Consider the following 140,900-nt stretch of genomic DNA (forward strand, 5'->3'; position numbering starts at 1 on the left):
ATCAGTGGTGGGTCACTGGGGAGGTGCCAGCTGCCTGGAGTTTGCAATTGTGACACACATCCACAAGAAGGGCAGGAAGGATAATTTGGGGAATTACAGGCGTGTCCTCCTGAACTTGCATCCCAGAAGGGTTTTGGAGCAGATTGTCCTGAGTGTGATCACAGGACACATCCAGGAGAACCAAGGCATCAGTCCCAGCCAGTCAGCAGGGCTTTAGGAAAGACAGATCTTGCCTAGCGAACTGTTGGAAGCCTGGATGCTGAGAATTTTAAACTTTCTTTGCTGTAAGGCACAAACACACCAGGGCACACTGCATTTGACTTGAAGTCCTGGAGAAGGCTTCCAAAATTGAGTGATAGCCCTGAACTTACAGGTAAGTAATTTGAATAAAATTATGTAATATCAAAGGGTGAAAAACACAGGGTTTAACATTTTTGAATATAGCAATATATGTAAAGCAAGAGGGAGGGTTGTGGGCACTGGCCAGATGTTCTTCAGCTTCTTCCTCATGGGTTTGGGGAGCAGTATGTAATTGGTTAGAAAAGTCTGCATTGTGGACTTTAAGTGATTAGTTTCTGGATTAAAAGTCAAAAAAAATTTAGTTGTCATTTCTCAATTGGATAGTTTGGCCTTGAAAGATTTGGTTGAGAAAGATACTGGGCCAGTTTGTATCTTGTTAGTTGAATCCCGTAAAATTCACAAAAATCGCACTTTGTAAGACTGTAATACAGATCACAATTATTAAATACTGTACACCAAACACGAGAAACACTCCTGCACATTTCGTTCCAATTCTAACAATTAAGAAAATAAAATAACAACACAATAGCGAACCTGATCTCCTTTGATGACCAGATGACTGCTCCAGTGGATGAGGGGGGTGGCTGTGGAAGTGTCTACCTGGACTTCACCAAGGTCTCTGGCACAGTCTCCCACAGCATTCTCCTGGAAAAGCTGTCAGCCCTGGCCTTGGAGAGGTGCTCTCCTGGCTGCCTCAGGAGCTGCCTGCATGTCCAGGCCCAGAGAGCCTTGGTGACAGTGCCACATGCAGCTGGCGTCCGGCCACAAGCGCTGTCCCCAGGGTGGGGCCCGGTCTCGTTGAAGATCTTTCCTGATGATCTGGATGAAGGGATGCAGGGAACTCTCAGCAAGATCACAGATGGTGCCAAGTTTGGAGGGAGACTCAGCTGCTGGAGGGCAGGAAGGCTCTGCAGAGGGATCTGCACAGGCTGGATCCATGGACCGAGGCCACCTCTGCAGGCCGTGCAGAGCAAGGCCATGGAGCTGCTGAAGGCCCTGCAGGGAAAGGCCTGAGAGGAGCAGCTGAGGCAGCTGGGGTTCTTTAGCCCAGAGATGGGGGCTCCGAGAGATCATTTCTCTCCCCAGCTCCCTGAGAAGGGGCTGTAGCCAGCTGGGGTCTGCATTTTCTGCTGGACAGCCATCGAGACGATGAGAGGGCAAGGCCTTGACCTGCACCAGAAGAGATTCTGAAGGTGCCTCAGGAGGAATTTCTTCACATAAAGGGTGATTCAACATTGGAATGGACTGCCTGAAGATGTGGTGAAATCCCAATCTCTAGAGACTGGATGTGGCACTCGCTACCATGGTCCACTTGACAGGGTGTGATTGGTCCAAAGTTGGACTCCACGATGCCAGAGGCCTTTTCCAACAGAAATAATTCTGTGCTTCTGCCAGGCAGCCAGCTTGGAGCTGAGCACAGGGCTGCCCCAGCTCCACAAGCATGCTGCCAGGCACCTTTCAGCTGGCATTGCCTCTGCTTTCTGCTGAGCCTGCTGTGAATGGGCAATAAGGATGGAGCCCTTTGCTGAGCCCAGAGTTGCTCCATGCCCACGGTGGGGTGGGAAGCACCTGAGTTCCCTGGGAAGGTGCAGCTGCACTGCCATGGCAGGGTAATTTTGCAGTTTGCTCTGTGTCTGTCCATCTGTGGGGAGAGCTCTGTGCTCCAGTGGGTCACAGGGGTTTTTTGTCGCTCAGGAAAAATTATTTTGCTGGGAACTGTGAGGAGACATTGTGACTCAATCTGCTTCACTGCTCAGGGTTGGATCAGGCAGCTGGCTTAGGTCTTCCCCATTAACACCAATGGTTCACATTCTGTGGACTGAACATGTTGCCATGTGCTGTCCCGAAAGGGAAGGAAACAGGAGATTCAAGCCAGTGGCATCTTTTGACCTCTGCTTGAGAGAGCATCTAAGCAAAGATCCTTTGGTCCATGGGGGAAACAAAGTTCCTTGTTTGGCAACTTTTATGAGGTTACCTTGTAAAGTTACAGCTCTGATTTCTGAGGAACTGCTTATCTGTTGTATATCCGGGTGGCTTTTCCTTTACCCTCCCTGCAATGAGGTTCTCACTTCCTGAACCTGGGCAAAATGTCCCTTGCTGATGGGCAGCAGCACTTTGGCACAGGAATATCAGCCAAGAACCCCTGGGGGTCAGGTCAGGAGGTGTTCAGGAATGCTGCTGCCCACGTGCTGTGCCAAACACATGAAGATACTGCAGAGAACAATGTGGAAAACCTGCTCTAGCTGATTGTGGTGCAGCCTAGAGTCTGGACTAGAAGATTATAGAATTCCCTCCAAAACACAACAAATCAGTGATTCTGGGGTCCTGGCACATGCTTTTGTTTGGTGGCTTTTGAAAGTGCACCTTGGGAGCAGCAGCTGTTGTATCAGACAGGCTGGCTTTGGCATCAGACCCATAGAGAGCTTGGAGCAGCCAAAGCTGAATTCCTGTGCTGCACTCCTTGGACACCTTCATGCTCTGCTCTGCTTCTGAAGCTTTTCTGCAGATTGATGGGAAACTGATTTGGGAAAATGTATTCAATGCTTGTCAAAGATCCATGTGTGCCCCATCATGGAGTTTGCAAGAGCTTACAATAAAAGGGATTTGCTGAGTGCTGCATTGCAGGGTCACGTCTTCCATATATCACAATTTGCTTCCCACTGAAATTTCTACACCCACCAGGAAAGTAACAGTGCCCTGAGCATCCTTGCAGGACATTGGGTGTGAAAATGCAATCAGAGAATGCCACAACACCCACACAAGTGTCACCATCAGACACCAGTTATTCTCCTGTGAATGGCATGAACAAAATGTGCCAGGGTGCCAACAGCTCTTACAAGATACCTCCATTCATCCAGGAACAAAACTCCAACTTTGACGTCCCAAACTTTTACGAGCCTTTGGAGGTGGGGACCCTGCATGAAAGAATTCAATGGTTTCTTTGACTTCAGGACTGTGGGGCATTGCCACACTTTTCCCCTGGGAGGGATTTTACAGTTGGTCAGGCAGCACTGTGGAGTTGGGAGACACTTTGGGGATCTTTGATGGTTTATGGCCACTTCTAATGATGTGACCACTGCTGGCCCTGCTTTGTTCTGTCAGTTGGGCCCCATCAGAAAGGAGGAATTTACCCCACCTCCACCAGATCTGCTTCTTCTTGGCCTTCTCCTTCATTCTGGCTAAACCCCACTTTGTTTAAGACATCAGTCCCAGGTTAACAGAGACACAAGAAACCACAGGACTCAACCAGCATGCTGAAATAAACTTTGGTCTAACACACTTCTGTATATTTGTGGTTGTAACAAAGAACTCGTCATTCTGTTATTCCTGGACTTTTGGAAACAGAAGACAATTTGTCCAATTTAGTTTGAGTGAATGAATGGTCATTGAATGACAGAATATTTTGGCTTGGAAAGGACCTTAATGACCAGCCTACATCTATGCCCTCCCATAGGCAGGGACACCTTCCAGTATCCCAGGCTCCTCCAAGCCCCAGCCAGCCTGGCCATGGACACTTGCAGGTATGGGGCAGTCTCAGCTTCTGTGGGCAACCTGTGCTGGGGCTTCACCACCCCACAGTCACAAATATCTTCTTAATATCCTTTCTAAACCTACACTCCTTCCATTTCAAGCCCTTTCAGCTTGGCCCAGTGCTTTGGTTTAACCCCAGCCAGCAGCCACGTACCACAAAACCCCTCCCTCCCTCCCTGACCACCAGGATCAGGGAGAGAACTGGAAGGGGAAAGGTGGAAAACTCCTAGATGGAGATACAGAGAGTTGGACAGGGAAAGCAAAGGCTGAGCACACAAGCAAAGCACATCAAGGAATTCCTTCACCATTTCCCATGGATAGAAAGGTGTTCAGCCACCTCCAGGAGAGCAAGGCCCCATCCCACCTCACGCTTACCTCAGAAGACAAAATCCACTACTTCAAATGCCCCCTCCTTCCTCCTCCTTCCCATCACTTTATATCCTCAGCGTGATGCCTCGTGCTCTGGAATATCCTCTGGTCAGTTGGGCTCACCTGTCCTGGCTGTGTCTCCTCCCAACATCCCAGCTACCCCCAGCCTCCTCACCAGTCTGGCAATACAAGAAGCACAAAAGGCCTTGGCCTGTGAAAGCTCTGCCCAGCAATACCAGAAACATCTCTGTGTTATCAACTCTGTGTTCAGCACAACTCCAAAACACAGCCCCACACCTGCCACTGACAAAAACATTAACCCAGCACACTTGTCAGCTCCAAGCCCTTGTGCAGAGTCTGTCTCCAGCCCTCCTGTAGACTCCTCAAGTACTGGCAGGTGCTCTGAGGTATCCCCAGAGCCTTCTCCTTCCCAGGCTGCTGGGATGGAGCTGTCACACAGCCCTGGCAGCCAGGCAAGAGAATATCTGTAGCCTGGCCTTGGCAATGATGTTCTGGGAGGCTGCAGAAGGACAGACTGTGAATATCTGAGTGTATCAGAGTCAGGCCAGTCCATCCAGTGTCAGCAGAGCTGTTCTGTTGGGAGCAGAAACAGGTGTAGGTGCTGGAGCAGCAGCAGCTGCAGCTGTTGGGATTGATGAAAGGATCAAGGAACCCACCAGACCCTGTTAGCTGACCCTGACATGCCATGCTTCAAGTCAGCAAATTTGGTTGAAAGTCTGGGGAAACTAAAACAACTGTCAACCACTTCTCCTTTCTGTTGGAATTCCCTGTTTGAAACAAGGGGCAAATTTATGCCTGGGTATATATTGCAGGTGCACTCCTGAGGATTCAAACTCTCCTTTCTCCAGGGAGAAGACAGAAGGAATGATTCAGCTGCCTCTTTTGGGACCCTGCTTCCAGGTAAGCTCTTGCTCCTTCCTCAACAATGCCTCCAATATTCAAAGTCTTTCCTGAGTTTTGGATTGAATATACATGTGCAAACTCTGGGCTGGAGTTGCTGAGCTCTAAGGAGCAATCAGAGCTTATGCATGCACTGAATTTTGTAGGACTTGAGTATTTTCTGTCATTCAGGAGGGCAAGGACAGAAGAAGTGATTTGGGATAGAAACTCAAGCCAGCTCACCTCAAAATTAACAACTTTTGAATTAATCTGAAATCTAACAAACGGTTGAATAAGAAGGATGGGGGAGACTATTCAGTACTGAAACTCCACCCATGACCTTGCAAGAAACCTCTGGACTGACACAGGTGTGGTCTAAATTCCCAGGAAAAGTTATTCAAAAAGCTTCTTGCGAAATCCAACAACTGCCTCTTCCTCGAGAGCATATAAACCCAGAGAGTGTGAGACTGCAGCAGAGGCATTTGAGACTCCTCTGCCACTTTGGGGCTGCGAGCAGAATCCTGTGCCACTCCTTCTCACGGTAGGCTCTGAATCTGTAATATTAGATTTTACCTTTGTTAGATCTATTTTAATCTCAAGGAGTGGGTCATGCAGATGGACTTTTCAGACCCTTCTCTGCTTGATTTGGGGCAGCTTTGGGGATGATCTGCAGAGTACTGTAAAAATTCCAGACTGGTAGTTGCAGTTCTCAGTTTGCAGCTCATTGGTCACCACATTCCTGATCCAGAGCTGGAAAAGAGGAAAAGGACCAGATATCTTGGGTCAGAGCAGGGCTGTGTGCAGCTCAGCATCCTGAATCCAGTGGAAAGGGAGAGATGAGGGTCAGGGAGAAGAAGAAGACAAGGGCAAATGTGCAAGGTGACTTGTCAAGCCTTCAGCAGTGCTGAGCTCAGCCCCTGGCCAGCCCAAGGTGGGCTTTGTGCTTTAGAGGCTGTGGCAGCTTTGTGTGCCAGGAACCCATTGTCAAGATTTTGTGCTGGTTTAGGGCGAATTTGGTAGAGAATCTCTAAAGGAGGGCCCCTCCCCCCACCCAGTTCGGGAAGAATTGCTCAGGGAGAAGTGGAAAGAACCTGTTTATTTAACAGGCAGAGCACCCCCAGCACACCAAGTGAACAATATCGGATGACTCCACTCTGAAGAAGATGACAAAATCAGAAAGTCTCTTTCGGGGGTGGTTGCTATGTTAGTCCCTCCAGCGCTGTGGCAGCTGCTGCAGGCCAAACGGTGCAAGCCCTCGGTGTTCCCAGGTCCCAGTCTGGAGCAGGTTCGAAGAAAAAAAGGAGAGGAGAAACAGTCCAGGAAGGAATTTGGACTGTTTAGCTAGAACTAGCTAATAAGCAAAAGCAAGCAGACGCGAGAGCAGAGAGAGAGCAAGCAAAGCAGCCTGTCCCAGCTGCCTTATCCCAAATGCTGATGATATTAAATCTCTCCAATGAGTGTCTGGCAATGGAAATGGAAGCATCCCTGCTCTCCCAAACCTGTGCTGCCTCTGAAGGGAGACAAAGCTCCTCATGTGGTTGTCATCATCCCAGGGAACTTTTCAGCAGGTTTCTCAAAAAGGAATGACCTTACTGCCTGCTGAAAATCTCATCAGCACTGAGAAAGACAAAACAGGACAAGTTGCTGTCCAAGAAATTCCTGCAATGGTGCCTTTGCCTGTCCAGGGAAATCAATCAGCAAAGCTGAAGATGGGCATCAGCAGGAATCCCAAGCAACCAGGGCAAGAGCTGCCCCTCAGGGCTGGCATTGCAGCAGCCACTGTGCTGATAAGATAGAGGTGTTATCCCTCATGCTTGCTGTTGCCATCTGCTTGGCCCCTTCATTTGCTCCCTCCGTGTGCCTGCAAGTTCAGAGTCTTGGGTTGGATAATGTGGAAGTGCAAGGTGAGCAGCAGGACACGCATGGCCCCATGTCAGCTGAGAGGCAGGAGCCCAGGTGGATGATTTGGGGTTCAGTGTTGGGTCTGACTGGAAGAGCTGAGTGTCTGTGTGAACCTGGATGGGGCCAGAGAGCTGTAGGCAGTGCAGCATTGCTGTTCTTTGCCTGCCCAATGGCCCATGAGATTAAAGCCCAGCTGAGCATGGCAGGGGGCTGAGCAGAGTCTGTGCCCAGCTGCAGGTGTGTGCTGTGGGAAGGTGCTGAGAGCAGGAGGGAGGTGGGCAAAGGTGACCTTGTCCCAGGGCTGTGCCTCAGTTGCAAGATCCCTTTGCTGTGAGAGCTGATTGCAGTCCTGGTGGGTTTGGCTCCTTCCTCCTACAGGCTGAGTGCTCCCACTGCTGCCTCTGCTGGGCATCTAAACTCTGTTTTAGGTTCTACTGTTATTGCCCTTGTGATTTTTCCATATTCAGGAGGACAGAAATTACTCCTTTCCTGGTCTCTCAGAATGCCTTCCCTTGCCAGCTCTGTCCCCCTTCACGAAAAGATTGCAGGCCATGACCTGCTCTCTCCAAGCTGAGTGTCCCTCTGCATTTGCCTTCCAGGGGAGCAAGAGCCCTTCACTGAAATCCTGCCACCATGCTGGGGCTGCTGCTGCTGCAGGTGTTGGCCAGCTGCCTCTGGCTGGGACACAGCGAGGTGGTGAACTCCTTTGACAGCTGTCCTCAGTTCTTCTATGATGGGATTCCCCCAAATGATGCCCTGAATCCAAATAACCCAGCCCGGATCTGTCAGCGCTTCAGCAACTCGTATCACTATGCCACCCTGTACGACAGAGACAGGAGAATTCCAGTGTACTCTGCTTACAAATACAGGCCTGGACCTTACACGAGACCTTCAAGGAAGTGGATGGTTGAGCCTCAGGTGAGTGTCCCTCTTACACACTTCACCCTCCAGCCACCCAGACATAGGCCGCAGCATTTAAATTACCACTTGTATTTCCTAACACCCCTCTAAACACATGCAAATGGACACACTGATGGGAATGTCCTCGTTGAACTTCAAACACCTCCACCATATGATTCCTCTGATGCATCTCAGACATCAGCAGGAGCATGAGATGAATCACATCCCAAAGGTGCCCAGCTCTCTGCCTTCACCTGACAGGAACAGCAAATCACATTACTTGGCATGACATGACAAAGTCAAATGCTTCCCCTCCCTGTGCCCTGCTCTGCTGGCTGACCAAGTGATGGGGAAAAGGCATCCAGGAGAGGCAAAACTTGAGGGACCAACAGTCCTGCTGGGATCTGATCCCCACTTTGCCCTGAGCTGTTCTGCATCCCTGGCAGAGCTTATCTGCTCCCAGTGAAGAGTCAAACAGGCTTTGTGATTGGTGTGAGAGAAGTGAGGAGAAACTCAGAAGGGGTGAGATGGCCCAGGGACAAAGCCTTGAGGGAAAAGGCACCGGAGATGAGAGGGTCAGGTTAACTGTGCAGGGATTTCTGGAGGGACATTTCAGGCAGTGACAAGTGAGTAGTGTAGCAAGCTGAATTGCTGCTAGCATAGTCCCTTTGCATAAAATGCACAGATGTTTTATTCAGCTGTGCAGTGCGATGTTCAGGTCCCAGCACCCACACATACAGGGTGAAAATTTTGGTCTGCCAAGGGGCCCTGGGGTCAGCTTGGCCTCAGGGCAGTGCAAAGATGAGGGCCAATCAGGGAATAGGGAGATGTGACTCAGGGGCATAGGAACAAACATAGGAACATGGGAAGGAGGCAATGGGGTCTAATAGCTCTTTGGGGGAAGTTTCTTGTGTCTCCCTAAACCAGGGAATGGCCCCCCCATGCTCTCCACAGAGGAGCATCAGTGTTGGTCCATTGAGAAGGGTGTGATCTCCACCCATGGGCAGTGACCCCTGAGCACCTTTGGCTCAGGCTTGCTCCAGAAGGATCCAGCAGACAGACAGAATTCCACAAGCTCTAGAGCCTTCCCAAATGTCCTGTAGACAAACCTCAGGAGAACAGGCCAGGCCAATTGCAGAAGAGAAAAAGAAGCAATTCCTGTCATTGGTAAGGACAGAGTAGCAGGACAGCTACGGGGGAAGGTGAGCCAGAGGGGGAAACCACATGCCCTGCTGCAAAGGAAGGCTAAATATGTTTGCCTAAAGATGAACCAAAAGATGTTGAAGTTATAAAAAAAATAATAATTTCATTTTATGCATAGGAACTCAAGCACCTAATCTGGTCTTGCACTACTGCAGCCTCCACATTCTCTCTTTTTGAGGGATCATAGAATGGTTGGTGTTGGAAGGAACCTTAAAGACCATCTCAGTCCAACTCCCCTGCATGGGCCAGGCCACTTGCTGTTAGACCATGTCCTGGTTCAGGGCAAATTTTGAAGAGAACCCCCAAAGGGGCTTCTCTAGGAAAGCAGATTCAATTGGCCCCTCCCGCAACCTGTCCGGGAGAAAATACCTCCTTGGAGAAAAGTGGAAAAAACCCTGTTTATTAAACAATAAAATCTAAACAATATTAAAAAATAAAACCCCTTGCTGCTCCAAAAGAGATGACAAACTCAGAAAAGTTCCCTCCCTGGGCTGCAGTTCAGCTCACTCAGGCTCTTAGCAGTCCCTCCTGTGCTGGAAATGCCGCGGCCCAGGCCCGGCCCCATGGGCCACAGGTGGGAGCTGCCAATGCTCCGGTCCAGTCCAGAGCAGGTTTAAACAGTTCCAAAGGAAAGGGAAAAAGGAAAAAAACCCACAGAGGCTGAAACTAACTAAAAGCAAAGGAGAGCTCTGTCCTGCTGTCTGTCTGTCCGCAGACAGCACAGGCCAGGAGCAGGAATGTGGAGAAGTGAGTGCAGTGTCTGAAAACAAAGTGCTGCTTCTTCTCTCCCCCCGTCACTCTTTAGAACTAGTCTTAAAGGTGCAAAACTTCTTATTCAGCATAAACAGAACAAGATGATTGGGGATAAAAGCATCATATAGTCAACCTAGGACAGACCAGCGTGCTCCAAGCCCTGTCCAACCTGGCATTTTCCTCCTGGACCTTGGACCCCAGACACCCAAAAAATCTTTGATATTTTTTTAACTTTCTCCAGAGGCATTCTTGGAGTATTTCGTTTACCCAGGACTCTTTTGGAATTACAGGTTCCTCTCAAAGGCTGATAGTTTCTAACTACTTTTCAGCAATGCTGCAGAAAATTCTCCCTGGCCCAGATCAGCTCTGGGACACATTCTCAGCACTGCTGTAACAGATTCCATTCAAATTGAGATCCTTTTGCCTACTGAGCAAAACTGTTCATCCTTGAATGAACTGTATCCCTCCCAGGGAAACCTCAGCTCCAGGACTGATTTCCTGACACATCTTCCTGTATATGGGGTTACAGGAGCCAACCTCTGGTGTTCCAGGAATGCGCAACACCTGTAGCAACCCCACAAAACATCACAGAATCACAGCATCACAGTGCGGTGTGAGGGGATCCAGGGAGAGCCCTGGGCAGATTTGGGCTGTGGAGACAGGAGGAAAGGGAAGCAGATTTGGCAGTCCCACCAAATTCGCCTTTCAATCCTAGGAGTGGGAAATGCTCCTTGTCTGGTGCATCCATCCATGCTCCAAGCACAAACTGCAGGCTGGATCACAAAGGTCACAAGTGCAACTGAGAGCAGTCAGATTCTGAGCTGCTTGCTCTTTAAAGCTCTTGCATTCATGCAGGAGGGGCATGTGTATGATTTGTCTCAGATTCATATGTTTTTAAACACTTTGATGACAAAAAATGGGATCTTGACCATCGGAAACTTCTGCTCCAGGGAAATCTTCTCCATTACTCCCATTCCCTATGCTAACACCACTTTTTCTTTCCCTGTCCAGCTTATAGGTAAAAATAATCTTAAAGAGATGACAAGTGAGAAGAACCTCATATATAATCACTCCTTCACCTTAGACAAAATCAAAGAGAGCCAAGCTATTGATGATGACTACAGAGGACAGAAGGATTTGACCCGTGGCCATTTGAGCCCCAATGGCCATCAGTACAGTGAAGAGAGCAAGATTGCTACCTTCACCCTTACCAACATAGTGCCTCAGGACGAGACTCTCAACAATGTCAACTGGAATGCTTACGAGTCTCAAACAATGCCCAAAAAGACCCAGGGCTGTACAACCACCTACGTGATCACAGGTGCTGTGCCTGGGAACACCTACGTATCCAATAACAGGGTTAATGTACCCAGCCACATCTGGTCAGCTGCCTGCTGTATGTTGGACAAAAAGCCCCCAAAGGCTTGGGGGGCCATTGCTGAGAACAAGAGCAAAAAAGAGGTAGAGCAGCTCAGCCTGGAGGATCTGGAGAACAGATTGACTAAGCTCTACGGTAAAAACGTTAATCTGTTCAACAATGCCTGTTCCCAGAAATAGGCCTCACTTCCTCAATGGAAAAGGCTCGGGGAATTTTCCATTCTGTCATAGAATCACAGAATCACAGAGTGGTTTGGTTTGGATGGGACCTTTAAGCCTTAAAGATCATCTCATTCTGACCTGCCTGCCATGGGCAGGGACACCTTCCACTACACCAGCTTGTTCCAAGCCCTCCCCAGCCTGGCCTTGAACCATTCCAGGGATGGGGAAGTCAAAAAAGCTCTGGGTAACTTTTACTCATACCACAGCCTGCTCACTGTAATTTACTGCTTTATAATATCCCATCTAACCCTGCCCTCGATCAGGGTGAAACCATTCCCTCCTGTCCTCTCACTCCATACCCTTGTCCAAAGACCCTCTCCAGCCCTCTTGGAGGTCCTTGATGTACTACACTCTCAGCAGTCTTCTCCAGGCTGAACATCCCCAGCTCTCTCACCCTCACTCCAGAGCAGACACACCCCAGCCCTTGGAGCACCTTCATGGCCTCCACTGGACTCCACTCCAACAGCTTTGGATCCTTCTTGTGCTGTGGGCCCCAGAGCTGGAGGCAGCACTGCAGGTGGGGTCTGAGCAGAGCAGAGTAGAGGGGGACAAATGTCCTGGTCAGAGTCTGTGCTGCTTCCTTCTCTGGTGTGTTTCCAGCTCTGTCCCTCAGGGCACCTCCTGCTCTGCTCAAAGGCACAAAGATGTGGGCAGAGCCTCCAGCTGCTTTGCTTTGCTGCCCACATCAGGAGAGAGCTCTGAGGAACGAGTCCTCTCCTCCTCAGCTGTCCCCAAGAGTGTGCAGCTGACTTGTCCCTCACCTCCTTAGCCAGGCTGTGGCACCAGGGAGCCTCAGGGTGCCCAGAGATCCTGTCTGGAGATCTCCATGTCTGGAGATCCCCAAAGCCCAACAATACATGATTCTGGACAACCTGCTCTAGCTGCTCCTGCTGCAGCCTGGAGTGTGGACTAGAAGATTATAGAATTCCCTCCAAAACACAACAATTCAGTGATTCTGTGATCCTGGCACATGCTTTTGTTTGGTGGCTTTTGAAACTGCACCTTGAGAGCAGCAGCTGTTGTATCAGACAGGCAGGCTTTGGCATCAGACCCATAGAGTGCTTGGAGCAGCCAAAGCTGAATTCCTGTGCTGCACTCCTTGGACACCTTCATGCTCTGCTCTGCTTCTGAAGCTTTTCTGCAGATTGATGGGAAACTGATTTGGGGAAATGTATTCAATGCTTGTCAAAGATCCATGTGTGCCCCATCATGGAGTTTGCAAGAGCTTACAATAAAAGGGATTTGCTGCAGTGCTGCATTGCGGGGTCATGTCGTCTATAAACCACAATTTGCTTCTCACTGAAATTTCTACACCCACCACAGAAGTCACAGTGCCCAGAGCATCCTTGCAGGACATTGGGTGTGCAAATGCAATCAGAGGATGCCACAACACCCACACAAGTGTCACCATCAGACACCAGTCATTCTCCTGTGAATGGCATGGACAAAGTGTGCCAGGGTGCCAACAGCTCATGCAAGCTGTGTCACTTTCAGAGGTGCCAGCTTGGGACTGGACATCTCAGCTCAGGGGCTGTTGTTCATTGTCCTGCTGGGTCTCACTGCTCAGCCAGGACCAACCTGTTTGGGGCTGCTCTAAAACACAGGTTCTGGTGGGTTTGCAGAGTGAGGCAGCCCCATGCAGGTGTCTCCAGGTGTGCTGGTGTCCCAGCTGTGACCGCAGCCAGCAGAGCTCCAGGCCTGCCTCAGCTGCACACAGAGCTGCACCCTGGGCCCCTGCAGCTGCCCTGAGCTTTGGAGAGCCCCACTGGGGCTGGCTGATGTGCTGCAGCATCCTGGGCAACAGGCACCCCCAGCTGGGCCAGCAGCCAGAGGCCAGGCCCCTTCCCCAGGGGCAGCTCTGGGGGCTCTGCACACCTGAGCACAGGCACCAGGTGCCAGGGCAGACACGGGGCACGGCCTGGCAGCACCATGCAGTTCTGCTCCTCTTGCCTCCAGCTGCCATGGCCACAGCAGCCATAGCCCTGCCTTGTGCCAGCGGGGCTGCACACACCCCTGGGAGAAGATGTTGCTTTTAGGAGAGCAAAGTGAGCACATCACTCTCACTGCCTTTGCTGCACAGCTCCTGCCCTCCCAACTCCCCTGCCTGGATGGATTTTTTCTGTTGTAATCAAATGCTGACACAGCCCCTGCTGGGATGAAAGCATCAGAGTGATTTCAGGCTGAGGGCCCTCTGCAGACACCTCTGCTGTACCTCAGGCTGAGGCTCCCTCTGACTTGCTCACACACCTCTGCACACTGGCTGGGGCTTGGGACCACCCTCATCCTCACCATTCCTCATGCCATGTCTCACTGCCACCACTTTCCAGGCTCTGGAGCCACTGGCTGCTTGAACAACTGTCATGGTTTGACACTGGCCAAACACCAGGCACCCACAAAAGCTGCTCACTCAGCCTCCCCTGTCATAGCTGGACAGTGGAGAGAAAAAAAATAATAAAAGATTTATGAGTTGAGATAAGGACTCAGAGTAAACACTCCCAAGGGCAAAACTTGTTCAACTTAGAGATAGAAAATGAGTTTATTACAGACACAATCAGAGGAGGATAATGAGAAGTAAAATAGCCTTTTAAAAACACCTTTTCTTTCCTCAACACTTCCCTCCTTCCCACCAACAGCACAGGCAGACAGAGTGAGGGGGGCTTGGTCAGTTCATCACGCAAGGTTCTCTTCCAGTGCTCAGGGAGAGGAGTCCCTCCCCTTCTGCACCGTGGGGTCCCTCCCATGGGAGACAGTTCTCCTTGAACTTCTCCAGTGCGGCTCCACTCTCACTAGCAGCAGCCCAACCAAAACTGCTGCAACAGGAGTCCCTCCCACAGGCACACAGTCCTCCCCAAACTGCCCTGGCCTGGGTCATCCTTCCATTGGGTGCAGTCCAAGGACAGGCTGCTCCAGCAGGGGAGCAGGGGACCCCTCTCTTCACCAGGTCTCCCAGTGCATCACAGCCTCCTCAGGGCATCCCCCTGCTCCAGACTGGGCACATCCCCCATGGGCTGTGGGTGGATCTCTGAATATATCCTGGATTCCCATGGCCTGTGTGCGGATCTCTGAATCCCCTGTGGATCCCCATGGCTTGCAGAGGCAGAGCGGCTTCACCATGGCCTACAGAGGAATCTTGGCTCCAGCACATGGGGCACCACTTCCTCCTCCTTCTCCACTGACCTTGGTGTCTCCATGTGGTTTCCCTCACATGTTCTCACGTCCTCCTAGACTCTGACTGGAATTCAAACTGCACACTCCACTTTGTTTTCATTTTCTTCTTAAATATGTTATTGCAGAGGTGTCACCAACATCTCTAATTGGCCCAGCTGTGGCCAGCAGCATGTCCATCGACAGAGCCACCACAGATTGGGTTTGCTGGACAATGGTGGAAGCTTCTAGAAGCTTCTCACAGAAGACACCTATGTGGGCCCCCCACACCCAAAATCCCAGCTGTGCAAAACCAACACACAAACCCCATCAGTGCCACCTCTGTCGACTTCCCAGGCTCCTCCTAGGACCTTCACTCCTGGCAATAATCAGAAATGTCCTGCCATCCCCAGCAAGCTTGGAAATACATGGGAAGCCCAACAGTGAAAAGGATCAGCTTGGACTCTGCCTTATTTCATTCATGAGGACTGTTGCTTTCCATCAGTGGTGGGTCACTGGGGAGGTGCCAGCTGCCTGGAGTTTGCAATTGTGACACACATCCACAAGAAGGGCAGGAAGGATAATTTGGGGAATTACAGGCGTGTCCTCCTGAACGTGCATCCCAGAAGGGTTTTGGAGCAGATTGTCCTGAGTGTGATCACAGGGCACATCCAGGAGAACCAAGGCATCAGTCCCAGCCAGCAGGGCTTTAGGAAAGGCAGGTCCTGCCGAGTGAACTGGATCTCCTTTGATGACCAGATGACCGGCCCAGTGGATGAGGGGGGTGGCTGTGGAAGTGTCTACCTGGACTTCACCAAAGCCTCTGGCACAGTCTCCCACAGCATTCTCCTGGAAAAGCTGTCAGCCCAGGCCTTGGAGAGGTGCTCTCCTGGCTGCCTCAGGAGCTGCCTGCATGTCCAGGCCCAGAGAGCCTTGGTGACAGTGCCACATGCAGCTGGCGTCCGGCCACAAGCGCTGTCCCCAGGGTGGGGCCCGGTCTCGTTGAAGATCTTTCCTGATGATCTGGATGAGGGGATGCAGGGAACTCTCAGCAAGATCACAGATGGCGCCAAGTTTGGAGGGAGACTCAGCTGCTGGAGGGCAGCAAGGCTCTGCAGAGGGATCTGCACAGGCTGGATCCACGGGCCGAGGCCACCTCTGCAGGCCATGCAGAGCAAGGCCATGGAGCTGCTGAAGGCCCTGCAGGGAAAGGCCTGTGAGGAGCAGCTGAGGCAGCTGGGGTTCTTTAGCCCAGACATGGGGGCTCCGAGAGATCATTTCTCTCTCCAGCTCCCTGAAAAGGGGCTGTAGCCAGCTGGGGATCTGCATTTTCTGCTGGACAGCCATCGAGACAATGAGAGGGCAAGGCCTCGACCTGCACCAGGGGAGATTCTGAAGGTGCCTCAGGAGGAATTTCTTCACATAAAGGGTGATTCAGCATTGGAATGGACTGCCTGAAGATGTGGTGAAATCCCAATCTCTGGAGACTGGATGTGGCACTCGGTGCCATGGTCCACTTGAAGAGGTGGTGATTGTTCCAAGGTTGGACTCCACGATGCCAGAGGCCTTTTCCAACAGAAATAATTCTGTGCTTCTGCCAGGCAGCCAGCTTGGAGCTGAGCACAGGGCTGTCCCAGCTCCACAAGCATGCTGCCAGGCACCTTTCAGCTGGCATTGCCTCTGCTTTCTGCTGAGCCTGCTGTGAATGGGCAATAGGGATGGAGCCCTTTGCTGAGCCCAGAGCTGCTCCATGCCCACGGTGGGGTGGGAAGCACCTGAGTTCCCTGGGAAGGTGCAGCTGCACTGCCATGGCAGGGTAATTTTGCAGTTTGCTCTGTGTCTGTCCCTCTTTGGGGAGAGCTCTGGGCTCCAGTGTGTCACAGGGATTTTTTGTCACTCGGGATAGATTTTTTTTGCTGGGAATTGTGAGGAGACACTGTGACCTCAAGCTGCTTCACTGCTCATGTTTGGATCGGGCAGCTGGCTAAGCCCATTTCCAGTAACACCAATGGTTAACATTCGGTGGACTGAACATGTTGCCATGTGCTGTCCAAAAAGAGAAGGAAACAGGACAATCAAGACAGAGATATCTTCTAAACTTTGCTTGATAGAGCAAGTAAGCAAAGATCCTTTAGTCCATCCAGGAAACAAACTTCCCTGTTTGGCAACTTTTATGAGGTTATATTGCAAAATTGTGACTCTGATTTCTGAGGAACTGCTTATCTGTTGTATATCCGGGCGGCTTTCTGTTTACACTCCCTGCAATGAGGTTCTCACTTCCTGTACCTGGGCAAAATGTCCCTTGCTGATGGGCAGCAGCACTTTGGCACAGGAATATCAGCCAAGAACCCCTGGGGGTCAGGTCAGGAGGTGTTCAGGAATGCTGCTGCCCAAGTGCTGTGCCCCACACATGAAGATGCTGCAGAGAACAATGTGGAAAACCTGTTCTAGCTGATTGTGGTGCAGCCTAGAGTCTGGACGAGAAGATTATAGAATTCCCTCCAAAACACAACAAATCAGTGATTCTGGGGTCCTGGCACATGCTTTTGTTTGGTGGCTTTTGAAACTGCACCTTGGGAGCAGCAGCTGTTGTATCAGACAGGCTGGCTTTGGCATCAGACCAGTAGTGAGCTTGGAGCAGCCAAAGCTGAATTCCTGTGCTGCACTCCTTGGACACCTTCATGCTCTGCTCTGCTTCTGAAGCTTTTCTGCAGATTGATGGGAAACTGATTTGGGGAAATGTATTCAATGCTTGTCAAAGATCAATGTGTGCCCCATCATGGAGTTTGCAAGAGCTTACAATAAAAGGGATTTGCTGCAGTGCTGCAATGCAAGGCCACGTCTTCTATAAACCACGAGCTGCTTCTCACTGAAATTTCTACATCCACCAGTAAAGCCACAGTGCCCAGAGCATCCTTGCAGGACATTGGGTGTGAAAATGCAATCAGAGAATGCCACAACACCCACACAAGTGTCAGCTCCAGACACCAGTTATTCTCCTGTGAATGGCATGAACAAAATGTGCCAAGGTGCCAACAGCTCTTACAAGATACCTCCATTCATCCAGGAACAAAACTCCAACTTTGACATCCCAAACTTTTATGAGCCTTTTGAGGTGGGGACCCTGCATGAAAGAGTTCAATGGGTTCTTTGACTTCAGGACTGTGGGGCATTGCCACACTTTTCCCCTGGGAGGGGTTTTACAGTTGGTCAGGCAGCACTGTGGAGTTGGGAGACACTTTGGGGATCTTTGATGGTTTATGGCCCCTTCTAATGATGTAACCACTGCTGGCCCTGCTTTGTTCTGTCAGTTGGGCCCCATCAGAAAGGAGGAATTTACCCCACCTCCACCAGATCTGCTTCTTCTTGGCCTTCTCCTTCATTCTGGCTAAACCCCACTTTGTTTAAGACATCAGTCCCAGGTTAACAGAGACACAAGAAACCACAGGACTCAACCAGCATGCTGAAATAAACTTTGGTCTAACACACTTCTGGATATTTGTGGTTGTAACAAAGAACTCGTCATTCTGTTATTCCTGGACTTTTGGAAACAGAAGAAAATTTGGCCAATTTAGTTTGAGTGAATGAATGGTCATTGAATGACAGAATATTTTGGCTTGGAAAGGACCTTAATGACCAGCCTACATCCATGCCCTCCCATAGGCAGGGACACCTTCCAGTATCCCAGGCTCCTCCAAGCCCCAGCCAGCCTGGCCATGGACACTTGCAGGTATGGGGCAGTCTCAGCTTCTGTGGGCAACCTGTGCTGGGGCTTCACCACCCCACAGTCACAAATATCTTCTTAATATCCTTTCTAAACCTACACTCCTTCCATTTCAAGCCCTTTCAGCTTGGCCCAGTGCTTTGGTTTAACCCCAGCCAGCAGCCACGTTCCACAAAACCCCTCCCTCCCTCCCTGAGCACCAGGATCAGGGAGAGAACTGGAAGGGGAAAGGTGGAAAACTCCTGGGTGGAGATACAGAGAGTTGGACAGGGAAAGCAAAGGCTGAGCACACAAGCAAAGCACATCAAGGAATTCCTTCACCATTTCCCATGGATAGAAAGGTGTTCAGCCACCTCCAGGAGAGCAAGGCCCCATCCCACCTCACGCTTACCTCAGAAGACAAAACCCACTACTTCAAATGCCCCCTCCTTCCTCCTCCTTCCCCTCACTTTATATCCTCAGCGTGATGCCTCGTGCTCTGGAATATCCTCTGGTCAGTTGGGCTCACCTGTCCTGGCTGTTTCTCCTCCCAACATCCCAGCTACCCCCAGCCTCCTCACCAGCCTGGCAATACAAGAAGCACAAAAGGCCTTGGCCTGTGAAAGCTCTGCCCAGCAATACCAGAAACATCTCTGTGTAACCAACTCTGTGTTCAGCACAACTCCAAAACACAGCCCCACACCTGCCACTGACAAAAACATTAACCCAGCACACCTGTCAGCTCCAAGCCCTTGTGCAGAGTCTGTCTCCAGCTCTCCTGTAGACTCCTCAAGTACTGGCAGGTGCTCTGAGGTATCCCCAGAGCCTTCTCCTTCCCAGGCTGCTGGGATGGAGCTGTCACACAGCCCTGGCAGCCAGGCAAGAGAATATCTGTAGCCTGGCCATGGCAATGGTGTTCAGGGAGGCTGCAGAAGGACAGACTGTGAATATCTGAGTGTATCAGAGTCAGGCCAGTCCATCCAGTGTCAGCAGAGCTGTTCTGTTGGGAGCAGAAACAGGTGAAGGTGCTGGAGCAGCAGCAGCTGCAGCTGGTGGGATTGATGAAAGGATCAAGGAACCCACCAGACCCTGTTAGCTGACCCTGACATGCCATGCTGCAAGGGAGGAAATTTGGGAGAAATTCTGAGGAAACTAAAACAATGTCAGCATCTTTCAGAGTGTGTGTGAAGAAATTCTGTAAATAAAAATAGAAAACTTCTCTTTTCTGTGGAATTCACAGTTTACCAAAAAGGGCAACTTCATGCCTGTGTATATAGTTAACCTATCCTGACATACCATGCTGCAAGGCAGCAGATTCGGAAGAAATTCTGGGGAACTATCACAAACAACAGTCAGCACATTTCTGAGTGGATTTGATCGTGCCCCTGAATAAAAATAGATAACTTCTCTATTCTGTAGAATTCCTTGTATATAACAAGGGGCAAATTATGACTGCATGCCATATTTATATATTACAGGTGCACTGCTGAGCATTCAAACACTCCTTTCTCGTGGGAGAAGACAGAAGGAACAGTCCAGCTGCCTGTTCTGAGACTCTGCACCAAGGTAAGCTCTTTCTCCCTCCTCACCATTGATTCCAATATTCAAAGTCTTTCCTGACTTTCTGAAATAAATATATATATACATATGGACAAAGCCCAGGCTGGAATTGCTGAGCTCCAAGGACAAATCAGAGCTTATGAATGCATCGAATTTTGCAGCATTTTGGTATTTTCTGTCAGTCAGGAGGGTATGGAGGGAGGGAATGATTTGGGAAAGAAAATCAAGTCAGCTCACCTGAAAATTACCATCAAAACTCTAGAATAAGAAGGAAGGGGGAGATTATTGAGTACTCAATCTTCACCTATAACCTTCCAAAAAACCTCTAGACAAACAGAGATGGGGTCTGAACACCCAAGAAAATGTATTCTAAAGGCTTCTTGGGAAATCCAACTACTACCTCTTCCTGGGGGGCATATAAACCCAGAGAGTGTGAGACTGCAGCAGAGGCATTTGAGACTCCTCTGCCACTTTGGGGCTGTGAGCAGAATCCTGTGCTGCTCACGGTACATTCTTTTGAATGAATCTGTTAAAGTAGATATCAAGTTAGAGATATTTAAATCTCATGGTGTGGGTCATGCAGAAGGACTTCTCAGACCCTTCTCTGCTTGATTTGGGGCAGCTTTGGGCATGCTCTGCAGAGTACTGAAAAAAGTCCCGACTGGTAGTTGCAGTTCTCAGTTTGCAACTCATTGGTCACCACATTCTTGATGCAGGGCTGGAAAAGGTGAAAAGGACCAGATATCTTGGGTCAGAGCAGGGCTGTGTGCAGCTCAGCATCCTGAATCCTGTGGAAAGGGAGAGATGAGGGGCAGGGAGAAGAACAAGACAAGGCAAATGTGCAAGGTGACTTGTCAAGCCTTCAGCAGTGCTGAGCTCAGCCCCTGGCCAGCCCAAGGTGGGCTTTGTGCTTTAGAGGCTGTGGCAGCTTTGTGTGCCAGGAACCCTTTGAGCTGCCTGTCCCAGCTGTCTTATTCCAAATGCTGATGATATTAAATCTGTCCAATGAGTGTCTGGCAATGCAAGTGGAAGCGTCCCTGCTCTGCCAAACCTGTGCTGCCTCTGAAGGGAGACAAAGCCACTTGCTTGCTTGCCAGCATGCCAAGGTACTTTCAGCAGGTTTCTCATAAAGGAATGATCTTACTGACTGCTGAAAATCCCATCAGCACTGAGAAAGACAAAACAGGACAGGTGGCTGTCCAAGAAATCCCTGCAATGGTGCCTTTGCCTGTCCAGGGAAATCAATCAGCAAAGCTGAAGATGGGCATCAGCAGGAATCCCAAGCAACCGGGGCAAGAGCTGCCCCTCAGGGCTGGTATTGCAGCAGCCACTGTGCTGATAAGATAGAGGTGTTATCCCTCATGCTTGCTGCTGCCATCTGCTTGGCCCCTTCATTTGCTCCCTCCATGTGCCTGCAAGTTCAGAGTCTGGGGTTGGATAACGTGGAAATGCAAGGTGAGCAGCAGGACACCCATGGCCCCATGTCAGCTGAGAGGCAGGAGCCCAGGTGGATGATTTGGGGTTCAGTGTTGGGTCTGACTGGAAGAGCTGAGTGTCTGTGTGAACCTGGATGGGGCCAGAGAGCTGTAGGCAGTGCAGCATTGCTGTTCTTTGCCTGCCCAATGGCCCATGAGATTAAAGCCCAGCTGAGCATGGCAGGGGGCTGAGCAGAGTCCGTGCCCAGCTGCAGGTGTGTGCTGTGGGAAGGTGCTGAGAGCAGGAGGGAGGTGGGCAAAGGTGACCTTGTCCCAGGGCTGTGCCTCAGTTGCAATATCCCTTTGCTGTGAGAGCTGATTGCAGTCCTGGTGGGTTTGGCTCTTTCCTCCTACAGGCTGAGTGCTCCCACTGCCTCCTCTGCTGGGCATCTAAACCCTCTTTTAGGTTCTACTGTTATTGCCCTCGTGATTTTTCCATATCCAGGAGAAAGAAATTACTCCTTTCCTGGTCTCTCATGGTGCCCTCCTCTCCCAGCTCTGTCCTCCTTCACAAAAAGGCTCCAGGCCATGACCTGCTCTCTCCAAGCTGAGTGTCCCTCTGCATTTGCCTTCCAGGGGAGCAAGAGCCCTTCACTGAAATCCTGCCACCATGCTGGGGCTGCTGCTGCTGCAGGTGTTGGCCAGCTGCCTCTGGCTGGGACACAGCGAGGTGGTGGACTCCTTTGACAGCTGTCCTCAGTTCTTCTATTCGGGGACCTTTCCAAGTGATGCCCTGAACCCACATAACTCAGCCCGGATCTGTCAGTGCTTCAGGAACTCGTATCACTATGCCACCCTGTACGACAGAGACAGGAGAATTCCAGTGTACTCTGCTTACAAATATGAACCTGGAGATGCCAAGAGACCTCCAGAGTGGTGGATGGTTGAGCCTCAGGTGAGTGTCTCTCTTACACACTTCACATCACCCTCCAGATACTTGGAGATTATCTCCAGCATTTAAATTACCACTTGTATTTCCTAACACCCCAATACACACATGCAAATGGACACACAGATGGGAATGTCCTGACTGAACTTCAAAAGGCTGCACCACATGATTCCTCTGGGTCTTCTCAGACATCAGCAGGAGCATGGGATGAATCACATCCCAAAGGTGCCCAGCTCTCTGCCCTCACCTGACAGGAACAGCAAATCACATTACTTGGCATGACATGACAAAGTCAAATGCTTCCCCTCCCTGTGCCCTGCTCTGCTGGCTGACCAAGGGATGGGGAAAAGGCATCCAGGAGAGGCAAAACTTGAGGGACCAACAGTCCTGCTGGGATCTGATCCCCACTTTGCCCTGAGCTGTTCTGCATCCCTGGCAGAGCTTATCTGCTCCCAGTGAAGTGTTAAACAGCCTTTGATTGGTGTTAGAGAAGTGAGGAGAAACACAGAATGGGGTGAGATGGCCCAGGGACAAAACCCAAAGGGAAAAGGCACCGGAGATGAGAGGGCCAGGTTAACTGTGCAGGGATTTCTGGAGGGACATTTTAGGCAGTGCAAAGTGAGGAGCATCAGTGTTGGTCCAGTCACAAGGGTGGGATCTTCACCCATGGGCAGTGACCCCTGAGCATCTTTGGCTCAGGCTTGGTCCAGAAGGATCCAGCAGACAGACAGAACTCCACAAGCTCTGGAGCCCTCACAAATGTCCTTCAGACAAACCTCAGGAGAACAGGCCAGGCCAATTGCAGAAGAGAAAAAGAAGCAATTCCTGTCATTGGTAAGGACAGAGTAGCAGGACGGCTATGGAGGAAGTAGAGCCAGAGGAGGAAGCCCCATGCGCTACACCAGAGGAAGGCTAAATATGTTTGCCTAAAGATGAACAAAGAGATGTTGAAATTATTAAAAAAAAAATCTTTTACATCTTAATTTTCAAAGGAACTTGAACAACTACTCTGTCTTTGCATCACTGCAGCCTCCACATTCTCTCTTTTTGGTATATCATACAATGGTTTTTGTTGGCAGGAACACAAGGTTTAATGACCCTCTCAGTCCAACTCCCCTGCATGGGCCAGGCCACTTGCCATTAGACCAGCCTGCTCCAGGCTCTGTCCAACCTGGCATTTTCCTCCTGGACCTTGGACCCCAGACACCTAAAAAATCTTTGATATTTTTAACTTTCTCCTTAGATATTTCTGGAGTATTTAGTTTCCAAAGGACACTTTTGGGATTACAGGCCCCTGTCAGAGGCAGATCATTTGTATTTTCTTTTGTCAAATGCTGCAGAACATTCTCCCTGGCCCAGATCAGCTCTGGGACACATTCTCAGCACTGCTGTAACAGATTCCATTCAAATTGAGATCTTTTTTCTTACTGAGCAAAACTGTTCATCCTTCATTGAAATGCAGTTCTATCAGGGAAACCTCAGCTCCAGACTGATTTCCTGACACATCTCCCTGTGCATGGGGCTAGAGTAGACAACTACTGGTGTTCCAGGACTGCGCTACACTTGTAGCAACCCCACATCAAATCACAGAATCACAGAATGACAGTGTGGTATGACAGGATCCAGGGAGAGCCTGGGCAGATTTGGGCTGTGGAGACAGGAGGAAAGGGAAGCAGATTTGGCAGGGGTGGTGAATCACCAAAGTCACCTTTCAATCCTAGGAGTGGGAAATGCTCCTTGTCTCGTGCTTGTATCCATGCTCCCAGCACAGGCTGCAGGCTGGATCACAAAGGTCACAAGTCAAACTGAGAGCAGTCAGATTCTGAGCTGGTTGCCCTTTAAAGCTTTTGTGTTCATATGGAGGGTCATGTGTATGATTTGTCTCAGATTCATACATTTTCCTACACTGAGATGACAAAAGATGGGATCTTGACCATCAGAGCCTTTTACTCCATGGAAATCTTCTTCATTACTCCCATTCCCCATTCTAACACCTCTTTCTCTTTCCCTGTCCAGCTCATAGATAAAAATAGTCTTCCAGACATGGAAAGGGATTGGATCCTCATAGAACAAAAAAAGTTCACCTTAGACCAAATCAAAAAGAGCCAGGCTATCCTTAACGACTACGAAGGACTGAAGGATTTGGACATTGGCCATTTGAGCCCCAGTGGCCATCACTTCAGTAGAGAGAGCAAGAGGGCTTCCTTCACTTTCACCAACGTAGTGCCCCTGAACAGCACTCTCAACAATGGCAAGTGGAATGCTTACGAGCATAAAACATTGCCAAAAATGACCAAGCGCTGTAAAACCACCTACGTGATCACGGGTGCTGTGCCTGGGAACACCTACGTACCTGAAGAGAGGGTGAACAGACCCAGCCACATCTGGTCAGCTGCCTGCTGTGTGTTGGACAAAAAGCCCCCAAAGGCTTGGGGGGCCATTGCTGAAAATGACAAAAACCACGTGGAGGAGCTCAGCCTGGGGGAGCTGGAGGAGAGGTTGACTGAGCTCTATGGTGGAACGGTTACTCTGTTCAACAATGCCTGTCCACGGAAAAAGCCTCGCATAATCATTAGAATAGCCTCGGGGGCTTTTCCCACATATTATAGAATCAAAAAATCACAGAGTGGGTTGGTTTGGATGGGACCTTAAAGCCTTAAAGATCATCTCATTCTCAACTGCCTGCCATGGGCAGGGACACCTTCCACTACACCAGCTTGTTCCAAGCCCTCCCCAGCCTGGCCTTGAGCCCTTCCAGGGATGGGGCAGTCAAAACAGCTCTGGGTAACTTTTACTCGTACCACAGCCTGCTCACTGTAATTTACTGCTTTATAATATCCCATCTAACCCTGCCCTGGATCAGTGTGAAACCATTCCCTCCTGTCCTCTCACTCCATACCCTTGTCCAAAGACCCTCTCCAGCCCTCTTGGAGGTCCTTGAGGTACTGCACTCTCAGCAGTCTTCTCCAGGCTGAACATCCCCAGCTCTCTCACCCTCACTCCAGAGCAGACACACTCCAGCCCTTGGAGCACCTTCATGGCCTCCACTGGAATCCACTCCAACAGCTTTGGATCCTTCTTGTGCTGTGGGCCCAGAGCTGGAGGCAGCACTGCAGGTGGGGTCTGAGCAGAGCAGAGTAGAGGGGGACAAATGTCCTGGTCAGAGTCTGTGCTGCTTCCTTCTCTGGTGTGTTTCCAGCTCTGTCCCTCAGGGCACCTCCTGCTCTGCTCAAAGGCACAAAGATGTGGGCAGAGCCTCCAGCTGCTTTGCTTTGCTGCCCACGTCAGGAGAGAGCTCTGAGGAACGAGTCCTCTCCTCCTCAGCTGTCCCCAAGAGTGTGCAGCTGACTTGTCCCTCACCTCCTTAGCCAGGCTGTGGCACCAGGGAGCCTCAGGGTGCCCAGAGATCCTGTCTGGAGATCTCCATGTCTGGAGATCCCCAAAGCCCAACAATACATGATTCTGGACAACCTGCTCTAGCTGATCCTGCTGCAGCCTGGAGTCTGGACTAGAAGGTCCTGAGAAGTCCCTCCAAAACACAGCAACTCAGTGATTCTGTGATCCTGGCACATGCTTTTGTTTGCTTGCTTTTGAAACTGCACCTTGAGAGCAGCAGCTGTTGTATCAGACAGGCTGGCTTTGGCATCAGACCCATAGAGAGCTTGGAGCAGCCAAAGCTGAATTCCTGTGCTGCACTCCTTGGACACCTTCATGCTCTGCTCTGCTTCTGAAGCTTTTCTGCAGATTGATGGGAAACTGATTTGGGGAAATGTATTCAATGCTTGTCAAAGATCAATGTGTGTCCCATCATGGAGTTTGCAAGAGCTTACAATAAAAGGGATTTGCTGCAGTGCTGCATTGCAGGGTCATGTCTTCTATAAACCACAAGCTGCTTCTCACTGAAATTTCTACACCCACCACAGAAGTCACAGTGCCCAGAGCATCCTTGCAGGACATTGGGTGTGCAAATGCAATCAGAGGATGCCACAACACCCACACAAGTGTCACCATCACACACCAATCATTTTTCTGTGAATAGGGATGAACAAAGTGTGCCAGGGTGCCAACAGCTCATGCAAGCTGTGTCACTTTCAGAGGTGCCAGCTTGGCACTGGACATCTCAGCTCAGGGGCTGTTGTTCATTGTCCTGCTGGGTCTCACTGCTCAGCCAGGACCAACCTGTTTGGGGCTGCTCTAAAACACAGGTTCTGGTGGAGGTGCAGAGTGAGGCAGCCCCATGCAGGTGTCTCCAGGTGTGCTGGTGTCCCAGCTGTGACCGCAGCCAGCAGAGCTCCAGGCCTGCCTCAGCTGCACACAGAGCTGCACCCTGGGCCCCTGCAGCTGCCCTGAGCTTTGGAGAGCCCCACTGGGGCTGGCTGATGTGCTGCAGCATCCTGGGCAACAGGCACCCCCAGCTGGGCCAGCAGCCAGAGGCCAGGCCCCTTCCCCAGGGGCAGCTCTGGGGGCTCTGCACACCTGAGCACAGGCACCAGGTGCCAGGGCAGACACGGGGCACGGCCTGGCAGCACCATGCAGTTCTGCTCCTCTTGCCTCCAGCTGCCATGGCCACAGCAGCCATAGCCCTGCCTTGTGCCAGCGGGGCTGCACACACCCCTGGGAGAAGATGTTGCTTTTAGGAGAGCAAAGTGAGCACATCACTCTCACTGCCTTTGCTGGACAGCTCCTGCCATGCCTCATCCTCTGCCTGGATGGATTTTTTCTGCTGGGATCAAATGCTGACACAGCCCCTGCTGGGATGAAAGCATCAGAGTGATTTCAGGCTGAGGCCCCTCTGCAGACACCTCTGCTGTACCTCAGGCTGAGGCTCCCTCTGACTTGCTCACCCACCTCTGCACACTGGCTGGGGCTTGGGACCACACTCATCCTCACCATTCCTCATGCCATGTCTCACTGCCACCACTTTCCAGGCTCTGGAGCCACTGGCTGCTTGAACAACTGTCGTGGTTTGACACTGGCCAAACACCAGGCACCCACAAAAGCTGCTCACTCAGCCTCCCCTGTCATAGCTGGACAGTGGAGAGAAAAAAAATAATAAAAGAATTATGAGTTGAGATAAGGACTCAGAGTAAACACTCCCAAGGGCAAAACTTGTTCAACTTAGAGATAGAAAATGAGTTTATCATAGACACAATCAGAGGAGGATAATGAGAAGTAAAATAGCCTTTTAAAAACACCTTTTCTTTCCTCAACACTTCCCTCCTTCCCACCAACAGCACAGGCAGACAGGGTGAGGGGGTCTTGGTCAGTTCATCACCCAAGGTTCTCTTCCAGTGCTCAGGGAGAGGAGTCCCTCCCCTTCTGCACCGTGGGGTCCCTCCCATGGGAGACAGTTCTCCTTGAACTTCTCCAGTGCGGCTCCACTCTCACTAGCAGCACTCCAACCAAAACTGCTGCAACAGGAGTCCCTCCCACAGGCACACAGTCCTCCCCAAACTGCCCTGGCCTGGGTCATCCTTCCATTGGGTGCAGTCCAAGGACAGGCTGCTCCAGCAGGGGAGCAGGGGACCCCTCTCTTCACCAGGTCTCCCAGTGCATCACAGCCTCCTCAGGGCATCCCCCTGCTCCAGACTGGGCACATCCCCCATGGGCTGTGTGCGGATCTCTGAATCCCCTGTGGATCCCCATGGCTTGCAGAGGCAGAGCGGCTTCACCATGGCCTACAGAGGAATCTTGGCTCCAGCACATGGGGCACCACCTCCTCCTCCTTCTCCATTGACCTTGGTGTCTCCATGTTGTTTCCCTCACATGTTCTCACGTCCTCCTAGACTCTGACTGGAATTCAAACTGCACGCTCCACTTTGTTTTCATTTTCTTCTTAAATATGTTATTACAGAGGTGTCACCAACATCTCTAATTGGCCCAGCTGTGGCCAGCAGCATGTCCATCGACAGAGCCAACACAGATTGGGTTTGCTGGACAATGGTGGAAGCTTCTAGCAGCTTCTCACAGAAGACACCTATGTGGGCCCCCCACACCCAAAATCCCAGCTGTGCAAAACCAGCACACAAACCCCATCAGTGCCACCTCTGTCGACTTCCCAGGCTCCTCCTAGGACCTTCACTCCTGGCAATAATCAGAAATGTCCTGCCATCCCCAGCAAGCTTGGAAATACATGGGAAGTCCAACAGTGAAAAGGATCAGCTTGGACTCTGCCTTATTTCATTCATGAGGACTGTTGCTTTCCATCAGTGGTGGGTCACTGGGGAGGTGCCAGCTGCCTGGAGTTTGCAATTGTGACACACATCCACAAGAAGGGCAGGAAGGATAATTTGGGGAATTACAGGCGTGTCCCCCTGAACTTGCATCCGAGAAGCGTTTTGGAGCAGATTGTCCTGAGTGTGATCACAGGACACATCCAGGAGAACCAAGGCATCAGTCCCAGCCAGTCAGCAGGGCTTTAGGAAAGACAGATCTTGCCTAGCGAACTGTTGGAAGCCTGGATGCTGAGAATTTTAAACTTTCTTTGCTGTAAGGCACAAACACACCAGGGCACACTGCATTTGACTTGAAGTCCTGGAGAAGGCTTCCAAAATTGAGTGATAGCCCTGAACTTACAGGTAAGTAATTTGAATAAAATTATGTAATATCAAAGGGTGAAAAACACAGGGTTTAACATTTTTGAATATAGCAATATATGTAAAGCAAGAGGGAGGGTTGTGGGCACTGGCCGGATGTTCTTCAGCTTCTTCCTCATGGGTTTGGGGAGCAGTATGTAATTGGTTAGAAAAGTCTGCATTGTGGACTTTAAGTGATTAGTTTCTGGATTAAAAGTAAAAAAAAATTTAGTTGTCATTTCTCAATTGGATAGTTTGGCCTTGAAAGATTTGGTTTAGAAAGATACTGGGCCAGTTTGTATCTTGTTAGTTGAATCCCGTAAAATTCACAAAAATCGCACTTTGTAAGACTGTAATACAGATCACAATTATTAAATACTGTACACCAAACACGAGAAACACTCCTGCACATTTCGTTCCAATTCTAACAATTAAGAAAATAAAATAACAACACAATAGCGAACCTGATCTCCTTTGATGACCAGATGACTGCTCCAGTGGATGAGGGGGGTGGCTGTGGAAGTGTCTACCTGGACTTCACCAAGGTCTCTGGCACAGTCTCCCACAGCATTCTCCTGGAAAAGCTGTCAGCCCAGGCCTTGGAGAGGTGCTCTCCTGGCTGCCTCAGGAGCTGCCTGCATGTCCAGGCCCAGGGAGCCTTGGTGACAGTGCCACATGCAGCTGGCGTCCGGCCACAAGCGCTGTCCCCAGGGTAGGGCCCGGTCCCGTTGAAGATCTTTCCTGATGATCTGGATGAGGGGATGGAGGGAACTCTCAGCAAGATCACAGATGGTGCCAAGTTTGGAGGGAGACTCAGCTGCTGGAGGGCAGCAAGGCTCTGCAGAGGGATCTGCACAGGCTGGATCTATGGACCGAGGCCACCTCTGCAGGCCGTGCAGAGCAAGGCCATGGAGCTGCTGAAGGCCCTGCAGGGAAAGGCCTGTGAGGAGCAGCTGAGGCAGCTGGGGTTCTTTAGCCCAGACATGGGGGCTCTGAGAGATCATTTCTCTCCCCAGCTCCCTGAAAAGGGGCTGTAGCCAGCTGGGGATCTGCATTTTCTGCTGGACAGCCATCGAGACGATGAGAGGGCAAGGCCTTGACCTGCACCAGAAGAGATTCTGGTGGCACATCAGGAGGAATTTCTTCACATAAAGGGTGATTCAACATTGGAATGGACTGCCTGAAGATGTGGTGAATTCCCAATCTCTGGAGACTGGATGTGGCACTCGGTACCATGGTCCACTTGACAGGGTGTGATTGGTCCAAGGTTGGACTCCACGATGCCAGAGGCCTTTTCCAACAGAAATAATTCTGTGCTTCTGCCAGGCAGCCAGCTTGGAGCTGAGCACAGGGCTGCCCCAGCTCCACAAGCATGCTGCCAGGCACCTTTCAGCTGGCATTGCCTCTGCTTTCTGCTGAGCCTGCTGTGAATGGGCAATAGGGATGGAGCCCTTTGCTGAGCCCAGAGCTGCTCCATGCCCACGGTGGGGTGGGAAGCACCTGAGTTCCCTGGGAAGGTGCAGCTGCACTGCCATGGCATGCTAATTTTGCAGTTTGCTCTGTGTCTGTCCATCTGTGGGGAGAGCTCTGGGCTCCAGTGTGTCACAGGGATTTTTTGTCACTTGGGATAGATTTTTTTTTCTGGGAATTCTGAGGAGACACTGTGACCTCAAGCCGCTTCACTGCTCATGTTTGGATCAGGCAGCTGGCTAAGCCCATTTCCAGTAACACCAATGGTTCACATTCTGTGGACTGAACATGTTGCCATGTGCTGTCCCAAAAGAGAAGGAAACAGGAGAATCAAGACAGAGATATCTTCTAAACTTTGCTTGAGAGAGCAAGTAAGTAAAGATCCTTTAGACCATCCAGGAAACAAACTGTCCTGTTTGGCAACTTTTATGAGCTAATATTGTAAAGTTGCAACTCTGATTTCTGAGGAACTGCTTATCTGTTGTATATCCGGGTGGCTTTCTGTTTACCCTCCCTGCAATGAGGTTCTCACTTCCTGTACCTGGGCAAAATGTCCCTTGCTGATGGGCAGCAGCACTTTGGCACAGGAATATCAGCAAAGAACCCCTGGGGGTCAGGTCAGGAGGTGTTCAGGGACGCTACTGCCCAAGTGCTGTGCCCCACACCTGAAGATGCTGCAGAGAACATTGTTGACAACATGCTCTAGCTGATCCTGCTGCAGCCTGGAGTCTGGACTAGAAGATCTTTAGAATTCCCTCCAAAACACAACAATTCAGTGATTCTGGGATCCTGGCACATGCTTTTGTTTGGTGGCTTTTGAAACTGCACCTTGAGAGCAGCAGCTGTTGTATCAGACAGGCAGGCTTTGGCATCAGATCCGTAGAGAGCTTGGAGCAGCCAAAGCTGAATTCCTGTGCTGCACTCCTTGGACACCTTCATGCTCTGCTCTGCTTCTGAAGCTTTTCTGCAGATTGATGGGAAACTGATTTGGGGAAATGTATTCAATGCTTGTCAAAGATCAATGTGTGCTCCATCATGGAGTTTGCAAGAGCTTACAATAAAAGGGATTTGCTGCAGTGCTGCATTGCAGGGTCATGTCATCTATAAACCACAATTTGCTTCTCACTGAAATTTCTACACCCACCACAGAAGTCGCAGTGCCCAGAGCATCCTTGCAGGACATTGGGTGTGCAAATGCAATCAGAGGATGCCACAACACCCACACAACTGTCAGCATCAGACACCAATCATTCTCCTGTGAATCGGGATGAACAAAGTGTGCCAGGGTGCCAACAGCTCATGCAAGCTGTGTCACTTTCAGAGGTGCCAGCTTGGGACTGGACATCTCAGCTCAGGAGCTGTTGTTCATTGTCCTGCTGAGTCTCACTGCTCAGCCAGGACCAACCTGTTTGGGGGCTGCACTAAAACACAGGTTCTGGTGGGTTTGCAGAGTGAGGCAGCCCCATGCAGGTGTCTCCAGGTGTGCTGGTGTCCCAGCTGTGACCGCAGCCAGCAGAGCTCCAGGCCTGCCTCAGCTGCACACAGAGCTGCACCCTGGGCCCCTGCAGCTGCCCTGAGCTTTGGAGAGCCCCACTGGGGCTGGCTGATGTGCTGCAGCATCCTGGGCAACAGGCACCCCCAGCTGGGCCAGCAGCCAGAGGCCAGGCCCCTTCCCCAGGGGCAGCTCTGGGGGCTCTGCACACCTGAGCACAGGCACCAGGTGCCAGGGCAGACACGGGGCACGGCCTGGCAGCACCATGCAGTTCTGCTCCTCTTGCCTCCAGCTGCCATGGCCACAGCAGCAAGAGCCCTGCCTTGTGCCAGCGGGGCTGCACACACCCCTGGGAGAAGATGTTGCTTTTAGGAGAGCAAAGTGAGCACATCACTCTCACTGCCTTTGCTGGACAGCTCCTGTCATGCCTCATCCTCTGCCTGGATGGATTTTTTCTGCTGGGATCAAATGCTGACACAGCCCCTGCTGGGATGAAAGCATCAGAGTGATTTCAGGCTGAGGCCCCTCTGCAGACACCTCTGCTGTACCTCAGGCTGAGGCTCCCTCTGACTTGCTCACACACCTCTGCACACTGGCTGGGGCTTGGGACCACCCTCATCCTCACCATTCCTCATGCCATGCCTCACTGCCCCCACCTTCCAGGCTCTGGAGCCACTGGCTGCTTGAACAACTGTCGTGGTTTGACACTGGCCAAACACCAGGCACCCACAAAAGCTGCTCACTCAGCCTCCCCTGTCATAGCTGGACAGTGGAGAGAAAAAAAATAATAAAAGAATTATGAGTTGAGATAAGGACTGGGAGTAAACACTCCCAAGGGCAAAAGTTGTTCAACTTAGAGATAGAAAATGAGTTTATTACAGACACAATCAGAGGAGGATAATGAGAAGTAAAATAGCCTTTTAAAAACACCTTTTCTTTCCTCAACACTTCCCTCCTTCCCACCAACAGCACAGGCAGACAGAGTGAGGGGGGCTTGGTCAGTTCATCACCCAAGGTTCTCTTCCAGTGCTCAAGGAGAGGAGTCCCTCCCCTTCTGCACCGTGGGGTCCCTCCCATGGGAGACAGTTCTCCTTGAACTTCTCCAGTGTGGCTCCACTCTCACTAGCAGCAGCCCAACCAAAACTGCTGCAACAGGAGTCCCTCCCACAGGCACACAGTCCTCCCCAAACTGCCCTGGCCTGGGTCATCCTTCCATTGGGTGCAGTCCTCCAAGGACAGGCTGCTCCAGCAGGGGAGCAGGGGACCCCTCTCTTCACCAGGTCTCCCAGTGGTCCCCAGCATCCACTCACTGCAGCGTGGGCAGCTCTGAAATGGGCTGTGGGTGGATCTCTGCATTCCCCATGCATCCCCATGGGCTGTGGGTGGATCTCTGCATTCCCCATGGATCCCATGGGCTGTGGGTGGATCTCTGCATTCGCCATGCATCCCCATGGGCTGTGGGTGGATCTCTGCCTTCCCCATGCATCCCATGGGCTGTGGGTGGATCTCTGCATTCTCCATGGATCCCATGGGCTGTGGGTGGATCTCTGCATTCCCCATTAATCTCCAGGGAATGCAGGGGAACTGCTGCTTCACCACAGTCACACCATGGCCTACAGAGGAATCTCTGCACTGGTACCTGGAGCATCACCTTTCCCCCCTTCTCCTCTGACCTTGGTGTCTCCATGTTGTTTCCCTCACGTGTTCTCAACTCCTCATAATCTAAGGCTGCAATTCAAACTGCACACGCCACTTTGCTTTGATTTTCCTCTTAAATATGTTATTCCAGAGGTTTTACCAGCACCTCTAACTGGCCCAGCTGTGGCCACCAGCATGTCCATCTTCAGAGCATTCAGGGACTGAATCTGCCAGACAAGGTGGAAGCTTCTAGCACCTTCTCACAGAAGCCACCTCTGTGGCCCTTCTGCTACAAAAATCCAGCCTGTGCAAAACCAACACACCAACCCCATCAGTTCTAATCAGTGCTGGGTCCCTGGGGAGGTGCCAGATGCCTGGAGTTTGGCCATTGTGACACCCATCCACAAGAAGGGCTGGGAGGAGAATCTGGGGAACTAGAGGTGTGTCCACCTGACCTTGCATCCCAGAAGGGTTTTGGAGCAGATTGTCCTGAGTGATGACAGGGCACATCCAGGAGAACCAAGGCATCAGTCCAAGCCAGCAGGGCTTTAGGAAAGGCAGGTCCTGCCGAGTGAACTGGATCTCCTTTGATGACCAGATGACCGGCCCAGCGGATGAGGGGGGTGGCTGTGGAAGTGTCTACCTGGACTTCACCAAAGCCTCTGGCACAGTCTCCCACAGCATTCTCCTGGAAAAGCTGTCAGCCCAGGCCTTGGAGAGGTGCTCTCCTGGCTGTCTCAGGAGCTGCCTGCATGTCCAGGCCCAGAGAGCCTTGGTGACAGTGCCACATGCAGCTGGCGTCCGGCCACAAGCGCTGTCCCCAGGGTGGAGCCCGGTGTCGTTGAAGATCTTTCCTGATGATCTGGATGAGGGGATGCAGGGAACTCTCAGCAAGATCACAGATGGTGCCAAGTTTGGAGGGAGACTCAGCTGCTGGAGGGCAGGAAGGCTCTGCAGAGGGATCTGCACAGGCTGGATCCACGGGCCGAGGCCACCTCTGCAGGCCGTGCAGAGCAAGGCCATGGAGCTGCTGAAGGCCCTGCAGGGAAAGGCCTGTGAGGAGCAGCTGAGGCAGCTGGGGTTCTTTAGCCCAGACATGGGGGCTCTGAGAGATCATTTCTCTCCCCAGCTCCCTGAAAAGGGGCTGTAGCCAGCTGGGGATCTGCATTTTCTGCTGGACAGCCATCGAGATGATGAGAGGGCAAGGCCTCGACCTGCACCAGGGGAGATTCTGAAGGTGCCTCAGGAGGAATTTCTTCACATAAAGGGTGATTCAACATTGGAATGGACTGCCTGAAGATGTGGTGAAATCCCAATCTCTGGAGACTGGATGTGGCACTCGGTGCCATGGTCCACTTGAAGAGGTGGTGATTGTTCCAAGGTTGGACTCCACGATGCCAGAGGCCTTTTCCAACAGAAATAATTCTGTGCTTCTGCCAGGCAGCCAGCTTGGAGCTGAGCACAGGGCTGTCCCAGCTCCACAAGCATGCTGCCAGGCACCTTTCAGCTGGCATTGCCTCTGCTTTCTGCTGAGCCTGCTGTGAATGGGCAATAGGGATGGAGCCCTTTGCTGAGCCCAGAGCTGCTCCATGCCCACGGTGGGGTGGGAAGCACCTGAGTTCCCTGGGAAGGTGCAGCTGCACTGCCATGGCAGGCTAATTTTGCAGTTTGCTCTGTGTCTGTCCCTCTTTGGGGAGAGCTCTGGGCTCCAGTGAGTCACAGGGGTTTTTTGTCACTCGGGATAGATTTTTTTTGCTGGGAATTGTGAGGAGACACTGTGACCTCAAGCCGCTTCACTGCTCATGTTTGGATCAGGCAGCTGGCTAAGCCCATTTCCAGTAACACCAATGGTTAACATTCGGTGGACTGAACATGTTGCCATGTGCTGTCCAAAAAGAGAAGGAAACAGGACAATCAAGACAGAGATATCTTCTAAACTTTGCTTGATAGAGCAAGTAAGCAAAGATCCTTTAGTCCATGCAGGAAACAAACTTCCCTGTTTGGCAACTTTTATGAGGTTATATTGCAAAATTGTGACTCTGATTTCTGAGGAACTGCTTATCTGTTGTATATCCGGGTGGCTTTCTGTTTACACTCCCTGCAATGAGGTTCTCACTTCCTGTACCTGGGCAAAATGTCCCTTGCTGATGGGCAGCAGCACTTTGGCACAGGAATATCAGCCAAGAACCCCTTGGGGTCAGGTGAGGAGGTGTTCAGGAATGCTGCTGCCCAAGTGCTGTGCCCCACACATGAAGATACTGCAGAGAACAATGTGGAAAACCTGTTCTAGCTGATTGTGGTGCAGCCTAGAGTCTGGACGAGAAGATTATAGAATTCCCTCCAAAACACAACAAATCAGTGATTCTGGGGTCCTGGCACATGCTTTTGTTTGGTGGCTTTTGAAAGTGCACCTTGGGAGCAGCAGCTGTTGTATCAGACAGGCTGGCTTTGGCATCAGATCCGTAGAGAGCTTGGAACAGCCAAAGCTGAATTCCTGTGCTGCACTCCTTGGACACCTTCATGCTCTGCTCTGCTTCTGAAGCTTTTCTGCAGATTGATGGGAAACTGATTTGGGGAAATGTATTCAATGCTTGTCAAAGATCCATGTGTGCCCCATCATGGAGTTTGCAAGAGCTTACAATAAAAGGGATTTGCTGCAGTGCTGCAATGCAAGGCCACGTCTTCTATAAACCACAATTTGCTTCTCACTGAAATTTCTACATCCACCAGTAAAGCCACAGTGCCCAGAGCATCCTTGCAGGACATTGGGTGTGAAAATGCAATCAGAGAATGCCACAACACCCACACAAGTGTCAGCTCCAGACACCAGTTATTCTCCTGTGAATGGCATGAACAAAATGTGCCAAGGTGCCAACAGCTCTTACAAGATACCTCCATTCATCCAGGAACAAAACTTCCAACTTTGACATCCCAAACTTTTATGAGCCTTTTGAGGTGGGGACCCTGCATGAAAGAGTTCAATGGGTTCTTTGAGTTCAGGACTGTGGGGCATTGCCACACTTTTCCCCTGGGAGGGGTTTTACAGTTGGTCAGGCAGCACTGTGGAGTTTGGAGACACTTTGGGGATCTTTGATGGTTTATGGCCCCTTCTAATGATGTGACCACTGCTGGCCCTGCTTTGTTCTCTCAGTTGGGCCCCATCAGAAAGGAGGAATTTACCCCACCTCCACCAGATCTGCTTCTTCTTGGCCTTCTCCTTCATTCTGGCTAAACCCCACTTTGTTTAAGACATCAGTCCCAGGTTAACAGAGACACAAGAAACCACAGGACTCAACCAGCATGCTGAAATAAACTTTGGTCTAACACACTTCTGGATATTTGTGGTTGTAACAAAGAACTCGTCATTCTGTTATTCCTGGACTTTTGGAAACAGAAGAAAATTTGTCCAATTTAGTTTGAGTGAATGAATGGTCATTGAATGACAGAATATTTTGGCTTGGAAAGGACCTTAATGACCAGCCTACATCCATGCCCTCCCATAGGCAGGGACACCTTCCAGTATCCCAGGCTCCTCCAAGCCCCAGCCAGCCTGGCCATGGACACTTGCAGGTATGGGGCAGTCTCAGCTTCTGTGGGCAACCTGTGCTGGGGCTTCACCACCCCACAGTCACAAATATCTTCTTAATATCCTTTCTAAACCTACACTCCTTCCATTTCAAGCACTTTCAGCTTGGCCCAGTGCTGTGGTTTAACACCAGCCAGCAGCCACGTTCCACAAAACCCCTCCCTCCCTCCCTGAGCACCAGGATCAGGGAGAGAACTGGAAGGGGAAAGGTGGAAAACTCCTGGGTGGAGATACAGAGAGTTGGACAGGGAAAGCAAAGGCTGAGCACACAAGCAAAGCACATCAAGGAATTCCTTCACCATTTCCCATGGATAGAAAGGTGTTCAGCCACCTCCAGGAGAGCAAGGCCCCATCCCACCTCACGCTTACCTCAGAAGACAAAACCCACTACTTCAAATGCCCCCTCCTTCCTCCTCCTTCCCCTCACTTTATATCCTCAGCGTGATGCCTCGTGCTCTGGAATATCCTCTGGTCAGTTGGGCTCACCTGTCCTGGCTGTGTCTCCTCCCAACATCCCAGCTACCCCCAGCCTCCTCGCCAGCCTGGCAATACAAGAAGCACAAAAGGCCTTGGCCTGTGAAAGCTCTGCCCAGCAATACCAGAAACATCTCTGTGTAACCAACTCTGTGTTCAGCACAACTCCAAAACACAGCCCCACACCTGCCACTGACAAAAACATTAACCCAGCACACCTGTCAGCTCCAAGCCCTTGTGCAGAGTCTGTCTCCAGCTCTCCTGTAGACTCCTCAAGTACTGGCAGGTGCTCTGAGGTATCCCCAGAGCCTTCCCCTTCCCAGGCTGCTGGGATGGAGCTGTCACACAGCCCTGGCAGCCAGGCAAGAGAATATCTGTAGCCTGGCCTTGGCAATGATGTTCTGGGAGGCTGCAGAAGGACAGACTGTGAATATCTGAGTGTATCAGAGTCAGGCCAGTCCATCCAGTGTCAGCAGAGCTGTTCTGTTGGGAGCAGAAACAGGTGAAGGTGCTGGAGCAGCAGCAGCTGCAGCTGGTGGGATTGATGAAAGGATCAAGGAACCCACCAGACCCTGTTAGCTGACCCTGACATGCCATGCTGCAAGGCAGCAAATTTGGGAGAAATTCTGAGGAAACTAAAACAATGTCAGCATCTTTCAGAGTGTGTGTGAAGAAATTCTGTAAATAAAAATAGAAAACTTCTCTTTTCTGTGGAATTCACAGTTTACCAAAAAGGGCAACTTCATGCCTGTGTATATAGTTAACCTATCCTGACATACCATGCTGCAAGGCAGCAGATTCGGAAGAAATTCTGGGGAACTATCACAAACAACAGTCAGCACATTTCTGAGTGGGTTTGATCGTGCCCCTGAATAAAAATAGATAACTTCTCTATTCTGTAGAATTCCTTGTATATAACAAGGGGCAAATTATGACTGCATGCCATATTTATATATTACAGGTGCACTGCTGAGCATTCAAACACTCCTTTCTCGTGGGAGAAGACAGAAGGAACAGTCCAGCTGCCTGTTCTGAGACTCTGCACCAAGGTGAGCTCTTTCTCCCTCCTCACCATTGATTCCAATATTCAAAGTCTTTCCTGACTTTCTGAAATAAATATATATATACATATGGACAAAGCCCAGGCTGGAATTGCTGAGCTCCAAGGACAAATCAGAGCTTATGAATGCATCGAATTTTGCAGCATTTTGGTATTTTCTGTCAGTCAGGAGGGTATGGAGGGAGGGAATGATTTGGGAAAGAAAATCAAGTCAGCTCACCTGAAAATTACCATCAAAACTCTAGAATAAGAAGGAAGGGGGAGATTATTGAGTACTCAATCTTCACCTATAACCTTCCAAAAAACCTCTAGACAAACAGAGATGGGGTCTGAACAACCAAGAAAATGTATTCTAAAGGCTTCTTGGGAAATCCAACTACTACCTCTTCCTGGGGGGCATATAAACCCAGAGAGTGTGAGACTGCAGCAGAGGCATTTGAGACTCCTCTGCCACTTTGGGGCTGCAAGCAGAATCCTGTGCTGCTCACGGTACATTCTTTTGAATGAATCTGTTAAAGTAGATATCAAGTTAGAGATATTTAAATCTCATGGTGTGGGTCATGCAGAAGGACTTTTCAGACCCTTCTCTGCTTGATTTGGGGCAGCTTTGGGCATGCTCTGCAGAGTACTGAAAAAAGTCCCGACTGGTAGTTGCAGTTCTCAGTTTGCAACTCATTGGTCACCACATTCTTGATGCAGGGCTGGAAAAGGTGAAAAGGACCAGATATCATGGGTCAGAGCAGGGCTGTGTGCAGCTCAGCATCCTGAATCCTGTGGAAAGGGAGAGATGAGGGGCAGGGAGAAGAAGAAGACAAGGGCAAATGTGCAAGGTGACTTGTCAAGCCTTCAGCAGTGCTGAGCTCAGCCCCTGGCCAGCCCAAGGTGGGCTTTGTGCTTTAGAGGCTGTGGCAGCTTTGTGTGCCAGGAACCCTTTGAGCTGCCTGTCCCAGCTGCCTTATCCCAAATGCTGATGATATTAAATCTGTCCAATGAGTGTCTGGCAATGCAAGTGGAAGCGTCCCTGCTCTGCCAAACCTGTGCTGCCTCTGAAGGGAGACAAAGCCACTTGCTTGCTTGCCAGCATGCCAAGGTACTTTCAGCAGGTTTCTCATAAAGGAATGATCTTACTGACTGCTGAAAATCACATCAGCACTGAGAAAGACAAAACAGGACAGGTGGCTGTCCAAGAAATCCCTGCAATGGTGCCTTTGCCTGTCCAGGGAAATCAATCAGCAAAGCTGAAGATGGGCATCAGCACAAATCCCAAGCAACCGGGGCAAGAGCTGCCCCTCAGGGCTGGCATTGCAGCAGCCACTGTGCTGATAAGATAGAGGTGTTATCCCTCATGCTTGCTGCTGCCATCTGCTTGGCCCCTTCATTTGCTCCCTCCATGTGCCTGCAAGTTCAGAGTCTGGGGTTGGATAACGTGGAAATGCAAGGTGAGCAGCAGGACACGCATGGCCCCATGTCAGCTGAGAGGCAGGAGCCCAGGTGGATGATTTGGGGTTCAGTGTTGGGTCTGACTGGAAGAGCTGAGTGTCTGTGTGAACCTGGATGGGGCCAGAGAGCTGTAGGCAGTGCAGCATTGCTGTTCTTTGCCTGCCCAATGGCCCATGAGATTAAAGCCCAGCTGAGCATGGCAGGGGGCTGAGCAGAGTCCGTGCCCAGCTGCAGGTGTGTGCTGTGGGAAGGTGCTGAGAGCAGGAAGGAGGTGGGCAAAGGTGACCTTGTCCCAGGGCTGTGCCTCAGTTGCAATATCCCTTTGCTGTGAGAGCTGATTGCAGTCCTGGTGGGTTTGGCTCCTTCCTCCTACAGGCTGAGTGCTCCCACTGCCTCCTCTGCTGGGCATCTAAACCCTCTTTTAGGTTCTACTGTTATTGCCCTCGTGATTTTTCCATATCCAGGAGAAAGAAATTACTCCTTTCCTGGTCTCTCAGAATGCCTTCCTCTCCCAGCTCTGTCCTCCTTCACAAAAAGGCTCCAGGCCATGACCTGCTCTCTCCAAGCTGAGTGTCCCTCTGCATTTGCCTTCCAGGGGAGCAAGAGCCCTTCACTGAAATCCTGCCACCATGCTGGGGCTGCTGCTGCTGCAGGTGTTGGCCAGCTGCCTCTGGCTGGGACACAGCGAGGTGGTGAACTCCTTTGATAGCTGTCCTCAGTTCTTCTATTCGGGGACGTTTCCAAATGATGCCCTGAATCCAAATAACCCAGCCCGGATCTGTCAGCGCTTCAGGAACTCATATCACTATGCCACCCTGTACGACAGAGACAGGAGAATTCCAGTGTACTCTGCTTACAAATATGAACCTGGAGATGCCAAGAGACCTCCAGAGTGGTGGATGGTTGAGCCTCAGGTGAGTGTCTCTCTTACACACTTCACATCACCCTCCAGATACTTGGAGATTATCTCCAGCATTTAAATTACCACTTGTATTTCCTAACACCCCAATACACACATGCAAATAGACACACCGATGGGAATGTCCTGACTGAACTTCAAAAGCCTGCACCACATGATTCCTCTGGGTCTTCTCAGACATCAGCAGGAGCATGGGATGAATCACATCCCAAAGGTGCCCAGCTCTCTGCCCTCACCTGACAGGAACAGCAAATCTCATTACTTGGCATGACATGACAAAGTCAAATGCTTCCCCTCCCTGTGCCCTGCTCTGCTGGCTGACCAAGGGATGGGGAAAAGGCATCCAGGAGAGGCAAAACTTGAGGGACCAACAGTCCTGCTGGGATCTGATCCCCACTTTGCCCTGAGCTGTTCTGCATCCCTGGCAGAGCTTATCTGCTCCCAGTGAAGTGTTAAACAGCCTTTGATTGGTGTTAGAGAAGTGAGGAGAAACACAGAATGGGGTGAGATGGCCCAGGGACAAAACCCAAAGGGAAAAGGCACCAGAGATGAGAGGGCCAGGTTAACTGTGCAGGGATTTCTGGAGGGACATTTTAGGCAGTGCAAAGTGAGGAGCATCAGTGTTGGTCCAGTCACAAGGGTGGGATCTTCACCCATGGGCAGTGACCCCTGAGCACCTTTGGCTCAGGCTTGGCCCAGAAGGATCCAGCAGACAGACAGAACTCTACAAGCTCTGGAGCCCTCACAAATGTCCTTCAGACAAACCTCAGGAGAACAGGCCAGGCCAATTGCAGAAGAGAAAAAGAAGCAATTCCTGTCATTGGTAAGGACAGAGTAGCAGGACGGCTACGGGGGAAGTAGAGCCAGAGGAGGAAGCCCCATGCGCTACACCAGAGGAAGGCTAAATATGTTTGCCTAAAGATGAACAAAGAGATGTTGAAATTATTAAAAAAAAAATCTTTTACATCTTAATTTTCAAAGGAACTTGAACAATTACTCTGTCTTTGCATCACTGCAGCCTCCACATTCTCTCTTTTTGGTATATCATACAATGGTTTTTGTTGGCAGGAACACAAGGTTTAATGACCCTCTCAGTCCAACTCCCCTGCATGGGCCAGGCCACTTGCCATTAGACCAGCCTGCTCCAGGCTCTGTCCAACCTGGCATTTTCCTCCTGGACCTTGGACCCCAGACACCTAAAAAATCTTTGATATTTTTAACTTTCTCCTTAGATATTTCTGGAGTATATAGTTTCCAAAGGACACTTTTGGGATTACAGGCCCCTGTCAGAGGCAGATCATTTGTATTTTCTTTTGTCAAATGCTGCAGAACATTCTCCCTGGCCCAGATCAGCTCTGGGACACATTCTCAGCACTGCTGTAACAGATTGCATTCAAATTGAGATCTTTTTTCTTACTGAGCAAAACTGTTCATCCTTCATTGAAATGCAGTTCTATCAGGGAAACCTCAGCTCCAGACTGATTTCCTGACACATCTCCCTGTGCATGGGGCTAGAGTAGACAACTACTGGTGTTCCAGGACTGCACTACACCTGTAGCAACCCCACATCAAATCACAGAATCACAGAATGACAGTGTGGTATGACAGGATCCAGGGAGAGCCTGGGCAGATTTGGGCTGTGGAGACAGGAGGAAAGGGAAGCAGATTTGGCAGGGGTGGTGAATCACCAAAGTCACCTTTCAATCCTAGGAGTGGGAAATGCTCCTTGTCTCGTGCATGTATCCATGCTCCCAGCACAGGCTGCAGGCTGGATCACAAAGGTCACAAGTCAAACTGAGAGCAGTCAGATTCTGAGCTGGTTGCCCTTTAAAGCTTTTGTGTTCATATGGAGGGTCATGTGTATGATTTGTCTCAGATTCATACATTTTCCTACACTGAGATGACAAAAGATGGGATCTTGACCATCAGAGCCTTTTACTCCATGGAAATCTTCTTCATCACTCCCATTCCCCATTCTAACACCTCTTTCTCTTTCCCTGTCCAGCTCATAGATAAAAATAGTCTTCCAGACATGGAAAGGGATTGGATCCTCATAGAACAAAAAAAGTTCACCTTAGACCAAATCAAAAAGAGCCAGGCTATCCTTAACGACTACGAAGGACTGAAGGATTTGGACATTGGCCATTTGAGCCCCAGTGGCCATCACTTCAGTAGAGAGAGCAAGAGGGCTTCCTTCACTTTCACCAACGTAGTGCCCCTGAACAGCACTCTCAACAATGGCAAGTGGAATGCTTACGAGCATAAAACATTGCCAAAAATGACCAAGCGCTGTAAAACCACCTACGTGATCACGGGTGCTGTGCCTGGGAACACCTACGTACCTGAAGAGAGGGTGAACAGACCCAGCCACATCTGGTCAGCTGCCTGCTGTGTGTTGGACAAAAAGCCCCCAAAGGCTTGGGGGGCCATTGCTGAAAATGACAAAAACCACGTGGAGGAGCTCAGCCTGGGGGAGCTGGAGGAGAGGTTGACTGAGCTCTATGGTGGAACGGTTACTCTGTTCAACAATGCCTGTCCACGGAAAAAGCCTCGCATAATCATTAGAATAGCCTCGGGGGCTTTTCCCACATATTATAGAATCAAAAAATCACAGAGTGGGTTGGTTTGGATGGGACCTTAAAGCCTTAAAGATCATCTCATTCTCAACTGCCTGCCATGGGCAGGGACACCTTCCACTACACCAGCTTGTTCCAAGCCCTCCCCAGCCTGGCCTTGAGCCCTTCCAGGGATGGGGCAGTCAAAACAGCTCTGGGTAACTTTTACTCGTACCACAGCCTGCTCACTGTAATTTACTGCTTTATAATATCCCATCTAACCCTGCCCTGGATCAGTGTGAAACCATTCCCTCCTGTCCTCTCACTCCATACCCTTGTCCAAAGACCCTCTCCAGCCCTCTTGGAGGTCCTTGAGGTACTGCACTCTCAGCAGTCTTCTCCAGGCTGAACATCCCCAGCTCTCTCACCCTCACTCCAGAGCAGACACACTCCAGCCCTTGGAGCACCTTCATGGCCTCCACTGGAATCCACTCCAACAGCTTTGGATCCTTCTTGTGCTGTGGGCCCCAGAGCTGGAGGCAGCACTGCAGGTGGGGTCTGAGCAGAGCAGAGTAGAGGGGGACAAATGTCCTGGTCAGAGTCTGTGCTGCTTCCTTCTCTGGTGTGTTTCCAGCTCTGTCCCTCAGGGCACCTCCTGCTCTGCTCAAAGGCACAAAGATGTGGGCAGAGCCTCCAGCTGCTTTGCTTTGCTGCCCACGTCAGGAGAGAGCTCTGAGGAACGAGTCCTCTCCTCCTCAGCTGTCCCCAAGAGTGTGCAGCTGACTTGTCCCTCACCTCCTTAGCCAGGCTGTGGCACCAGGGAGCCTCAGGGTGCCCAGAGATCCTGTCTGGAGATCTCCATGTCTGGAGATCCCCAAAGCCCAACAATACATGATTCTGGACAACCTGCTCTAGCTGATCCTGCTGCAGCCTGGAGTCTGGACTAGAAGGTCCTGAGAAGTCCCTCCAAAACACAGCAACTCAGTGATTCTGTGATCCTGGCACATGCTTTTGTTTGCTTGCTTTTGAAACTGCACCTTGAGAGCAGCAGCTGTTGTATCAGACAGGCAGGCTTTGGCATCAGATCCATAGAGTGCTTGGAGCAGCCAAAGCTGAATTCCTGTGCTGCACTCCTTGGACACCTTCATGCTCTGCTCTGCTTCTGAAGCTTTTCTGCAGATTGATGGGAAACTGATTTGGGGAAATGTATTCAATGCTTGTCAAAGATCAATGTGTGCCCCATCATGGAGTTTGCAAGAGCTTACAATAAAAGGGATTTGCTGCAGTGCTGCATTGCAGGGTCATGTCTTCTATAAACCACAAGCTGCTTCTCACTGAAATTTCTACACCCACCAGTAAAGTCACAGTGCCCAGAGCATCCTTGCAGGACATTGAGTGTGCAAATGCAATCAGAGGATGCCACAACACCCACACAAGTGTCACCATCACACACCAATCATTTTTCTGTGAATAGGGATGAACAAAGTGTGCCAGGGTGCCAACAGCTCATGCAAGCTGTGTCACTTTCAGAGGTGCCAGCTTGGCACTGGACATCTCAGCTCAGGGGCTGTTGTTCATTGTCCTGCTGGGTCTCACTGCTCAGCCAGGACCAACCTGTTTGGGGCTGCTCTAAAACACAGGTTCTGGTGGGTTTGCAGAGTGAGGCAGCCCCATGCAGGTGTCTCCAGGTGTGCTGGTGTCCCAGCTGTGACCGCAGCCAGCAGAGCTCCAGGCCTGCCTCAGCTGCACACAGAGCTGCACCCTGGGCCCCTGCAGCTGCCCTGAGCTTTGGAGAGCCCCACTGGGGCTGGCTGATGTGCTGCAGCATCCTGGGCAACAGGCACCCCCAGCTGGGCCAGCAGCCAGAGGCCAGGCCCCTTCCCCAGGGGCAGCTCTGGGGGCTCTGCACACCTGAGCACAGGCACCAGGTGCCAGGGCAGACACGGGGCACGGCCTGGCAGCACCATGCAGTTCTGCTCCTCTTGCCTCCAGCTGCCATGGCCACAGCAGCCATAGCCCTGCCTTGTGCCAGCGGGGCTGCACACACCCCTGGGAGAAGATGTTGCTTTTAGGAGAGCAAAGTGAGCACATCACTCTCACTGCCTTTGCTGGACAGCTCCTGCCATGCCTCATCCTCTGCCTGGATGGATTTTTTCTGCTGGGATCAAATGCTGACACAGCCCCTGCTGGGATGAAAGCATCAGAGTGATTTCAGGCTGAGGCCCCTCTGCAGACACCTCTGCTGTACCTCAGGCTCTGGCTCCCTCTGACTTGCTCACACACCTCTGCACACTGGCTGGGGCTTGGGACCACCCTCATCCTCACCATTCCTCATGCCATGCCTCACTGCCACCACTTTCCAGGCTCTGGAGCCACTGGCTGCTTGACCAACTGTCGTGGTTTGACACTGGCCAAACACCAGGCACCCACAAAAGCTGCTCACTCAGCCTCCCCTGTCATAGCTGGACAGTGGAGAGAAAAAAAATAATAAAAGAATTATGAGTTGAGATAAGGACTGGGAGTAAACACTCCCAAGGGCAAAACTTGTTCAACTTAGAGATAGAAAATGAGTTTATTACAGACACAATCAATGGAGGATAATGAGAAGTAAAATAGCCCTTTAAATCACCTTTTCTTTCCTCAACACTTCCCTCCTTCCCACCAACAGCACAGGCAGACAGAGTGAGGGGGACTTTGTCAGTTCATCACCCAAGGTTCTTTTCCAGTGCTCAGGGAGAGGAGTCCCTCCCCTTCTGCACCGTGGGGTCCCTCCCATGGGAGACAGTTCTCCTTGAACTTCTGCAGTGTGGCTCCACTCTCACTAGCAGCACTCCAACCAAAACTGCTGCAACAGGAGTCCCTCCCACAGGCACACAGACCTCCCCAAACTGCCCTGGCCTGGGTCATCCTTCCATTGGGTGCAGTCCAAGGACAGGCTGCTCCAGCAGGGGAGCAGGGGACCCCTCTCTTCACCAGGTCTCCCAGTGCATCACAGCCTCCTCAGGGCATCCCCCTGCTCCAGACTGGGCACATCCCCCATGGGCTGTGGGTGGATCTCTGAATATATCCTGGATTCCCATGGCCTGTGTGCGGATCTCTGAATCCCCTGTGGATCCCCATGGCTTGCAGAGGCAGAGCGGCTTCACCATGGCCTACAGAGGAATCTTGGCTCCAGCACATGGGGCACCACCTCCTCCTCCTTCTCCATTGACCTTGGTGTCTCCATGTTGTTTCCCTCACATGTTCTCACGTCCTCCTAGACTCTGACTGGAATTCAAACTGCACGCTCCACTTTGTTTTCATTTTCTTCTTAAATATGTTATTACAGAGGTGTCACCAACATCTCTAATTGGCCCAGCTGTGGCCAGCAGCATGTCCATCGACAGAGCCAACACAGATTGGGTTTGCTGGACAATGGTGGAAGCTTCTAGCAGCTTCTCACAGAAGACACCTATGTGGGCCCCCCACACCCAAAATCCCAGCTGTGCAAAACCAGCACACAAACCCCATCAGTGCCACCTCTGTCGACTTCCCAGGCTCCTCCTAGGACCTTCACTCCTGGCAATAATCAGAAATGTCCTGCCTTCCCCAGCAAGCTTGGAAATATATGGGAAGCCGAACAGTGAAAAGGATCAGCTTGGACTCTGCCTTATTTCATTCATGAGGACTGTTGCTTTCCATCAGTGGTGGGTCACTGGGGAGGTGCCAGCTGCCTGGAGTTTGCAATTGTGACACACATCCACAAGAAGGGCAGGAAGGATAATTTGGGGAATTACAGGCGTGTCCCCCTGAACTTGCATCCGAGAAGCGTTTTGGAGCAGATTGTCCTGAGTGTGATCACAGGACACATCCAGGAGAACCAAGGCATCAGTCCCAGCCAGTCAGCAGGGCTTTAGGAAAGACAGATCTTGCCTAGCGAACTGTTGGAAGCCTGGATGCTGAGAATTTTAAACTTTCTTTGCTGTAAGGCACAAACACACCAGGGCACACTGCATTTGACTTGAAGTCCTGGAGAAGGCTTCCAAAATTGAGTGATAGCCCTGAACTTACAGGTAAGTAATTTGAATAAAATTATGTAATATCAAAGGGTGAAAAACACAGGGTTTAACATTTTTGAATATAGCAATATATGTAAAGCAAGAGGGAGGGTTGTGGGCACTGGCCGGTTGTTCTTCAGCTTCTTCCTCATGGGTTTGGGGAGCAGTATGTAATTGGTTAGAAAAGTCTGCATTGTGGACTTTAAGTGATTAGTTTCTGGATTAAAAGTAAAAAAAAATTTAGTTGTCATTTCTCAATTGGATAGTTTGGCCTTGAAAGATTTGGTTGAGAAAGATACTGGGCCAGTTTGTATCTTGTTAGTTGAATCCCGTAAAATTCACAAAAATCACACTTTGTAAGACTGTAATACAGATCACAATTATTAAATACTGTACACCAAACACGAGAAACACTCCTGCACATTTCGTTCCAATTCTAACAATTAAGAAAATAAAATAACAACACAATAGCGAACCTGATCTCCTTTGATGACCAGATGACTGCTCCAGTGGATGAGGGGGGTGGCTGTGGAAGTGTCTACCTGGACTTCACCAAAGCCTCTGGCACAGTCTCCCACAGCATTCTCCTGGAAAAGCTGTCAGCCCAGGCCTTGGAGAGGTGCTCTCCTGGCTGCCTCAGGAGCTGCCTGCATGTCCAGGCCCAGGGAGCCTTGGTGACAGTGCCACATGCAGCTGGCGTCCGGCCACAAGCGCTGTCCCCAGGGTGGGGCCCGGTCCCGTTGAAGATCTTTCCTGATGATCTGGATGAGGGGATGCAGGGATCTCTCAGAAGATCACGGATGGTGCCAAGTTTGGAGGGAGACTCAGCTGCTGGAGGGCAGCAAGGCTCTGCAGAGGGATCTGCACAGGCTGGATCCATGGACCGAGGCCACCTCTGCAGGCCGTGCAGAGCAAGGCCATGGAGCTGCTGAAGGCCCTGCAGGGAAAGGCCTGTGAGGAGCAGCTGAGGCAGCTGGGGTTCTTTAGCCCAGACATGGGGGCTCTGAGAGATCATTTCTCTCCCCAGCTCCCTGAGAAGGGGCTGTAGCCAGCTGGGGTCTGCATTTTCTGCTGGACAGCCATCGAGACGATGAGAGGGCAAGGCCTTGACCTGCACCAGAAGAGATTCTGGTGGCACATCAGGAGCAATTTCTTCACATAAAGGGTGATTCAACATTGGAATGGACTGCCTGAAGATGTGGTGAATTCCCAATCTCTGGAGACTGGATGTGGCACTCGGTACCATGGTCCACTTGACCAGGGTGTGATTGGTCCAAGGTTGGACTCCACGATGCCAGAGGCCTTTTCCAACAGAAATAATTCTGTGCTTCTGCCAGGCAGCCAGCTCGGAGCTGAGCACAGGGCTGCCCCAGCTCCACAAGCATGCTGCCAGGCACCTTTCAGCTGGCATTGCCTCTGCTTTCTGCTGAGCCTGCTGTGAATGGGCAATAGGGATGGAGCCCTTTGCTGAGCCCAGAGCTGCTCCATGCCCACGGTGGGGTGGGAAGCACCTGAGTTCCCTGGGAAGGTGCAGCTGCACTGCCATGGCAGGCTAATTTTGCAGTTTGCTCTGTGTCTGTCCATCTGTGGGGAGAGCTCTGTGCTCCAGTGGGTCACAGGGGTTTTTTGTCGCTCAGGAAAAATTATTTTGCTGGGAATTGTGAGGAGACATTGTGACTCAATCTGCTTCACTGCTCAGGGTTGGATCAGGCAGCTGGCTTAGGTCTTCCCCATTAACACCAATGGTTCACATTCTGTGGACTGAACATGTTGCCATGTGCTGTCCCGAAAGGGAAGGAAACAGGAGATTCAAGCCAGTGGCATCTTTTGACCTCTGCTTGAGAGAGCATCTAAGCAAAGATCCTTTGGTCCATGGGGGAAACAAAGTTCCCTCTTTGGCAACTTTTATGAGGTTACCTTGTAAAGTTACAGCTCTGATTTCTGAGGAACTGCTTATCTGTTGTATATCCGGGTGGCTTTTCCTTTACACTCCCTGCAATGAGGTTCTCACTTCCTGAACCTGGGCAAAATGTCCCTTGCTGATGGGCAGTAGCACTTTGGCACAGGAATATCAGCCAAGAACCCCTGGGGGTCAGGTCAGGAGGTGTTCAGGAATGCTGCTGCCCACGTGCTGTGCCAAACACATGAAGATACTGCAGAGAACAATGTGGAAAACCTGCTCTACCTGATTGTGGTGCTGCCTGGAATCTGGACTAGAAGATTATAGAATTCCCTCCAAAACACAACATATCAGTGATTCTGAGGTCCTGGCACATGCTTTTGTTTGGTGGCTTTTGAAAGTGCACCTTGGGAGCAGCAGCTGTTGTATCAGACAGGCTGGCTTTGGCATCAGACCCGTAGAGAGCTTGGAACAGCCAAAGCTGAATTCCTGTGCTGCACTCCTTGGACACCTTCATGCTCTGCTCTGCTTCTGAAGCTTTTCTGCAGATTGATGGGAAACTGATTTGGGGAAATGTATTCAATGCTTGTCAAAGATCCATGTGTGCCCCATCATGGAGTTTGCAAGAGCTTACAATAAAAGGGATTTGCTGCAGTGCTGCATTGCAGGGTAACGTCTTCCATATATCACAATTTGCTTCCCACTGAAATTTCTACACCCACCAGGAAAGTCACAGTGCCCTGAGCATCCTTGCAGGACATTGGGTGTGAAAATGCAATCAGAGAATGCCACAACACCCACACAAGTGTCAGCTCCAGACACCAGTTATTCTCCTGTGAATGGCATGAACAAAATGTGCCAGGGTGCCAACAGCTCTTACAAGATACCTCCATTCATCCAGGAACAAAACTCCAACTTTGACGTCCCAAACTTTTACGAGCCTTTTGAGGTGGGGACCCTGCATGAAAGAATTCAATGGTTTCTTTGACTTCAGGACTGTGGGGCATTGCCACACTTTTCCCCTGGGAGGGGTTTTACAGTTGGTCAGGCAGCACTGTAGAGTTGGGAGACATTTTGGGCATCTTTGATGGTTTATGGCCCCTTCTAATGATGTGACCACTGCTGGCCCTGCTTTGTTCTGTCAGTTGGGCCCCATCAGAAAGGAGGAATTTACCCCACCTCCACCAGATCTGCTTCTTCTTGGCCTTCTCCTTCATTCTGGCTAAACCCCACTTTGTTTAAGACATCAGTCCCAGGTTAACAGAGACACAAGAAACCACAGGACTCAACCAGCATGCTGAAATAAACTTTGGTCTAACACACTTCTGGATATTTGTGGTTGTAACAAAGAACTCGTCATTCTGTTATTCCTGGACTTTTGGAAACAGAAGAAAATTTGTCCAATTTAGTTTGAGTGAATGAATGGTCATTGAATGACAGAATATTTTGGCTTGGAAAGGACCTTAATGACCAGCCTACATCTATGCCCTCCCATAGGCAGGGACACCTTCCAGTATCCCAGGCTCCTCCAAGCCCCAGCCAGCCTGGCCATGGACACTTGCAGGTATGGGGCAGTCTCAGCTTCTGTGGGCAACCTGTGCTGGGGCTTCACCACCCCACAGTCACAAATATCTTCTTAATATCCTTTCTAAACCTACACTCCTTCCATTTCAAGCCCTTTCAGCTTGGCCCAGTGCTTTGGTTTAACCCCAGCCAGCAGCCACGTTCCACAAAACCCCTCCCTCCCTCCCTGAGCACCAGGATCAGGGAGAGAACTGGAAGGGGAAAGGTGGAAAACTCCTAGGTGGAGATACAGAGAGTTGGACAGGGAAAGCAAAGGCTGAGCACACAAGCAAAGCACATCAAGGAATTCCTTCACCATTTCCCATGGATAGAAAGGTGTTCAGCCACCTCCAGGAGAGCAAGGCCCCATCCCACCTCACGCTTACCTCAGAAGACAAAACCCACTACTTCAAATGCCCCCTCCTTCCTCCTCCTTCCCCTCACTTTATATCCTCAGCGTGATGCCTCGTGCTCTGGAATATCCTCTGGTCAGTTGGGCTCACCTGTCCTGGCTGTGTCTCCTCCCAACATCCCAGCTACCCCCAGCCTCCTCACCAGCCTGGCAATACAAGAAGCACAAAAGGCCTTAGCCTGTGAAAGCTCTGCCCAGCAATACCAGAAACATCTCTGTGTAACCAACTCTGTGTTCAGCACAACTCCAAAACACAGCCCCACACCTGCCACTGACAAAAACATTAACCCAGCACACTTGTCAGCTCCAAGCCCTTGTGCAGAGTCTGTCTCCAGCTCTCCTGTAGACTCCTCAAGTACTGGCAGGTGCTCTGAGGTATCCCCAGAGCCTTCCCCTTCCCAGGCTGCTGGGATGGAGCTGTCACACAGCCCTGGCAACCAGGCAAGAGAATATCTGTAGCCTGGCCTTGGCAATGATGTTCTGGGAGGCTGCAGAAGGACAGACTGTGAATATCTGAGTGTATCAGAGTCAGGCCAGTCCATCCAGTGTCAGCAGAGCTGTTCTGTTGGGAGCAGAAACAGGTGTAGGTGCTGGAGCAGCAGCAGCTGCAGCTGGTGGGATTGATGAAAGGATCAAGGAACCCACCAGACCCTGTTAGCTGACCCTGACATGCCATGCTTCAAGTCAGCAAATTTGGTTGAAAGTCTGGGGAAACTAAAACAACTGTCAACCACTTCTCCTTTCTGTTGGAATTCCCTGTTTGAAACAAGGGGCAAATTTATGCCTGGGTATATATTGCAGGTGCACTCCTGAGGATTCAAACTCTCCTTTCTCCAGGGAGAAGACAGAAGGAATGATTCAGCTGCCTCTTTTGGGACCCTGCTTCCAGGTAAGCTCTTGCTCCTTCCTCAACAATGCCTCCAATATTCAAAGTCTTTCCTGAGTTTTGGATTGAATATACATGTGCAAACTCTGGGCTGGAGTTGCTGAGCTCTAAGGAGCAATCAGAGCTTATGCATGCACTGAATTTTGTAGGACTTGAGTATTTTCTGTCATTCAGGAGGGCAAGGACAGAAGAAGTGATTTGGGATAGAAACTCAAGCCAGCTCGCCTCAAAATTAACAACTTTTGAATTAATCTGAAATCTAACAAACGGTTGAATAAGAAGGATGGGGGAGACTATTCAGTACTGAAACTCCACCCATGACCTTGCAAGAAACCTCTGGACTGACACAGGTGTGGTCTAAATTCCCAGGAAAAGTTATTCAAAAATCTTCTTGCGAAATCCAACAACTGCCTCTTCCTCGAGAGCATATAAACCCAGAGAGTGTGAGACTGCAGCAGAGGCATTTGAGACTCCTCTGCACTTTGGGGCTGCGAGCAGAATCCTGTGCCACTCCTTCTCACGGTAGGCTATGAATCTGTAATATTAGATCTTACCTTTGTTAGATCTATTTTAATCTCAAGGAGTGGGTCATGCAGATGGACTTTTCAGACCCTTCTCTGCTTGATTTGGGGCAGCTTTGGGGATGATCTGCAGAGTACTGTAAAAATTCCAGACTGGTAGTTGCAGTTCTCAGTTTGCAGCTCATTGGTCACCACATTCCTGATCCAGGGCATGAAAAGGTGAAAAGGACCAGATACCTTGGGTCAGAGCAGGGCTGTGTGCAGCTCAGCATCCTGAATCCAGTGGAAAGGGAGAGATGAGGGGCAGGGAGAAGAAGAAGACAAGGGCAAATGTGCAAGGTGACTTGTCAAGCCTTCAGCAGTGCTGAGCTCAGCCCCTGGCCAGCCCAAGGTGGGCTTTGTGCTTTAGAGGCTGTGGCAGCTTTGTGTGCCAGGAACCCTTTGAGCTGCCTGTCCCAGCTGCCTTATCCCAAATGCTGATGATATTAAATCTGTCCAATGAGTGTCTGGCAATGCAAATGGAAGCATCCCTGCTCTCCCAAACCTCTGCTGCCTCTGAAAGGAGACAAAGCTCCTCATGTGGTTGTCATCATCCCAGGGAACTTTTCAGCAGGTTTCTCATAAAGGAATGACCTTACTGACTGCTGAAAATCCCATCAGCACTGAGAAAGACAGGACAGGTCCAAGAAATTCCTGCAATGGTGCCTTTGCCTGTCCAGGGAAATCAATCAGCAAAGCTGAAGATGGGCATCAGCAGGAATCCCAAGCAACCAGGGCAAGAGCTGCCCCTCAGGGCTGGCATTGCAGCAGCCACTGTGCTGATAAGATAGAGGTGTTATCCCTCATGCTTGCTGCTGCCATCTGCTTGGCCCCTTCATTTGCTCCCTCCGTGTGCCTGCAAGTTCAGAGTCTTGGGTTGGATAATGTGGAAGTGCAAGGTGAGCAGCAGGACACGCATGGCCCCATGTCAGCTGAGAGGCAGGAGCCCAGGGGGATGATTTGGGGTTCAGTGTTGGGTCTGACTGGAAGAGCTGAGTGTCTGTGTGAATCTGGATGGGGCCAGAGAGCTGTAGGCAGTGCAGCATTGCTGTTCTTTGCCTGCCCAATGGCCCATGAGATTAAAGCCCAGCCCAGCATGGCAGGGGGCTGAGCAGAGTCCGTGCCCAGCTGCAGGTGTGTGCTGTGGGAAGGTGCTGAGAGCAGGAGGGAGGTGGGCAAAGGTGACCTTGTCCCAGGGCTGTGCCTCAGTTGCAAGATCCCTTTGCTGTGAGAGCTGATTGCAGTCCTGGTGGGTTTGGCTCTTTCCTCCTACAGGCTGAGTGCTCCCACTGCTGCCTCTGCTGGGCATCTAAACTCTGTTTTAGGTTCTACTGTTATTGCCCTCGTGATTTTTCCATATTCAGGAGGACAGAAATTACTCCTTTCCTGGTCTCTCAGAATGCCTTCCCTTGCCAGCTCTGTCCCCCTTCACGAAAAGATTGCAGGCCATGACCTGCTCTCTCCAAGCTGAGTGTCCCTCTGCATTTGCCTTCCAGGGGAGCAAGAGCCCTTCACTGAAATCCTGCCACCATGCTGGGGCTGCTGCTGCTGCAGGTGTTGGCCAGCTGCCTCTGGCTGGGACACAGCGAGGTGGTGAACTCCTTTGACAGCTGTCCTCAGTTCTTCTATGATGGGATTCCCCCAAATGATGCCCTGAATCCAAATAACCCAGCCCGGATCTGTCAGCGCTTCAGCAACTCGTATCACTATGCCACCCTGTACGACAGAGACAGGAGAATTCCAGTGTACTCTGCTTACAAATACAGGCCTGGACCTTACACGAGACCTTCAAGGAAGTGGATGGTTGAGCCTCAGGTGAGTGTCCCTCTTACACACTTCACCCTCCAGCCACCCAGACATAGGCCGCAGCATTTAAATTACCACTTCTATTTCCTAACACCCCTCTAAACACATGCAAATGGACACACTGATGGGAATGTCCTCGTTGAACTTCAAACACCTCCACCATATGATTCCTCTGATGCATCTCAGACATCAGCAGGAGCATGAGATGAATCACATCCCAAAGGTGCCCAGCTCTCTGCCTTCACCTGACAGGAACAGCAAATCACATTACTTGGCATGACATGACAAAGTCAAATGCTTCCCCTCCCTGTGCCCTGCTCTGCTGGCTGACCAAGGGATGGGGAAAAGGCATCCAGGAGAGGCAAAACTTGAGGGACCAACAGTCCCGCTGGGCTCTGATCCCCACTTTGCCCTGTGCTGTTCTGCATCCCTGGCAGAGCTTCTCTGCTCCCAGTGAAGAGTCAAACAGGCTTTGTGATTGGTGTTAGAGAAGTGAGGAGAAACTCAGAAGGGGTGAGATGGCCCAGGGACAAAGCCTTGAGGGAAAAGGCACCGGAGATGAGAGGGTCAGGTTAACTGTGCAGGGATTTCTGGAGGGACATTTCAGGCAGTGACAAGTGAGTAGTGTAGCAAGCTGAATTGCTGCTAGCATGGTCCCTTTGCATAAAATGCACAGATGTTTTATTCAGCTGTGCAGTGCGATGTTCAGGTCCCAGCACCCACACATACAGGGTGAAAATTTTGGTCTGCCAAGGGGCCCTGGGGTCAGCTTGGCCTCAGGGCAGTGCAAAGATGAGGGCCAATCAGGGAATAGGGAGATGTGACTCAGGGGCATAGGAACAAACATAGGAACATGGGAAGGAGGCAATGGGGTCTAATAGCTCTTTGGGGGAAGTTTCTTGTGTCTCCCTAAACCAGGGAATGGCCCCCCAGGCTCTCCACGGAGGAGCATCAGTGTTGGTCCATTGAGAAGGGTGTGATCTCCACCCATGGGCAGTGACCCCTGAGCACCTTTGGCTCAGGCTTGCTCCAGAAGGATCCAGCAGACAGACAGAACTCCACAAGCTCTAGAGCCTTCCCAAATGTCCTGTAGACAAACCTCAGGAGAACAGGCCAGGCCAATTGCAGAAGAGAAAAAGAAGCAATTCCTGTCATTGGTAAGGACAGAGTAGCAGGACAGCTACGGGGGAAGGTGAGCCAGAGGGGGAAACCACATGCCCTGCTGCAAAGGAAGGCTAAATATGTTTGCCTAAAGATGAACCAAAAGATGTTGAAGTTATAAAAAAAATAATAATTTCATTTTATGCATAGGAACTCAAGCACCTAATCTGGTCTTGCACTACTGCAGCCTCCACATTCTCTCTTTTTGAGGGATCATAGAATGGTTGGTGTTGGAAGGAACCTTAAAGACCATCTCAGTCCAACTCCCCTGCATGGGCCAGGCCACTTGCTGTTAGACCATGTCCTGGTTCAGGGCAAATTTTGGAGAGAACCCCCAAAGGGGCTCCTCTAGGAAAGCAGATTCAATTGGCCCCTCCCGCAACCTGTCCGGGAGAAAATACCTCCTTGGAGAAAAGTGGAAAAAACCCTGTTTATTAAACAATAAAATCTAAACAATATTAAAAAATAAAACCCCTTGCTGCTCCAAAAGAGATGACAAACTCAGAAAAGTTCCCTCCCTGGGCTGCAGTTCAGCTCACTCAGGCTCTTAGCAGTCCCTCCTGTGCTGGAAATGCTGCGGCCCAGGCCCGGCCCCATGGGCCACAGGTGGGAGCTGCCAATGCTCCGGTCCAGTCCAGAGCAGGTTTAAACAGTTCCAAAGGAAAGGGAAAAAGGAAAAATACCCACAGAGGCTGAAACTAACTAAAAGCAAAGGAGAGCTCTGTCCTGCTGTCTGTCTGTCTGCAGACAGCACAGGCCAGGAGCAGGAATGTGGAGAAGTGAGTGCAGTGTCTGAAAACAAAGTGCTGCTTCTTCTCTCCCCCCGTCACTCTTTAGAACAAGTCTTAAAGGTGCAAAACTTCTTATTCAGCATAAACAGAACAAGATGATTGGGGATAAAAGCATCATATAGTCAACCTAGGACAGACCAGCGTGCTCCAAGCCCTGTCCAACCTGGCATTTTCCTCCTGGACCTTGGACCCCAGACACCCAAAAAATCTTTGATATTTTTTTAACTTTCTCCAGAGGCATTCTTGGAGTATTTCGTTTACCCAGGACTCTTTTGGAATTACAGGTTCCTCTCAAAGGCTGATAGTTTCTAACTACTTTTCAGCAATGCTGCAGAAAATTCTCCCTGGCCCAGATCAGCTCTGGGACACATTCTCAGCACTGCTGTAACAGATTCCATTCAAATTGAGATCCTTTTGCCTACTGAGCAAAACTGTTCATCCTTGAATGAACTGTATCCCTCCCAGGGAAACCTCAGCTCCAGGACTGATTTCCTGACACATCTTCCTGTATATGGGGTTACAGGAGCCAACCTCTGGTGTTCCAGGAATGCGCAACACCTGTAGCAACCCCACAAAACATCACAGAATCACAGCATCACAGTGCGGTGTGAGGGGATCCAGGGAGAGCCCTGGGCAGATTTGGGCTGTGGAGACAGGAGGAAAGGGAAGCAGATTTGGCAGTCCCACCAAATTCGCCTTTCAATCCTAGGAGTGGGAAATGCTCCTTGTCTGGTGCATCCATCCATGCTCCAAGCACAAACTGCAGGCTGGATCACAAAGGTCACAAGTGCAACTGAGAGCAGTCAGATTCTGAGCTGCTTGCTCTTTAAAGCTCTTGCATTCATGCAGGAGGGGCATGTGTATGATTTGTCTCAGATTCATATGTTTTTAAACACTTTGATGACAAAAAATGGGATCTTGACCATCGGAAACTTCTGCTCCAGGGAAATCTTCTCCATTACTCCCATTCCCTATGCTAACACCACTTTTTCTTTCCCTGTCCAGCTTATAGGTAAAAATAATCTTAAAGAGATGACAAGTGAGAAGAACCTCATATATAATCACTCCTTCACCTTAGACAAAATCAAAGAGAGCCAAGCTATTGATGATGACTACAGAGGACAGAAGGATTTGACCCGTGGCCATTTGAGCCCCAATGGCCATCAGTACAGTGAAGAGAGCAAGATTGCTACCTTCACCCTTACCAACATAGTGCCTCAGGACGAGACTCTCAACAATGTCAACTGGAATGCTTACGAGTCTAAAACAATGCCCCAAAAGACCCAGGGCTGTACAACCACCTACGTGATCACAGGTGCTGTGCCTGGGAACGCCTACGTATCCAATAACAGGGTTAATGTACCCAGCCACATCTGGTCAGCTGCCTGCTGTGTGTTGGACAAAAAGCCCCCAAAGGCTTGGGGGGCCATTGCTGAGAACAAGAGCAAAAAAGAGGTAGAGCAGCTCAGCCTGGAGGATCTGGAGAACAGATTGACTAAGCTCTACGGTAAAAACGTTAATCTGTTCAACAATGCCTGTTCCCAGAAATAGGCCTCACTTCCTCAATGGAAAAGGCTCGGGGAATTTTCCATTCTGTCATAGAATCACAGAATCACAGAGTGGTTTGGTTTGGATGGGACCTTAAAGCCTTAAAGATCATCTCATTCTGACCTGCCTGCCATGGGCAGGGACACCTTCCACTACACCAGCTTGTTCCAAGCCCTCCCCTGCCTGGCCTTAAACCCCTCCAGGTATGGGGTAGTCAAACAGCTCTGGGTAACTTTTACTCGTAGCACAGCCTGCTCACTGTAATTTACTGCTTTATAATACCCCATCTAACCCTGCCCTCGACCAGGGTGATACCATTCCCTCCTGTCCTCTCACTCCATACCCTTGTCCAAAGACCCTCTCCAGCCCTCTTGGAGATCCCTGAGGTACTGCACTCTCAGCAGTCTTCTCCAGGCTGAACATCCCCAGCTCTCTCACCCTCACTCCAGAGCAGACACACCCCAGCCCTTGGAGCACCTTCATGGCCTCCACTGGAATCCACTCCAACAGCTTTGGATCCTTCTTGTGCTGTGGGCCCAGAGCTGGAGGCAGCACTGCAGGTAAAGTCTGAGCAGAGCAGAGTAGAGGGGGACAAATGTCCTGGTCAGAGTCTGTGCTGCTTCCTTCTCTGGTGTGTTTCCAGCTCTGTCCCTCAGGGCACCTCCTGCTCTGCTCAAAGGCACAAAGATGTGGGCAGAGCCTCCAGCTGCTTTGCTTTGCTGCCCACGTCAGGAGAGAGCTCTGAGGAACGAGTCCTCTCCTCCTCAGCTGTCCCCAAGAGTGTGCAGCTGACTTGTCCCTCACCTCCTTAGCCAGGCTGTGGCACCAGGGCGCCTCAGGGTACCCAGAGATCCTGTCTGGAGATCTCCATGTCTGGAGATCCCCAAAGCCCAACAATACATGATTCTGGACAACCTGCTCTAGCTGCTCCTGCTGCAGCCTGGAGTCTGGACTAGAAGGTCCTGAGAAGTCCCTCCAAAACACAACAATTCAGTGATTCTGTGATCCTGGCACATGCTTTTGTTTGGTGGCTTTTGAAACTGCACCTTGAGAGCAGCAGCTGTTGTATCAGACAAGCTGGCTTTGGCATCAGACCCATAGAGAGCTTGGAGCAGCCAAAGCTGAATTCCTGTGCTGCACTCCTTGGACACCTTCATGCTCTGCTCTGATTCTGAAGCTTTTCTGCTGATTGAGGGGAAACTGATTTGGGGAAATGTATTCAATGGTTGTCAAAGATCCATGTGTGTCCCATCATGGAGTTTGCAAGAGCTTACAATAAAAGGGATTTGCTGCAGTGCTGCATTGCAGGGTCATGTCTTCTATAAACCACAAGCTGCTTCTCACTGAAATTTCTACACCCACCAGTAAAGTCACAGTGCCCAGAGCATCCTTGCAGGGCATTGGGTGTGCAAATGCAATCAGAGGATGCCACAACACCCACACAACTGTCAGCATCAGACACCAGTTATTCCCCTGTGAATGGCATGAACCAAGTGTGCCAGGGTGCCAACAGCTCATGCAAGCTGTGTCACTTTCAGAGGTGCCAGCTTGGCACTGGACATCTCAGCTCAGGGGCTGTTGTTCATTCTCCTGCTGGGTCTCACTGCTCAGCCTGGTCCAACCTGTTTGGGGCTGCTCTAAAACACAGGTTCTGGTGGGTTTGCAGAGTGAGGCAGCCCCATGCAGGTGTCTCCAGGTGTGCTGGTGTCCCAGCTGTGACCGCAGCCAGCAGAGCTCCAGGCCTGCCTCAGCTGCACACAGAGCTGCACCCTGGGCCCCTGCAGCTGCCCTGAGCTTTGGAGAGCCCCACTGGGGCTGGCTGATGTGCTGCAGCATCCTGGGCAACAGGCACCCCCAGCTGGGCCAGCAGCCAGAGGCCAGGCCCCTTCCCCAGGGGCAGCTCTGGGGGCTCTGCACACCTGAGCACAGGCACCAGGTGCCAGGGCAGACACGGGGCACGGCCTGGCAGCACCATGCAGTTCTGCTCCTCTTGCCTCCAGCTGCCATGGCCACAGCAGCCAGAGCCCTGCCTTGTGCCACTGGGGCTGCACACACCCCTGGGAGAAGATGTTGCTTTTAGGAGAGCAAAGTGAGCACATCACTCTCACTGCCTTTGCTGGACAGCTCCTGTCATGCCTCATCCTCTGCCTGGATGGATTTTTTCTGCTGGGATCAAATGCTGACACAGCCCCTGCTGGGATGAAAGCATCAGAGTGATTTCAGGCTGAGGCCCCTCTGCAGACACCTCTGCTGTACCTCAGGCTGAGGCTCCCTCTGACTTGCTCACCCACCTCTGCACACTGGCTGGGGCTTGGGACCACACTCATCCTCACCATTCCTCATGCCATGCCTCAGTGCCACCACTTTCCAGGCTCTGGAGCCACTGGCTGCTTGAACAACTGTCGTGGTTTGACACTGGCCAAACACCAGGCACCCACAAAAGCTGCTCACTCAGCCTCCCCTGTCACTGCCAGAAAGAGGAGAGGAAAAAATAATTAATCAATATTTATGAGTTGAGATAAGGATTGGGAGTAAACAGCCTCAAGGGCAAAGTTGTTCTAGTTGGAGATAGAACTTGAGTTTATTACTAATGAAATCAGAGGACAGTGATAACTAAAATAGCCCTTTAAAAGACCTTTTCTTTCCTCAGCCCTTCCCTTCTTCCCAACAACAGCACAGGCAGACAGAGTGAGGGGGGCTTGGTCAGTTCATCACCCAAGGTTCTCTTCCAGTGCTCAGGGAGAGGAGTCCCTCCCCTTCTGCACCGTGGAGTCCCTCCCATGGGAGACAGTTCTCCTTGAACTTCTCCAGTGTGGCTCCACTCTCACTAGCAGCACTCCAACCAAAACTGCTGCAACAGGAGTCCCTCCCACAGGCACACAGTCCTCCCCAAACTGCCCTGGCCTGGGTCATCCTTCCATTGGGTGCAGTCCTCCAAGGACAGGCTGCTCCAGCAGGGGAGCAGGGGACCCCTCTCTTCACCAGGTCTCCCAGTGGATCCCAGCACCCACCCACTGCAGCGTGGGCAGCTCTGAAATGGGCTGTGGGTGGATCTCTGCATTCCCCATGCATCCCCATGGGCTGTGGGTGGATCTCTGCATTCCCCATGCATCCCCATGGGCTGTGGGTGGATCTCTGCATTCCCCATGGATTCCCATGGGCTGTGGGTGGATCTCTGCATTCCCCATGCATCCCCATGGGCTGTGGGTGGATCTCTACATTTCCATGGATCCCATGGGCTGTGGGTGGATCTCTGCATTCCCCATGTAGGCCCAGGGGATGCAGGGGAACTGCTGCTTCACCACAGTCACACCATGGCCTACAGAGGAATCTCTGCACTGGTACCTGGAGCATCACCTTTCCCCCCTTCTCCTCTGACCTTGGTGTCTCCATGTTGTTTCCCTCACATGTTCTCAACTCATCCTAATCTAAGGCTGCAATTCAAACTGCACACGCCACTTTGCTTTGATTTTCCACTTAAACATGTTATTGCAGAGTTTTTACCAGCACCTCTAACTGGCCCAGCTGTGGCCACCAGCATGTCCATCTTCAGAGCCATCAGGGACTGAATCTGCCAGACAAGGTGGAAGCTTCCAACAGCTTCTCACAGAAGCCACCTCTGTGGCCCTTCTGCTACAAAAATCCAGCCTGTGCAAAACCAACACACCAACCCCATCAGTTCTAATCAGTGCTGGGTCCCTGGGGAGGTGCCAGATGCCTGGAGTTTGGCCATTGTGACACCCATCCACAAGAAGGGCTGGAAGGAGAATCTGGGGAACTAGAGGTGTGTCCACCTGACCTTGCATCCCAGTGGGGTTTTGGAGCAGATTGTCCTGAGTGATGACAGGGCACATCCAGGAGAACCAAGGCATCAGTCCCAGCCAGCAGGGCTTTAGGAAAGGCAGGTCCTGCCGAGTGAACTGGATCTCCTTTGATAACGAGATGACCAAGCCAGCAGATGAGGGGGGTGGCTGTGGAAGTGTCTACCTAGACTTCACCAAAGCCTTTGGCACAGTCTGCCACAGCATTCTCCTGGAAAAGCTGTCAGCCCTGGCCTTGGGGAGGTGATCTCCTGGCTGCCTCAGGAGCTGCCTGCATGTCCAGGCCCAGGGAGCCTTGGTTAGAAGTGCCACATGCAGCTGGCGTCCGGCCACAAGCGCTGTCCCCAGGGACCAGTGTGGGGCTTGGTCCTGTTGATGATATTTCCACGATGCCAGAGGCCTTTTCCAACAGAAATAATTCTGTGCTTCTGCCAGGCAGCCAGCTCGGAGCTGAGCACAGGGCTGTCCCAGCTCCACAAGCATGCTGCCAGGCACCTTTCAGCTGGCATTGCCTCTGCTTTCTGCTGCGCCTGCTGTGAATGGGCAATAGGGATGGAGCCCTTTGCTGAGCCCAGAGCTGCTCCATGCCCACGGTGGGGTGGGAAGCACCTGAGTTCCCTGGGAAGGTGCAGCTGCACTGCCATGGCAGGGTAATTTTGCAGTTTGCTCTGTGTCTGTCCATCTGTTGGGGGAGTTCTGGGCTCCAGTGTGTCACAGGGATTTTTGTCACTCAGGAAAAATTATTTTCCTGGGAATTCTGAGGAGACATTGTGACCTCAGGCCACTTCAGTGCGAAGTGTTGGATCAGGCAGCTGGCTTAGATCTTCTCCATTAACAGCAATGGTTCACATTCTGTGGACTTAACATGTTGCCATGTGCTGTCCTGGAAGACAAAGAAACAGGAGAATCAAGACAGTGGCATCTTCTGACCTCTGCTTGAGAGAGCATCTAAGCAAAGATCATTTGGTTCATTCGGGAAACAAAGTTCCTTGTTTGGCAACTTTTATGAGCTAATATTGTAAAGTTGCAACTCTGATTTCTGAGGAACTGCTTATCTGCTGTATATCCAGGTGGCTTTCTCTTTACAATCCCTGCAATGAGGTTCTCACTTCCTGTACCTGGGCAAAATGTCCCTTGCTGATGGGCACCAGCACTTTGGCACAGGAATATCAGCCAAGAACCCCTGGGGGTCAGGTCAGGAGGTGTGCAGGGACGCTGTTGCCCAAGTGCTGTGCCCCACACATGAAGATGCTGCAGAGAACATAGCGGACAACCTGCTCTAGCTGATCTGTTACAAGCTGGTGTCTGGACTAGAAGATCCTGGGAGGTCCTTCCAAAACACAACAATTCAGTGATTCTGTGATCCTGGCACATGCTTTTGTTTGCTTGCTCTTGAAAGTGCACCTTGAGAGCAGCAGCTGTTGTATCAGACAGGCAGGCTTTGGCATCAGATCCATAGAGAGCTTGGAGCAGCCAAAGCTGAATTCCTGTGCTGCACTCCTTGGACACCTTCATGCTCTGCTCTGCTTCTGAAGCTTTTCTGCAGATTGATGGGAAACTGATTTGGGGAAATGTATTCAATGCTTGTCAAAGATCCATGTGTGCTCCATCATGGAGTTTGCAAGAGCTTACAATAAAAGGGATTTGCTGCAGTGCTGGATTTCACGGTCACGTCTTCTATAAACCGCAATTTACTTCTCACTGAAATTTCTACACCCACCAGTAAAGTCACAGTGCCCTGAGCATCCTTGCAGGACATTGGGTGTGCAAATGCAATCAGAGGATGCCACAACACCTACACAAGTGTCACCATCAGGCACCAGTTATTCTCCTGTGAATGGCATGAACAAAGTGTGCCAGGGTGCCAACATCTCTTATAAGGTACCTCCATTGATCCCAGATCAAGACTTCCAACTTTGATGTCCCAAACTTTTATGATCCTTTGGAGGTATGGGCCTTGCATGAAAGAGTTCAATGGGTTCTTTGAGTTCAGGGCTGTGGGGCAATGTCCCACTTTTCTCCTGGGAGGGGTTTTACAGTTGGTCAGGCAGCACTGTGGAGTTGGGGGACACCTTGGGGATCTTTGATGGTTTATGGCCACTTCTAATGATGTGACCACTGCTGCCCCTGCTTTGTTCTGTCAGTTGGGCCCCATCAGAAAGGACGAATTTACCCCACCTCCACCAGATCTGCTTCTTCTTGGCCTTCTCCCTCATTCTGACTAAACCCCACTTTGTTTAAGACATCAGTCCCATGCTGACAGAGACAAAAAAAAACCACAGGACTCAACCAGCAACTTAAATAAACTTTGGTCTAACACACTTCAGGATATTTCTGGTTGTAACAAAGAACTCGTCATTCTGTTATTCCTGGACTTTTGGAAACAGACGAAAATTTGTCCAATTTAGTTTGAGTGAATGAATGGTCATTGAATGACAGAATATTTTGGCTTGGAAAGGACCTTAATGACCAGCCTACATCCGTGCCCTCCCATAGGCAGGGACACCTTCCAGTATCCCAGGCTCCTCCAAGCCCCAGCCAGCCTGGCCATGGACACTTGCAGGTATGGGGCAGTCTCAGCTTCTGTGGGCAACCTGTGCTGGGGCTTCACCAGCCCACAGTCACAAATATCTTGTTAATATCCTTTCTAAACCTATACTCCTTCCATTTCAAGCCCTTTCAGCTAGTCCCAATGGTGTGGTTTAGCTCCAGCCAGCAGCCACGTTCCACAAAACCCCTCCATCCCTGACCACCAGGATCTAGGAGACAACTGGAAGGGGAAAAGATGGAAAACTCGTTGATGGAGATAGAGACAGCTTAACAGGGAAAGCAAAAGCAGTGCAAACATGCAAGGCACATCAAGGAATTCCTTCACCATTTCCTATGGATAGAAAAGTGTACAGCCACCTCCAGGAGAGCAAGGACCCATGCCACCTCACACTTACCTGGTAAGAAAAAGCCTACCACTTCAAATGCCCCCTCCTTCTTCCTCCTTCCCCTCACTTTATATCCTCAGCATGATGCCTCATGCTCTGGAATGTCCTCTGCTCAGTTGGGCTCACCTGTCCTGGCTGTGTCTCCTCCCAACTCCCAGGTACCCCCAGCCTCCTTGCCAGCCTGGCAGTACAAAAAGTACCATAGCCTTGGCCCGTGAAAGCTCTGCCCAGCAATACCAGAAACATCTCTATGTTATCAAATCAGTGTTCAGCAGAACTCCAAAACACAGCCCTACACCTGCCACTGTCAAAAAAACTAAATCTGAACCCAGCACACCTGTCAGCTCCAAGCCCTTGTGCAGAGTCTGTCTCCAGCTCTCCTGTAGACTCCTCAAGTACTGGCAGGTGCTCTGAGGTATCCCCAGAGCCTTCTCCTTCCCAGGCTGCTGGGATGGAGCTGTCACACAGCCCTGGCAGCCAGGCAAGAGAATATCTGTAGCCTGACCATGGCAATGGTGTTCAGAGAGGCTGCAGAAGGACAGACTGTGAATATCTGAGTGTATCAGAGTCAGGCCAGTCCATCCAGTGTCAGCAGAGCTGTTCTGTTGGGAGCAGAAACAGGTGAAGGTGCTGGAGCAGCAGCAGCTGCAGCTGGTGGGATTGATGAAATGATCAAGGAGCCCACCAGACCCTGTTAGCTGACCCTGACTTGCCATGCTGCAAGGCAGCAAATTTGGGAGAAATTCTGGGGAAACTAAAACAACTGTCAACCACTTTCAGGGGGAGTATGAACAAACTCTGTAAATAAAAATAGAGAACTTCTCCTTTCTGTTGGAATTCAGTGTTTGAAACAAGGGGCAAATTTATGCCTGGGTATATATTGCAGGTGCACTCCTGAGGATTCAAACTCTCCTTTCTCCAGGGAGAAGACAGAAGGAATGATTCAGCTGCCTCTTTTGGGACCCTGCTTCAAGGTAAGCTCTTGCTCCTTCCTCAACAATGCCTCCAATATTCAAAGTCTTTCCTGAGTTTTGGATTGAATATACATGTGCAAACTCTGGGCTGGAGTTGCTCAACTCTAAGGAGCAATCAGAGCTTATGCATGCACTGAATTTTGTAGGACTTGAGTATTTTCTGTCATTCAGGAGGGCAAGGACAGAGGAAGGGATTTGGGATAGAAACTCAAGCTGGCTCACCTGAAAATTAACAACTTTTGAATTAATCTGAAATCTAACAAACAGTTGAATAAGAAGGATGGGGGAGACTATTCAGTACTGAAACTCCACCCATGACCTTGCAAGAAACCTCTGGACTGAGACAGGTGTGGTCTAAATTCCCAGGAAAAGTTACTCAAAAATCTTCTTGCGAAATCCAACAACTGCCTCTTCCTCGAGAGCATATAAACCCAGAGAGTGTGAGACTGCAGCAGAGGCATTTGAGACTCCTCTGCACTTTGGGGCTGCGAGCAGAATCCTGTGCCACTCCTTCTCACGGTAGGCTATGAATCTGTTTTATTGGATCTTACCTTTGTTAGATATATTTTAATCTCATGGAGTGGGTCATGCAGATGCACTTTTCAGACCCTTCTCTGCTTGATTTGGGGCAGCTTTGGGCATGCTCTGCAGAGTACTGTAAAAAGTTCCGACTGGTAGTTGCAGTTCTCAGTTTGCAACTCATTGGTCACCACATTCTTGATGCAGGGCTGGAAAAGGTGAAAAGGACCAGATATCTTGGGTCAGAGCAGGGCTGTGTGCAGCTCAGCATCCTGAATCCAGTGGAAAGGGAGAGATGAGAGTCAGGGAGAAGAACAAGACAAGGGTAAATGTGCAAGGTGACTTGTCAAGCCTTCAGCAGTGCTGAGCTCAGCCCCTGGCTAGCCCAAGGTGGGCTTTGTGCTTTAGAGGCTGTGGCAGCTTTGTGTGCCAGGAACCCTTTGAACTGCCTGTCCCAGCTGCCTTATCCCAAATGCTGATGATATTAAGTCTGTCCAATGAGTGTCTGGCAATGCAAATGGAAGCATCCCTGCTCTCCCAAACCTGTGCTGCCTCTGAAGGGAGACAAAGCTCCTCATGTGGTTGTCATCATCCCAGGGAACTTTTCAGCAGTTTTCTCAAAAAGGAATGATCTTACTGACTGCTGAAAATCCCATCAGCACTGAGAAAGACAAAACAGGACTGGTGGCTGTCCAAGAAATCCCAGCAATGGTGCCTTTGCCTGTCCAGGGAAATCAATCAGCAAAGCTGAAGATGGGCATCAGCAGGAATCCCAAGCAACCAGGGCAAGAGCTGTCCCTCAGGGCTGGCATTGCAGCAGCCACTGTGCTGATAAGATAGAGGTGTTATCCCTCATGCTTGTTGCTGCCATCTGCTTGGCCCCTTCATTTGCTCCCTCCATGTGGCTTCAAGTTCAGAGTCTGGGGTTGGATAACGTGGAAATGCAAGGTGAGCAGCAGGACACGCATGGCCCCATGTCAGCTGAGAGGCAGGAGCCCAGGTGGATGATTTGGGGTTCAGTGTTGGGTCTGACTGGAAGAGCTGAGTGAACCTGGATGGGGCCAGAGAGCTGTAGGCAGTGCAGCATTGCTGTTCTTTGCCTGCCCAATGGCCCATGAGATTAAAGCCCAGCTGAGCATGGCAGGGGGCTGAGCAGAGTCCGTGCCCAGCTGCAGGTGTGTGCTGTGGGAAGGTGCTGAGAGCAGGAGGGAGGTGGGCAAAGGTGACCTTGTCCCAGGGCTGTGCCTCAGTTGCAAGATCCCTTTGCTGTGAGAGCTGATTGCAGTCCTGGTGGGTTTCGCTCCTTCCTCCTACAGGCTGAGTGCTCCCACTGCTGCCTCTGCTGGGCATCTAAACTCTGTTTTAGGTTCTACTGTTATTGCCCTTGTGATTTTTCCATATTCAGGAGGACAGAAATTACTCCTTTCCTGGTCTCTCAGAATGCCTTCCCTTGCCAGCTCTGTCCCCCTTCATGAAAAAAGTCCAGGCCATGACCTGCTCTCTCCAAGCTGAGTGTCTCTCTGCATTTGCCTTCCAGGGGAGCAAGAGCCCTTCACTGAAATCCTGCCACCATGCTGGGGCTGCTACTGCTGCTGCAGGTGTTGGCCAGCTGCCTCTGGCTGGGACACAGCACGGTGGAGACACCCTTTTTGATTTGTCCTCAGTTCTTCTATGATGGGATTCCCCCAAATAATGCCCTGAACCCACAGAACCCAGCCTGGATCTGTCAGCGCTTCAGGAACTCGTTTCGCTATGCCACCCTGTACGACAGAGACAGGAGAATTCCAGTGTACTCTGCTTACATCTTCCAGCCTAGAAACACCGAGAAACCTCCAGAGTGGTGGATGGTTGAGCCTCAGGTGAGTGTCCCTCTTACATACATCACCCTCCAGCCACTCAGAGATGAGCATTTAAATTCCCACTTCTCCTGGACCATGGACCCAGGCCACCCAAAATATCTTTGGTTTTATTAACTTTCTCCAAGGCACTTTTAGAGTATTTAGCTTTCCTAGGACTCCTTTCAGATACAGGCTCCTCTCAGAGGCTGATAATTTGTAACTTTTTTTCAGGGATGCGGCAGAAAATTCTCCCTGGCCCATATCAGTTCTGAGACATATTCTCAACACTGCTGTAACAGATTCCACTTCAACTGGGGTCTTTTTTCTTACTGAGCAAAACTCTTCATCCTTGAATGAACTGTAGTCCTCCCAGGGAAACCTCAGCTCCAGGACTGATTTCCTGACACATCTCCCTGTGTATGGGATTACAGGAGGCAACCTCTGGTGTTCCAGGACTGGGGTACACTTGTAGTAGCCCCACATCAAATCACAGAATCACAGTGTGGCGTGACGGGATCTAGGGGGATCCCTGGGCAGATTTGGGCTGTGGAGACAGGAGGAAAGGGAAGCAGATTTGGCAGTCCCACCAAAGTCACCTTTCAATCCTAGGAGTGGGAAATGCTCCTAGTCTCATGCATGCATCCATGCTCCCAGCACAGGCTGCAGGCTGGATCACAAAGGTCACAAGTCAAACTGAGAGCAGTCAGATTCTGAGCTGCTTGTTCTTTAAAGCTTTTGTGTTCATGTGGGAGGGTCATGTATATGATTTTTCTCTGATTCATACATTTTCATACACTGAGATGACAAAAGATGGGATCTTGACAATCAGAGATTTCTGCTTCACGGAAATCTTCTCCATTACTCCCATTCCCCATTCTAACACCTCTTTCTTTTTTCCTGTCCAGCTCATAGATAAGAATGTAAATGTTAAAGAGATGGAAAGAGAGTCAGATCTCATTGCTCATCATCATTTCACCTTAGACCAAATCGAAGAGAGCCAGGCTGTCCTTGATGACTACAAAGGACTGAAAGATTTGGACTTTGGCCATTTGATTCCCAGTGACCATATGGAGAGTCTAGGGAGCAAGATGGCTACCTTCACCCTGACCAACGTAGTGCCCCAGGACAGCAGTCTCAACAAGGGTCAGTGGAACATCTACCAGTCTAAAACAATGCCCAAAATGACCAAGGGCTGTACAACGACTTACGTGATCACAGGTGCTGTGCCTGGGAGCACTGACATCGCTGTAGGGAGAGTGAACAGACCCAGCCACATCTGGTCAGCTGCCTGCTGCGTGGTGGGCACAGAGCCCACAAGTGCTTGGGGGGCCATCGCTGAGAACAACAAGAATGAAGTGGTGACCATCACGCTGGGGGAGCTGGAGGAGAGGTTGACCAATTTCTACGGTAGAAAGGTTATTCTGTTTGAGAAAGCATGTCCCCGGCAATAAGCCTCATATCTTCAGTGGAAAAGGTTAGGTGGCTTTTCCGACATGTCATAGAATCACAGAGCGGGTTGGTTTTGATGGGACCTTAAAGCCTTAAAGATCATCTCATTCTCACCTGCTTGCCTTGGACAGGGACAACTTCCACTACACCAGCTTGTTCCAAGCCCTTCCCAGCCTGGCCTTGAACCTGTCACTATAGGACACAAAAAAACACAAACACACAACACTGTTCTCAAGGTGAAGGAAAAAAGGGAAGTTTATTTTCTGACTCTAACATTTATAGTTTTCCAAAAGTGACAGTGGATTGGGGGGTGACAGTGACACCTCTCCAATGATACTGGTCAAACTATCAGTCTATCAACTGTCTCTTCCTCCATAAAGGAATTCAAAACAATGAGTTATTTACAGAAAGTGTGTGAGAATGTTCACTACAAGAATGTCAACATCAGAAGGCTTAGAAAATCTTAAAAAACCAGGGTGACAGAACCCTTCCTGGGATGGGGCAGTCAAAACAGTGTTGTGTTGTGTCTGTATAAGTTGGACTGTTCTGTTCCCCCCTATCATGTAATGGTTCTGCCCTTGTTCTCCCTTCCCTCGTTTATGCTGCCAGTTATCCCAACTCCTCCCAGTTGCCTTGGAGATTATGTATCCTTTCTCAAATCCCTCCTCCATCCCCTGTCCATCACTCGGCACTCCCACCCTTCTCTCTGGAACTCTCCAGAATCTTCTAACTAGAGTGTTGAGTGATTGGCTCAGGGGCTGGGGATCCAACCTCATCTTATCCCCATTGGTGTTCTCCCTAAGTCAATCATTTGTATCCCACGCCCTGCTGAAACCCTATTTGTCCAAGGTCTAACTCCTCCCCTGTGTCCCTCCCTCCTTATAAGCTGTTGTAACTTGCTGCTCTCCGTCTTTGACTGTCGGTTTCCCCTGGGACTCAATAAACTTGCATTCACCACAGCTGGAGAGCGCTCTCTTCTTATTTCTGCTGGCTGTAGTCATGAGCCCAGCCACGTCCTACCACAAGGTAACGCTGCTGTCATAGCGCAGAGCGTTTGCCTTAGGCGCTGTCCTGAGCCACAGAGATTGGGATAGTGCCCACCCACTGCTAGCGGTGCCGAAAAGCTGGCCAGGACGTCCAAGAAGGAGCATTTCCTCCAGCTGGACCGCTTCAAAACAGCTCTGGGTAACTCGTACCACAGCCTGCTCAGGGTAATTTACTTATTTATAATACCCCATATAACCCAGCCCTCCATCAGTGTGAAACCATTCCCTCCTGTCCTCTCACTCCATACCCTTGTCCAAAGACCCTCTCCAGCCCTCTTGGAGATCCCTGAGGTACTGCACTCTCAGCAGTCTTCTCCAGGCTGAACATCCCCAGCTCTCTCACCCTCACTCCAGAGCAGACACACTCCAGCCCTTGGAGCACCTTCATGGCCTCCACTGGACTCCACTCCAACAGCTTTGGATCTTCTTGTGCTGTGGGCCCAGAGCTGGAGGCCGCACTGCAGGTGGGGTCTGAGCAGAGCAGAGTAGAGGGGGACAAATGTCCTGGTCAGAGTCTGTGCTGCTTCCTTCTCTGGTGTGTTTCCAGCTCTGTCCCTCAGGGCACCTCCTGCTCTGCTCAAAGGCACAAAGATGTGGGCAGAGCCTCCAGCTGCTTTGCTTTGCTGCCTGTGTCAGGAGAGTGCTCTGAGGAACGAGTCCTCTCCTCCTCAGCTGTCCCCAGGAGTGTGCAGCTGACTTGTCCCTCACCTCCTTAGCCAGGCTGTGGCACCAGGGAGCCTCAGGGTGCCCAGAGATCCTGTCTGGAGATCTCCATGTCTGGAGATCCCCAAAGCCCAACAATACATGATTCTGGACAACCTGCTCTAGCTGATCCTGCTGCAGCCTGGAGTGTGGACTGGAAGGTCCTGAGAAGTCCCTCCAAAACACAACAATTCAGTGATTCTGTGAACCTGGCACATGCTTTTGTTTGGTGGCTTTTGAAAGTGCACCTTGAGAGCAGCAGCTGTTGTATCAGACAGGCAGGCTTTGGCATCAGATCCATAGAGAGCTTGGAGCAGCCAAAGCTGAATTCCTGTGCTGCACTCCTTGGACACCTTCATGCTCTGCTCTGCTTCTGAAGCTTTTCTGCAGATTGATGGGAAACTGATTTGGGGAAATGTATTCAATGCTTGTCAAAGACCAATGTGTGCCCCATCATGGAGTTTGCAAGAGCTTACAATAAAAGGGATTTGCTGCAGTGCTGCATTGCAGGGTCACGTCTTCCATAAATCACAATTTGCTTCCCACTGAAATTTCTACACCCACCAGTAAAGTCACAGTGCCCAGAGCATCCTTGCAGGACATTGGGTGTGCAAAGGGAATCAGAGGCTGCCACAACATCTACACAAGTGTCGGCATCAGACACCAGTTATTCTCCTGTGAAGGGCATGAACCAAATGTGCCAGGGTGCCAACAGCTTTTACAAGATATCCCCATGGATCCAGCAAGAACACTCCCAACTTTGATGTCTTCACTCTTGATCCTTTGGGGTGGGAGCCTTTGCATTGAAGAGTTCTGTGTTCTGTGAATTCAGGACTATGTGGGATTACCCTACTTTTCACCTTGGAGTGGTTGTACATTGGGTCATGCGCTTTGGAGTTGGGGGACACTTTGGGGGTCTTTGATGGTTTATGGCCCCTTCTAATGATGTGACCACTCTTGAGCCCTGCTTTGTTCTTTCAGTTGGGCCTCATCAGAAAGGAGGAATTTACCCCACCTCCACCAGATATGCTTCTTCTTGGCCTTCTCCCTCATTCTGGCTAACCCCTACTTTGTTTAAGACATCAGTCCCATGTTGACAGAGATAGAAGGAAGCACGGGACTCAGCCTGTTTGTTTAAGCCAACTTTGGTCTAACATCTTTCTACTGATTCTTAGGGAGAGGAGTCCCTTCCCTTCTGCACCGTGGGGTCCCTCCCACAGGAGACAGTTCACCTTGAAATTCTCCAGTGTGGCTCCACTCTCACTAGCAGCAGCCCAACCAAAACTGCTGCAATATGAGTTCCTCCCACAGACACACAGTCCTCCCAAAACTTCTGTGGCATGCTGACCTTGGTGCCAATGGTGTCTCCATTTCTGTTCCCTCATAGGTTCTCACCTCCTCCTAATCTCTGGCTGGAAATCAAACTGAACACCCTAATTTTCTTTGATTTCCTTCTTAAATATGTTATTGCACGTGAGTTACAAACATCTCTAATTGGCCCAGCTGTGGCCAGCAGCATGTCCATCGACAGAGCCACCACAGATTGGGTCTGCTGGACAATGGTGGAAGCTTCTAGCAGCTTCTCACAGAAGACACCTATGTGGGCCCCCCACTCCCAAAATCCCAGCTGTGCAAAACCAGCACACAAACCCCATCAGTGCCACCTCTGTCAACCTCCCAGGCTCTTCCTAGGACCTTCAGCCCTGGCAGTAATCAGAAATGCCCTGCCATCTCCAGCAAACTTGGAAATACATGGGAAGCCCAACAGTGAAAAGGATCAGCTTGGATCCTGCCCTATTCCATTCATGAGGACTGTTGCTTTCCATCAGTTCTATCAGTGCTGGACCACTGGGGAGGTGCCAGCTGCCTGGAGTTTGACCATTGTGACACACATCCACAAGAAGGGCTGGAAGGAGAATCTGGGGAATTACAGGCCTGTGCAGCTGGCTTTGCATCCCAGAAGGGTTTTGGAGCAGATTGTCCTGAGTGTGATCACAGGACACATCCAGGAGAACCAAGACATCAGTCCCAGCCAGTCAGCAGGGCTTTAGGAAAGACAGATCTTGCCTAGCGAACTGTTGGAAGCCTGGATGCTGAGAATTTTAAACTTTCTCTGTTGAAAGGCACAAACCCTACTGGGAACACTGCATTTGACCTGAGGCTGTGGAGAAGGCTTCCAAAATTGATTGTTTACCCTGAAATTACAGGTGTGTAGTTTGAAAAGAAGTATGTAACGTCACTGGGTGAAAAACTTAGGGTTTAAGGTTTTTGAACATAGCAAATTACATTGCATATAAAGCAAGATGGAGATTTTGGGGTGCTGGCTGGTTGTTGTTCTTCACCTTCCTCTTCATCGGTCTAGGTAGCATTAAGTAATTGGCTAGAAAATCTGCATTGTGGACTTTGAGTGATTAGTTATTGGGTTAAAAGTAAATATACTTTAGGTGTCATTCCTTATTGGATAGTTCAGCCTTAAAAGACCAGGTTGAGAAAGATACTGGGCCATTTTGTATCTTGTTAATTGAATCCTGTAGAACTCAAATTTGTAAGACAGATAAGAATTAATAAACACTAAGACCAAAAAAGAGAGACATCATCTCCTGCTCCTTTCATCCCAATCCAAACAATAAAGAAAAGAAAATCAAAGCACAATAGCGAACCTGATCTCCTTTGATGACCAGATGACCGGCCCAGCGGATGAGGGGGAGGCTGTGGAAGTGTCTACCTGGACTTCACCAAAGCCTCTGGCACAGTCTGTCACAGCATTCTCCTGGAAAAGCTGTCAGCTCTGGCCTTGGAGAGGTGCTCTCCTGGCTGCCTCAGGAGCTGCCTGCATGTCCAGGCCCAGGGAGCCTTGGTGACAGTGCCACATGCAGCTGGCGTCCGGACACAAGCGCTGTCCCCAGGGTGGGGCCCGGTCCCGTTGAAAATCTTTCCTGATGATCTGGATGAGGGGATGCAGGGATCTCTCAGCAAGATCACGGATGGCGCCAAGTTTGGAGGGAAACTCAGCTGCTGGAGGGCAGCAAGGCTCTGCAGAGGGATCTGCACAGGCTGGATCCATGGACCGAGGCCACCTCTGCAGGCCGTGCAGAGCAAGGCCATGGAGCTGCTGAAGGCCCTGCAGGGAAAGGCCTGTGAGGAGCAGCTGAGGCAGCTGGGGTTCTTTAGCCCAGACATGGGGGCTCCGAGAGATCATTTCTCTCCCCAGCTCCCTGAAAAGGGGCTGTAGCCAGCTGGGGATCTGCATTTTCTGCGGGAAAGCCAGCGAGACGATGAGAGGGCAAGGCCTCGACCTGCACCAGAAGAGATTCTGGTGGCACATCAGGAGGAATTTCTTCACATAAATGGTGATTCAACATTGGAATGGACTGCCTGAAGATGTAGTGAAATCGCAGTTCCTGGAGACTGGATGTGGCACTCAGTGCCATGGTGCACTTGACAGGGTGTGATTGGTCCAAGGTTGGACTCCACGATGCCAGAGGCCTTTTCCAACAGAAATAATTCTGTGCTTCTGCCAGGCAGCCAGCTTGGAGCTGAGCACAGGGCTGCCCCAGCTCCACAAGCATGCTGCCAGGCACCTTTCAGCTGGCATTGCCTCTGCTTTCTGCTGAGCCTGCTGTGAATGGGCAATAGGGATGGAGCCCTTTGCTGAGCCCAGAGCTGCTCCATGCCCACGGTGGGGTGGGAAGCACCTGAGTTCCCTGGGAAGGTGCAGCTGCACTGCCATGGCAGGCTAATTTTGCAGTTTGCTCTGTGTCTGTCCCTCTTTGGGGAGAGCTCTGGGCTCCAATGTGTCACAGGGATTTTAGCCACTATAAAAAAATTATTTTTGCTCGGAGCTGTGAGGAGACACTGCTACGTCAAGCCACTTTACTGAAAAGTGTTGTATCATGCAGCTGACTTAGCTGTTCTCTAGTAACACCAATGGTTCAGATTGCATTAAATGAACCATTTGTCAAGTTCTGTTCTGGAAGAGAAGGAAACAAGAAAATTAAGACATTTTCATAACCTGGCCTCTGCTGGGCATAACTCCTTTGTTCCATCCAGGAGTATCTTTGGCTGCTCATTGGGAAGGCAGCCTGGGAGCTGCTTCCTGGTACTTTGCCATCCCCTGGGCAAAGCAGATGCCATCCTCATCTCCTAGGTTGGACACCAGATCTCTCTCATGTAGTCAGCAAATGTATTGTGTGTGGTTGTGCATGAAAGATGTTCTGTTTGTGGCACTGCCTGGCCAATCTCCAGCTGCTCCTCCAGGGAAAATGCCCAGCTCTTCATCTCACCCTGCAGGGAGAGGCTTTTTCCTCTCATCAGGGGAACTGATGACCAAAGGCATGAGGGTCATTCCTGAGTCTCACAGGAGGTTCCCCTGGAAGTTTCCTGTCTTAAAATAAATGCTAATCTATTAAAAAGAGACTACTTTTACTAGTCTAAGTGCTTTATCTTGCTTGTAGCTTTTAGAAGAGAGGAAAGGCAAATTTATCAATACCTAATCATTGTTATTTTTACATCCAAAATCAGATTAAGACATTATGTAAATATTAGATGTTTGCTTAACCATCTTAGCCTCTGGATACAAAGGCCACAGCTATTATAAAAGTTTTATAGGATTAAACCTCCTTTGATATCTGAGGAACTTATCTCTTGTGTACCTGGATGGGATTGTGTGAAGTTACACTCCATGTACATAAGAACTACCAAACCTATTCAAAGTAATTACACAATAGGAGAGTTTCCCTATTGTTTCGTTTTGTTTTTACTGTTGCTCTTGGTTATTGTCTGGATTCTCCTCCAATGGGATTTACAAATTCAGATTTCACACACTGACTCTGCAAATATTGGAGCTCCAACTGCCAACAACAAACCCCAAACATATAAAGTCTTTTATACTTTCAAATATATCCTTGGTGGATGGCACTCTATTTAAGGGTGGCACAGCAAGATTATCCAGATGATTATTTATATCTATGTAAACATCAGACCCATTCTAAGGAATACTTAAAGGCCAAAACATGAGCTGCTTCTGACAATCCAGGTCACATTCATGTTTACTCTGAAAGCAGCAACAATTTAAGCAAAGACTGATTTCACTTGACATTATTTTTTTAGGAACTGCTAATTTGTGATTCATTGTAAACTCAGAGCCTCAAATTGCTTCATAATCTAAAGCACCTTCCAAGATGGCAGATACATATATCAAAGGGACCTAAGAGGGAAAATATACTCAAGATCAGCCTGATCTGTCTCAAGTGCTGCATGCATGGTTCTGCTGTGCCAGTGGGTTTGAGGGGTTTTACATCAGCTGCTGAAAAATGCCAACCCCATTCAATGGCAGTACTGTACCTTGGGAGTGCAAGTTGGCATCCTTTTGTTTTTGTTTTCACATGAAGTTACATTTTCCCCCACTACCTTCACAAAATATTCAAAGCCCCAAGCAAATGAAATGGTGTGATATAAATATGTTAGAAAAACCTGCAAGCTCAAGAAGGCTGAATCAGTGGTTCTGAGCTGGAAGTAAACAGGTTGCACTGCCTCCATCCTTCAGGGAGTAAATGCAGTGATTTATCTCTGCCCTTCCCTTGCTGGTTTATATGCAGGTGGAATTTAATTACTATGGCTACCCACAACCACTTTGTGTCTAGGTAAACTCTGGATCTTAGATATGTAAAAAGATTTAAAAGCAAGGGGTTTTATCTTGATTTTTGAGAGGGAAAAAAAAAGGAAAAGAAAAAATGAGGAGAAGGTTTGGCTGCTGTCTTCCAGTTTCAAGCATGACAAGTCTTCAGAAAACAGCAGTTTAAGAGTATCAGACAGATTGTGATTATCAGTGAGCACAGGTGAGGAAGGCAGAACATGAGCCATTGATGGTTTGGGAATGTATAAGCCAGCTCTTGTACATACACATGCAGATATTCCAGGTTAACACATTACATCCTTTTCTTCTAATAGTTGCAGAAAACTTGTTTTAAGCAGCCATACTACTATAGGAAAAGGGGAAAAACACTTCCTGGGGTTTCATTGATTTATGGAATTGTTTATCCCAGAAAAAACCCAGAAGGGACATGAAACATCATCCACTTCCAACTCCCTGCCATGAGCAGGGACACCTTCCACTATCCCAGGTTGCTCCAAGCTCTGTCCAAACTGGCCTTGGACACTTCCAGGGATCCAGGGGCAGGCACAGCTTCTCTGGGCACCCTGTGCCAGGGCCTCCCCAACCCCACAGTTAAGAATGTATCCCTAATATCCCATCTAACCCTGCTCTCTGGCAGTGGGAAACCATTCCCCCTTGTCCTGTCACTTCATGCCTATGTCCAAATTCTCTCTCACCCATAGGGTGAGAAGAACTGTTCTCCAAAGGGACTTGTTCCTCCCCACTGCCTGTCTGAGGCACAGATACATGCATTCATCCAGGTGAAACCCATCTTACCCAGCTGTGGCTAAAAAGTGGCAGAAGAATATCCAGACATTGCAAATTCCCAATAATACAAGAACCTGTCAAGTATTATGTGTGTTTGAGCCTGTCCTCAGATGCCTGTGTGCTGGGCTCTCTTACTCTCTGCAGCTACGAAAGGAGCTCTCAGATTAATGGGCTGCCATGATCTGCATCATCCTTGTCTGAGCTCAAGGAATGAGGGAGGAACTGTCATGGAAGGCACAAATCCAAAATATTTGGGAGGAGGGGAGTGATAAGGAATGCCTGTATATAGCAAACCATAAGGGAATCCAGTCAGATTTTCAGCTGCAGTGCAGCAGGTGAAGGGGTTTAGTTTCCAAGGAGAACAATTTGAAGAGAAAAGTGTGCCTGTGCTTGACCCACCTGGGTGGGGAAGAGGCAGGAGGACACCAGGTGTCCAGCAAAGCTGCTCTGTTTGTGGAGAGGATGGTGTGTGGGCTGAAATGACAGCGGCACCATTTAGTGTGCTTGGGAGAATGGTCCATATGTGCTCCTGGTGGCTTGGGAGGGGCTGCAGTTATATTAGAAACACATCTGCTGTGTTGTAGGAGGAGGAGAAGTGGGTTTGGGAAGCAGTTCCAGGCAGGGCTCTTTCCCCAGCAGTCAGTGATGGGGTGCAGTCCTCCTCTTAGTATTGGTGATATTTTTGCCCGACCTCTGGGAGAAATGACAAGGAGGACTCCATCTTATCAGAAGGCTAATTAATTACTTTATTATACTATATTATTCTATATTATATTGCATTACATCTAAACTGAATCTGCACAAAGCACTCAGCTCAACTGCCCAGCATCTCATGACTGTCTGCTGACCCACAGTCTGCACACACACTTGGCCCCGACAGGCCAAGGAAACAAAACACCATCACTCTGGGTAAACCATCTCCACATTGCATTCTACTTTGGCACAACACAGGAGCAGCAAATGAGATAAGAATTGTTTTGATCATTCCTTTCTCTGCTTCTCTCACTGCTTCTCTCAGGTTCAGAGAATGCGAATCCCACACTGTAGATGGGAAGTCATGCTGTCCTCATAAGAGTTGAGCTGTAACATCTTCTGCCACCTTCACACATTGGGTTTGAGTGTCCAGGCTTCCTCCTCATTTGCCACTGCTGGTCTTGGGATCGCTGGTACAATCTGGTTTCTTCTGTGGCAAGTGATTGTTTTCACAAGTTTGCATCTGAAGGCCACAAATCCCTGAGAAGTCTTCCCTACAACAGGAAAACCACTTTACTACAGATGGGAAAACGCAGGTTTTCTATGGCTTCTTCTATATTTACTATGAAAAACAACAGAGTATTTTTTGCAGAAGACACCATTTAGGGTCTCAGTTGCTCTTTCATTTGTCTGTTACTATTTCATCTGGCATTGGCTATTTCACCTCTGTTCCACCACAGAGCCAGTACAATGTAGATCATTCTTGACACTTTGTCCCATAGCACATTTTCAGAAATCCTAAAATGGCCCAGGCAACCTGCACTATGGTTGACTACCTTCACTAAAGCACATTTCAAAGCATTGTTTACACTTTCTATGGCTTTATCCAGCCATGAATTGACAAAAATTCACTTTTAGTGTGGTTTCACAAAGTCCTCCCGTCCCACTTTTCAAGAAAAATCCCCATTCAGCTAAGAAGCAGCAGTGATTAGTAAGGAACATGAAGAGAAACAGGGATGAGGAGTAGCAAAGAGAGAGGAGAAGAGGAGAATTCCCAAATGTTAAATAGGAACATCTTGGCTTAACTAGGCAGGGGAGCCTGTGAACAGGAACAACCTTGGTGCATATCAGTGTAGTAACAGAAACAGGAAGGAGGCCAGACTGAAATAAATCTGAAGTACAAAGTTGTCATGACACAACTCTGAAATTAGAGGGATGAAGTTAACAGAATTACATGGTTGTGTTGGCAGATGCTCCCCCAGACTTCCCACAGTTTGGCCAGAGAGAAAAAACTGATTGCATAATCTATCTGAAACAACGTATTTGCATAGTTAAGCTTAATTTTCCCACAGAATTAATCTCCCACCCATTATTTGAACTGCCATTCTCAGTTTCGCAATGGCTGGGACAAAGACTTCTTTTTAGAATTACAGAATCACTGAATGGTTTGGGTTGGAAGTGGTCTTAAAGCCCATCTCATTCCATCCCCTTGCCATGGGCAAGGACACCTTCCACTATCCCAGGTTGCTCCAAACTCCATCCAACCTGGCCTTGGACACTCTTGGACACTTACAGGGATGAGTCCACAACCTCTCTGGGCAACGTGTTCTAAGATTTGTTCTAAGATTTGTTCTAAGATTTGTTTATTTCAAAAGCTCTGATTCCTATTTTTTTTTTTTTTTTTTTTTTTTTTTTTTTTTTTTTTTGTGCCAGTATTTAACAGCTGAATCAGACAATCCCAAAATCCAGGGTCATATGTAACATCAAAATCAAAGAGGATGTCCAGAAATCTCAGCAGTGCAATAGGGAAAGGCTGATCCAGTTGACAACTCTTCCACCTCTAGGAATTTTTTGGTTAGATTTCATGTTTTCCTCATTCTGTCTCACTTACCTTATTGGCTGCTTGGTGAGTCACACAAAGGCAGTGGAAATGATAAGCAGAACAAACCAGATAGCTGTAAAACCTGAAAATTAATATGGTTAGCAGCTGGAGTTATCTTTGTTATTACATTTACTCCATCTGGGACAAACAGGCAAGATTAGGGATAGGGTCTCATTTTGCCCCTCTGCCCAGAGGCAGGAATTTTTCCATGTTTCCCCATTGCTCCCAGGACCCAACCAGAGGGGACTTGGGCAACTAGAGATTGGCCACAGTCAAATAACCAGGGACTGCTGACGTTGTGGTCTCTGACGTTTGCAAAACTCCTCCTTCCCTTCCTTCACCTCACTCCATTGTTCCTTCTCACCATAATGTGCACTGTCGTTTTCGACAGACTCCAGCTGGAATCAAGAGCCCTTGTGCAAAGTCTTGAGCATGTGCACAGTCAGACATAATTTCTATTTCATCAGCTAATGGCTGAGTGGAAGATGGGGAAGGGGGAGGAGAAAATCTCTTCAGACTGATCTAAATGCACTAGTGTAGCTATGAAGAAATGTTCTATTTGCCCATTTTTTTTATTCCTTTGAAAATGTGAAAAAATCTCAGCATTTAAATATTTACATTTTTTTCTGCCTTTTTCCAATTGAAGTGATTCACTGAATTCACAGAAAGTCTCAGAGAAGAATCTGAAAATGGTTCCATTAAAAAACCCAGACTTTTGGTTGATCTGTTTTCTTTTACATTCCTTACAAATATTTGAAAATTTCTTTATAAAAGCTTAAGTGCTTAAACAATCTGTTTATACTGTCTTTACTAACTTCTCACACAATACATGGGTATAGATTTGTCTTGCAGCATATTTAGTGGCTCTTCTAACAGAAATGGATCTCTCTGGAATAGAGCACCAAACTGAAAGACCAACTGAGTGCTCTGGGTAGTGGAGTGAAGTCTTTAATAAAATGGCATACCTGTCACTGGCAGTGTCCCTGATGAGGAAGAGAAAGAGGACAGAAGATTCAAATCTATGGAGAGAGAGAAATTCTTGATTTTTGTATCAATTTGCTCTTCTGATGAAGAACACACCAGAGCAGTGCTGAGGACAGAGTCAGGCAAAGAGCCAGCTCATCCCAGCACCAAAGCAGTTCCAAGGGTGGAGTCTGACAGCTCTCCCTCTGCACAGAACACTTTAAAATTGCCATGTTTGTTTCTTGGCCATCAACAGATCTTTCCAGCCTGGATACCAGCATATCTGCTTACCTGATCCCTGTTAATGGTGGCATGAGGTGAACTAGAATGGGATCCATCTAAGAGCTTTACTTCATGTAAGACTAGAAGGATAACTTTCAAAGTGTCAAGCTAGTACTTGAAAACATGGTTTCAACCAGGACCTGGTTTTGTCCAGAAATGTAAGCTAAACCTTCCCTGGTGCAAGAAATTAATTGAATTTCTCTCTTATCCTGGAAAGGAAGCTCTGAATTTGCTCCTATATGGGGCAAGATTTTTAACAAGACATCCTGTAATAGTGGTTTCTTGATAAATTTTTTGTGCTGAATGCTGAAGGAGAACTGAGAAAGTTCCAGTCTCATTACAGACATCAGATTATAACAAATACAAAGTCAACACTTTAGGGGAACAAACATTTGGTGCTCTATTTGCAAGGACCTGACCTTGCAAAGGTTTGGGAGCCTTTCGCAGGAAACTGGAATTACTGTTTTGTTGAATTAAAGACCGAGGGAGCTTCTTTTGTTATCCAGTACCATGTTTTTCACAATCCCAATTTAAAAATTCTAAAATATTTGCAATTTTAAAACAGATGTAATTCCAATAGGCTGTATTATTTTCTAGGACTGGTTTGTTGAAGGGTTGCATCTATCACAGCAAGAAATTCTTTTATCTGGATAGCACCAAGTGAAATTTTCAATGGTGTCATGATGGAAGAGAAAAGACCAGACACCAAATTGTTACTTCTGAACCAGGCACCACAGAGAAATAGATCTATGAAATAGGGGAGAACGTGCTGGCCTGATGCTGAAACAATGTGTGGTCTGGTATGGTCACAAGGGCTGGAATGACAAAATAGGCTGAATTTCTCACTGACAGCCATTCATTTTACAGATATAAAAGCCACAATAAACTTTCACAAAGCAGAAATCTGTACATTTTCCTAGAAATGTCTGGAGTTTTCTCCCATGAGTAGGGACACCTATTTCATGGTTACTTCCCAAGGGATTGAGTGAAGGAATCTTCACTCTAATGTCTGTGTACATTATCATCATATCAGTGGTAAGTTATATTTGACTCCTAATCAATACTATTTCTTTTGTTGGTTTTAATATAGGTATCTTGATACAGTTTAATATTATGCTATAATCTGCTAGTAGTTATTTTAATTTTATACTGGATAGTAAGTAATTCTGATGAAAGTCTTTTGTCTGTTACCTCCTGTTCATTTGTCTTAATAAACAATTCCTTTTTATATAAATACATCTGACTTTCCACCAATTGAACTTGCAGGACAGAGTGATTCCTTAAATTTAAACTGTTGACAAAATCTGAGGCTAAGGAAGGATTTGCCTTCATTTCAGCCCCTTTCTGGGAAGGTGTTTGAATACACAAGGGAGTTCTTTCTTCCCCTCAGTGGCAGGGCTTCTTCAGTTAACTTTTTTGAAGCTCCCACTCTCCCCATGACAGCTGGGGTGTCTGAACTCCACATGAGCAGGCCAGGACATTGCTGTGGTGTAATCACAACCATCACAACCATCTTACCTGGCTCGATGGTCTGTGGTGGCCACTGGGTGCTGTCATTGGTGCATCTCATGTCAAGGGGAGTCCAGAAGACTTTGCCATTCTCCTCCTTGCACGTCCTGTTGCCAGAGGTGGGGGGTCTCTTATCATAACCTGTCTGGCATTTGAAATGTAAGACTTGTCCCACGTAATGATGCTGTTGGGGCAGCCTTATGAAGGCATGTGGAATAGTCTTGGGAGGACCACAGAAACCTGTGGGAGCACAAGGCAGCACATGGTTAAAGCAGACAGATTTTCCATGCTGCTTCTGTTCTTGAAAGTCTTGTGTTCTTAGATAATATAAACAGGCAGGACATAGCAAGCCTTTCTAATTCTTGAGTAGGATGTCAAATACTCATTTGCTTTTACTGTATCACCTTATTCAGACAAGATATTACAGAAATAGTTTCTTTCCCTCTGCAAAATAATTAATTATTCACCATTTTTACACTAGTTCCAAGGAAATCACCAAGAGAAGTATTGAATGAGCTCTTTACCTTTTTGTTTGGACTCTGAAAGGTCTTCTTGCTTCTGGGATGCAGTGCTCATTGGTTCTAATTCTGGCTTCTGTGTAAGTTCTAACTCCATCATGGGAGTCACTGACAACAATTTTTTCTTATCTGTGGTGAAATTACATTTGTTAAGTTACATTAAGACAAATATCAGAACAAAGTGCCAGAACACCCAAGCTTCTAGAGGTTGGATAAAACTGCATCAAGTTCTAACTTAGAAAAATAAGCACAAAAGATCTTTTGTTAATGTTTTATACCAAGTTACACATGGAGGAGAAACACCTCTACGTATAGAAAAAAACCCAGCACTCACTCACCCAAGCATTTAAATTCTTTTTTTCCTTTGTATATCCAAACAGCTCCCTGCTGTTCAATCTTACACTGAATTCCTTGGTATGTACCAGGTTCTCTGTCATAGCCAGGCTCACACTCATAATACAGTTTGGTTGGTGGTGGATACATGTGAGCAGTAACATCAGCAAATTCAGTCGCTGGAAGACGTGGGCATGCACCTGCAAATAGAAAGCCTGAGAATCAGGACAGCCTGGCATTTTACTTTATGGATCAAGGACTGCCCTGTTCTCAATACCAGACATGCCCAGCAGATGGACAACATGAAACATTTTCTTAATGAAGAGTCATTATTATCAACATTTTCTTAATGAAGCTGTTAATAATTGTTTTGGAAAGCAGCTACCACCACCAGAGTGTGCAGCCCTCAGTCTATGGAGTGAGGCACAATAGGCAAAAGTAAGCAATTAAAAGTTGCAATTGTCTATAAGCAAACATTGGGAATGGGCACAGACTTTCTGTTCTGTCTGAGGACACCAAAGAGCAGATTACTGTGAAATAAGTTTGCAAACCTAAATATAACTTGTCCCAAAACAAGGAAGTGAAGTGTTGTGTCATCAGCAAATCATATCTAAATATACTTCTCAATCAGTTGGAATTAATTCAGTTAGATCATTTCAGTGCACTCAAAAAGCCTGCTCAAGCTGAGCTGGGGACCCAGAGGTTGATAAAGGCACTACTTAGTGATTATTTAAAGTCTAAAGGCTGATAAATTAAAGAATCACATAGTCTGGTTGCACCAGGCCTGGCACTTTGGATCTTTGGGTGCATGATCCGTGGTCCTTTATGCTTATGCACAACAGCAACAGCTATCAGGACTGAAATTTCTTAGTCATCATATTCTCACATTTTGTACACCCATAATTAATGCAGCCTTAGTAACCAGCAGGAATGACTGCCAAAGGCCCTCGAGTCCCCGAGAGCTGTTCATCATTTGGTGTCTGCCCTTGACTCCCAAAGTGCTTTTTCCTGGAAAGACCAACAGCAACTTAACCTGTGACTCCCAGCCCCAGCCCTGCAATGTCCTTTCCCTTTTCTTTCATTTCCTCACTTCGACATTTTCTGCCCTTTTTACTTTACTTTGTCTTGCTGTTTAGTAAGTCACAAAGTTTGAAGAAGGCAACAACGAAAGGTATGTGAGCAGTTTAACAGCTAATCTGCATAAAGGTTGTTTTAATCCCCTTGTACCTGTGTGTTATCAAAGGATTCGCCTTGTAAATGACATCAGACTGTGGCTTTGAGAGAAGCGACTGCACCCGAAATAGTTAACCACATGTTTTACCACAGACTGTCAGGGTGATTAAAATTAAAGAGTTATCAGATCAGCAGCAAGTTGAGATCATGTACTCTCACTTTCCCTGAAAGCTAAAAGCTTGTTTCCCTCAAGACTTCAAAAGCCTCTTTGAAGCAGATTGCAGATCTGAATCTCAGCATAAGGCACTCCAACCTACAACTCATTAGTCTGTTCTTAAGAAAACCCACAACGTTTAACCAACTCATCATAAAGGGCAAACATTCTTTTAATTGATGATCAGATGTTGGGTTCTTCTGAACTTGCACACATCAGACAGAGATTGTGCAGAAATGGTGCACTTGAGAGAAGGTGAACATCCACATTGCAGCTGGATCACACACAGCCTTTCTTGGATCCAGCCTTTTCATTTCATCCACGTTGCTCAAGTTCTTGTCTTCTCACATCTAAATAACTGCAGTATCTTCTTTGACCTTTACAACCATATTCCTTTCTCTGATCTGGAAAGAATTTTGGAAGAGGAATTTCCCAGGTCTTGCTGTGACCTTGTGCTTGCCTCCCTTTGACTTTTAACTGCTTCATTGTCACATAAAATATTTTGCTCCCATTTTCAAGAACCATCTCCTTTGCAACCATCATAACCTTTTAAAACACTGGCTTCTCCTCCCATACTTCTCACCAATGTGCTTGATCAAAGTTGTCAACTTTTGGGTTTATTGTTGCACAAGTCCTCACACTAGGAGGAGCTGTGAATGAATACAGATATTGCAAAATATCCTTTGCTATGATTGCTCTTGTCTCAAAATATCTTATATATCTTCAGAAGTGCTTCTCTTTATGTGGTTTTTACTCCTCTTTCTAGAAAAAGTAGGCACTTAGCATGTAATCCATGCACCTGCTGCCAGGCAGTTTTAGGGAGCGAAAAGATCCTCCCTGAGCCTCCTTTTCTCCAGGCTGAGCTCCCCCAGATCCCTCAGCCTCTCCTCATCAGACCTGGGCTCCAGACCCTTCCCCAGCTCCACTGGACCTGTTCCAGCACCTCCATGTCTTTCTTTAGTTTCATGTCATGGCACCTCCTGGAATAGTTTGGGAAGATGCAGAGAGGATGCAGATCTGGTGAGGTCAGGACCATACTGGCCTGTGGAGTGAATTGTGCCTAAAACTTCATTCCATCTTTGTGCCCAAGGAAACGACATGGTTTGCCACTAAAAAAATCAGCATCCTTGCTGTGTGAGTGGTAAAATAGCCAAGGCATTGGAAGAATGAAGAATCCAGGGAGAAGGGAATGGCAGGGTGGATTTTTTTTCTTCACCAGATTTCTGACTTTTTACATTTTTAGGGGAGATTAGCTTTGTGGTTTTGGGTTTGTTTTTTTTTTTTTTTTTTGTTTTTTTTTGTTTTTTTGTTTTTTTTTTTTTTTTTTTTTCACCTTGCTGGTAATTAGCCAATCAACTTGATTTGGCACGATGTGAAAATGTCCATCTTTTAAAAGGCCAGCCCATCTGGGCATAACCTGCCTCACAGCCTGTGGTGTTTTGCACAGCTCAGCTTTCCCTGGATTCTGCATCCCTTCTCAGCTTCTCCAGGGTTGCAATCTTGCTATTACTGTTTTGAAATACGGCCCTCACGTTACCTTGAGATGTCTTGATGTTTTGTTTGCCTCCTCATTTTCCCTCTGCACTTATTCCAATTTTTCGTCCCCATGACAAGGTGCCACTATTTCCTTCTCTTGCTGTCCTGATATCCACTGTTCTCTCATTCCTTCATTCACTAAATTCATCAGCCCCTACCAATTATTGTCACTTCCCACACCCCAAAAGTGTCCTGGGACTCCATTTCTCTGCACTTGGAGGCAGTAAATGGGCCAAACAGGCTGGTGTAATTGTGTTCTCAGGGATTTAGCCTTTCTGTCAGTTGCAGAATTATGAGAACACTTAGGTCTCCTAAAGCAGATGGGAATTCCTGTTTCTCCCCATATTCATGGATTTTTGGTGCCTACGTCATTTGTGGAAGTTCTGGAGGTGGTTTCAATTATTATGATGGATTGGATGGAGAAAAACCCTTGGAATAAGGAGACTTGTGTATTGAGACAATAGACAGCCATGAAGCAATAACAATTAAAAAAGTAGTTATTGGTTCTGCTGAAGCACTCCCTAAATTAAGTTTGAAAAGTTTTTTGAGACCTGCAAGCCTTGTCATCAGAGCCAACAGACAGGTGTGAGCTGGGGTGTCTGATGCCCTTTGAGATGTCTCAGGGCATCTGGGATTTCCACATGAGCTGTCAGATATCAGACAGGAGATACTGGAGGGAAAGAAACCCAGCATCTAAATCAGCATCAGCACTTTCAGATTTCTTCCCTCACATTTCCCATTCACCTCTGTTACTCACCCAACCACAAAACTGCTCTTGGTGGGTGTGCTGGCAATACCAGGCTTCATGAAACCCTCCCTCCTGTTTCTCTTCCATGTCTGAGCTGGCAGAGCAGTGACAGATGAGGCTCTAAAACAACACCTTTAGTCCACGAGAAGTGAGTGTGGAAAATTCGTAACAGGTATTTTTAGTGCTAGGTAAAACACAGACAGTGAGTCACGCCACACTAACCTAAACTCAGAACTTCCTCTGTCACGTGGCTGTGTGTCACCAGCGCTGACACTACTCTGATCTCAAGTTAAAGCAGCAAGGTGCAAAAATAGGACCATTTTCCCCTTACTACAAAGGCAGTAGGATGGGATTGGTAGGAACCTGGATGCTCTGAAGTTTTGGGCAGAAGCAATGGAAGAAACCAGGCACTGCACACATGCGCCCAGTTCAGAGATGAAGAGCACCTCTCCCCAGAGACAACAACAAATCAAACCAGGTGAAAATGAAGATTTTTTTTTCCCCAGCTGTGCCTGAAAAGCTAAATCAGCCCTGGGGATTTATGTGCTGTGAGAAACTGGGCTCTCTAAATGGTGCAGTCTCATGAAGATGAAACTGATACAGGCAAGGCAAAGGAATTGATACCAACAACAGGACTGAAATGGTAATGAACTTTTTCTTATTTCAAAACTTATTCCCAAAGGATCCTTTAACAAGCAAGCCTCAGCTCTGCAGGATTCTTTCCCCCATTAATGTCAATTATTGCTTATGTGGATTTGTAAGATGGAAATAGATCCCAGATGTGGGGTTGGGGTACAGACCCCAATTTTATTGTAACTTACTTGTGAGATTATAATTAACTGTTCATTAGATTATAGAGAGATTATCTTAAACAATAATTTGAGTAATAGTGAGTCTGCAGGAAGTGACAGAAATACAATGCAGATAAAGTGACCAGGCACAAGTTTTAATGCAAACAGCAATTGAGGAGAGACCAGCCTTAGGGGGATGGAGGTGGGTTTGAATATTCCCAGCAGTGGAGAACAAGAATGTCCTGTTCTAAGGATCTGGCAGTTCAGTCCCTGCTGAGTTTGCTGTACCAGATATCTCTGTTCAAAAAACAGTGTAAAATAAAGTGGAATATGAACTGGGACCACAGAAAACTGGGTTTGGGAAAAATGCACTTCTCTTACCTCTTGGTTTAATCCTGCTGAGCAGCTGTTTGCCATTAACCTAGACAGTGGAATCTGATGCAAAAAAATTCCATATACAGCAAGGCTAGAGCAGGTAGCACAGTGGATACAGCTTTGTCATGCCAAGCATAATTTAGCCTCAGGAATGTGACATTCTTAGCTCCTTCTGTGAGAAGCAGAGCTGGGCAAACCTCTCTAGAGACACCTAATTTACTTTCCAAAGCAAAGCTTTAAGGTGCTTCTTTCTTTTTATCAGCTGCAGTGGTGGAAGAACATTCTTCCATGCTGATATTGATAATCAGAGTGGTTTACCTGATGTATTGATAATCTCCCACCTCCCTAGCAGAGAGGCTGGGCTGGGGACTTGAAACCAGAATGTGGAATTGGAAGAGGAAACATTAACAAAGAAGGAAGAGGAAGGAAAACAAGCCTGGGCACAGAGTGCTGCATAGAAAGTGTGCTAAGTAAAGCATGGGGAATGTTTGTTTTTGTTTCTGGGTGTTTATAACATCCTTGGTTCTGTGGTAAAGCCACAGAGCTCACTCTGAATGCAACCACTGCACATGGTTTTGTAGCAGAGCACAGAGCCAAGTTTTGAGAATATCATACATGAAAGCCTTGTTTTGGTGTGTGACACTTCTGCCTAAATAGAGAATCTCAGTAACCCACATGTCTTTGACATTTTCATCTGAAAAGAAACAAAAACTGTCTTTTTAAACAACAGAAGAGATAGAGATTCTTTCCTTTGTCTGGAATTTTCTCAGCCTTGCCTTTTGTAGGGCTGAAAGGGCAGTAGAGAATATCCTGTCTGAAAAGAATTGAATGGTCTGACAAATGTGTGTCCCAGTCTTGGAAAAGTGAAGGAAAAAAGGTCTAGTGGGGAAATTTTGATTTCAAATATGCCCTAAGGACTCATCTCACCTGACTTAGGGACTTAGCACGGTCATGGAACTTTGCCCTGGAGATCTCAAAAGTGAAATGGAAGTTTTCTGCACATGAACATGATCTTTCTGATGTCATAAATGAAGTGTTTTTCCACATAGAGAGGGTTATATATTCTTTATGTGAAGGCTCACACTTTCCAAATCAAGAATACCAAGAAAAAGCAGCAGGTGACTGAGTGCTGCTCCCCTGGCAGGGCTGAGGAACAGGGAGTCAAGTGAGGGAAGTCATGGAAGGGCTTTGGAAATGTGAGTTTTGGGGAAGCATTGGAGGAGATGGAGCAAGGACTCAGTGAGCCACGTTGTTCCAAAATTCAGGACCAAGGTCAGGGAATGGAATCCGTGGGTAGAAAATATCCAGAAGCTGGGCTTTGAAATAGCATTAATAAAACAGGGAGAACGGGGCAGACAAAGCTGAAAGTTGAAGAGGTAGGGAGACTAAAATAGCAACAATCTGAAGGCAACAGTGAGCAAAGTCAGGAGCAGTGGCTTGATAGAAGTAGCTAAAGAGTGGATTTTTTTCTGCAATAAAAGGAAAAAGGACATTACATCTCACCTCTGATGAGGTGGGAAAACAATTCCTCCAGCTGAAGAAGCAGGTACTGCAGGATCTCTGTCTGTAATATCTGCTTTCCTCAGGAGCATCACACTTTTAAAACTTTTCTTTTTACATTTTTTTACTTGTAGCTGCATATTGAGCCCTTTGTTGCTGAAGGCCACTGTAGCTGAAAGGTTTATAAAGGTATTTGCTCTCTAGTTGACCTTACAATAATCACTTGTCTGTGTTTGACAACTTTAATGTATTCTGCATTGCTTTTCAAATCCATGGGAGCCAGCACTAATATGCAAGTATAATGGGAAAGAAATCCCTCTCATTTACATGACTGAGATCTGGTACCCATCTTGTGTGAATGAAATTCACATGAATGAATTTCTTTCTTTTGTGAGTTCTAATCCTTTCCAGGTTCAAGTTGCAAATCTGTTCAGTGTATCCCTGTATGATGAACAGCAAGATGGAAAGGCTGTAGGAGCACAGAGCAGCTTTTACCTTGTGTTTGACCCTCACTTCAGGCTTCACCCCCATGCCTGCAGCTTCTAGGCACTGCTGCAGGATAAATGAGATAAATGTGATGCTCTTCACAGGAAAACCAGTATTTCTCTTCTTTTTAGCACTAAGGTATAGTTTAATTTTTATTAAATGAATGATCATCCCATGCCTGAGCTTCCCCAGTCCCCCAGGACTTTTCCCTCTCAAAACTCTTTGAGAACTATCAGTGAAACTGTTCTGTAAAACAAATGGTCTTTTTTTCCTTCTCCCTCTAATTGTATTTATTCCTGATTGTGCATTTTGACAAACCCCATCTAGGGCTGGATGTATTTACAAAACTGAACCTGCAGTGCTGGGACAAACTGAAAATACTGAGGCAAAAAAATAAAATAAAGCACTGTATGTGCTGAAGCCTGGTTGATTTCTGACCAGTTTGACCCAGCCCCTTTCCCTTTGCTTTGCTTATGTCTATTCTCAGGTCTCTTTTGTTGATTCCCCTAAGGAATTAAATTAACAGGTCTTACAGCCACAATGCCTTAAGTGTCTCCATGATTAAAAACCCCTAAATTGGTGAAAGGTGGTGTTTCTACTTTAGCATGTGCAGGGAGAAATTACAAATATATATATAAATATTATGTTTAAGCATTGGGAAAGACATTGAAAATAAGTATAGGAAGATGAGGAAAGAAGAGCTTAGAAATACAGTGGGGAATGCAGTCCTGTGCATTAATTCATTCAGTGGTGAATAAAATTACATGAAATAGCATAAAATGCAACTGCTCTGAAACCCCTCGATTTTTTTTCCAATAAAACAGAACGGTTTCTGATAAACCAGAACTGCCAGAAAGAAATTTCACAAGTTCCAGGCAGAGTAATTCAGAAAGTGTGATGTGGGGAACCTGACTCATCCCAGAACTGATCCCAGTGACACATCTCTGGCTGAGCAGCTCGTGGTGCTGCTCCTGCACGCAGCACCAAACACTTCCCCTGGGCTCTGGCTCCTCATCTGGCAGTGAAGGGAGAAGCTGCAGCATTTACTGGCAGAATAATGAGAATAAAATCACCTGGAGCTTCAACACTCCTGCAGGTCCTTCCTGCATTAATCAGTTCAGTCATTAGCAACACACTCTTCCCTTGAGGTGGCCAGCCCTGAGGAAAACTCCCAGCCCTGCTAAGGATGATCCATCAGCAGTTACAGCACCAGCATATCTGAGAGCCTGCCTCAGGCTGTGTCTGTTCATACCTCTCAGCCTGGACATCATCATCAGACACAGAAAGAAATATCACATTTATGGAGCGCTGAGAATGGAAGGGATTTTTTTCCCCTGCCTTTGAACAAAGCAGTTTAAATTTAAATACACTAATGCATCACCAGACCATTTTTCAATGCACCCACTTGTCATGATAAATAAGCCAAATCTAAGCAGTGTCACCATTTATAAATGTGTAAAATTATGCTGAATTGGATTAGCTGTCTCCATTCACAGTTTATAGGCACTGCTGATTGAAAGGCATGGCTGAAAAAATATTTCATTTCTATAGTATCCATAGCAAATTTGGATGGTATCTTTTAACTAATAGCATTGCCATCAATTTTACCTACAGGGGTGCTGGCATTTCAGTGTCTATTTTTGTTTCCTAAAGTTACAAGCAAAATGGAAAAAGGAAATTCAAAGGGCTGCCTCAGGCTGCTTTGATCTGCCCACTGTTCCAGTGATGGGTTGGAGGATACATACATTAGTCACACAAAAAATATCCTCTAAAGCTCTGGATTTTCTGCAGTTGACAGCTTGTGGGCACAGAAGCCATTTCTGTCATTTCCTTAGAATAATAAATTCCTTAAGCTCCTTAGCACCTTTCCTTTGCTGAAAGGAGTCAGGATGTTGTGATTAAGTTTTGGTGGCTCTAACAGCCACCAAAAAACCCAAACCATTTCTTCCCTCCCCAAAAGGCAAAAAGAGTCTTTTACCTGTCCTGTTCCCTTTGCTGAATCCAAACAAGAGCCACATCAAAAGCCACTTGTACTCCATGGGACTTGTCCCCATCTTTTCTCCACACCTCTGGGGATGGTGAAGTTTCTCAGAAGCGATGAGCTGTTGCCAGCCAAGCCAAGGAGCTGTTACTGCCTGATGAGGCTGTCTGGCAGCATCACCCACGTGTGCAGAGAGGGCTTTGGTCAGCAAATCATCGTTTTGCTGGCTCCACAGGAAAGAACAAAGGCTGCTTTCTGTTCAGGTATTAGTCTGTTATCCAGGAAACCAAAGTCAATGCTCAGCGTGCCATCGTGTATAGGATGTGGTTTGACACATCAGAGCTCCTGGCTCCACAGCTCTCTCACATTTCACTACAGCTGAGGTCAGTAGGAGCAGGAAGATTTTAATAGGTTTGTTCAGGCACTCAGCCCCAAATCTGTGGCTGGACAGGTATTAGAGATGGACCAGGGGCTGTGGAATAGATGTCTGGTGTGGGATAATGGATCTCAGGCTCTACCTGCAAAGAAAAGGTTTCATGGCTCACTCTTTTGGGTTTCAGAGGTGAGACAGAGTAAAGATCCATTCTAAATTAAGTGAAGTGTCTAAGAAAAGTGAAAGTGAGGCCAAAGCTGAAAGAAAAACTCGCATGCCAAGACAGCAAAGAGACAGAGAAAGAAAAACAGAGAAGACCACAAAGTCGATTTGCTCCCGACTTAGAAATTCCTTTGATAAAGAAGAACTGGTGCTAAATGTCACGCAGAATGAATATGTATGAACTTATTGTAAAACTGTATGCATGTGCATTTAGAAATTAGATAAAAGAAGACCCGAGGTCTTCAGAAGCACGCTTGCATTTTTAAGAGACTTGTGTCCGGCGCGCGCCGTAATAAAAACATACCGAGCTTTACACCTTTTACAAAGTTGTGAAGTTTCTTCTTTTCTCCGCAAAACATTATGGCACCCCAGATAAGACTTCTCTGTCCCCGCAAGGGCAGGGGAGATAAACAGACCTCCAAGGCGCGCCCAAATATTGTTTTCCTGGTGGGGCTCTGCTCGTATCAACTCGCTACCTGCCAAGACAGACAAGAACCTGCTGGCCTGCAGAAGAAGATACAGTATGTACTGAGGGGCCCCCAGGGGAGGGAAAGGAGAGCAAGGGAGTAAACCACCCAGAGACGTCTGGGTTCAGCTGATGGAGCAGCTGTATTAGAGATGGGGTTCATCGTTCTGATAGAGCAGACCGCAAGCGGTTCTGGGGGTGAGCTGAGTGAACCCGTGTATGTGTGTATTGGGGGTTCATCGTTCTGATGGAGCAGACCGCAAGCGGTTCTGGGGGTGAGCTGAGTGAACCCGTGTATGTGTGTTGAGAGTTCATCGTTCTGATGGAGCAGAACCGCTAGAGGCTCTGGGGGTGAGCCGAGTGAACCCGTGTATGTGTGTTGGGAGTTCATTGTTCTGATGGAGCAGAACTGTTGAGCCCGTGTGTGTTTTGTTTGTGTGTGTGTGTGATGTCCAGACACTGTGTTGCTATATAGTTAATGTGTGCATTGTGCAGTCAGTGCACTGTGTTTGCAATCGTGCAAGTGTATAAGTGTATGGTGTATAAAAGAGAGTAGAGCTGCAGTGCTATACGGTGCGAAGGAGGCCAGTACTACCCGTGTTTGAAGCAGCCAAGTGAAACCTAAAGCACCAGCTGCAGCAAGCTGTAGAAGCAAAGAAAGAAGTGCCCTGCAGAGAAGCGAGAAGAAGAATGTCAGTAATAATATTTATCATGTTTAAATGTAGTAATTTGTGTAGATTTAGTACATTTTAACTGTAAGTATGAGCTCAGAGAGTTCCTTTGCCTTAGATGTTTAGACTTGATCTCTAGACTGTGTGCTGTTATTTTGATTGTGTCCAAGAAAAATTGATGTGAGTAAATGCTGAATTATGGTATGCTGTGTTGTGTTGAGAAAAGCGAGCACTTTGAGAGATATGCCCTTTCCCAGTGATTTTGTGTAGTGATTTTCTTCCACTGCATTGTAGTAATTTGATTCTCAGATTGTATAGTAGTGTTTGTAGAGATTTTAAGATTTTGTTGCAACAAGAGTGGCATTTTACATAAGAGAACTATAGTACAGTGATTTATGCCTAACTACGATAAAGCGAGTTAAAAGAATTCCAAGAATTCTCCCCCTCACAGCAATTCAAGCCTTAGCTCTAGTGAATTTGAGATAAAGGGGAAGAGTGCATGTGTCTGTGAGCATATCAGAGTTTCGGCTGTGACTAGCACAGCCTTTTTGCAAAGCAGTAATTAAGTGTAAGTAGACACAGTGCTTAATTAAATTGTGCAAGAAAAGAACTAGAAAAGACTGATATTTTGTTTGATCAGAACATAGTGTCTATGTCACGTTTTTGATTAGCATGCTGTGTGAGGTGACAGTGGCTGTCCCCTGGGCACAGAGACAGCTCTGGCTGCCCCGTCTCCCCAGGGAACACGAGAATGACCTGTGAGCAAAAGCTGGATGTGCAGTTATTATTGCAGTGCAGTGCTTATGAGAAACACTAGTATTGCTGTTTTGCTGTTCTAATAAGTGTCAGGGCACATGCCCCGAGTGTAAATTAGAAGTTTCTAGTCAAGCAGATTCAGAACCTAAAGTCTTAAAGCTTCTGTGTGGGAATCACATCTGATACCTGCCACCTAGAGCTGTGTGCGTCTAAGAAGAAAACTGAGAAACTACTGTGAAAGTCTGTGAAAAGAAGTTTGAGTAGAAGCAAGATAAGGCAAGGAGAAAGAGGTAATGAGAACTGACCAGAGCAAACGCAAACAAGTTCCTAAATTAGCCCCTTTTGGGAGGAGCTCACTGAGAAGAAGTTGCCAGTAAGAGCAGCTCAGAAAATAAAAAGATTTATAATACTTCATTGCTGTTAGTTCTATTTTAAAATAAGAAGATAAATGAGATAGAGTTTTTTGCATGCTGATATGTCTTTTTGTTTTAAGAAATCACCCAGAATGGCAAAGAGACTGTGAGATCAGACCGCCCTCTAGTCTTGGCCCTTAAAAAAGAAAACAAAGCAAAGAGAAAGCAAATCAAACATGTTGTTCAGCATGCAGCATAAGATAGCAACGTATGAAATCAGGCAAAGATTATCATGCTGAAATGCAAAGCAATCACAGTTCGCAAAATGAGTACATATGATTTGCTAAAAGCTCCTCCCAAGGTAAGGGAGGAAGAGTAAAGATGACCTCCCCAAAAGAGAAGAATTTTTTTCGACACAAGAGTCATATATTCAGTTTTAAATAAATCTTTAGTACCTGTAGAGAATGTTTATGTTGTAGTGTGGGGAATGAACAACTGGCCAGTCTGAGAAGGCATACTTGTGCAAACCTTTAAAGTAACATGTGTACTATGTGTACCTAAAAGCTTTTGTACAATTCGCTCAATTTGCTAAACATTCTCAAATGAGAAAAGTTACTCTAGAAGCAAATGATATAAAGAAGTTAGGCTTAACATTAACAGACACTGAAATTAAAGACATTAGTAAAGAGATATTAGAATAAGTAAATAAGTGTTTTCAAGAGTATGAGCCTCTGCTGTACCAGGGAGAGTGAAAGATGCTCCCCCATGAGCATCAAGCTTAAAGAAAGAACACAACTAGTGAGAACTGAGTAGTACCCTCAAAAAGAAGATAAGGAAAGAATCAGCCCAATAACTGATAGTACTGGATTAAGAGCTGTCAATAAGATAACACAAAATTTATACCCTGTGGTAGCAAATCCATAGACTTTACCAACTTGTTTAACTCCTGAGCTAACCTGGTTCACTGTTTTAAGCCTAAGAGATGCCTTCTCTTGCCTCCCTATCCACGAAGCCAGCCAGAAAATTTTTGCATTCAAACTCAAACTCACATAATCCGTGTGCCTGAAAGCTTCAAAATTCCCCACTCCGATTAGAGAACAACTTGCAAAGACCCAGAGTCCCGGGAAGCTCCACAAGAAGAAAGAAAGCTGTTGCAACACGTAGATGATCTTCTAGTAGCCACTCAGAAGAGGGAAGCGAGAGAAGCCTAGACAGTAAGCCTTTTGAATTTCCTAAGACTCCAAAGATGCTGAGTCTCAAAGAAAAAGCCACAAGTAGTGAAACAGAAAGTAATCTCCCTAGAGTAAGAAGTGAGTGCTGAGCAGCAGACTTTAAGGCAGGAAATCCATATGCCAAACCTTGAAACCCCAGACAACGAAAGAACTCTGAACCTTCTTAGGCATGGCAGGGTAGTGCCAGCTGTGGGTTTATAATTATGGACTGTTCGCCAGACCCCTCTATGCTCTTATTGCCAATGGAAACTCAGATCTCCAGTAGACAAAAGACGCCACACGGGCCTTTCGCCAGCTAGAGAGTGCCCCCATGTCAGCTCCAGCTTTGAAACTTCCAGATGTAAGTCCACAGTGCTAAAAGTAAAGGGTGGCCGCTGGCTTTCAACACAGAAGTTTCTGAAATACCAAGCCATCATAGTAGAGCAGAATGATGTAGAGATCGTAGTGACTAATATTGTCAACCCAGCTTCTTTTCTCGGCAGAAATCAAGGAGAAGAAGTACACCATGATTGCCTAGAGACCATTGAAGCTACCTACTCCAGCCGCCCAGACCTAAAGGACACTCCTGAGAAGCGACATGCTGGGCATGCAGTGACCACCTACAGAGAAGTAATCGAGTCTGGACCCTTACCAACAAGTACCTCTGCACAGAAAGCTGAAATAATTGCCCTGACCCGTGCCCTAGAAAAAGCAAAAGAGAAGAGAACAACCATCTACGCAGACTCAAAGTATGCATTTGGAGTCATACATGCACATAGAGCCATCTGAAAAGAGAGGAGACTACTGACCTCACAAAGAAAGAGGAGACAATCCAGCTGCTAGAAGCAGTTCAGCTACCTAGAAAAGCATATTAAGGCACATCAGAGAGTGAACTTAAAATTAGAAGAAAGAAATGAGCTAGCAAATAGAGAAGCAAAAAAAGCAGCAAAGGGTGAAATACAAATTTTCCTTGAAAGTAAGCCATAATACAATAATACTAATCAAAAAAGACGTACAACTGCAAGGGGTGGGCTACCATTGAAAGAGAGCTAGTAATCCCTTCCCATTTTCGTAGTTACTAGTGAAAGAAGGGCACTAGAAAGCACACTAGAGCCTAACTACTTAAAAGCCTTTTATAGAGTGTGGCTCCTTTTTTGTAATGACCAAAGCTGTGAGTGATACAGAGTGCATTGAAATGAAGTGTTGACTTTGAAGCAGTAATTTCCACAAGCTTTCTAGAACACACATCTGATTGAAACAATCGTCGTATCGTTGTCAGGAATTTATATGCCACTATCACTCAGGTAAGCCGACAATGTGATCCTTGCCTCCAGACTAACCCCAAAATACCCCCCCAGCCAAAACTCGGTCAGACTAAGAGAAGCCATGAGCCTGTACAGCAGTGGCAAATTAACTTTTCAAAACTCCCAAGGAAAGGGGGGTATCAGTATTTACTAGTATTGATAGATACATTTTCAGAGTAGCCAGAAACATTCCCCACCAGAACTGTCAAAGCTCAAGAAGTGACCAGATTATTTTTACAAGAAATAATACCACGCTTCAGAGTTCCAGCCACGATATCCTCAGATAAAGAATCACATTTCATTTCCAAAATAGTGCAACAGATTAGTAGCCATCTGGGCATAGATCAGGAACTTCACACCCCATACCGCCCCCAATTTGCTGATTAAGCAGCAAATCATAAGACTGAGGCAAGAAGTTAATCTACCCTAGCCCAAGCTCTTCCACTAGCACTATTGCAAATTCAGACTAAACCTTGAGCTAAAAGAATGCTGAATCCTTTTAGAATGCCTTATAGAAGCCCATATAGAATACAAAGAGAATGTCCAAAATGTCCACCTACATGGTGGCATTAAGCAAACAACTCAGAGTAATTGAAAAACATGTAGCTAGAACTCAGAGCAGAGAGTTAGATAGCCTAGAGATGATGTATATGTTAAGTCTCTTACAGAGAAGACTTCAGAACCACAGTGAGAGAGACCACTGCAAGTACTTCTCACCACCTTCACTGCAATCAAAATCAAAGAGCAGAGTGCCTGGATCCATCAATCTTAAGTGAAGAAGGCCCAGAAGCCCCTTCAAGAGTGACACCAAGAGACAATAAACTGAGACTAAAACTTACTCGGGCAAAATGACTATATTGCGGTCGAGAGTAGTTCATACTTTAGTTTACAAGATTGTTTTGTATAGAATTATAACTAAAATTTTAAAACTAAAATGTACCTCTACCCAAAGCAATGCTGAATGGCCTTAGTCCCAAGCATTTAATCAGTATACTAAATCCATGAGAAAACCTTCTGAGATAAAAAATTTAAACATATCTACTGTAGTAATCCATGAGAATCAAGTATGTGAAGAGCAAGAATAGCAAGAACAAGAACTGTGAACACTTCAAAGAATCTGAAGAGAAGAAATCAAAGTGCTGAGTCATCAATAAGAAGGCTTATGAAAGACCAGATGTAATTAGTGTCTGAACCTCCCCTAGTGTATATGAACACCAAGAAGTCTGTGATAACCTAAGTAAATCAGACTGTTAGTGTGATTTCACCTTGATACAGCCTGTAGAAGTGACCTGCCTTTGAGCTCGAATTACTATCAGACTTTCATTTGAACTCAAAGTAGACTCTGCACTTTTTACCACAACAAAGCCTTATACACCCCATACTAGTTCAGACTCTACCCAAACTCCAAACTTGAACCTAACGTAGTAAAGAATGTGACTGAACAACAGCTATTATTCAATCCAGAATAGTCTCTCAAATGTGTAGAGTTGATAATGCAAATTAACATCTCAAAAATCCAACCAGCCTGCTCCTCCTTCCTAAAAACTTCCTTTGAAGGCTAGACAACATAGTTACAAAAACAAGCATATCTCAAGAGCAGAACAAGAAAAGAAAGAGCCGACTCTCCTAATGCCTAAAACCAAGAACACCAAGAAATCAGTTTCCTTAAGTCATTTCCTAAACTAGTTAGCTGAACACTCAAGCAATAGCTAGTAAAAGGTGCTGAACTGCAAGTAGTAAATGAACCCAAGCAAAGAAAGTGATTTTCTTTATTTATAGCTATCCCTTTTCCTACTGAGATCTAGATCAGTGATTGTCCCAGTCTGAAGCAGTTGGATTCTGCTTAAAAGAAGTAGAGAGAAAGACCCTCCCTCAGAGCTCAGCAGCAAGCTGTAAGATTTTGAGCATCACTTTTGTGCTGAGTGTTTCAAGTAGCAGAAACCCGATCCCAGTTTCTTCTGAAGCACTACAATGAATTTAAGCTCTTCTCTCAAACTTCCCCTTCATTAAGCAAAAGGCAAAGTGAGTGAAGTTTCGTAGACCAGGAGAGACATTCCTGCTTGCCACACATCTGAGAAATCAGGTGCTTTTGGAGGGAGAAAGAGATTCCCTAAAGTCTCTACATTTCAGAACAAACATCTGCCTCAAATATGACCTAAACCTCTGTCAGATACACTTGTGAAGTGTGTCTGAATTTGCAGTGTGAGCCCAGCACATCCCTCTGGCAGGGAGGGATGGTCATAGACAGAAAGCAGTTCCTGTTCCCCATAACAAACTGGCATATTAGAGACAAGATTAAGAGTTTTAAATAGAATTGATTCAGAAATACTGGTGAATAAACTAGCCACTGCAACAAATAACCTAACAAAATTGAAGCAGTCTTTATAGTAATCTCTATTGGCATTAGGAACTAGCCAGTGACAGATTTCAAAAGTACTGCCAAAGTAAAAAAGTATGAAAAGGCCAGAGACCAAGACCACAAGTTGATAGAAGAAGCACTTAGTATAGTTCAAGATAATGTGTCTTTAGCTTTCAGTTGTATACAAACACAGTTATAGATACAAGCAACAGCAACTCTGATCATATGAAAAAAGAGTGAAAGTAATTTTCCAGCTGAAATTCAAGAAATTGTGTGAGATAATGCAATTGATTTTGAAAGGAAGTTCCAATCCTGGTGGACTATGGTAAATTTCACCTATGATCCTGTTTCTAATGTAGCAACTGCCTTTGTGCTTACCATACGTAATGCCACTGTTTATGTTATCCATCCCATCATTGCCCTAGGATTAAACCATGAAAAAACAATACTCTGTCCTTCAGAACATAGAGTGTGGGCACGAAAGATGAATGGAAAGTGGCAGACAGTAAACTTAGAATCCTGCATTACTAGATAACAGATAAGATTCATTTGTGAAAGCAATACTATTAATGCTCAAGATGTGTGTTTAGACACTGAACAGAGTATTTGTCACTTTGAAATTCATCCAGTCACTGACCAGAAAATCCAGAAAATTGTACTCGTATATACTAAAAAAAAGTGTGTGTGTCTGAAGACTGCCTGTGCTGCTGTACAAATTGATAGCTATGATGTTATTCTGTCTAGTAGAAACCATTCTAATTTCTGTATTTGTAATTTTGTTAAAATTATTGAGTGTGATTTTTCATATTTGGTACCAGTAACATCCCACCAGCTGATTAAAGCCAATTACACACTGTATCACAGACTACCACCTACCCCTATTGAGATGAACCTTACACTAGTGAAACAATTAATTAAGCACCAAGACCTATTGGAAGGCTTGAGAGAAATCCAAGAAAGAAGAAAGAAAACCTTAATTACTGTCCAACATGATACAAAAGAGATAACCAGAGTTCTACAAAAAATAAAACAAAATATAGATCATCACTAGTGAAATGTGATCTTTGAGTAGTCACCAACTGCAAATAGAATCTTTAATAAGTTGTGCCACCCCATTATAGTTTTAGTAATATTAGTTAAAATAAGCTTAAGATTATCTATTATATTGTTAATTTAAAACTAGAGAATGCTACAACGAATAGCTGTACTAACATCTTTGTCAAACGTACATAGTGAAGCACTAAAAGACACTTACTGTCGTGAAAGTTTTCATTAAGTAAAAGAATTTACTTATTTCCTAGGAAAGGGAGGAATGAGACAGAGTAAAGATCCATTCTAAATTAAGTGAAGTGTCTAAGAAAAGTGAAAAGTCTGTGAAGCCAAAGCTGAAAGAAAAAGCATGCCAAGACAGCAAAGAGACAGAGAAAGAAAAACAAAAAAGACCACAAGGTCGATTTGCCCCCGACTTAGAAATTCCTTTGATAAAGAAGAACTAGTGCTAAATGTCAGGCATAATGAATATGTATGAACTTATTGTAAAACTGTATGCATATGCATTTAGAAAAGAAATAAAAGAAGACCCGAAGTCTTCAGAAGCACGCTTGCCTTTTTAAGAGACTTGCGTCCGGCGCGCGTCGTAATAAAAACATACCGAGCTTTACAACTTTTACAAAGTTGTGAAGTTTCTTCTTTTCTCCACAAAACAGAGGTCTTCTGTTAGTGAGGATAAAGCCATACTGCATTTGGTTTTGATGGAAGCACGTGTGCAGTTTCTCTGAATCACAGCTGAGCTTCTGAAGGATGGACAGCTTGATTAAAAAAACAAACAAAAACAAGAAACATGAGGGTGAAGCTGCCAGTTTTGGAAAAGGTTTCTCTTCCCTAAATTGTCTGGGTGTGACATGCTTCAGTGAAAATTTTGCAAATGCCAGTGGAAAACTGGAGATTACCAAGGAAGTGTCACACTTTATGTAGTTTTTCTTCAGCCATTTCCACAGAAATTATTTCCTGTTAGTAACCAGAAAATTAACAGGGATAGACTATAGAAGAAAAGAGATTTAAACTATCTGTGGTATTCTATCATAATTGTTACATGCTGGGCATTTTTTTCTCCTTTATAACTCCTCAATGAATTAAATATTAACAGGCAAGCTAAGGAACAGATGTGACACATTTTTAACTGCTGCTGTGGCTGTATCCATCAGTCTGCCACCTTTCTCCTGATAAATCTCCCTTTGCCCTTTCCATGAGAGATTTTGTGCAGCTTTGTGATGCAGGTGACAAATCCTCCTGCAGGCCTTGCCAGGAGATTACTGCTCAAATCCAAATGCAACAGGGCATGGAGAACAAGTAAGATTTCTGAAGCAACTGCTGTGGGTAAAATGCTCTGCTCAGCCTGGGGCTACTTCATGCTCCACAGTATTTACTGTTTTCAGGAGTGAAACTCTCTAGGTCCTTCAGAGGGCTTTGGCATGAGCTTTTCCTATTACACTGTTAAATGTGGAAGATGATTTGATAGTGAAGCAAAGGCAGTAAATACTGTTTTTACGACAGTCGCGCTTTACGGCACCTTTTACGACAGTCGCGCTTTACGGCTGTCTTTACGACAGACGCACTTTACGGCACCTTTTACGACAGTCGCGCTTTACGGCACCTTTTACGACAGTGCTGCTTTACGGTACCTTTTACGACAGTCGCGCTTTACGGCACCTTTCACGACAGTCGCGCTTTACGGCACCTTTTACGACAGTGCTGCTTTACGACACCTTTTACGACAGTCGCGCTTTACGGCACCTTTTACGACAGTCGCGCTTTACGGCAGTCTTTACGACAGTCGCGCTTTACGGCACCTTTTACGACAGTCGCGCTTTAAGGCGCCTTTTACAACAGTCGCGCTTTACGGCAGTCTTTACGACAGTCGCGCTTTACGGCACCTTTTACGACAGTGCTGCTTTACGACACCTTTTACGACAGTCGCGCTTTACGGCACCTTTTGCGACAGTTGCGCTTTACGGCAGCTTTTACGACAGTATTGCTTTACGGCACCTTTTACGACAGTCGCGCTTTACGGCACCTTTTACGACAGTATTGCTTTACGGCACCTTTTACGACAGTCGCGCTTTACGGCACCTTTTGCGACAGTTGCGCTTTACGGCTGTCTTTACGACAGTCGCGCTTTACGGCGCCTTTTACTCCTGAAAAATCTGTCTGAAAGTCTTGGAACCCAATTCTTCACCTTTTTCCAGGATGTTTGGAGATATGTAACTGCCTGAACCCTGCAGTCATCTGGGCTGGTAAAATTTATTATATTGCCTGGAAAGAAATCCCAAACTTTTTATCCTTTCCTTAGTAAATACTGGGTCTGTTCTTTTGAGGTGAAGGGATTTACCTGCCATCATCTGCTTCAATTTCTTGCTTGGCCTAACTATTAAATTCCACAACTATTTTAATGATGAACCCAGAGATGGGGGATGTTTTCTGCAGTTCTCCATCCAGCTCAATCTTTCATGCAGCCATTTGTTTTCAGGTAGCAAACCTCAGCACAGGTGAGTAACAGCCACTAAGCTTTTATCAGAAAAGGTGAGTTTTTATCCAGGAATAAATGGAAAGCACAGTCAGTTGTACTGGGATGAATGGTGACTTCAGGTGGCTCATCATTGCTACTAACACAGATTGAAGACCTGTAAGTCAGCATTTGCACCTCTTAAAGGTCAGAAAAAATGGTTGTGGTTTGTGAGAGGAATTAGCCAGACTGGCTTTGGAAATAGGCCAGTTTGCTGAATGATTCTATGGGAAAAAAAAAAAAAAAAAAAAAAGAGCAGATTCTGCAAGCAACAGACTCAAAGCAGAGCAAGGTAGAGTGAGAGCAGAGAGACCCAGCAAGGGCAGAAGGCACCCAGGCACAGATAAAAACTGGGATTTATGAGGTAAAAAACCATAACTAGCATTATAATTTAGATGATCAACATGAGATGTTATCAACAGAATTAGGAGTGGCAATAAAGGACAGGAGGTGCTGTGAAAACTCAGTGGGTATCTGGCAAATGGTGGAGGGGGGAAAAAAAGAAGAAAAAAGGCATCTTGAGAATTAAGGATATCTGTTGCTCCTTGATTTTCCTCCATTGATCAGCAGAGTTTTGCTGCTCAGGTAAGTCCCTCTGTTTCAGCAGAGAGCTGGGAGGAAAAGAGCCTGTCACATAGCTCAGGCCACCACAGACAAGATTATAAAGATTATTTTTATTCAATATCACAAGGTCACAAGTACAGAAATGGAGTTGCCATGGAGTAAACCACAAACACAGCTATAGCCTTCTTAGGTCTAGGTTTAACAAGGGCTTTTTGAAATCCTGTCAGTGCTTTTAAAACTCTGCACAAACTCATTTGGTCTGGAGAACTGTCCTTTGCTTAAATTGGTCTCTCAGCCAGCTTGAAGAAAAGGCAACACTGTGATCTCACTGCAGCCCTTCCCAGTTCAAAGCAGTTGTAAACATCCATGTAACTCACAGAAATAAGCAAGCTTTGTGTTTTAGTCAACTTTTCTGCTGTTAATCATTCTTACACCAGTCCTGTATTCAAGGGAATAATGTTTCATACGGACCTACCCAGGGAGGGTGTGGGGGTGGCTCTAGCAGCTACCTAAACTCTGTTAATCAGCATATTGCTTATGCATCCTTAAAATTATGGTAATGGAGGTTGTGAACTCACATTGTGCACCCACAAGGGCCCTTCCCAACCTCCACAGCAGCACCCAGCTCTGCTGCAGGGCAGAGGTTTGGGGAACCCTGAGTTATACCACCCCCTTAAAATTATCTTCAGAAAATTTTCATCCAACCTAATTATCTATAAGGGCCAAACAGGTTTTAATCACTTTTTATTTCCCATAAAAGTGATTAAATTTCACACCTTAAATGGAGCATCATTACCATGTCCATACAGAGCTCAACTCAAGAGAGAGCTGTATGGTCAGTACAGTTGTCAGAGTTCCTCCTTTAGTCAGTGTGGAGTCAATAAGAGATCTGGAGAGTGATTCACCTCCTCTTCTGAACATCTACCTCCACCAGATGAGTCACTCTTATCTTCTCTCCCTTCCATCTGCACACAACTGTTAAACCAGCACAACAGCTCTTTTAGGTAGCCCCAGCTGGATGAGGCAGATCCATACTGGGTTTAAAAATGGAATTTAAATTGATTGTTTAGTGACTGAGAACAGTCTTTTCTGCCAAACATCCTGGATATGGGTCATCATGGCTCATATTAACTATTCCTTTATTTGATGCTGAGATAAATATGTGAGGAACATGAAAAACTCTTGGATATATTTAGTTTCCATGTAGTGAGTACTGCTGCAATGTTCTTAACACACCAATGTCTAGACTGGGTTCCTTAATACTTCCTCATGCAAATACAGCTGAATAGTACAGATAACTTCCTTCCTATTCTTATTTGCAATCATCATTCCATTGGCGTGAGCAAAAACAAAAATTGAGGAACTGAAGTGTATTATTGCATGGCCATATTTGCTCCTTCTCCTTTTTCTTACCAAGAAGTTACAGTGAGTCAACTTTATTTAATCCTGTAAAGTGCACCCTGCAGTGAGCTTCTTACCCAAGATACCATTTCTTTGCTTTAGTCCAGTAATATTTTTATATTATCTATAAAGTTATGGAAATATAATCTAGATGAATTATTAGGTGAGTATGAAATTAATTGGAAAATCTCCAAAAAGAAAAGCACCCTTAAAATGGTTCAAAACTGTGTCAAATGGAAGGTCATACTGAGAGGCTTTAACTTCCAGAAGAGAAGGATGCACTCAAAGGTAGTGCCCAGGTGAGACTTTGGTTATTCAGCATTTCCAGCAGTTCCCTGGATGATGAAGACCAGCTGGCAACGTCACAAACAAAAAACTTAAATCTAACCCTGAACTGCACAGCACATGCAAAGAAATCTCTTGGTTTGTGCTGTGACAGTGAAGCCATGGACAGGGTGCTACTTGTGGGCACTGCACCCTGAGAAAAGCATGGAGCAGCAATGGGAATGAAAAATGTTGTCATCATTTTGCAAAGGTTTCATATTGTTGTCTCCTTAGTGCAAGAGCTTCATACCTCCTTGATGTTTCTCATAGACAGCACCTCCAAGCACTCTTTCTTCCTCTCACAGCAGCCAACTGACTCCAATTCCCCTCAAACAACCAAGCCACTCTTTTATAACACTCTTCTTCTTATTGGCTACAGCTGTGGCCAGGTAAAGTCAGGCCTGCTCCTAATCTTTAATAATTAACCCAGCTGCAACTCTTTAGGGGGTAAGGTTACTTTCTGTACTATCTTTATTTACTTATATTCTATCCCCCTACTAAGAAAGGGTCTAGAAAACCTTTTCCAAAAGAAAGAACCAAAGAACTTGAAGCTGTCAGGAATGATGATGGAGAAGGGGACAAGGTAAGAGCCTTAGCAGTGGTAGTGATGGAGCTCCTCTAGGCATGGACCAGATGAGCCCTCAAATCTTCCAGCACTGGAGTCTAGGGACCATTTAAATAGGGCACATCCCCTCTATTAGAGGCATCTAAAATCAAGAGAGACAAATGTGAGCAAGTTCAAATGCTCAGTTTGGCACATCCCACCACTGCCATTGCACCTTTGGCCCTTAAATTGCCAAGTGAATGGTTGAAGATCACCATTAGAAACCTTTCTACTGCACATCAGAAGGCGCCTTTCTGCATTTTCTTTTCTTCATGGGCTGAGTAGATGCTTCTGTTTAGAAAGACAGAGCTCAGTGCCTTCCTTTAGCTCAGTAAAGGCACAGTTAATCTTGTCTTTGTGAATTTTGTTGAGTCAGCCCGGAATTTACCACTTTGTAGGAAGCTGATGTAGATGTTACAAGAACTGGGGCTAAATTCTCTGCCACAGAAATTAAAAGCAAACAGTTTCACTTCAGGTCCTAGACTCTAATGTTGTGCCTTACCCTGGGAGTGAAAAAACTTTCTGAACTGGATGGTTTTTGAGGATTACTTATAGGAATGCAAAAAAATAAGAAGCTGTAAATGCAAATAGTAGTGGGAACTATTTAGAGAAGTTCTTCAGCTTGAGTAACTTGGAAAATTTCTAGATTTAACCACTAACCAAGAAAAGTTGGTGTTCAAGTGTGAAAATTGGTGTGGCACTTGGGAAACAAGTACAGAGTGAGAAAATGAAAAGCTGTGTAGAAAGCTCAATGCATTTTGCTTCAGCCAGGCTAAAGAAAAAGAAAATGAGTTTTTCCTTCTTGAGCAGAAATTATTCAACCTGACCCTTTCTTTCAGTGCAGAATAAGGGTTCATGCCTTGTTTCTTTGCTTCTAATGAGGCTCAGGACTTTGTCCAACATCTTTGTGATGAATCTCAAATCCTCTTCTTACAGAATTAAGTCCAATCCTTCCAATTATTGCCAGAGTAACCCAGGCTGAGATTTGTTACAGATGTCAGACCTGGTGATTTGGGACAGAATTTTGAAACCATGATGCCCTGTGATTGCTGTAGGATTTTTTGTAGGGCATTTTTCTAATGCACATTCAGTGGTTCTCAAATACTCCAGTGACACCAGTATTCGAGCAGTTGTAGATGAGGCAGACTAAAATGGGACAATTATGAATTAATGAGGGAGCACTGGTGTTCAGCAGAGCCAGACACTTGAAGAGAGAAAATTATGGGTGAGATATTAAATAAATAGCTCATTGGTGGGTACCCTTTGCATTGGGTTAGATCTCCCAGTGGAAGATGGGTTGGTGCTGTTGATCTAAAACAATTTTCATTGACTGAGCACTATTTGTGCAGTGGAAAAGGGTGGGGTTGGGATGGGATCTTTGGATTATCAAACCATACAATTATAGAGTCACAGAATGGTTTGGGTTGGAAGGGGCCTTAAAGATCATCCAGTTTCTACCTCCCTGCTGGCCATAGTGCCACCTTCCACCATCCCAGGTTGCTCCAAGCCCTGTCCAACTGGGTCTTGAACACTTCCAGGGATGGGAAGTCAACAGTCTCTCTGGGAACCTGTTCCAGTGCCTCACCACCTTCACAGTGAAGAAATTCTTCCTAATATCTAATCCAACTCTACTGTTCTTTGGCTTAGGGCCATTTCCCCTTGTCCTATCACTCCATGCCCTTGTGAGAAGTGCCTCTCCAGCCCTCCTGTGAGCCTCCTTTAGATACTGGAATGCTGCACTAAGGTCTCCCTGACCGGGAGACGATGGATGTTTGAGGTGCAAAGCTCTGAGTAACTTGACAGGCCTGTGGAGGATTCCAGGGCACTTTGTGTCTTTCTCCTGAGGGAGCTCACCTGCTGAGACAAGATGAGGAAAGAATTTTGGATCAACAAGGTGTTTTCCACATTTTGTCAGTTAATGAGACGTTGGTGCAGACCCAGACTTTTGAGTTAGTCACCCGTCTGCTGTCATGGTGAAAGGAGAGGAGAAGCAGCTCAGATGACCTATTTCTGATGTCTGCATTGGGGTGAGATGAGCTCCACTGTGAAGTGGCTGCTTCACTGCACTGCCTGTGAGCACCCAAATGCTGCAGATGTCACATTTGGTTTGAGGACACCCACTAAACCTCCCAGCTGGCATTCAACTAGCACGAACAAACTCTGCCTGCTATAATTAGCACCAAACATTGCCCTGCGTTGCCTTGGTGTCCATAACAGTCTCCCAGTGCTTAGAGACCTGGGCAAAAACAACCTCCTTACCACCAGGTTTAATCCCTTCAATTAGATGACCCAGAAATTGTCCTGGATTCAGACCCTCACCATCTTTCTGACTCTTGTGCACAGGTTATAAATGCTGGAGCACAGCAGGTTTGGGGCTGGATTCTGCACAGTTTCACTCTTGAAGGGTAATGCAATTAAAGGTGAAAGCAATGGACTGCAGCTGGCAAATCTGTACTATGGAGAGGTCCAAAATGTCCACATGAATCCGAACACCTCTGATGGTCAATGCCTCTCTACTGTTGTGACCTAGACAGTAAAACATGCTAATGAAATACAGGAGTTATTTCCATAAAGCAATTCATATTTCATGCCCTGGAGCTGTTCTTCCAAGAAAACAGCAGCTATTTATCAGGCTGCTCACAAGTACTCTTGCCCTGAGGAAGTTCTCCTCTGACCCTAAGGAATGAAACTGTCCACATTTTACAGCCAGACCTGATTTCACCACCTGCATCCATCCAGCTGAGTGGTTGGTGGTTGGTTTTGGAAGTTGCAGAGGAATCATTCATGTGGGGCAAACGGCCTCAAGCTTTCTCCCAGAGATCAGGACAAAGCTCATTGTAACTTCAGGACATTCAGGGCTGAAAAGGGGTCCTCACCCCAAAATGCTGAGCTCACACAGTGAGTGCAATTGGCTTAGAATCTGATTGTATTTACCAACTGCACAAAATGTGCAGATTTGGCTGGAGGTCACCTTCATCCAGCAGAATTCCATCGTGTGTGGGATGATCTTGTGCTTTGAAAGGGTACAGTGACACTGCAGGCAGGAGATTAGATAAAAAACCAACATGTGGGATCTTTTATATCTCTCCTGGATGTACACTTGCCCTCTTCTCTATTGATACCTCTGATTATCACAGTTCGGCCCTTCTGAAGTCCTGTCTATTTTGATCCCTGCATGGTAATAACCATAACCCTATGCAGTCCTCTGAAGAAAACATTAAACAATCGTATAATTGTAGGCTCTGTCCTAAAGTGGATGGTTCCAACTCCTCATTTTCTTTATTTCTAGCTCCCAGAGGTCAACATTCCCTCATCTTGAGTTTGACTTGCTTTTTGTATTACTTTTAATATAGGGAATTATTAAATAAGCCTTTGAAAGTGAGAATATTTTGGGTAGAGTTTCACATGTCCCCATGTCCCACAGAGGCTGATGTCACTTGTGTTGAAGGAAGAAAGAGAGGACAATTTCCAGGGCTGATTTACTTCCTATCAGCCAGACTGCCCCTCGCTCAGATGCCCTCATGACCATCTTCATTTTATCTGTCACCTGCATGATACAAAGAGTGGCACTCAAAAACCACCTCATTAGGCCTTTTCACGGGGAGCAAGTGGAAAACCTGAATATCTGATGTGACTAATAAAAGCCAGACACTGAGCTTTCTCAATTTGGAGTGTTTTTGTCAGGTCATTTAAAGTTAGAAGTGGAAAGTACTTCAGATGCTCTGCCAGATATAGCTTGGACTATAAAAGAATAGATGAAAGATAATATGAAAAAATAAATCATAATAGAATGATAGTATCTACCTGCTTGGCTGTTCAGTATTCACCAAGATGATTACATCTGTATAATTTCTCTTTAGTGGGATCATGAAAATTAAAAAATTAAATACTTGTACAAAGACAGTAACTGAACCCATTTTAATGCAACTGGGTTTGCATCCTGGCTGCTGTGGCATCTCAAATGTCCATGCACAGCCAAACCTCAGCTTCTCACACTCCCCAAAAAGTGACATTGTCTGATCAGAGCTGCTGTCACTCACAGATTGTCACAGGCATTGCTGTGAGCTCCCCATGGTGGCACAGCCTGGCTCTGCCTTTGGAATGCTCCATTCTGGCAACATCCAGCCCCAGTGTGGAGCTTTGAAATGAAAAATCATAACCAACAACTGGGAATTTCCAATACATGGGAAACCAGAGGAGCTAAGAGAGGAGAGCTTCATGACAAGGACTGGCTGTCAAGGGCAACAAGCATCAGAAGGAGCCCACAATGCCTTGAGAGGCTGCCTGGAACAGAGGCTAGACAGAGTTAAAAGAATAAAGTAGGTATTTATTAAAAAGGCCTTCAAAGGATACATCTTGACCAGTACAAGAGCCCAGCTGTGGCTACCCCCAAGATGGGCAACTGGACACAAGTTTTCACACTTTAATAAGTTTTGGTCCATTTCCATATTGGGGTTAATTGTCCAATTAGAGCTCCAGGTTATCAAATCCCATCCTCTCAGATAGCTCTCCTCAATTCCTTGTTGTTAACAATTTTTGGGCCTGAAGCTGCAAAGGTGTCCTTGCTTCTGGGGCTGGAAAATGACTGTTCTGTCTAACTAAACTGAGAGGAGGACTTGCTAACACTTTATATGTTGGTTTATATCTTGGCTGGTTTTGTGCACAGGAATGCAGAAAAAGGCACCCTTCAGGTCTATAACAGTAAACCACCCTAATCCATCCATCAGTGTGGTCAAAAGAGTATAGGGACTGGTTACCACTGGGTGTATGTTCTCTGAAATTTTGTTAATTGCTCTTAAATCTTGCACTAATCAATAACTCTTACCATCTGAGGAGACAGCTAAGAGCACCTGGTTCTAATTTTGGCTCCTCCAGTAACTCCAAATGTGGATTGAAGTCACTTCCTTGCCTTTCCCCTTGCCCAACACCTGTAAACTCTTGATTACAAAAACTTCTTGATAAAAACATTCATGTTAACTGCAGAGATGTCTCTGTGTTCTCCTGCTTGATGCCATCTGCAGTATTTGAACTGAGACAGGACTCTGTCTTAGCATCACAGAATCATTTGGGTCAGAAGGGACCTCAAAGATCACTTTGTTCCACCCCTCTACCATGGCAGGGGCACCTTCCACTATCCCAGGTTGCTCCAAGCCCTGTCCAACCTGGCATTGAACATTTCCAGGGATGGGGCAGCCACAGCTTCTCTGGGCACCCTGTGTCAGAGCTCACTACACACACAGTAAAGAATTTCTTCCTGATATCCAATCTAATGCTGTCCTCTGTCAGGTTAAAGCCAACCCCCCTTGTCCTGTCACTCCATGTCCTCACACAAAGTCCCTTTCCAGCTCTCTTGGAGACTGCTTAGGTACTAGAAGGTGCCTGAAGTTCTCCCCAGACCCTTCTCTTTTCTGGGCTGAAGGATCACTGAAAACATCTCCTCCTAATTCTGAATAACTAGAAAACAACAGAGCAGAAATTTAGTCAAAATGTTTCTATCTTACATTTAAAAAGAAAGAGAGAAAATCTTCTTTTGTTTTTGCTTCAGGAAGCTCTCTGCACCAACGGAGAAGAAAGTCCCTTTCTAAAATAACAAGAAATTCATTAGCACTGCTTGTACTTTTTTAAGGTCACCATTATAGATATTTTTGATAACACATCCTTTTACGTGCATGTGGTCTGGTCTGATGGTGGAGATAATGCTGTTTACCTGAAGAGTAGGTTTGGGGTGGTTTTTTTTTTATGTCTTCTTTGTTTTTCAGGAACAGAAGGGAGGACCATGCTCACACCTGGCCATTGCTCGTTTATGGTTAAGGCATTGGAATGAGTGTAGGAGGAAAAACAAGGCACATGGTGAACACTGTGAGGTTGAAAAAAGTGAAAGCTCAGTGTTCAATTTCCATCATTTGCCTTCCATGGTACACTGATCAGATCCATGATGGGATCAGATCATCAAGGACTTTAGAGTCCTCTATCTCTGGCTACACTGCTTTTGTGTTTTTAAGAAATGTAAGAGTTGACAGGCTGGGCTACATTACCCATCAGGGTAGTTCAGTATCAGGTCTCTTTTTCAGAAACCAGAATAATATTTTTGAAGGAAGAGGCAAAAAATCCTGCCCAGAAAAATGCAGAATAATCAGCTTTTGTTCCTAATCTTGTTTCAACTTCCAGTCATTAGGTTGTTTTGTAACATAGAAAAGTTTTTCTGTGTTGCACAAGATACACACTCAGAATAAACACACAGGTCTTTGTTTCTCACTCAAGTGGTGTCTTGTGAATTGTAGAGTTATCCAAAACTGCATGGCAAACAATTATGTATTTTCATAAAATTAAAAAAAAACTATGACCAAAAATAAGTCCTAGGATATAAAGTGGAATATGGAAAGTGTCCCAGTAAATTAGGAAAGTGCTGTTCCAAGGATTGTGTTCTAGGGATGATTGACTACCTGGCCACAGCCTGTGCTTGAAAACCTATTAGGCATCTCAATTTTAGAAAGATAAACATTTATGAGATTAATTATATTCTAATTGTATAAGACAACATCCCTATATACATATCCATATATATGGTCCTCTTGTGAGATGGAAAGTGTAACTTCTGAACAGCAGGAAAATGCTGCTTGGGGTTTGAGGAAGTTCCAAATCCTAAACCAGAGTCATATCCCTTAGACCAGACTGCTCAGGGATGAGGATGTTCCAGTGTTCCTTCTCTGTTGGCATCACACACCTCTGTGGGAAAAAATCATTTGGAAGGGTTGGAATGTAAGTCCTCTACAGCTAAACCAGCATTTCTTCATTCAACAGATTCTGAACATGTCTTAGCTTCAAAAATTTACCTGGAATATCAATGCCACTGGACACACTTCAGGGCCCACGATGCTGCACCTGACCCACATGGGAAGAAATCCACACAAAAAGACAGACAAGGCACAAAATTCTGCATGGAAAGAAGCTGAATTTCTCTTTAAAAGCTGGGGATCCCTAATGGAGGAGAAATCCTTTTGACATTTTCCCAGTGGTCAGAGCACTTGGAAAGTAAATCCAGAGCAAGTCTGGATGCTAAATCTCCATCTCTCTGGAGAAGTACAGCCAGTAACAAAACCACAGAAATAATCCCAGATTCATCAAACAGCTCAGATTGGAAACAAGGCTGGTAATGAGATCCCAGCTGGATTTATTCACTTTGGCCTTGCAAACCTCCAAGGATGGAGACTGCACAACCTCTCTGGGCAATCTGTCACTGTCCATGAGCATCTCAGAGCCCATTAATGTGCTTCTCACACCAAATAATTCTGTTTATACCAGGAATGTCGTGACAGCCACCACGACAGGACGTCAGAGAATTCTCTTTGAACTTCAAGTTGTTGGACTCAGCTGTTTTGGGCTGAAAACAGGGGTTCATAAGAACTTGATATAAATCTTGAGCAAGAGGAAGGGTAACCTCACCTATCTGTGAATGATCAGAGCAGAGGCATTTCCAGAGCGACGTCGCTCTACTCGATAACAACCCACAGTTCTTAGAATTTAATCTCATATCCAGAATTTTATTTCAGTCCAAAAAGATTACCTGTAAATTTGGATAGAGCTTTCATTCAGATGTTTGTAAAGCTGATTTTCTTCTCCACTTCCAAACCCTCCTTCACTGTTTGCCTTGGCTCACAGTGTCATTCTCAGTTATTAGTTTTAAAACTGGTGACCAATGCAACAGAGGTTTAATTCCCCATCCCCCTCATTTTCATAAAATCACAGAATCATAGAACATTATAAGCTGGAAGTGACACACAGGGGTGACTGAGTCCAACTCCCAGCAAAGGTTCTCAATCCAGATCTTTGTAGGTCCATTTCAACTCAGGATCCTCTAGAATTCCAAAAAGACAAACCTCCTGAAATCCCTCCAGTTTCTCAGGCAGTGGGATTTTCAGCATGTAAGGAACCTGCATTTTTGGCACAGAAACCCTCTGTGGCTAACATGGGGGAGTTCTGAAGAATTTCTTATCCAAATCCTTCCTCCAGCAGAGCAGCACAACCCTTTTTTTCCTCAGAGATGGCAGATATCCCATCTGTACTGAGTCTAGTCATGTGTAATATTTTCACTGCTGTGTTTTTGACGTTTTCTCACTTCTTCAAACAAGCTTGAGACCGTGCTGGTAGGACAAAATGGTCATTTCCTCATTTAAAGCATGTTTTTTTTCCCATGGCTGGCCAAACAAAAACACTCCCTGCGCAGTGTCAAAAGCAATGGAGTTTTTTTCAGTTGTCATCAAAAATATTGAAGTATGTGTGTTGGAAACTTCATCTGTGATGAAATGTTTCTGTTCTGAGACATTTCTTACTCATTTTAGTTATGGAACTCAGCCAAAGTATGAAACTAGGTGAAACTGTGAAGCAAGTAAAAAATAGGGGAAAAACCCCCACAATTTTCTGGGGGTTTGGGTTATTCTATATATGGCAAAAGGCACTGTTTCCTTCACTGCTTTCACAGTGACATTTTCAGCTGTTCCCTTAGCAGAAGAAAGAATATTTTAAATGTCTTTCTAATCATTTTCAGTTCTTTCAGGGTGCTACTCCCTGAAGTTTGGGGGTTTTTTAAGGTACCAAACCTAAGCTGATCTTCCCTCTGGGACTTTCCTCTTCATATTTCATTTTGTCCTGTGAACAAAGCTGAAGATCATTGGGAGGACAACAGCAAGCATTTTCTGGGAAAAAGAAAAAAAAAAAAAAAAAAGGAAAATCAAATAATCAAATCCAGAAAGGTTTGGAGGTTCTGGCAGGGTCACCACAAAAAGTGTGGTGTGTAGCAGGGTTGGTTCTCTGTTTGGGATCTCCACCATTGGCTGGAAACCACCATTTAATGGGATTTAATTACTTTTTGAGCAGGCTGACACTGCTCTGATCAGCCCTCATGTTTTGCTTTTGTGCCACGTGCTGATCCCCACCATTTCCCACCTGTGTGAGTGGGAGCTGCTCTGCTCTCCTGATCCTCAGCGGTTCTAAAGGGCGGTTTCTCACAGCCACCCCAAAATCTCCAGTTAGGTTGCCGTGCACTGCCCTCTAATGCCATTTTGGCACATTAGCAGCCCTCACCCTCAGAGGAGATCTGTAACATACAACAAATCATCCACATCCACCAAAAACTGCTATCAATGCTTTAGGGAAATGAGACATAAATGAGACATTTAATGGCTGCTTTTTTCCCCTCTCAGCACTGCTTTATTTTACACATTCTTAAAGATCACCATCAGGGAGAAAAATAAGAACTATTTACCTTTTCTGGACCATTTTGGGTGCTTGATGCTTCCAGTGTCCCCTTCAGCTGCCTCTTTTCACTCCACACATCTGATTTCTTTAGGTTTTTTATTGCACTGCTGCTTCTTGGAGAGGATGAGATACCCAGGAGTGCAGGTGGCCACTCAAACGTGCATGTGCATGTTGGATTTATGAGGATACTTTCTCCTTTTTTAAGATTTTAATGCTTCCCAGCAGCCTGTTTGCTTTCCTGCTTCCTTCCTTCACTAAGTAGGCATTTCAGGAAAATTATCCCCAATGAATGCAGCATCTCTTTCCTTAATGGAAGCAGCTGATTTAGAGCTGCTGCTGTGTGTGTTTTGTTAGTGCTATTTTGTCTTGTGGGCATTGCTTTGCATTCATTAACACCGGGTCCCATCTGCCATCTCATCACCCAGCCAGTGCCACGCCATCCTTCTGCAACTTCTTGCTTGAAGCTTTTGGCTGATTACTCTGAAAAAATTGGGATTTGCAGCACATTTCACCACCTTGGCTGTTCACCTTTTCCAGGTGGCCTGTTGGTACAATGAGGGGTTCCATGCAAGGCTGGTGGCTCTTGTCATAGTGGGAAAATGGGTTTATTCACAGCTTTTTGGACCTCCCTGTAACTAATCCCATCTCCATAATCCTCCTCTCCTCTCCTCTCCTCTCCTCTCCTCTCCTCTCCTCTCCTCTCCTCTCCTCTCCTCTCCTCTCCTCTCCTCTCCTCTCCTCTCCTCTCCTCTCCCCCAGCTGCATCAAACTCACCTCAAAATGATGAGAAAATTGTGAAACTGGGAGAAAAGAGTTGCAAAAAAACATAAAGACAGAGCCATGTGAGATTAGAAAGGCAGGCACAGATGTAGAACTGGTGACACAGAGATCATGAGTGGGATTCAAGAGGAAAAGCACCACCGTGGAAAGGTTTGGAATATGAATGGGAAAAAATAAAAATAGCTGGAAAATCAGACTTCAACACCTGTGAGGGTCTGTAGGAGGCACAGAGCTGGCCAGTGCTCCCCCACCTTTGCAGAGGAAAAGGAGATTTCAGCCACAGTTAACCCACCTTCAAGATGTGCAGTGCTGGAGATGAGCTCACATATTTCTCCTCCATTTCCAGTCTGTCTGTGACCTTTGCAGCAGGGTGAGGTTTCTTTACCTGCCTGCAGCCTCCCTGGATTTAATGAGAAGGATTTTCTTGGCTCCTTTGCTCCTGAGTGGGTGTGCACAAATACACTGTGGCTGTTATTACAGCGATGGATGAGTTTTGATCCGTGCCTACTGAACTTTCCAGGCTTAACCACGAGCTGCTCCTCTCCTTGTGAGTTATCTGATTCCTGCCTTTCACAGGGAGTTGTTTACAGGTCTGATAATTCAACCTTTACCCTCCCTGTTATGACTTGTTCTGCGGAGGAACTGAAATCTCCTGTTGCTCTCGTGTTTTCCACCTTTGCAGATTCCAAACTCCTTTGAGTTTCTCCTTTGAGTGCCTGTCGTGCTGTGATATTGCTCTGTGACATTTCAACCCACAGGGATTTCTCTCCCGGCTTTCTGATGCAATTAATTATTGATTCCTTCCCTTAACATAGGATACATAGTTCTTTTCTCAGTGGGATTCTTATGCTGTAAAAGGAGAGTCTTGCTGATTTTTTTTTTTTCTTCCATGAGGTGGCAGATGTGTGAATTATATCAATCTTTCCTTTAAAAAATGCAGGCATTGCTAAAGCAAAAAAAAAAAAAATAGGAAGATGCTTGGGAGATCCTCTAAAAATAAACTGAAGATAATTTCTTCTTATATTTCAGGAGCTTTCACTGTCATTGTGAAAATAGACATATCTGTAAATGTGTTTAGAAAGACTGGGTTAATAGAAAGCAGCAGAAGTAGGAGAGGAAGTAGTAGCTTTATTATATTTATTTTGTCAGCTAACCACAGGGAAATAAACTGCACAGTAGCACAGTCAGAAGCAGTGCTGGAGATAAGGACTTTCTGATTAATTCAGAGATAGTGCTTGTAAAATGTTGAGGTTGAGGTGCCAGATCTATCTGCTTCAGGGCTGGAGGTTGTGTTTGGCTTTGCAGACAGTCTTGCATGTTCATTTGCATCATCATGTGGTGCAAGTGGCCATAATTCTTAGAAAACTCAGCTCATCTATTTCACGTGCTTGCTATGAGCTGAAGATACACCAGCCCAGTGGAAGTAAAAAGGAAAATCCATTTCTACCTCTGTCAAAAGACAATATTAAATAATTAGTGCAAGATATTGGGCTGGAGAATTGGTATGGTTGGGTGAATTCCAGGCTCAGACAGATGCAGAATTTTAAGGTTTGCTTTAGAAAACAAAAATTGTTTCTGCAGACCGAACAAGTCCACTTCAGGCCCAAATGACATCATGCAGCAAGACCTGCTAATAGCCAAATATTTTGCAATAACAATTACCCAGTGACCTCAATAGCACTGATGGCACACTAAAGTGGCAGCAAACATGCTGGAATAAAAGACAGAGTTGTTTGAAATACACTTGATGAGGAATACGTTTTCTGGTTTTGTAACTTTCTCAGTGTGACTCTGTTGCCAGACTCAGAAGAGTCTCATATCACTGTCTCTGTTTCCTCTCACCAAAATCTCAGGTGCCTTTGGTAAATAACTGGAAATACTGAATGGCCGTGGAGACAGGTTATTCACTGAATAAACCACCCCAGGTGTGGAAATCCAGGGCACAGGGGATATTCCTCTGTCTGCTCTGGGGTGCCCTGACCCCCAGGGGAGCACTGACTCTGACCCTCATCCATGGAGAAAGTTTCCCAGACTTCAAGACAGACTGGAATCCACAAAAGTGTGAAATAGATTATGGACAGCAGTGTAGCTGTATCACTTGGTGAGAAATTGAGGTTTTGGGATTTTTAGTATGTTGTAGATGGAAGGGCACAGGGTGTCATCCTGGGTTTCTTCTTCATGCTTCTTCTTCCTCCTTCTCCATGGGTTTGGGTGGTGTTTTGTAATTGGGCAGAAAAGTCCACATTGCAGCTCTTTGGGATCCTTTTGTGCCTTCTAATGAAAAGCTGCCCAACTCACAGCAGTGAGACTGTTTTACTGATAAGAAATAATAAACATTTGAGTCTGAACATGAACTGCCATCTCAAGTGCCTTCAATCCAGACCCAGAAAATCCAATGACTGGTACCTCCACACACAGCTTAATTCAGGAGTTAGAAACACGGTATGTAAAATTATAACAGGATGTGAAAAACACCAATCACTTGTTTTTAAAATTTTAAAAGGTTAATAGTAATAAAATTGTTATAAAAATAGTAATACAATTAGAGTATTAATAATTTGGATAATTTTAATTAGGACAATAGAGACAATAGAGACAAAGAGTTACAGACAGTCTGGGTACCTTTTTCTGGGCAGCACAAGCTCAAAAAAGGACCCAATTAACAAAGGATTAACCCTTAAAAACAACAACCTGTTGCATATTCACACATCTCATATATGATGAATAAATTCCATTCAAACAGAGGATTCTGTCTGGTCAGTGTCAGCTTCTTCCTCTGAATCCTAACAGCGCCTTCGAGGCAGGAAGTTCGTTTCTTCTGATAATGGAGCAATAAATTCTTTTTCTCTGAAAGATTCAGGTGTCCTGTGGCTGCTATCTCGCTGTGAGTCCTTTCTTTAAAAAAAGTATCCTACATAGCACAGTTTCTATTTTAACATTTTTTAATAACCCAAAACTATATTTAACACACTACTTAAGAGAATTAATACAGCATTACTTTCTAACACAACACATATAATATTCATTTTAGTGTTTGCGAAAAGCCAATCATAAAATACACGCATTTTTCACACCGAACATCCAGAGCAAACAGTGCTGGTATAAGTCCAGCCCTGCCCTCGGCTCCTGTCACTGTCACCACAGAGAGCAGCGCCTGCCCCCCGCTCTCGGGGGGACGCTGAAGATTCCAGTGAGGCTGTCCAGTGCTCCTAAACAACCCAAGCGCCCTCAGGGCTTCCCCTCCAAACCCTTCCCCATCCCCATGGCCTCCTTCGGACGTGGTTCAGGGATTCTATGAGCAAATAAAACCTCCGAGAGCGCAAATCACACTTGGCGCGCACCGTGAGAACCCGAAGGAACCCGGGCTTATCTTCCGCGAGGGCAGCTGGGGCGGGGACAGCATTCCACCCGCCTCCTGCACTCCCTGTCGCCCTCCCAGCCTGACTGCTGTGTTATTTGCCGTGCCGCCTCTCCCATTCCCGGGATTTGCCGTGCCGCCCTCCCATCCCCTCAGAACGGCCGTGAGGGGCGGCAATGGCGGCGCTGCCGCTCCCTCCTCCCGCCGCCGGGGGGCGCTGTGGCGGCGGCGGCGCGGGGCGCAGTGCGCAGGCGCGGCCCTTCCCGGCGGGCTCAGCGCCGGCTCATGGCGGCGGCGGCGCCGGGACGGGTGAGCGGCGGCTCCGGGCCCGGCCCGGCCGTGTGGGGAGGCGGCTGCGGGCCCTGAGGGGTGTGGGAGGGCAGCGCAGGGTGGGTGTGCCACGCTCGGCGGCTCCTGGGACGGCTCCGGGCTTGTGTGGAAGGTGGGGGGGGCGTCAGGGCCTGCTTTGCCCCCTCTGTTCTCAGAGTGACGGAGGTCGCAGCCTGCCCTTCCTTTTATCGTGGGGACAGCTCCTGTGCCTCGCTGCCTTGTCCCTTCCCGCGGTGACAGCGCCATCCATCCATCCATCCATCCATCCGGGTCTGGAGCACCGGTGCGAGGAGGAGTTGCTGGGGGGGCTCAGCCTGGAGCAGAGGAGGCTCAGGGGGAATTTCTCGCTCTCCACAAGTCCCTGACAGGAGGGGACAGTCAGAGGGGGTCGGGCTTAGCTCACAGGTAACAAGCGACAGGACAAGAGGAGATGGCATCAAGCTGTGCCAGGGGAGGTTCAGGTTGGACATTAGGAAGAATTTCTTGTCAGAAAGGGTGGTTAAGGTTTGGAGCAGACTGCCCAGGGAGGTGGTGAAGTTTCCATCCCTGGAGATGTCCAACTTAAAAATGGATGTGGCACTGAGTGCTCTGGTCTGGGTGACAAGCTGATCCTCAGACAAGATTTGGACTTGATCGCAGAGATCTTTCCTGCCTTGATTGATTCTGTGGTTCCCCAGTGCGTGCTGTCTCCCCCTGGATAGCATCGGTCCTGCTGCCAAAATCCCACTGCCCTGTGGCAGGTGGGAATTCCTGCAACAACCTGTCCTCATCCCGTGCATCTGTGCCTTTATAACCCCCTCTGTGTTCATCCCAAAGCCAGATAATCCTCAAAAACCTTTTCTTTTTGCAGTAAACTTCTTGCTATTAAGCCCTAATTGTTCATAAACCTCTGCAGGATTCAATTAATTCTTGAGCAGTTCTCATCACCTTTCAAACTGTTACTTTTATACAGCTTTGCTCTAGTTTTGTATATTGACCACTAGCCAGAAAAAGGCCACTTTTCTCTGGCTTTAGGAAAAGTGAAATAAAAGGTGGGGTACTCAAACTATTAGCAAATAACCTGGAAATAGATTTATGGTGTCATTTGAAGTTTTTTTTTTTTCCTTTTGTCTTTCAGTTTTAAACTGAAGAGAAAATGTCACTCTACGATGACTTGGGGGTTGAGACCAGCGATTCCAAAACAGAAGGCTGGTCCAAGAATTTCAAACTGCTGCAGTCTCAGCTGCAGGTGAAGAAAGCAGCTCTCACACAAGCAAAGGTACAGTCCCTTCCTGTTTTTCAGACTTCTTTCATGTTCAGTGCATTGTGTTTGTGACCTCAGAATACTGATTTGATAATCAGGTCATTTTGCTGGCATTTGTCTGTGAGTTTGTAGCAAAGAGCTTGGCAAAGCTGAAGGGGAAAAAGGGAAAATTCATTTTTCTTAGAGGAAGTGTTTCAAAATTAAAACTGAAGGAAGCACTGATGTATGTGCTGCAAACCCCTGAGCTTTTAGCCAGCAGAGCCAAAAGCTGATCTTCAAGTTTAGCTTTAAAGATAATGAGATTCAGCTGTATAAAATTATTTTTTTTAATGTAAGTAGGGGTCACTCTATGACTGATTATTTACATGTTTACATCATTTATGGTTGTTATTTAAAGGCTGTTGGTGCTAACCTGCAAATCATTATGTATTAGAAATTTTACAGCAAATATTTCCAGAGTAGATGAAAAGGAGGAGTGCCAGCTGATTCTTATTAGACTGTGACAGAGCCATTTTCTCTTTTTATTGCTGCTTCTTTATATTTCACCCTTTTTCTTTGAGCAGTGTTGATATTTTGGTTCAGGCAGGGTGCAAATGCTCTTTGGGCTCTGTAGGTTCTGTTGTGAAATTACTTAATTAAAAAAAGCAGTAACTCTGATGGCAGATACCTAAGTAGCCACAGCATTTTTTCACAGGAATTACTCCTGATTTATGCTGCTGAAATTGGGGGCAGGATTTGGTTGATAATTGGAACAAACTGCATGGATGAAATTTACTGGCTGCTGTATTTGTTATACTCTTTGTCCATGTAACTGATGGGCAGTGTATCCATAGCCCAACAGAAGAACAGGACAGGATTAGAAAACTCAAGAGTTCAGAAGAGTTTAGAATATTTTATCTGATGATAAATTGGAAGAACAGTAGCTCTTTGGAATAAATCTGAGTTTCTTAGAAACTAACCCAGTTCAAACTCACCTGAAGTGATTGGATGAATTTTTATTGTGTGTTTCTGCTCTCAGTCAAAACCTAGGACTATTCACCTACAGCCAAGTATATCAAGCAAGCTGATTTTTAGAAAACTGCTTTATCTTTTTTAGACATTGTGTGTTTTGGTGGTTTTTGCAGAGTCAGAGAACAAAACAAACCACAGTCCTTGCTCCAGTGATTGACCTGAAACGAGGCAGCTCCTCTGATGAGAGACAGATCGTGGACACTCCCCCTCACGTGGCAGCTGGGCTGAAGGTAAGCCCAGGGCAGCTGAAAGTTCCAGATGTTTTGGAAGTTGAGTGTTTCCTATTGGTCAAAAAACTGATTATTTTCTGAGAATATCTTCCTCTGCTGAGAGTTTTTAATTAACATTTCAACTTCATTCAGACTTACGTGTGGTGCAGCATGGAATTACCATGGTTAATGTGCAGTTATAAAAAAGTGTTCTTAGAATCCTGGACATCTTAGAATCCTAGAATCCTTCAAATTACTTGGCAAGACAGCAATTTGGGCAGCTAAATAATAACTATAATTGTGTTTGCACCAGTGTTGGAACTGGACCTGTATAACAATCAACTGATAAATAAAAGAGCTAAAGCCACCTAACCTTTTAAATTAATTTCTCCTGGTAAGGAATCAAGAGAAACTTTCCCTGCAGCTTTTTCAAGGGAAAAGTTCTGAAATGGTTCTTTCAGATTAGAGAACAGTCTGTGTGCCTCTGTTGGTATTGCATTAATAGCAGCTGATAAAAAGCCTGATGAGATTGTGTGGGAGGACCCTGCAGATGGTTGCAGGAACAAGATGTCATAAAACTTCTAATAATGCATTAATGGGGTTTGAAAAATTCCTGTCCCTGCTGCTTTGCATTTTGCAAGGGGAGGGGGTGGTTCTTTCTTCATGGAGAAAAATTTCATGTAATGGGAGACCGGATGAAATGTTAGGTTTAAATAAAACCAAGATTTCTTCCAGCACCAGTGGGATTAGGATATTACCCGACGTTACAGAAGGAATCAGAAGCGTTAAATTTTTCCTTTCCAGCTGTGTGTTGTTTTCAGATCTCAGCTCAAAAAAGAATTTCTCTTTTTTCCAGGATCCTGTCCCCAGTGGTTTTTCTGCAGGAGATGTGTTGATTCCCCTGGCAGATGAGTATGATCCCATGTTCCCAAATGACTACGAGAAGGTGGTGAAACGTCAGAGGGAGGAGCGGCAGCGGCAGCGGGAGCTGGAGAGGCAGAAGGAGATTGAGGAGAGAGAAAAGTAAGGCTTTTGTTTAGAGGCTTGACATAGTATCAAAATAACCATGTCAGTTTATTTAATTTTATCTCTCTACATTCTTGGAGGTTCTGAGAGTGTGAATACTGCATGCTTGTAGAAACAAGAGCAGTCTTTTCATTAATAGGTTTTAATGCTCTTGGTAAAAATCACTAAATAGTGCAAAAACAATAAGAATTATCAGCTTTGCAAGTCCCTTGTCAAAATTATTCTAAATTTACTTTGTTTCAATAATAGCAGCAATATTTGAGTATTTCATGCATTGTTAGCAGACTTTGACCTTGCAGGTGTTTTAGAGTATTTGATGTCATTGTCACCTGACTACAGAAAAACTTCTTCAGCACTCAGTGATGGAGCCATCCTTTCTGCTTCTAAAAACTACAAACTGATCCATGGATGCATTCAGTTTTAAATGTAGCTAGTACAGCCTTTGAGAGGCATAACTGCATTTCCTTTTTTATTACTCTGCAATCACTAATTTAATTATTAAGTAAGTTAATTATATGTTTATTAATCTGTTGTCTCTGAACAAAAGAAAATACTGCTTTATTTTTAATGCCCTTTCCCTGAAATAAGAAATCTCTGTAATCATGTTAAGGAAGTTGAATGCAGATGCAGTATCTGATTGTTGTAAGTGGTAAAATGTCTGCCAGCCATGCAGAAGATCACATTGGCTCATTTCAAGTGAAGTGAATAAACCATCCTCATCACAGTATGAATCATCTGGAATTACAGTTCTGCTGCCCTGTTTAGATTGTGGAGATTAATATCTCTAGTCATTGGGTCTTCTCTGTCTTCTCATGGTTTTAACTTTGTTGTTTTGATGAAGAAGGAATGCCTGAGGCTCTGCCCTCCTGGCATGCAAGACCTCAGGAATCTGGGATGTCATTCCCACAGCTTCAGCTTTGACTGCTCTTCAGTTATATTTTTATACATATAAACATTAGAGAAAAGAGGTGAAAAATACATAACAAATTCTGATTTCAAGCAGGGAAACAATCTCAGCCAAACCTTCATCAGATGTGTGCTTTGGAAGTTCAGGCTGGGCATTTGTTTTGATTTCATAGGGTAGAGATTCAGAAATTCTGTGTGGTTCCACAGTAAATCTGTTTTTGTCATCCTTTAGCACAGTTTTGGTGGCTGTGCTAGGAGCAAGATTTCATTTGTACACTTAACTTTTAAGGAAAAGTGCTTTTCCTTTTTGTTGTATTAAAATGAGCAATTTCCTGATCACATCAGAGAACAGCTGAAGTGCAAACAAATCTTGAAGCATTCCTCACTTCTTATTAGAAATTATTCCTGAATCTTATTTTAATTGCTAAGCAAGTGTCTCAACAATCTGATGTTTAAGCATGAGGATATTTTTTTATTCAGTAAATGATACTGGTCTGTGTAGTCTGTGATGGGAAATGTAAAAGGGGTTCTGTCCAAAGCAGGGTGATTGATTAATTAATGTCTGTAACCTTGCTCTCTCTTCCATGCAGGGCCTATTCCATTCAGTCTCTGTTCTGTTTGGACAAGATTTATTCAGATTCTTCCTCCTTGGCTTTTTCTACTTGCAAGTGAGCATTCTTCTTGGCTCACTTGCAAGTAGAAAATAATCTTGACTTAGATCCATCTTCTGTTTGCCCAAGAATGCCCCATGATGGTAAAAGCAAAGAAACAAATGGTGAAGGTGTTAACTTGCACTTTCATGGGAAATGTGTTAATGCCAGTTGGATGGAGCAGAATAATTCACCCTGCAGAGGTGGGATCACAAATGAAAAGCAAAATTTAACTTCCATGGTTTCTCATCCTGACTTGCTGTGTCTCCTAGAAGGCGTAAGGACAGACATGAAGCCAGTGGCTTTTCAAGACGACCAGACCCAGATTCTGATGAAGATGAAGATTATGAGAGGGAGAGACGGAAAAGAAGTAAGGACCTGCTTATGGTTCTGGAGTGGAAGGAGGAGAAAAAGAGGGAGGGGAATTCACAGTCCTGTTTCATGGATTTCTCTGTCCTCACTTGAGTACACTGTTAATTCTGAGCCTTTGGAATAAAGGCATTTTATTACAACATAACAGAATGTAGAATACTGGTATTTTTCCATGGAGCCAGGTGGCAGCCAAATTACTTGTGGAAATACCTCTGTTTAACCTTAGTTTGTATACCTGTTGTAAGTTTCTGCATGGTGTAGGTTCCAGGGAAGGGATGAGGTATGACATAAATCAGTCTGTGGGAATCTGAGTTTTCACTATTGCAGCTTTTCATTCCTGCATCTGTTACATCAGTGCCCTTAGAGCTTGTCAGATGATGTGGGTCAGAAATAAGTCTTTGCATAAACAAAATTAGTCTTTATTGTCTTTCAGCATCAAAGTTACAGTAAATAATTCAAGTCTGTTGTGATATCCTCCAAATGTGTTGTGTTCTTGCTCACAGGTATGGGAGGAGCTGCCATTGCACCACCCACTTCTCTTGTGGAGAAGGACAAAGAACGTGAGTACTCCAAAATCCTTTCCTCTGAACCCAGCAGTGTTCATTTCCTGCTCAACTTTCTATTTAGTTAATTCCTCCTGCTTTTCCCGTTGGATTCTTTGTAGCAGCAGGACATGAACAAGTTCTTTGTTCGTGGGGGGAGGCTGTGGGGGACCTGTGATGCTGCCCTGCTTCACATCTCTGTGCTGAAGAAATCTTTCTGTACTGCTGGACAAGTGGCTTGGCAAACTGGGCTCTTACAACCATGTGCCACTTCTGATATGAAAGAAATATCATAGGCAGGTTTCTCTGGGTAGATTAGAAACCTCCACAGTCTGGAGAAGGAATTTTTCCATTGCTCTTTCCTTGAGGAGGTACTTAGTGAGTATCTTTTCTAAAGGACTTTTGCACTAGAGACAGAATTTTATAAGTTTTTCCAGGATGCAGTTTAGCTGAAGAGATTTGTGTGCAGTGGTGGTGTGAGGATCTCAGTTGTCCACGAGATGGCATCATCCTGCTAGAGGAACAAAACCATTCCTTTATTTTTTTCCATGTCTAACTGCTGTAAAATTTTGAAATTTAAAGCAATTACCAGTATGTTTCTGCTTAATAATAAGAAAAAAATCTTATGCACACAAATTTTTTTTAAGAGTCCTCATTGTATTTATGACAAGATTAAAATGTAGAAAGTACCTCAGAACTTAAGTGAATGATACAGTGAAAGCATTTGATATGTATAAACAGTCAAAAGAGAAAGACATTGTTTTGGGTAAATAATTAAGAGCAATTAATCAGTGTCAAGGAAAAGTAAATATAGGCTGGAAATAGAAATATCCTTAAGGGGAGAGTTTTTAAAATGTGACAAGGAAATCTTTGTACTGCTTCTTAGTTGGTGCTCAAATCCAGGCTGGAAGAAAACAAGAAAATATTGGTGTAGCAAAAGTCCCATAGTCCAGTCCATCTTCTGTTTAAATAGGAATTATTTTTCCTCATATTATATCCTCAAACTTGATGTCTGACCTTTTATTTGATAAGATACAAGAGCTAGTGTACAAGAAAATATTCTGAAATTAGGTCAGTCTGATTTTTTTTCTAGTGTTCTAGTAGGCTTTTTTAATTTTCATTTTGGTATTTGACTTGTCAGTGGAAGGTGATTTAATAATCTAACCAGTATGATTGAGATATCCAGATCCATCTCCAGGAATAGCTGCAGTTCAGAAATTTCCAGTGAGATGAGTTGCATTCATTCTTTTTAATAGACTGATTTCTCTGCAAATGTGCAGTGTATTTTTATTACAGTCCTTGGGCCTTGAGTTGTGTGCATTGATCCATTTTTGTCTTAATTCTCTTCCTGGTGAATGAGAGTTTGTCCTCTGGATAATCTCTTTGTAGTGCAGGTGGTTTCTTAATGTTCTTTTTCTCCATTTAATAAGAGGTTAATGAATGCATTCTAGAGCTGTGGAAATCTATATCTAATGAGGATATAGATTCTATATTGGATTGGATTCAAATCCAATCTATATCCAATAAGGAAAACCCAGAATAACTCAGATGTTGTTTTAGAGAGAGAAGTGAGGGGATGTCAAAACAGAATGTGCAAAGGAAACATTCTTCTGATTTGGATTTATGTGTAAAACCTTTTCATAGTTTGTTAGGATTTTATTGAAAAAAACCCAAATGTATCTGTAAAACCTTTTCATAGTTTGTTAGGATTTTATTGAAAAAAACCCAAATGTCTCTGTTTTTTCCAGCTGTAGCATCATTCCCATATGAGGAGGAGTCAAGACCTCGGGCACCTTCTTCCAAAGCAGCAATTCCTCCCCCAGTGTATGATGAGCCAGAGAGACCTCGTTCCCCCACAGGACCCAGCAACTCTTTCCTTGCCAACATGGGGTAAATCAACCAGTGACTCCTGCACTTTTTGTGGAAAAAGGCATTGGAAGGTGGTGGAAACCAAAAGCCTGAAATAGTTTGTCAGGAGAGAAGAGCACAACCCATTGCATGTGTGGGGTTAGTCTGAGTTCAGACAGTCCAAACTGGCAGGACAGAGGAAAAAATGTGGATTGACAGGATTGGGAAAAACACTCCTGAGGTGGTTGCATTCAAGGCTGTGCTTTTAAGCCACACTCCACCATAAAGTGTTTATGCCACTGAAGTGTACTTGAAAACACAGGTGGCATGTTAGTTCTTTAGGTTGCTTTTCCAGCTTTCTCTTAAATTAGCTACATACCAGCAAATTGATATTTCAAATCATTTCAGCTGTGCTTTGTTGTAAAATTCAGAGTGTATTTTGCATGAATGTAGCAGCTGTGGCTGCAAATCTGCCCATTTACTTTCCTGCCTTGTATGTGATGTTGTGTCAACTACTCTGGCAACAAATGAAGGTGAATCTATAGCTAAAAACAGCTTGGAGACCTCATTTTTGGGTTTGATGGGGTTTTTTTAAATTGTCCAGAAAAAGATAACCAAACTTGGTACAGTTGGACCAGCTTGTGTATTGCCACCACCTCTAATTAGTATTACCATGGAACCCTGACTTCATTGAAGGAAGGGCTAAAAATCTGACCTGACCTGCCTTACTTTGACCACACAATTGGCTATTTCTTCTGTGACTTAGTGCTTTAATCTTTCAGCATTACATAGCCAGACTTTTTAGCCTTTTTAGCCTTTTGCTTAGACAAAAAATCATGTAAGTTGTAGAAGCTCCTGTACTTTCTGCCCCTGTGTAAGGCAGTTTTAGGAGGTAGGATATTTGAGCACTCAGGAGAAATGCAGCGTTAATGTTTTGTGGAAGAACCTTTATGAATTTTTTTTCTTTTTCTCATTGCAGGGGGACAGTAGCTCACAAAATCATGCAGAAATATGGTTTCAGAGAGGGCCAGGGACTGGGCAAACATGAACAGGGGCTCAGCACAGCACTGTCAGTAGAGAAAACAAGCAAGAGGGGTGGCAAGATCATTGTTGGTGAATCTACAGAAAAAGGTAATTGTGTCCTGCACCAAGAGTGTGAGAAATGAAGCTCCTGGGTTTCTGTTTACAATCTGTCCTTGTTGAAAACATTGGAGTTGGGAAAATGAGTCATATTTGTTCTTGTGGAAATTTATATTTTTTTATCTTTGTGTAGAGTGATTCTGTATGCATTTTTTTAGCTCATCCTTCCCTTCCTCCATCAGTTGTCCTCTTTTAGTGTTGGGGAAGCATCTTCACTTCCAGGGCTGATCCTGCTCTGCCCCTGTAGCTTTTTCCCTGTCACATCCTGTTGATATTGCTCTCATTTTCCTGCTCTTGTCTGATCTTGAGACAACATCCAGGCTTCTGAGCACAAGTGGTAGAAGTCAGAATACTCGTAGTTCTTGTGATACAATTCTGAGCTTAGGAATTATTTCCCTCTCAGAAGTAGTACATTGTCAGTGTTACTGCTGAATTCACACCTTTGGAATTTATTTTTCTGCTTACTGTCATTCCAGGTAGCTACAAGTTGTGAGTAACTATTCCTCACCGATATGAAAGTACATTTTGTAGCTTTTATTCCATTTGATCAATAAGATTCTGATAAAAGTCCCTAATTGAGCTTTAATCTTAAATTATACCATTATTCACTGTTTTGTCTTCAAACAGAAACAGGCAAGAAGGCAGATTCCAACCCCTTAACTGAGATCCTGAAATGCCCAACTAAAGTGGTCTTACTGAGGGTGAGTTGGGAGTAAGGGGATGTGTCTTGGTGCTGAAATGTTTAAATCTCTGTTCCTGATACAAAACTCTGCACAGTTCAAATGGTTCTGGCCTGCACCCACAGTGTTCTGTGTTCTGGAGGAATTATGTGACTTCTGGGGTACAGGCTGTGATTTTAAATCAACACTGCTTTAATTTGGGCAGTTCCCTTGCCTTTGGACAGGGAACTGTCTCCTCCTGTAGCTGTTAAGCTTTTAAAGTGTTTGTGGTCACAGTTCACAGAGCATCTGTGATTTGTCTACACAATCACCTGCACAGACTCCATGCAGTGAGTTGGGTTTGTTTTTGACTTTCAGAACATGGTTGGTGCTGGGGAGGTGGATGAAGACCTTGAAGTTGAAACTAAGGAGGAATGTGAGAAATATGGCAAGGTTGGGAAATGTGTCATCTTTGAGGTAAGAGATAATCTGTCTCTATTTTTGGCTGCTCTGAAAGCAAACTGGGCACTCATCCCTCACACCTGGAGTGTTCCTGCCTAAGAGAGGCACACATAGAAGCTCTCTCAGGGTCCTTTACTGTGTTGGAATTCTGGATTTTCTGTATCTGTAAGATACAAGCTTCTAACAATAGCAACTGTGTAAAAACCACTTGAGTATTTTGTTTTTGGAACCTTTTTATTTCGTTCTTTCACTGCCTTTGTGAAGGAAAGCAATTGAAAACAGTGTTCTCACTACTGTTTTAATTACTTATGGCTTGGGGTTTTTGTTTTGTTTCAGATCCCTGGTGCCCCTGATGATGAAGCTGTAAGAATATTTTTAGAGTTTGAACGGGTTGAATCTGCCATCAAAGGTAGGAACCTAAATTGTGCCCTGTGCAGCTCAGAGCTAACTTCTGTAGAGAGATTAAACAGTCTCACTGCTCAGGCTGTTTAGTTAAAGAGATGTTTATTTTATTGAATTGCAGCTTGCTGATCTGCTCTTTGTTTCAATTCCAGCTGTTGTGGATCTAAATGGAAGATACTTTGGAGGCAGAGTGGTGAAGGCTTGTTTCTACAACCTGGACAAGTTCAGAGTGCTGGATCTGGCAGAACAAGTTTGATTTTAAAAATCTAGCTCGAGGTGTCATTGTTTTGGCAATCAGGTTTTCAGCAGTAGGCTGGGAATAAAGAAGAGAAAAGCAGCTTTCCTGGCAGACTGGAAACAAGCCCCATTGAATGGATTTTACACATTCGTTGTGACTTATGGTTTTTTGTAATATAAAGCCCTTTGAAAGTAAGATTCACATCTGTGTGGTTTTGAATTGCACATTCCTGCTTTCTGCTCTGGGGATCCTGGTTTTTTTGGTTTTTTTTTTTTTGAGCTTTCAGGTGACTTTGCTCTGTTGAAAACCCACTGCTGAGGAGATGCTTTGTCTCTATTCCTGCTTTCTTTGTTCTGGTGCTTCATCATGGAGTCCCTGTGCTGGATCCACAATAAGTGTGAAGCTTTGGACAAGGACTGTGTGCTGTGATCTTCTCTTCCCTGATGGTCTCTGCTAGAGTTAGAGCCTTGCTCTCCTGAGTCCTCATCTCTGCACACCAGTGGTTTGGGTCATTGCACAGTTGCAGCTGGTTTGTTCTGACTCCAGGACAAAGCTTCTGTGCCAGAATGGAGACTGAAATAACAAGGATTGAGTCTGGCTTCACAGAGCAAAAGAAAATTTATCACTAATCCAGGGAAATGGAGAAAGGAGGGAATTATTAAGACTCTTAGCAGGAGCTCTGTGCTGGAATACCCAGGGATAACTGATTGCAGGTCATTAGAAGGGAGAAGGGAAACTCCTTCCTGTATCTGGCAGCTGTCAGAATCTCATTCTCTGATTCACACACAGGCAACTAACTTTGTTTAACCATTTGTTCTTTCTGTTTATATTTCTATTTTTGAGGTCCAATACCATCAGAGTTAGGCTTTCTTTTGGGAAGGAGTGCTTGTGGAAGTTTTCAAAGGAGGAGGCCATGGAGGGAAGTTCTCATGAAAATCTGAAGAGTTGACAAACCAAACTACTAAACACTACTATTCTTAGTTTTAACTAGATGTAAAATAGTACACAGCTCTCTCTGCTCCTGGTTTTATGTTTGCCTTTTGTTTGGGAACAGTGTGTGACAAAGAGTTGCCAAGAGGGGACTCTGCAGTGGTGGCAGTTGTCTCTGTGCCCCATTGCACCCAGAGTTGTGGAGATACTGGAGTGGCTGTGAGCCCTGAGAGTGTTTTAGCTGTGTGAAAGCTGATGCTGGATGTCTTTTTCCTGTTACACACATGGACTGGGGGGAGGGGGGACAGACCTGTAGTTCAATGCTGTGAATATCTCCAGTTCTTGCCCTTTTGTTGAGTTTTGGCTGCAGATTTCTATGACAAACCCTTGGCTCTTGTGTTTTGCTTATTTTGTCTGCTTGTGTTCCACCAACCTCTGTACAAACATTTGCTTGTAAAACAGAATCCTTTTTTAAAAATCCTGGTATTTTACCTGCTGTGTGTTGGTTTCCTTACTGTGCTCTTGTGTTGGGCAGGGCAGTTCCTCAGAGTTGGGCACTTCCTATGCTCCACCCTCACTGCAGCAGAGGAGAGGAACAGCCCTGACACCCAAACCACAAAACTTGGGGCAAAACCAGAATCTAGATCTGTTCCTGCCTCTGCTGTTTGTTTTCTCCTTGTTTTTGAGCAACACTTTAAGGCCTTTGCTGCTGTGTAGTAAAACAGATTAGCCTGCTATGAATTAGCATAGGTTTGCTTGTAGTACTCAAATAATTTGAGTGGCTGCTGTAGAAAGTTTAACCACTGGTAGCAGATAGAATGTGATCTGAACTTAGCTTGAAATATGACTTGGCTTTAAGCAATGTGATATATTTATGGCTCTTGTTTCAGCAAATACCTCTTGAGTGACTAGGCTGTAAGTATTTCCTGAGGTACACAGGCTGTTTTGTGTGCCTTGAACCAGCTGTTCTGCTTTTCAGCACCAGCTTCTCAGCTTCCAGTCTGATAACTTGAAGGTTTTCCATTTGCTGAGAATGGCTTTATTGGCAATTTTTAAACCGTTTCATTCTGAAAATCCTTGTTGTGATTGAAGACAGGAGTAAAGTTTATCCATGAAAATGTAGGGGAGAGGGTTTGTTCATTTAGTATTTTGTGTAGGAGATTCCTGCTATAAATGAGGTGTTTTTCTGTACCATGGGGGACACTGAAGCAGGCAAACCTGGAGCAGATTTAGCTCCCCTGAGTTCCATCTGTGTGGTGGAGGCTGCACAAACACGTGACAGTGGAGCCAGGTGTGTGAGCAGGTGATGCAAGCAAACCTGCACAGCTCTGGAAACCTGCAGAGGTTCAGGCACTCGCTGAGCTCTGGGGGCAGACTTTGTCTCCTTAGCAGGAAGCATTTTTTGGCAAATGCACCTTCTCCCTGTTTTTCAACCCAGTGTGTTGGCTCAGACTTCCTCAGGCGTGTTTGTACCTTGCATACCTTGAAATATTTGGTTCTGAATTTACTTCTCTGCTGGAAAATTTGCCTCTTCTGGAATCTTGCCACTGACTTCTATTTCTAGTAGCTTCTCAAGTAACTTTTTATCTAACACCTCCAGCTCTTCCTGCTTACACATCCAGTTTTCTCCTCTGTTTCATCAGCGAGTGCCCTTTCCAAAGGCTCAGCAGCACTTAATTTGGAGCTCTTTGCAGCTACCAAGTTTTATTTGGTGGTTTGTCTTTACACTCTGGATATTGTGCAGCCACCTCACTCTGTCATGTACATTCATGGTGACTGGTCTGAAGCATTAATAATATTTTTGTTTCTCTTTTTGTGTGGTGCCCTAAAAGGTTCTGATTTCACAGAAAGTGAAGAGGATGATGGGCTGTTAGGAACATTTACCTTACTGGTTTAGTGCTTCAAGTGAAGCACTGGGTGTTTTTCAGGTATGATTTCCTAAATTTAACCTTTAATTCCTTGGCTTAAGCACCTGTGTAAATGCTGTCATTCTCTAATACATTGAACAACTGCATCTCCTCTTGGGCTAAGTATGAACTGTTCATTGCTTCTGGGAATTCAGATTAGAATTAGAGAGATCTGAGTGTCCTGAAGCCAGCAGGAGGCTGGGAGGGACGTGTAGGACGTGTCAGCCCAGAGCTGAATGAGGTGCCTGGTGCATTAACAACCCTGAGGTCTTAAGAGCAGGGATTTGCACAATGGCATCACTGCCTTGTTCTCTTCTTAATTCAGAACACTGGCTGCTATATTAATAGTGGGGATTTAGTGACTTGATTACCTTCCTAATTGTTCAAACCCCAAGGTGTTTTTGAGCTGTAGCAGCTATTTCAGAGCCCATCATTCAGCACATGGGTTATGATTTATTTTCTCACCTGCACTGTTCTGCACTTAACCTATGTTGAATTTCACCTGTTATTTTATCACTTTGCCTGCTCAGTAAAGTCACTAAAATCTAATGTGAGATGGAGCTTGCAGGGAACATTTTTAGCATTACTATTGTCAAATTCTTCAGTTTGCTTTGCCACTTTTACATGAAAGGTGAGAGTTGTTGCCCCAAAGAACTTTCTGTCTGAATAGCCATGGAGGGAGAGAGGCAGGAACAAGAAATATCTTGCCCAAGGACATGCAGAAGGTGGTTTGGAGAGTTGGGATTACACCCTATTCTCCTGTACTTGCAACTCTGCAACCAAAACCCACATTCCATTTGGTTGCTTTTTATTGTGGCAACAGAAAATAGGATTTCTTAGCCTTGAGCTTTGGATTCTGAAGCAAGTTCAGAAGGAGATGTAATTCATGTGCTGCAGTCTATGCAAGTGGTTGCCTTAGGAGAGGTTTATCTGAAACCAGGCTCCTGTGGGAGATTTGAGTGTGTCAGGGTATTCTACCCCTCTGTGCAAGAGAAAAGATGTGTTGTAACATCATACAGTTCTCTTAAAGATAGACAAATATGGGAGGTTTCAAAGAGGATCTTAAGCTCTCAGATCCTTCTTGCTCCACAAGCAGAAGTCTAATGGGGGAGTGAGAACTTTCAGTCCTCACAGCACTTGGTGCAAGAGGCCTTGAGCAGTAATTTTCACCTTGTGTTACATTGAATTAATCCCATGTTCCTGCCTGGGATTGTTCCTCCTTAGGAACAGGACTTGGCTTTTCTCATGGAGCTCCGTGATGTTCCTGCCAGCCTCTTCCCAGCCTGCCCAGGCCCCTCTGGGTGGCAGCATGACCTGAGGTAGCTGCCACTCCTCCCAGTCCATGTGATCTGCAAGTTTGCTTTAATGAGGGTGTTTAAAGGGCTGGACCCAGCATTGAGCCCTGGAGTTCACCCACAGCTCCTGAGCCACTGATCATTCAGGCAGCTTTTGGTGGCTGCTCCTGCAGCTTCAAGAGCATCTTTGTGAGGAGAATCTCACAGATGACAGTGTTTGGAAGGCTTACAGAAGTCCAGGTAGACAATACCCACAGCTCTCCCCTGCCAGGCCAGACCTTCATTGTGGAAAGTTAATGCAAGCATGACTTCATAGTGAATCCAAGCTGACTGTTGCTGATTTTCTTGTCCTTCATAAGAAGACTGTTAGATCAGCTGCTCCCAGAATTGTAGAAATTATTTTAAATTCTCTAAAAATTGGAAGAGAGCAAGAACATCCACACAGCAGAGGTCCATGTATGGATGCATCTGGCACTGGTAATGTGCTCCTAGCTGGGTGCAAGACTAACCCTATTCCTGTTCCCAAAAAAGAAAGCAGGAGCTGCTTGTGGTCATGGAGGACTTGGTGTCACTCACAAGCACTTTCTGTCACAGTACTGTAATGATGGAGTTCTTTAGGGAATTCCTGCCTTTAGGTGATGAGGTATCCTTAAAGACAAACAGGGATTGATTGTGTCTAGCAGTGTGTGCTCTGTTCTTTTGCTGTCACTGAGCAATGAGAGGACTCAGCTGGGAGATCTGGATTCCTGCTGTACTGCTCTGGGCAGATGTTTGTTCTTCACAGATGGGTTTGAACCTGGGCTTGATAATTTTTTTGGTGTGTCCTATAGACAGGACTTTGGATAGAAGACTTCCCTCTTGCCCTGTGCTGCTGTGATTTTATTCAAGCTGCAGAGCAGTTAAAGAGCAATCCCAGTGCCTTTCTCATCCATCAGTTTGGTTTATCCTCACACATCACCACTGGCTTCTGGTTGTGGCTGTAGAAGGTACTTCTGAAAGCCAGCTGGAGATGATCAGGCAGCTCCTGGCAGGCCCTGTGGCACTTGATTTTGTGTCTAATATGTGAACACAGCTGTTTCTTACCTGTGGTGTAATTTAGAGGATGAATTCATCTGCTTTGCCTTGTTTTGAATCACAAAATCATAGTATGGTTTGGATTGTAAGGGATCTCAAAGACCATCTGGTTCCAAACTCCTGCCATGGGCAGAGACACTTTCCACTAGACCAGGTTGCTCAAAAATTAACCTTCTCCTCAAAAGACTTTAGTGACATTTCCTACTTCACAGAGGAAGACAGGACTTTTTAAGGATGCAAAACTGGTAATTATATGAGTTGCTCATAACATCAGCCAGAGCTGACAGACCTTAACCCCTGGGCAGCCCTGGATGTAACCATAGATACTCATGCCTTATGTCAGGAGCAGTAAAGGAGTAGCTGCTCCTTTTTCCTCCTCATTGAAGGATTTATTGACTCTGAAACTTTTTCTAAATGAGTGCTTCGATTGGTAAGATTGCCCTTCTCTTCCTGCAGGTCAGTGGGTTACAAATGCTGCTTGCTTTGAGTGTCCAGTGTGATTTTACCTCCTATGGACTGCAAAAACTATTTTGTGCCACTCAAGGTGCAACTCAGTGGTGGCAAGGAGAAAAAAAAAATTCTATAAAGTCTGCAGGACTTTTAACTGCTGGACAAAAACATGGGCAACCCTAAAGTCTTTCACTTCTGTTTCTAAAGAGAGAGAATGAATGAAAAAATCCTGTCTGCCTGTGTTTGGTACTTTAACCAGATCTGACCACAAATACAAAAGTGATCCTGCTGTCAGCTGTGCTCCTTTAGGGATCTTGCTGCTTTTTTGTGTCAGGTGGGGCTGGATCTTGCTGGTGGCTTTTTGTACACAGGTGCAAACACAGCTTTCCATGTCAGTAAGCAAAGTCCTGTTTGAATGGGAGGAAAATGGATATTGAAGAGGAAAAGGTGCAATGGAAGAACAGCTATGAAAGCCAAAGGAAGCATTTTGTAAGTTGAAGAAGCGGTAGTTTGTGTGTGCTCCTTCCTCTCACACCCTGATTCCTACTGAGGTCATGGTTGTGGCTTTATGGTTTTTTCTCTCTTTAGCATCAGGAAATTGGGAAAACCCAGAGCACAGGGTTGTTAGTACAGGAATGCAAAAAACACAGCCTTATGTCTTGTGTCCAAACAAATACCTGGTGTCCAAACAACCTCACCCACCCCAAGCTTTCAGCCCTGTAGCTGTGGGAATCAGGGGACAGGGCACAAATATCCTGCACCCAGCAGGCCCTGTCTCCCATGCAGGACATCCCCCTGCCCTGCCTTGGCAGCCCCAGCAGTTGCAGCACATGTTTAAAGCCCAAAGCACCCTCAGCTCTATGGAAAACAAGATCTTTCCCAGGAAGATGCCTAACCCTTTTCTTTCTTCTCTCCTGCTTCTTCTCAGTCCTCCTCTGGGAGGAGCATGGGTTTCTTTTTAAAACAGCTTTTAAGCATCTTGCCACTTCACAGCCCTTGAGCTGTTTTTCCTCTCCCAGTCTCTTAAGGGGTTGATCCCTGGCCTCCATTTGAGAGCTTGCAGCAAGTCAACAGCTCAGGAATCCACATGGTGCTGCCAAGACAAAGGTTCTTCCACTCCTCCTGGCTTTCTCCACCTTCTGCCGCAGGCACAAAGCTGGGGAGCATCTTTGGACTTCTCTGCTTTCAACTTGTAAAACTTGTATGGCAACTGTGAACCAGAACTCAAATGATATTCTGGCAAAACACACCGAGCTCCTCTAGGGAGGATGGAGAGTGAAAACTGGTGGGGTTTGTGTTTTTGGTTTTGTGAAGCTGAAGGGGTGCAGTTACCACTGGGACAGGATGTGAGCTGGGGCAATTCCCAGGGTATTTTCCCTCTTTGCAGGAAGGGATGTGCACTTGAACAAAATTTAAAGACTTTTCAAGGGAAATAATCCTGTGGCAATGAAGTGTACTCAAACTGGGGATCAGAGATTTGCTTCAAGCACAAATTTCAGAGGAAGATCCATCTCCCTGCACCATTACAGCCCTGCCCATCATCCCTTGACGCACCACCATTGCACCCAAAGATTCTGTCCCAGAAGGATCACATTCACCTGCAAGGACCCAGCTCTTCTGAGTAAGTCAGGAATTTAGGGATAATAAGGAAATTAAGTTTTGAAAATATCTTCAGCTATCACATACTAGTCATAGTTTCTTCCCTTTTCTTCACTTGGATTTCTATCTGATCATTAAAAAGTGTTTTGCTTTGTTTTATTTCTATCCAGCAGACTGATTTATTCATGGGCAAAGCCTGGTGGTTTTTATTTTTCCTGCAGTGTTGGGGAACATAAAAGCCCGGAAACTTGAGGCTACTATCAGCATTTATGCTAAAAAATAATGGTGCTGGCATCATAAAATCAATACATCCTTTTTTCCCCTCCTGTTTTAAAACCAGGAGGAGTCAATTGCATGGCAAGAATTTGCCTCAGCAAGCCTGGGCTGTGTGAAATAAAATTGATTATCTGTCACTCTTGATGCATCAGAAGAAGGATGCAGATGTTTCTCCAAATGTGACATTTCCTCTTCAGTGCAAGGTGGGTGTGTGGTAGCAGTTCAAAGCCACAGAAATCAAAGGAGAAGGGAAAGTGAATTTTCTGCATGGAAAGAGCAAAATCAAATTTAGAAACCTGCTGGAGCTGGCAGCAGCAGAGGAGCTGGGAAGGTTTCTACCTGACAGCTGCAGTAATTGCTGCCTGCAGATCACTCCTGGGAAACTCTGTCCAGTTCTTTCTCTCCGAAACCCAAAAGCTGAAAATTGTGCAAAACAGGAGACTGGCATCTGCAAGGGACCAAGAGTACCTGGTCACAAAATTATTTGGGTTAGAAGGGCCCCTAAAGATCATCTCATTGCAGCACCTTCCACTATCCCAGGCTGCTCCAAGCCCCATCCAACCTAACCTTGAACACTTCCAGGGGCAGACAGATTCTCTGGGCACCCTGTGCCAGGGCCTCACCACCCTCTCAGAGAAGAATTTGTTTCTAATCTCTAATCTAACCCTGCCCTCTGTCAGTTTAAAGCCGTTCCTCCTTGTCCTAAGTCTTTGACCTGCACCTCTCTAATCCAGTCTCATCTCCACACCTTTACAGAGCACCTAATCGCTGTGATATGAAGATGCCAGCACTAATACCAGAGGTTAACAAAAGTAATCTCTCTAGGTCAGGCTGCAAGGGGGAGATTGGCTGTAAACTTTGCAAAAGCTGATTGTTCCCAGTCCCTTCTGCATCCTAAGCCCTGATGACCTGGTTGTGCTGTCTGTCCTCCCCAGCAGGGCCAGGCCAGGAGCTCCTCTGCAACTTTCCCCTGCTAAATTTGCCAGGCTGAAGCATCAGGCTGGTGATGAGCACAGGAATGAGAGCCTGCTGTGAGAAAGGGAGCTGGGTTTGGTATTTTCTGGGGTCCTTGTGGCAGGAAGGAAATGATGAATCTGACTCCATGTTCTTGGAAAGCTAATTTATTATTTTATGGTATTATTATATTAAAGAATGTTATAGTAAACTATACTAAAGAATAGAGAAAGGATATTTACAGAAGGCTAATTTTTTATTAGTTTCTAGACCTAGAGAGATTACTTTTGTTGACCTCTGGTATTAGTGCTGGTATCTTCATATCACAGAGATTGGGTGCTCTATAAAGGTGTGGAGATGATGGAGTGGAGATGTGAGTGAGGAGAGTTTGCTGTGAGTGGGATTTTCTGGGATCCTCTTGGCAGGAAGGAAATGATGAATCTGACTCCATGTTCTCAGAAGGCTAATTTTTTATTTTATGATACTATATTATAGTAAAGAATGCTACATTAAAACTATACCAAAGAATAGAGAAAGGATATTTATAGAAGACTAATTTTTATTAGTTTCTAGACCTAGAGAGATTACCTAGGGTGACCTAGAGAGATTACTTTTGTTAACCTCTGATATTAGTGCTGGCATCTTCATATCACAGAGATTAGGTGTGGAGATGTGAATGAGGAGAGCCTGCTGTGAAAAAGGGACCTGGGTGTGGGATTTTCTGGGGTCCTCGTGGCAGGAAGGAAATGATGAATCTGACTCCATGTTCTCAGAAGGCTAATTTATTATTTTATGATATTATTATATTAAAGAATACTATACTAAAACTATACTAAAGAATAGAGAAAGGATACTTACAGAAGGCTAAAAGAGAATAATGAAAACTCCTGACTCTCTCCAGAGTCCCACAGCTGCTATTGAGTCAATTTTAAATCTACATTCATCTCGTGGTACGATAACATTAATTCTCCTCACTTCTGAAGAGACAGGGTTATTTTTTTCCCAAATCAAGAGAATATTGAA

General features: G+C 46.6%; 7 protein-coding genes across 7 annotated transcripts; 6 read left to right on the forward strand and 1 right to left on the reverse strand.

The window, feature by feature from the left end:
- Positions 1–7,607: 7,607 nt before the first annotated feature.
- Positions 7,608–11,415, forward strand: LOC131083216 (endonuclease domain-containing 1 protein-like). The gene is made up of 2 exons (XM_058023651.1): positions 7,608–7,920; positions 10,870–11,415. The coding sequence occupies exons 1-2, from the start codon at positions 7,636–7,638 to the stop codon at positions 11,413–11,415; spliced, it is 831 nt and encodes a 276-aa protein (XP_057879634.1). The 5' UTR covers positions 7,608–7,635.
- An 8,376-nt stretch (positions 11,416–19,791) lies between these two features.
- Positions 19,792–25,748, forward strand: LOC131083218 (endonuclease domain-containing 1 protein-like). Its single transcript, XM_058023653.1, has 3 exons — positions 19,792–19,870; positions 21,916–22,234; positions 24,245–25,748. The coding sequence occupies exons 2-3, from the start codon at positions 21,950–21,952 to the stop codon at positions 24,878–24,880; spliced, it is 921 nt and encodes a 306-aa protein (XP_057879636.1). The 5' UTR covers positions 19,792–19,870; positions 21,916–21,949; the 3' UTR covers positions 24,881–25,748.
- A 12,685-nt stretch (positions 25,749–38,433) lies between these two features.
- LOC131083219 (endonuclease domain-containing 1 protein-like) lies at positions 38,434–43,898 on the forward strand. The gene is made up of 3 exons (XM_058023654.1): positions 38,434–38,512; positions 40,559–40,877; positions 42,888–43,898. Exons 2-3 carry the CDS (start codon positions 40,593–40,595, stop codon positions 43,521–43,523), a joined length of 921 nt encoding a protein of 306 aa, XP_057879637.1. The 5' UTR covers positions 38,434–38,512; positions 40,559–40,592; the 3' UTR covers positions 43,524–43,898.
- Positions 43,899–54,297: 10,399 nt separating this feature from the next.
- LOC131083220 (endonuclease domain-containing 1 protein-like) lies at positions 54,298–58,104 on the forward strand. The gene is made up of 2 exons (XM_058023655.1): positions 54,298–54,610; positions 57,559–58,104. The coding sequence occupies exons 1-2, from the start codon at positions 54,326–54,328 to the stop codon at positions 58,102–58,104; spliced, it is 831 nt and encodes a 276-aa protein (XP_057879638.1). The 5' UTR covers positions 54,298–54,325.
- Positions 58,105–67,922: 9,818 nt separating this feature from the next.
- LOC131082384 (endonuclease domain-containing 1 protein-like) lies at positions 67,923–69,640 on the forward strand. Its single transcript, XM_058022253.1, has 2 exons — positions 67,923–68,216; positions 69,107–69,640. Exons 1-2 carry the CDS (start codon positions 67,923–67,925, stop codon positions 69,638–69,640), a joined length of 828 nt encoding a protein of 275 aa, XP_057878236.1.
- An 8,889-nt stretch (positions 69,641–78,529) lies between these two features.
- On the reverse strand, positions 78,530–96,739 carry LOC131082813 (interleukin-2 receptor subunit alpha-like). The gene is made up of 8 exons (XM_058022959.1): positions 96,682–96,739; positions 92,789–93,309; positions 83,993–84,187; positions 83,661–83,783; positions 83,146–83,376; positions 81,348–81,401; positions 80,392–80,464; positions 78,530–79,054 (listed from the first exon to the last, which is right to left on the reverse strand). The coding sequence occupies exons 2-7, from the start codon at positions 92,862–92,864 to the stop codon at positions 80,412–80,414; spliced, it is 732 nt and encodes a 243-aa protein (XP_057878942.1). The 5' UTR covers positions 92,865–93,309; positions 96,682–96,739; the 3' UTR covers positions 78,530–79,054; positions 80,392–80,411.
- A 23,863-nt stretch (positions 96,740–120,602) lies between these two features.
- Positions 120,603–132,813, forward strand: RBM17 (RNA binding motif protein 17). Its single transcript, XM_058022392.1, has 12 exons — positions 120,603–120,663; positions 121,802–121,942; positions 123,052–123,168; positions 124,004–124,170; positions 126,002–126,099; positions 126,605–126,661; positions 128,392–128,533; positions 129,471–129,622; positions 130,259–130,332; positions 130,669–130,767; positions 131,089–131,161; positions 131,307–132,813. The coding sequence occupies exons 2-12, from the start codon at positions 121,820–121,822 to the stop codon at positions 131,408–131,410; spliced, it is 1,206 nt and encodes a 401-aa protein (XP_057878375.1). The 5' UTR covers positions 120,603–120,663; positions 121,802–121,819; the 3' UTR covers positions 131,411–132,813.
- Positions 132,814–140,900: the final 8,087 nt, after the last annotated feature.

The sequence above is a fragment of the Melospiza georgiana genome, chromosome 4, assembly GCF_028018845.1.
Source record: "Melospiza georgiana isolate bMelGeo1 chromosome 4, bMelGeo1.pri, whole genome shotgun sequence".
NCBI classification, from domain to species: Eukaryota; Metazoa; Chordata; class Aves; order Passeriformes; family Passerellidae; genus Melospiza; species Melospiza georgiana.

What these genes read in the sequence shown, in the direction of transcription:
- LOC131083216 (XM_058023651.1), top strand. Translation starts at nt 7,636, where the DNA reads ATGCTGGGGCTGCTGCTGCTGCAGGTGTTGGCCAGCTGCCTCTGGCTG. An exon ending in AGTGGATGGTTGAGCCTCAG is followed by an intron (nt 7,921 to 10,869) that starts GTGAGTGTCCCT and finishes TTCCCTGTCCAG; the next exon opens with CTTATAGGTAAAAATAATCT.
- LOC131083218 (XM_058023653.1), top strand. Translation starts at nt 21,950, where the DNA reads ATGCTGGGGCTGCTGCTGCTGCAGGTGTTGGCCAGCTGCCTCTGGCTG. An exon ending in GGTGGATGGTTGAGCCTCAG is followed by an intron (nt 22,235 to 24,244) that starts GTGAGTGTCTCT and finishes TTCCCTGTCCAG; the next exon opens with CTCATAGATAAAAATAGTCT.
- LOC131083219 (XM_058023654.1), top strand. Translation starts at nt 40,593, where the DNA reads ATGCTGGGGCTGCTGCTGCTGCAGGTGTTGGCCAGCTGCCTCTGGCTG. An exon ending in GGTGGATGGTTGAGCCTCAG is followed by an intron (nt 40,878 to 42,887) that starts GTGAGTGTCTCT and finishes TTCCCTGTCCAG; the next exon opens with CTCATAGATAAAAATAGTCT.
- LOC131083220 (XM_058023655.1), top strand. Translation starts at nt 54,326, where the DNA reads ATGCTGGGGCTGCTGCTGCTGCAGGTGTTGGCCAGCTGCCTCTGGCTG. An exon ending in AGTGGATGGTTGAGCCTCAG is followed by an intron (nt 54,611 to 57,558) that starts GTGAGTGTCCCT and finishes TTCCCTGTCCAG; the next exon opens with CTTATAGGTAAAAATAATCT.
- LOC131082384 (XM_058022253.1), top strand. Translation starts at nt 67,923, where the DNA reads ATGCTGGGGCTGCTACTGCTGCTGCAGGTGTTGGCCAGCTGCCTCTGG. An exon ending in TGGTTGAGCCTCAGGTGAGT is followed by an intron (nt 68,217 to 69,106) that starts GTCCCTCTTACA and finishes CTCATAGATAAG; the next exon opens with AATGTAAATGTTAAAGAGAT.
- LOC131082813 (XM_058022959.1), bottom strand. Translation starts at nt 92,864, where the DNA reads ATGGGGACAAGTCCCATGGAGTACAAGTGGCTTTTGATGTGGCTCTTG. An exon ending in TTCAGAGTCCAAACAAAAAG is followed by an intron (nt 83,377 to 83,660) that starts GTAAAGAGCTCA and finishes GTGCTCCCACAG; the next exon opens with GTTTCTGTGGTCCTCCCAAG. An exon ending in ACCACAGACCATCGAGCCAG is followed by an intron (nt 81,402 to 83,145) that starts GTAAGATGGTTG and finishes CTCTCTCCATAG; the next exon opens with ATTTGAATCTTCTGTCCTCT.
- RBM17 (XM_058022392.1), top strand. Translation starts at nt 121,820, where the DNA reads ATGTCACTCTACGATGACTTGGGGGTTGAGACCAGCGATTCCAAAACA. An exon ending in TGGTGAATCTACAGAAAAAG is followed by an intron (nt 129,623 to 130,258) that starts GTAATTGTGTCC and finishes GTCTTCAAACAG; the next exon opens with AAACAGGCAAGAAGGCAGAT. An exon ending in CTAAAGTGGTCTTACTGAGG is followed by an intron (nt 130,333 to 130,668) that starts GTGAGTTGGGAG and finishes TTTGACTTTCAG; the next exon opens with AACATGGTTGGTGCTGGGGA.